At 36.4% G+C, this 144179-nt stretch overlaps 3 protein-coding genes across 4 annotated transcripts in view; 1 reads left to right on the top strand and 2 right to left on the bottom strand.

The window, feature by feature from the left end:
• Window positions 1-34858: 34858 nt before the first annotated feature.
• Window positions 34859-39948, bottom strand: LOC121422754 (brain protein I3-like). 2 transcript variants are annotated; one of them, XM_041617932.1, is made up of 3 exons: window positions 39845-39948; window positions 36908-37039; window positions 34859-35583 (listed from the first exon to the last, which is right to left on the bottom strand). In XM_041617932.1, exons 2-3 carry the CDS (start codon window positions 37008-37010, stop codon window positions 35267-35269), a joined length of 420 nt encoding a protein of 139 aa, XP_041473866.1. In that variant the 5' UTR covers window positions 37011-37039; window positions 39845-39948; the 3' UTR covers window positions 34859-35266. The 2 variants fall into 2 exon arrangements, with proteins under 2 accessions (XP_041473866.1, XP_041473867.1); XM_041617933.1 differs by lacking the exon at window positions 39845-39948 and adding an exon at window positions 37164-37245.
• Window positions 39949-44501: 4553 nt separating this feature from the next.
• LOC121422858 (tectonin beta-propeller repeat-containing protein 1-like) lies at window positions 44502-94072 on the top strand. The gene is made up of 24 exons (XM_041618079.1): window positions 44502-44658; window positions 49819-50148; window positions 53115-53303; window positions 54409-54537; window positions 55596-55718; window positions 56501-56681; window positions 57985-58082; window positions 59378-59500; window positions 62933-64214; window positions 65117-65250; window positions 65641-65796; window positions 67778-67930; window positions 68645-68790; window positions 70309-70436; window positions 72369-72471; window positions 73529-73607; window positions 76405-76484; window positions 82767-82829; window positions 86289-86463; window positions 88435-88570; window positions 89420-89512; window positions 91016-91122; window positions 93265-93372; window positions 93714-94072. Exons 2-24 carry the CDS (start codon window positions 49909-49911, stop codon window positions 93879-93881), a joined length of 4194 nt encoding a protein of 1397 aa, XP_041474013.1. The 5' UTR covers window positions 44502-44658; window positions 49819-49908; the 3' UTR covers window positions 93882-94072.
• Window positions 94073-103820: 9748 nt separating this feature from the next.
• The window catches only part of LOC121422243 (E3 ubiquitin-protein ligase TRAF7-like), a gene marked incomplete at its 5' end in the record, with an annotated part of 42402 nt that continues 2043 nt past the window's right edge, over window positions 103821-144179 (bottom strand). Inside the window, 12 exon segments of the mRNA XM_041617151.1 lie at window positions 103821-105515; window positions 108702-108821; window positions 109678-109809; window positions 111540-111659; window positions 112248-112481; window positions 113019-113058; window positions 113488-113692; window positions 123828-123950; window positions 125282-125323; window positions 140799-140994; window positions 141869-141955; window positions 142440-142515. Of these exon segments, the coding sequence (XP_041473085.1) occupies window positions 105504-105515; window positions 108702-108821; window positions 109678-109809; window positions 111540-111659; window positions 112248-112481; window positions 113019-113058; window positions 113488-113692; window positions 123828-123950; window positions 125282-125323; window positions 140799-140994; window positions 141869-141955; window positions 142440-142515 (1387 nt within the window).

Here is a 144179-nt window from a genome sequence, read left to right as displayed (position 1 = left end):
TATATTTTCAACACTAAACAGTGCACTGCTGATCATGTTTGTGTTCGGTGTTTTGTAATTGAATTTCCAATCACGATTCATGTTTCTGTTTAAATTTGAAACTCGACATTGAACACATCCTTAAGCTGAGAATACATGTAGCTCCTTTTAACAAGGTGGGGAAGAGGTGATGATACTACATGTATGTATGTTAACGTGGGTATAAAGAGGTTGAACTGGCAGCATGAAAGGGATGCTACAAGTTTCCCTGCTTAATGAGGTCAGAGGTTAAATCAACTCAGTGCCTCCCTGGAATAAGATTTTGCAAATTCACCCTTTCCACTTCCAGTGAGCTCCATCAAACATCTTGCAGTCTTCAGCGAAGAGAATGCCGTACAAAAAGGAGAAACTTTAATAATTTGCCAGTAAAAAACGTGTGCTCGTGAAGTTAGGCGGTGAGTTTGAGCGAAAGAGCTCACCATGAAAGGGGAACATACATGTACATGTACAGTGTATACATATATGAAAAGGGGGACATTGAAACCTGAAGTGCAAATAATCCAAGAACCAAGGCCCTTTCCAATTCAACTTTAAGAATAACATGGACCCCTCCCTACTAATACCATGATCAGAGACAACTTAAAAAAGTACATAGCATGATGCAGGGGTTCTGCAACAAGAAGAGCTACATCATGGCACAGATGTTGTTACAGTGATTATGAACTTCCATGACTTGCACCTTGTACCAAGTACAAGATTGTGAAGGTCCCAAACCCATCTTGATTCCCCGTATCCCAGCAACCTAAATTTGGATGATAGTATTTGCAGGCCAGTCTTGTCAGGCTGTCAGCTTCGTGGAGTGCCTTTAGACGTGATGCAATTGCCTGCAAAGTCGTTAGCAGGGCTCTACAGGGGTGTGTATAGTCACGTACAGTTCTTGATTGAGATGTGCAAACTAGAAATACACATGGGAGAGTAAGTAGGGGTGTGTTCTATGTCGGATTTTCAAAATTAAATGGCAACATGAATCGTGATTGAACACTCGATTCTAAAACAGCGCACAAAGATATAAAGCCGTTTATATGTTGATCATCTTTAAATTTCCCACTTTCGTACGCACAGCTTTATGGGCCATCACAAGAGAGGTCAGTTCCGGCACCTGTTTGTGTAGGCTTCCACTTTGAGGCAGCGTAGTCGGTTAGAGCGCCTGTTCTGGATAAGATCGTAGATCTCAACGTGAGTGGGTTCGAGTCCCGCAGCATGCCGAAAAACGTCTAACAAAAAAATCTTATGCTAGCGTTGTGTGTTAACGTGCCTTACCGCAGTGTTCAGTGTGGGTGTGAATGCAGTTGGAAAACACTCTATCCATCGGAAAGGACGCAAATGTTGGTCCCATATTTACATGTATGTCCAGTCAAATTTGTTGTAGAGTAAAATAAATATACATGTATGTCATATTGTAATCAATAAATCAAATAAATTATTAAGCATTTACATGTATGTACATGTAGGCCCTACAATGTCAAGTACAAAGTTCAAATATGCACCAAAGGTGGTCTACATCTATTCATCTAACAAGAAACAAGAGAAGAAAAAAATCACGTCACAACCAATGTCATGTTCATTATTAAATACAAATGAATAGATAAGAACAATCAAACAAATGAGCACAAACGTTGAATGATTGTCTACATTCAGTCAGTGTGAACAGTCTCTGTGTGTTTTCTCATCCAGTACTGGATTATACTCCAGTGGAGGGAAAGATTCACTGCCAAATTACACAAGTCGTTGTCCATTCAGGTTTTCAATGAGTGGGGCAAGCCTCATATAAGGTTATTCTAATTAAGCTCATCAACCAAAGCGGATATTTGTTTAGAGTGCTACATTTCCATCCCTCAATACTTAAATGGGATGCGGCTATTCTACTCACATCCCACCATCTTGAATCAGATATGCCTGGGGGCTGTTTCATAAAGCTGTTCGTAAGTTAAGAGTGACTTAAAGAACGACTGGTGATCCTTTCTTACGCGCTAAACCATCGCCTATGGTGTATACCATTTACAATGTACCAAAAGAAAGGATCACCAGTCGTTCTTAAAGCCATTCTTATCTTACGAACAGCTTTATGAAACACCCACCTGGATGCTTTCCTTTCACATATGTACATGTAGAGTGTGATTGAAAGAAATCCATGAAGTTCACCTACGTAGGTGATCAGATGATAATAAAACAAAATAGAGAAAAACATTGGTGAAGGTTTCATGAAAATACATCAAAAATAAAAGATTTTTTTTACGTTTATCCTTATGTCACATTTCTGCTTTCATTATTAAAACCAGGTTATCACCAAAGAACTTCCACTTTAAAATTTACCAATGAAAGTTTAGAGCAAAGGTCCCTCAGTTCAATGTACAATAGATTCATATGCTGGTCTTCAAGTAGGAAGCCAATGTGTTTATGATCACATGCTATACTTGTACAGGAAATATGTGAATCACAAAAAAAACGCAGAGAGCGTGCAAATAAATTAAAGCAAGCAAGTTGAACTTTTAGATTACTGATGGCATAGACTTGGGCAGATCTACATACATGTACAGTACATATTGAGTGGGCTAGCTGGGCTTCAAAACATACATGTATACATGTACATGTATGATAATGAACCCAATTTTATAGAAAAACCAGCAAATGTAACATGTACAGGGTTGTGAATTCTGATAATATTGACTGGAGCATTCTTGGAGGAATAGAAAAAAAATGTAGTGACATCCAACTAAGACTAAAGTACAATCATAGTGGACTGGGTTTAAAAAGTACAAACTGATAGAGTTCTGAAGGCACATGATTTACAGGAGTATTAGTGAAGACAAACTGATAACATTGTTGCAGGAGCAATTTCTTCCTGAATTCAATTTGAATGTCAAAACATCCTCGTTAACAAGTCAATTGCCTAATCTAGGCCAACAAATCTCAAGTAACTGGGACAGGGCAATCAAAAATGACCCGATCAAGTACAAGAACGAAAGTTATCAAACCAATATCCTATTTACGTGCATGGATTGAGTATTTTATCAAAGGCAAGAACATACATGTACAGTATCCCTGGGTGGTTTCAAACCGCCTCGATCATAAGAATCCCCGTTAAATTATGAGAACTTTTTTAAGCTAAAAATACCCATTAATTATTCCTGCATTCACACCGCCCCAAAACATACCCTTCGGGATAAGTTCCTGAGGTTACGAGCATGCGCAGTATGGTCTGATAAGCAGGCAAGACGCGAGGTTCAAAATCACTTCAGCTCATCAGCCACCCACGGCACCGCGCCCAACGACACACTGGGCTAAAAGTTCCCGTAAATTGCTTCCACATTGCCAAAATACCTGCGACCTTGGAAAATCCCCGCGAAAGTTCTCGTTATTTTGCCAAGTACATTGAACCTACTATTAGCGGGTATTTTCTTTCGGGGAGATGACGCGTAGTTTGCTTTCACATTACCAAAATACCTGGTATTTTTGATCGGGGTAAATTTCCCAATCAGAGAATACATGGAACCGACGAACTTCGAGGCGGTCTGAAACCAATCCTCTCACAATGTCGCTGCCATTTAGAAGAGGGTAGAAGAAAGGAAGAAATGTGACAGTGAGACCTTTCAAGCAAGAGCACATTTTATCCTCATCTCTGATATCTGATTTATGAGAATGCCTGGCCTGTCATACTTGATAAACTGATTCATAAAACATGCAATCCTCCGAGGAACTCAATTACTTGAATACCCCCAATGTTCTGATGACAGCATCTGCCTGATTGACTGAAATTGTCTGTACTGTAGATCTGCAAGTGAGGTCTTTGCCTTGCTGGTGGCCATATAGGAAGATACACTTCTACTATTGATTAAAGGGAAACAAAGTCTCACACCAAAAGATAAGTTTCATGTACATGTACATGTAGTTAGTCCCTACATGTACCTCTCTGGCATGATTGTCAAGGCAATAATGTACATGTAGATAGTTCTGTAAACAGGGGTGGTGGTTATTCTGATATGGGAAGCAAGATAACTCTAAAAATTACCAACTTTTTTTTTATTACACCACCCAGATATCTCTAGTAATAATACTCTTCTTCATGTGTGCCTATATTGTACATGTACATGTATATTTGTTATTTACCTCTTGTCTATACCCCCCCCCTTGCTCTATTTCTTTTTACTTGAAAATTATGGGGTATAGTAGTTCTGCTCCCCCCCCCCCCCCACTATGGCCCCACCCCTGATTGTAACTGTACATTATGTATGTTGTTTACTGTGATTCATAATGCAAATCTATCTCTTAATATAATATCTAGAAATGTTATCGTTGTACTGTACCATTGTAGTAATTTTAATAGGTGTGCGCATCACTCTCAAATTGTTAGCTTGTTTAATAATACCAAACTATTACCTTGGTGACATAGTATTGGGTACAGGGGTATATATATCTTTTCAAATTCTAATTTTACATTGTATTCTTTATTAAAACTGTTTTGAACGCTAAGCCCAAGAGCCACAAAGACATTATAGCTGCAGTATTTATGCCAATATACTGTACATGTACATGTATGCTCTATGTTGAATGTGTACATTGTACAATTTTAAAGGTTAATGGAGCTAGTCAACTACCTGTAAGTAGGCTATGTACTTTGATGAACTTTGTTTTATTGATCAATACAAATGTACATGTAGGTCACACTTCAACTTTTCATCCACCATCAAGATACAGACTTTACTATTATTGTGTTTGGAGGGTTCACAGTGAGTGTACATGTTCATTGTACATGTACATGTATGCAAAGTTGCAAACTACAGTATAAATCACTTTTCATATTGCTTTTTCTTCATTTTTCCATTTCCATGTTGGGGGGGGTCTTAGCCCGACCGATTTCCCGGGTTAGGCTATAAAGCCCATTTCATTTTCACACTATGTTTATGGTCTAGCACGGTAAATAGTACGGTACTATCTGCAAAAAAAGCCGGGTACAATTGTGATGCTTTGAGATGCAGTATGAAACAAAACCGTGGCTAAAGGCCTGGTCACACCGCCCGAGCATTGCTGGAGTGGTCGTGGAGCGGGGGGAGAAAAAATCATCACCGCTCGCTACCATTCACCACTTTCGATTTTTTTTTTTTCGATTTTTTCCCCAATTTTGTGAGCAAAATTCGACCCTCTCTCCCTACCGCTCCACGACCGCTCCAACAATGCTCGGGCGGTGTGACCAGGCCTTTAGGAAAAGCGGGGTTAAGAATTAGCCAATCACAGGAGTAGAAATTGCACGTTAATCATGCTCTGTGTGGCAAAATCATCCAAATTCATGAGCTGTGCAATGATCAGGGGTTAAAGCGTTACCCCCGGCTGTAACAAAGAAAATAGTATGGGGTTAAGAAAAACAGTTTGAAACCCCCCCCCAAAAAAAAAAAAATAGTATGGGGGGTTAAGGATAGTCCGGGATTGAGGATAGTATGGATTTTTTTTAAGAAATGCAGTGTGAAAAGCATTTACATACATGTAGATACATGTACATGATAAACTTTCAATTTATTCTATTTTAATCAATCACATCAGTGCTGAGATTCTCAAAAATTACTCAAATCATCTTGTCCTCTTCATCTCATCCAATTTAAAGTGTGTGGGCACTCAAAATTCACTGCCATGGATGTGTTGATGTAATTCCATGCAATGTTAGAGTATTTCTGCCCCCATCTCTTTAAAGATTTTTAGCCATTGATACATCATACCTCACAATCCCTCTAAAGAATTCCTCTCTTTAGCTTTACTGTGTACTGCACCTGTCCCTCTAAGGGGATACAGTTCCTCCAATTCTTCATCTTCTAGCTGTGTTCACATTTGACAATCATCACATCTCCAATCATCATGGTCTACCAGGGGCCCCGTTTCATGAAGGACTTGAAACTGTTGTAACTTTGCCTTTATGGCAACTACCATGGTAACCTTGATTCTGATTGGCTGCTGAGCCCTGTTACCATGGTAATTGCCATACATGTAATGGCAAAGTTACAACAGTTGCAAGTCCTTTATGAAACGGGCCCCAGAATAAACAATATCTGCACTTTTTTATTCTCAATATGACTTGCCATATATGTATCTTCTAATAAAATGAATATTAGCTGCTTGGCCACAACCTAGATGCAACATACAGAATAAAATACATGTAGAGGGACAGAGCACTAGTAGGTCCATGGACAGAGCAAAGTCTGCCAAAGGATGGATTTTCTAGGCAAGATTCATAACGTACAGTATGTATCACATGAATGTCTACAATATTTATGTTTATGCCCACATGTGCGCCTCCATTAAACTACAGAATTTTCAAACCTTTGAATCTTTCTGATTTGTGATTTGAAATTTGTCGGCGCCCGCCAAGCGTGACGCGTGGTAACGAGAACGTTGAGCACAAACATGATTCAGCAGAAATATGTTTTAAAACATGTTTCAAAATTATTCTACTTTTTAAAAAAAAGGTGGCGCATAAACGCACCCTTAGATGACCCGAGGCCTTTGATAACTTGAACCCTCTCTCTCCAATCGGAATGGCCTTTTGTGCAACTAAATGTGTGTTTAAGCTTCTCAGGTATTGCGTTTGGAATATCATGTTCACAATACAGATAAATACAAATGCATCTATACTGTAACCTGTATGTATCACCTAGAATAGTTTTCCAAAATAAGAGAGAGAAATTAATGCCTACATTTAAACTATGGGCCTTTTCACACATGAATCTTGAATCATCGTTGTAATGATGATTGCTATTATAATCGTGACTGTGATTAGCTTTGTGATTCTAATCATGTTTTAGTTTGGTTTCACACGTGCTAAATATTGGTCATTAGCCTTATTTTGCACTGGAATCATCATTCAAATTACAATTTTTTTTTACCATGTGAAAGGCGCTACATGTACATGTACAAAATGTCAATGTGTACAATCTACAATGCATGTATGTACAGTAAGCCTAAATTATACTGTAAAGTCAACGCATTGTCTATGTTTGCTGTCAAAATGAATATTTGAAGATTAAACTTGAACAGAAATCACATACATGTAGGCCTACTTGTTCAAAAAAACAACCTGAATTTGAACAAATAACAGAAAACAATAATACATTATGTACATAAATCAACATATCAATTTTGAGCAAAAAAAGGAAAGAAATTTCTGTAGGTATTTTCTTATGAAATTTAATCATCTATACATGTACATGTACATAGTGACATGATTATTGTTATCAAGCATGCATAATGAAGAGCGAAGAAAAAGAGCACGAACCAAAAGAAAAGATTTTAAAACAAGTTTGCAAAATGTCTACTGTACTATTGCTTATCATAAAACATGTACACGTAGCACTTGTCTAATTACCAAGTACGATTCAACCAAAAGTACATGTAGGTCCATGATTCCCCCACCTTCCTGATCCCCTATGATATCCCCCCCCCCATCACCTTTTACATAGATCTATTAAAAACTGATGTTGAAAATATACAAATTATCCATGTACACTGTACATGTAGGCTTCCAAACAGAAAAGGATTATAAAATATCTGCCATTTAAAAAGCTTTACAACACATTCTTCCATTATAGATGAGCCTCTATTCACAGAGAAGGGAACAACGCAAACTGAGCAGGTGAATAGTACTGTACAATAGATACAGAGCTCTACACCCCTAAATGGTTAAAAAATCCTGTGAAGGTTTAATCAGTGGCACTACTCTTAAAATGCTTTCAAATCAGATTTCATGGCAAAAGGTGACAATCCTCTATTGATGCATAATGACTAGAGGGGTTCCCAAAACCAGTATGAACAGAACAGCAATCCAGTCGTACTGAGAGATAGCAATGATTGGGAATACCTCGATTTATAAAATAAGAGTACTCTTGAATACATGTAAATGGTACATGTACAGTATGCAGGTGAATTAGTCATGAAGCTTGAATTTCCTTCACCTTTTTACCCTTTCAACCATTTTATTCCACCCTAACAAAATGGAGAGAAAAGCACCCCATCAATAAATTCTTTGGGGTTGAATTGAATGTTGCCACAAAACATTTGCTTTCAATCCTGTTCAATTTGAAACGAGAATACCATTGTCCCTCTCGTTTTCTTAACTCTGTTTTGGCTATATGTCAGATCTTGGGACTGAAATTCCCAGTCTGGTAATAGATTTGGTTCTGTTTGAAACGAAAGTAGTTACCACTTGCAATAATCACACAATCATTCAATATCTATATGTAACATAAATTTAATTCAGAGCGACCAGCTCTATAAATGTACATATAGTTAAAGAAATTGAATAATCAGAAATAGATCATGAATCACATGCATATCAACATAACATCAAACTGTATTCAGCAGTTAACATCAGCATGAATTAACCTACACTGAATATGTTGCAATAGGTATCTAATGAGAGTGATTTATTTATATTTAATCAAGGCCTAATAATTTGGCATCCAAACGTGACAATATTTTTGGTTATTAATTCCACCAATTAAGTTTCATCAAAAGAGGGTTTATACTTGGATGAATACCTACACTGGACCGTAGTATATCTAATCTGGTTATAATTTAAATAGTTCAGAATAAGGACCCCTTCGACATCGTCAATGACTATCGTTGGTCCGATGAATATAGTCGTCTAAGAGCGAACTGCGGTGGCTTCGACGGCGCGAAGTAAAGCGAGCGAACTCTCGACGAAAAGCCAGTCCAGATTCGCGGACGAAATGATGAGGGCTGAGAGCCACAAGATTGCTACGATGAATCACAAGTCACGAACTCTGAGTTCAAGGATGAAGTACGAGCCCAGCTCGTCCAGTTCTTTGGAACAGTCGTGCCTGGTGAGATGAGGGCAGATGTGGTGGCTTTACCTGGCCTGTGCTGCCTGGATCCAGCCTGCCAACGATGGGGATTAAGACTCCGCTGTGCCTGCACTACACAGCCTGCAACATACACCCAAAGTAATGGCCTACGAGAACCACACCCTCACACTCCGAGTTAAGACCAAATGTGGAAGGGTCTTCCTCTCCCGAGAATCAAACGATTTCTGATTTGCTTTTACTCAAACACCACTCCATCTCGACTCTCACAAAGACAAAGTCATTAACATTCTCAATATTCCTCTGCTTTACTCTTCCACGCTGAACATATCCAATTAAAACTACTTAACTATCCAAGCTTTAATTTCACCTATTCAAAACTCCCATCTCAAACATTCTCAACAGTCTTTTCCTCTCATACATAAAAACAAACATCTATAGAATTTTAGAGCCCCATTGAACTTAACTAAATATATCAAGTTAAATGACCCAATGCTCATGACCTAAGATTGTCAAGAAGTCAAAGTAAAATTCTAATCCTTACACCCCAGCGGGTTTGATCACTTACTTAAAGATACAGTTGATTGACTCTGGAACTATGACAAGAGTCAACCACCCAAATTCCTTTTATTATATACAAGCTGAATGGTTACTAGGGGTTAACACTAAATAGACTTACAGTCGCATTGTGACATATCTCCCCTTCCTTCAAGAAATTTCTATAATTTTTGGAGTGAGTTTCTCCGAACCTGGAAGGAAAATCAAACAATTAATATATATATACAAATGTAAAGGTATTTACAAGAAAACCAAAAGCACTAATCCTGGTTTCTGCTTCATGTAGAATCATTATCCGGTATCCTACTTAGGTAGTCTGCACCGACGTTCTCTACACTTTTGATCGCTGTGATGGTGAACCGGAACGGCTGTAGTAGCAGAGCCCATCTCAGGATCCTTGCGTTTGCCACCTTCGACTTGGCAATACATTTCAGAGGTTGGTGATCCGTTTCTAGGTGGAAGTGCTTGCCATAGAGATACGGTTCAAACTTCAGAACTCCCCATACAACCGCTAAGCACTCACGTTCCATGACTGAGTAGCCTTGCTCTCTTGGAAGTAGCTTCTTGCTGGCATAGGCGATCGGAAACTTCTTACCTTCTGTTTCCTGAAGCAAGATTGCCCCGAGGCCATTATCTGAAGCATCGGTCCTCAAGATGAAAGGGTGATCTAGGTCTGGAAGATGGAGGATGGGTTCTCTAGCGAGCTTCGTCTTCAAGGTATTGAAGGCTGCCTCTTCTGCATCTCCCCATTTCACGAGAAGTGGTTCCCCCTTCTTCGTTCGATCAGTCAAGGGTACTGCTATGGCTGCAAAATTCGGAATGAATCGCCTGTAATAACCTACAAGACCTAGAAAGGATCGAAGTTGCTTTTTGGTCTTCGGTCTTTGAGCTTCTTGCACTGCTTTGACTTTGTCTTGCACTGGCCGAAGCTCTCCTTGACCTACTCGATGACCAAGAAATTCGATACTTACACATCCGATTGTACACTTCGTTGGTCTGGCCGTCAAGTTGGCCTTCTTCAGTCTCTCGAATACCTCCCGGAGGGTATCCAAATGTTCCTCAAAACTTACCGTGTGAATCAAAATATCATCAATGAAGTTGTCTACATACTTCAATCCACGGAGTAGATCTCTCATAATCCGACTAAAACTTGCTGGAGCGTTAACTAGCCCAAAAGGCATGCTTCGAAATTGGTACAAACCTTCTGGTGTCACAAATGCCGTCAACTCCTTGGCTTCTTCTGTTAGGGGTACCTGCCAATAACCTTTGGTTAAATCAATTTTAGTGAAATACTTGGCCCTAGACAATTTAGCAAATATTTCTTCCTGATCGGGAATTGGTTCTGCATCAGTTATGGTGACTTGGTTTAATTTGCGATAATCACAACAAAACCTAATAGACCCATCTTTCTTTTTTACCATAACAACAGGGGATGCGTAAGGGGAATTGGACGGTTCCACTATCCCTAAATCCATCATCTTTTGAACCTCTTCGTTCACCTTACCTCGCAGAGCATGTGGCAATGGATACGGCTTACTCTTAATGGGCTCCTTAGTGACAAGTTTAATGTCGTGCTTACCTAGGTTTGTCGATCCCGGCATATCTGTCAAGACTTCTTCATACTCATGTAAAAGAGAGTTGACTTTCTCTTGCTGGTGATCATCCAGTTGTGGACTGATTTGCACATCGTTGAGTGATTCTGTAGGGTTAAGATTAGGGAGATGAAGAATGTCTTTTCTTACCGAAGGGTCCACATCTTCACTCTCTCCTTCACAATCCTGGGATACGTCCTCGTCCACTACAGAGACACAAACAACATCAAACACTCCCGCACTTACCTCTTCTCTCCTGTAATATTTCTTCAGAAGGTTTGCGTGAAATGTCTTCGTCTTCCCGTCCAAATCGATTTTGTAGTCGAGAGGTCCTACCTTCTGCACCACCTTGAAAGGTCCTTTCCAGTGCATCAACAACTTGTTGTTGTCGCTTGGAAGTAGAAGAAGAACTTCGTCGTCGACTTCAAATTTTCGCTCCTTGGCTTTCTTGTTGTACTGTCTTCTGTATGTCTCTGCTGATTTGCTGAGATTCTGCTGGGCAAGTTGACACGTCGACTCCAGCCTCTCCTTCAGATCCAGTACGTATTGGTAAGTAGTCTTGGTATCTGGCTCGTCAACCTCACCCGTCCAGAGCTCTTGAAGAATAGCAAGAGGGCCTCGAACTGCTCTCCCATACAGGAGTTCAAAGGGTGAGAAGCCTGTGCTCTCCTGCACTGAATCTCTGTAAGCAAACAAGAGGGGGTTAAGATACCTTTCCCAATCCTTGGGTCTTTCTTCACACATTTTGCGGAGCATGGACTTCAAGGTACCATTGAAGCGTTCAACTAGCCCATTGCAAGCAGGATGATAGGGTGTAGTAGTCATCTGCCGGATGGAGAGTAGACGACTCACTTCCTTCATCAGCTCTGATGTGAATTGGCTGCCACGGTCTGTCAACACCTCTCGTGGTATCCCTACCCTGGAGTAGATGTCCATCAGTGCCTCCGCAACCGTCTGTGCGTCAATACGGCGAAGCGCAACTGCTTCTGGGTAACGAGTAGCATAATCTACAACAGTTAGTATGAATCGGTTACCTTTACTACTAGCCGGCTCTATCGGTCCAACCAAGTCCATCGCCACACGTCTGAAAGGTTCATCGATGAGAGGGGTTGATCCCAGAGGTACCTTCGTGACCTTTCCCTTCGGCGAAGTACGTTGACATGGCCCACATGACCGACAATACCGGACTACATCTGCATGCATACCTGGCCAGAAGAAATGCATCAAGATCTTTTCACAGGTCTTCTTATTCCCTAGATGGCCACCTAGAATCGACTCATGAGCCAGTTTTAAGACTTGATTTCTGAACTTGGTGGGCACGACAACTTGTAACAGAACATCTGACCCTGGGGTTGCATCCATGTATTCCCTATAGAGTACATCCTTCTTAAAGAAAAAGCAAGATGAATTTCCACCCTTACTTATCTTCTTTTCTCCTTTCTCAGCGGCTTTCCTAGAGGCATCCAACGAGCTGTCTTCCTTCTGGGCCTGGATGAGATTATCCACTGACACAATGTCTTCTAGTGGCTTGGGTACAGGAAGAGGAGGCCTTGTCCGTCCCGCCTGCCGCTTCTGCCCTCTTGTCTCCACTGCACTGCCTTGATGATCTCCTGGCGTCCAGTCTCCGTCTGGATCAGCTGGTTGCCTCGCTCCAGGAATATTACCTAATACAAGATCATAAACAGGGGTTGGTACACATAGAGCTTCTACCTTACCCTTGAAGTATGGAGTATCTATGTCGATTTTGGCACGTCGGAAGTTTCTCAGCGTCCGGTCGACGAGCAAACACGTCAGCCTATCTCCAAAGAACTGCTCTTCACGCACCAACTCATATCGGACTATGACTGTTGTGCAACCACTGTCGCGAAGAACATCCACGGGCTTCCCATTCACCAATCCATCGACGACTGGCATCTCCACTTCTGATCCACTCGCCACTGCCGATAGTACCGGTAGAGTGTCACCAGATGCCAACTTCACTCCGCTTCCATCTTCTGTGAGATTCTCCTGCATGATTAGACTCAAACTCTTGTGGTTGAAGTGTCCGGCCATCTCTCTAGTGTCGGTAGGTCCTGCTGCAGCATCATCTCCAGCTGATGTGTCTTCTGCTGACCTGCCTGCGACAACACTGGCTCCCATCTCTCGACGACCTTTCTTGTTTGGACAATTAAAAGAGATATGTCCAAATTTATTACAATTGAAACACTTCTTGTCATCAAATTTGGACTTACCTGGTTTTTCAGACTTAGTGTGACTAATTGCATTGTTATTACTCTTATTCACATTAGGATTTACATTTTTAGAACTGGACTGATGGGCTTTATTCATTCTCCTTATTCTCATATCTGCATGGGCTTCATTGAATTGATCAGCTAGATTTAGAACTTCCGACAGATTACAGGGGTGACGTTCCTTGATGAACATCAATAATTCTTTTCCACATGAATTATATACTTGCTCCTGGATGAGCAAACTCTTCAGACCTTCCATATTGTCATCATAAGAGCTTAGCTCAATCCAATGATTGAGATACTTCTCAATCCTGCAAGCGTACTGCACATAGGTCTCACCATTATTGAGTTTAGCGTACCTGAACTTAGTCCTATACCCTTCTTCTGTAAGATCATACCCTTTAAGAAGTGAGGATTTTACTGTTTCATACTCCTGAGCCTGGGACACTGTAAGTCTTGAAATTATATCAAGGGCCTTACCTGACATCAACGCACACAATGCAGGTGCCCATACTGACCTATCCCAACCCACAATTATGGCGTGTTTCTCAAATCTAGACAAATAACTATCTAAGTCATCCTTTCCTTCTTGAAAAACAGGGAGGGGCGGAATACTAGGCTTATGTGAATGCCCTGCACGTGAAACATTTTCTGTCCCATTATTTTTCCTTAACTCTTCAAGTTTAATCTGTTTATCTAATAACTCTGATTCTTTTTTCCTAGCTTCATCCTCGGCATTCCTAGCTGCAACCTCAGCACTCCTTGCTGCTGCTCTTTCATCTCTAGCTTCTCGCACACATCCATCAACATATGCTCTCAATTTATCACCCTCTAAACCAAACTTCTCTCCTTGTGCAATGAACTTGTCTCTCTCCATACTGTAGGCCACTCCACAGGTTTAGTTATAAACTTACCATATGCAGACAGTTTACGCAGCGCAATGAAGCCTCGATGCACACAGCACTGGCACGTACAGGCGTACACGCAGTAAAGCCTCCTTGCCCTGACCTCCACATGCACCACTGTCTTCTACAACCTTGGACCTACAACAACTTTGTAAAAACAACCAAATGGAAAAGAGATCAAAATATCATCAGATCTACATACAAGTATAATTACAATCAATGATAACAATCATTTCATTATTAACCTAACCTATCAAATGGACAAGAGAGTCCCTTCGTGGTCGCCAAAATGTCAGATCTTGGGACTGAAATTCCCAGTCTGGTAATAGATTTGGTTCTGTTTGAAACGAAAGTAGTTACCACTTGCAATAATCACACAATCATTCAATATCTATATGTAACATAAATTTAATTCAGAGCGACCAGCTCTATAAATGTACATATAGTTAAAGAAATTGAATAATCAGAAATAAATCATGAATCACATGCATATCAACATAACATCAAACTGTATTCAGCAGTTAACATCAGCATGAATTAACCTACACTGAATATGTTGCAATAGGTATCTAATGAGAGTGATTTATTTATATTTAATCAAGGCCTAATAATTTGGCATCCAAACGTGACAATATTTTTGGTTATTAATTCCACCAATTAAGTTTCATCAAAAGAGGGTTTATACTTGGATGAATACCTACACTGGACCGTAGTATATCTAATCTGGTTATAATTTAAATAGTTCAGAATAAGGACCCCTTCGACATCGTCAATGACTATCGTTGGTCCGATGAATATAGTCGTCTAAGAGCGAACTGCGGTGGCTTCGACGGCGCGAAGTAAAGCGAGCGAACTCTCGACGAAAAGCCAGTCCAGATTCGCGGACGAAATGATGAGGGCTGAGAGCCACAAGATTGCTACGATGAATCACAAGTCACGAACTCTGAGTTCAAGGATGAAGTACGAGCCCAGCTCGTCCAGTTCTTTGGAACAGTCGTGCCTGGTGAGATGAGGGCAGATGTGGTGGCTTTACCTGGCCTGTGCTGCCTGGATCCAGCCTGCCAACGATGGGGATTAAGACTCCGCTGTGCCTGCACTACACAGCCTGCAACATACACCCAAAGTAATGGCCTACGAGAACCACACCCTCACACTCCGAGTTAAGACCAAATGTGGAAGGGTCTTCCTCTCCCGAGAATCAAACGATTTCTGATTTGCTTTTACTCAAACACCACTCCATCTCGACTCTCACAAAGACAAAGTCATTAACATTCTCAATATTCCTCTGCTTTACTCTTCCACGCTGAACATATCCAATTAAAACTACTTCAACTATCCAAGCTTTAATTTCACCTATTCAAAACTCCCATCTCAAACATTCTCAACAGTCTTTTCCTCTCATACATAAAAACAAACATCTATAGAATTTTAGAGCCCCATTGAACTTAACTAAATATATCAAGTTAAATGACCCAATGCTCATGACCTAAGATTGTCAAGAAGTCAAAGTAAAATTCTAATCCTTACACCCCAGCGGGTTTGATCACTTACTTAAAGATACAGTTGATTGACTCTGGAACTATGACAAGAGTCAACCACCCAAATTCCTTTTATTATATACAAGCTGAATGGTTACTAGGGGTTAACACTAAATAGACTTACAGTCGCATTGTGACACTATACAGCTGCTGAAGACAGATTTGTTTGGTAGCCTCCCCTTCTAAATGGATGTAGATGACTCAAGGAACGATTGCTGTCGGCTATCTTACTCTTATGGGCTATTTGTGGAATGAGCCGCGGCCATTCTACCAGAATCCATTTTTAAGAGGGTTGGTTCATTCCATTCTTTTTCAAACCTTTTCATAAACCCATCAAATACTAAGCAATACGAGACACTTTTAATAGCATATTCACAGTATGTATTCATATTCATGAATCCCAACGTTCAAATCAATAAATTGCAAAAGTTTAATTAGAGATTGAAAATGAAGAAAATATACATGTACATTGTAGAAAGAAAGTATGATTTACCCTAACACTGGCTTCATGTACATGTAGGATGTTCAGTAATACTTGATTAACCATATGGCCAAGTTTCATGAACTAGGTCCATATACTTTCTAAGTTATGATGTCATTTCAAAAACTTAACCTCAGGTTAAGATTTGATGTTGACGCCGCCGCCGTCGGAAAAGCGGCGCCTATAGTCTCACTCTGCTATGCAGGTGAGACAAAAACTATTTGCATACATGTATAATACAGTGTAGCCTATAATGTGTACTTAAAGTAGAAAAAAAATAAAAATGACCCAACTACTCGATCAGACATCATCTGTCTGGTAAGAAATGTACATGTATTTGTTTGAAAAAAGTCAAATTTAGCCAAGTGTGTTCCCTGGTGTATTGATTTACACTTCTATTACAACCCTTACCAACCCATCTATGAAAATCAATAGTTTACAATCTGCCTCTGAGGCTCTGACCAAATGTCTCAAATTTCATTCACCTACGCTCCATTCAATATTCATTCAGGATCAGATTTTGCCTAATCACACTGGTCGAGGATATACATGTACGTGGGAAATTGATCTTTCATCTGTAGGCTACCACAGCATATTAGAATCACCAATAAAATGCAAGACATGTCCCTTTATATTGCGATTTCAAGCCAAACGGCCTTGGATATATAGCGTGACTCCATCTCATCCAATTCACGGCATTCATTATGAAGACAATGTTGCCGGAAGGATGCCCCGATCAATGTATGCACAAATCCCTCAGATCCGCTCACGGCACCCTAACCAGATGCTCAGCCAATTTACACATCTTGCCGCCGCATCCCATCCTAGCCTACGATGTTTGTCATCGGTGAGATTGAAGTTGGGCATTTGGCAAATGGACTGTGCTATACAGCACGACCAGGATATCCCACTTCAGTCGTCACATATTGTCAAGAATGCCTGATGCCCCATACTTGACCCTTCCTTCGTGTTTGCACGAGAAGCACTGGACTTTAAAGGTCCTGTTAGTGTTTGTTTTACCCACCCTCCCATGAAAATTGGAATAAACTTTTCTGATCAAATGGCACAGTGGAGAGATGCTAAATCATGTCTGCTGAAATAAACCTCTAATCAAGGATGTAGTTTCAAAATTCAAATATGTACCATTCAGGTACAGGTCTATCTTCTCCAGAAGAGTGTTGAGTATATTGTACATGTACAGTGTACGTCCACATGACGTATGCAAGTAATGCAACCCTTCGAAACTGCGATTGGCCTAAATACAACAAGAAATTTATACAATGGCAAAACATTCCCCCCCCCCCCAAAAGAAATATATAAAATATCTTCATAAACATTAAACATTATCTCAAGCACAATACATGTGAAGTACATTGTATTATATTTAAAGGTGCATCTGCATACTGTCCTGCAGGAGTGCAGCTAACAAAATCTTTGATTTGAAATGCCTGTAAAAATTGGGGGGAATAACATTTTGACATTCTTTGAAAAATGAAAATCCAACAAACTCTGAAATTTACAGCCAATTTTGTAAATCTTGTCTTTAATATCCAGCTTTAGAGCTCTGATGAATAAGAAGCAACTGAATGCAACTGCAACCTCCAGCTTGCACAGTTCTGTGTGTATTAAATACTATTCATCCTTTATCAACTACAATGTACATCCAATGACTAATTAAACAAATAAAACCCTTTTCTGTGTACCAAGATATCAAATAGCAGTACTGTAGATGATGAATACAAAGGAAGATGTACATTGTGAACATGCCAATCCATGTATCTTTCACCTACATGTAGATCTCGACACATATATATCTCAATACACTGTACAATGTATTCAGAATGATAAGCAGATTTAAAGTTAATAAGCAGACAGTGGACTAAGCTGATAACCATTAACTAGACTGGGATTAACAGTTCTATCACGCACAATGTGCACATTCGCATGAGTTGACAGTGAATTATGCATGCATGCATGTACATGTACAAGATTTGCAAATGATACTCAACCCTTCTACTGTAGTAACTGTACATTCCGCTTCATCGATAATTATTATATTGGTGCATTTTGTCTCAATCGGTTTTCAGTTGCAAATGAGTCTCAAGAGAACTCCAGATACTTGAATTCAGGATAGGTATGTAAACATGTCATACACTAGTAATACAGTGTACTGTACTACAAAAAAATTGAGTTGACATTTTGTAGATCATCTTCATCTGGTAAATGGAAATCAAGAGTAAAAACTGAGTGACAGATGATTTTCATGAGACTCATATTATCAACAACATGGCAATCTATAAGCATCCATTGCTAATCACTAATACATGTAATTATAAAGATCAGATAAATTTGAGAGTGCCTTGAAAGCATGCCATGATGAAAATCATAAATTTAGAGCAAAATATCACAGCATTATAGACATAACACACAGAACAGGAATCAATCTAAGATAGGCAAACGTAGACAGACCTTGAAATTTGACTGCACTGCAAAAACATGCATTTTCCATTAAAACTGGTAATACATGTAGGTAATCACAGCATTTAATTTATATTACCTTATTATTACCAGATCTACTGTAAGTTACAGTTTACACACGATCATGTACTGTACAATCGTACATTCAATACCATACAACCTGTACATTCAATTTGACTGACTTTCATCCACATCACTGCCATCTTCTCTTCTTTCCCTTCTTCATTTTCTTCCCCTTCATTATGTACCATTGATTTTTTTTGACAATGCAACAAATAACACATTATCAAAACTAGACTAATATAAAATAAAATATTAACAAATAAATCTACCAGATCTATTAAATTAATACTACTGTAGGGCCTACTAGTTGATGTAATTTCACAACCCCTTGGCATGGGATACAAGAACATATAACAAACACATCACAGAAATAAATATTACACATAGAAATTTAAATAATTAACTTACGGTGTTTGGATCTTAATTTGGTAATAATCCTTTGGACCGAGAGAAGATCGTCAGTCTTTACAGCCTGAACCAGCTCACTTTCCTTCCCCATGTTAAAGCGTGTTAACAGACAACTGGCTGATGATGATGCTGCTGCAGTACGAGTTTGCAACAAAAGTCTGCTTTATATCCACCAAGTACTACATTTATCTGGAGTTGAATCTATTCCAAAGCTTGTCAAATTTACAACTTCCAAGAATCCAAGGAAATTAAAATCCAATTGCCTTGGAGATGTCACTGTCACTGGTCGACTCGTTCTTAATCTTGTCAATGTTTTATAGCTCTCAGTTCATGTTTCTTTCTCTCTCTCTCTCAATAATTATAATTAGTACAATTTTCACAAATTCATTAATATGTCGCACTGTATACTGTATAAACTACCACCACATTCCATTCTGATCTTCATGACCTTGTCCTTGCCGTTGTGTAAAGTGAATGAATCGATTGAAAGATTAAATTTTGAAGTTAGCCTCCACTGTTACTCTGTTTATCCATTGTTTTGAAATTAGGCCTAAAACACATCTCTGACTGAGTCTGAAAATACCCCTTCCACAAAGCAAAGCTAAACAACAAGTTCTACTCAACCTCGTGAGAAGGGTGACAACATTGCTGACCGGTGATCCAGCACTATGGCCTAGGACCCGCTGTAGGCGGGCATGAAACACGAATAGAAACCACAACAATCGCAGGATCACTCAATTCATCGGCACTTCCAGCGATGCATTCATACGCGATCGAGTGTTCATTGAATTGGCTCTAATCCCGCGCCGTTCGTGCCCCTTGCCATGCCTGGCGCTGGCCGACGTAACACACCCTTCTCCAAATCTTCTCCGCACTTGACGAACTGAAGTAAACCAAGCAAGCGGTACAACAAGAAAGTACCAATAACTCCTCGAATATTTCCAAAGGACTTTTTCATCAAATTAAGATGAGCAGAGTAGTGTCATAAAGGAAGTTGTCTATACAATCCACGATAAATTAATGTAAGCTAAACACCCAGAAGATAAGAATCCTGAACGTATGCACCTGTACCGGGCCCTTTTCATCCATCCATCACACCAAATTGATGCGATTGATTACCCTGGGATTCTAGACGACTCGTTTACTGAAGTTTGGCTCCACCTAATATTTCGGCCCCAATAAGTTTTTGGCATCGGCCCTATATTGTCAGTTCTTGTATAATATTTGTAATTTTTGAATTGGTGTTATCTTTGTTTGTCATTACATTTTTTCTCATTTCGATTCATTTTCCCTATTTTCTCATGAAATTGTATAGTACGCGACTACGCGGCACAGAGAACCAGGATCATGAGAGTTGGCTCGGGGGTTCAGTATGCTGCGTATAGCAAAAGTTTTTGTCTCCGTATTTATTCACAGCGTTAAACGTTATAAAGCATAAATAGCAAATGAAGAGTTTGTTTGCAAAAGGGGTTAGGTCCATTTTGGACCATTCCCAGAAAAATCATGTTTTTTATTCTCACTCATTGCAATATTCTTATGAGAAACTAAATTGTCATGATGACGTACTACCCTATCGCGTGAACATAAAACTGGGTACAAAAGAAATCTACCGTCCTGTCTTCAATTTTTTTCTATATATATTTTTTTCTAAAATTGTCATTGTGGATCTAATCAACCCCCCCCCCCCTCCTTTTGCAAGTAAACTGTAATGAATCCAATCTCTTTTGAATGAAAAAAAATGTTTTACTTTGCCACTTTTATTCACGTTTTTTAATGTAAATTTCAAATTTTCTTTACGTCAGAGCGACTAAAAATCTACAGGTTAATTGATCTAACCCCTTTTGACAAATGAGCTTTCCAAGAGAGTTTGGATGCAAAAAGGGTTAGGGCCACTCCAAGAAAATCTTTTTTTTTTATTCTCCCATCGATATTGCAATATTCTTATGCGAAACTAAATTTTCATGATACCCTACCATGTAAACAAAATATTGGGGATAAAAATAAATCTACCTGTCTTCATATTTTTTTATTTTCTTTTAAAAAAAAATTGCAACCAAACTGAAATGCACCTAACCCTTTTTTTTTAAACAAAAAGTGGGGTTTTTTACCCATTTTGTTTACTTTTTAATGAGAACTTCAACTTTTCTTTGATATTATCTTATATAGCTACTAAAAGTCTATACATTGAGAAAAAAAATCAAATTTGATGAAAAATTGATCTATAATCCCTTTTGTAACTGAGCTCTTCAAAATATGAATATCAATAATAATAGCTATGATTAACTGCCCCGCCCCCAACAAAAGATGAATAAATTAAAATGAATAAATGAAACAATAATAGATACATAAAGTAATTATCCGAGCCTCGATGGTGATAAAGAAAAAGTTTTACTACCTCCACAACATTGATCGTGACTCTTACCATGATTACGAACTAAAGTGACCCTTCTTGTCCTTTAAATCATGTAAATCACACCAAAATATGGTTTAAATCTAGAGAATATGAATCACTAAATTGATTCACTCATTTGTATATCTTATGACGACGTTGATGACGGATGATGATGATGATGATGACGATGATGATGATGATCATCATCATCATCATGGTAATAATGATCATGATGATCATGATGATCATTATGATGATGATGATGATGATCATGATGATGATGGGGATCATGGTGGTGGTAGTGGTGGTGGTGGTGATGATGATCATTATGGTGATGATGATGATGATGGTGATGATGGTGGTCGTGGTGGTGGTGATGATGATGATGATCATTATGGTGATGATGATGATGGTGATGATCACGATGGTAATGAAGATGATGGTGATGATCATGATGATGATCATGATAATGATAATGATGATGATGATGATGATGGTGATGATGGTGGTGGTGATGATGATGATGATGGTGATGATGAGGATGATGATGTCGGCCTTGATGATCATCAGAGGATCCATGAGAATAAATTTTGACTATGACACCGATGGTCATTGCTATAGTCTTCATCATAATGATAATGACAAGACGATGATGATGGTGATGATATGATATGATTGATGACGATGATGATCATGATGATGATGGTGGTGGTGGTGGTGGTGATGATAATGATGATGGTGATGATGATGATGATGATGATGATGGTGATGATGATGATGATGATGTGATGATGATGATGATGATGATGATGATGATGATGATGATGATGATGATGGAGGCGTCGTGGTGTAGTGGTTAAGACTCTCGTTTATCAATCCGAGGGACGTGCACTGGGTTCGATTCCCAGCGTGTTTCCATTCAGCAAGAAATTTACTAAAATTCTGTTACACTCAACACTGTGGAGAGGGAAGTTACAAATTGATGCAGATGTACTGGTCACGCCTTTCGGACGGTGACATTAAAGGTCGGTCCCAGACGTAAATAATCATATCTGATTGATATTGATACACGTCTGACAAAACTCAAATACACACACACACGCTGGTGAGGCAAATGGGTACCGGCAATAAGTAATTCACCAAAAAAGCTGTGACTATCAGTCATGTCAGTAGACTAGCTCAGCCGGGGTAATATCAGTAATGTATATATGGTGGACATATATTTTTGATACGAACTAGCATAGGAAAAGGGCATGATACACATATGATAATAATAATAATAATATTCTATTTATATAGCGCAGTTTTTATGTGCATATACTCAACTGCGCTTTGATTGGTATCATACCACGGGTTGTATCTGAGCCGCCGTATTAATAGGTGCTAAAGCGCTAATAAGGGTTCAAGGAATAACTCCTACCGGGTACCCATTCACCTCACCTGGGTCGAGTACAGCACAATGTGGATACATTTCTTGCCGAAGGAAATTACGCAATGACCTTAATAATATGTTTCAAACTCCATGTTGAAGTTATATGCTCGTGCTGAGAAGGAGGGGTTTGGTTTGCAATTCATCCCTGTATTTAACAGATTTAAAGTAAATTCAAGTGGACTATATAGCCTACATAATAACCAATCAAATTTTGGAGTTAGTTTGAATCCTAAACATGCTAAAGATTCATTCTAAAATTTAAATCCCTCGAGATCGAAAAATAAATATTCAAAATTCCATTGCCATTTGCACTTACAAATTAGAAAAATGTTGATCTGAATCAATAGAGTAAAATCAGACAAGCCCAATGCTGAATATTTCATCAAAATCGGATGTAAAATAAGAAAGTTATGACATTTCAAAGTTTCGCTTATTTAAAAAAAAATAGCTATATGAACGAGCCTGTTACATCCAAATGAGAGAGTTGATGACGTCACTCACTCACTATTTCTTTTGTTTTTTATTGTTTGAATTATACAATATTTCAATTTTTACGAATTTGATGATTAGGACCTCCTTGCTTGAAGTACAAAATGTTAAAATGATGGAATTCCACGTGTTCAGGGAGGAATGAAACTTCATTTCACATGACAATGACGAGAAAATCAAAATATTTCATATTTCATATAATAAAATACAAAAGAACTAGTGAGTGAGTGATGTCATTAGTTCCCTCATTAATTTTGCATACCGACCGAGATGTGCATATCACTGTTTTGTGAAATGAAGCGAAACTTTAAAATGTCATAACTTTCTTATTTTACATCCGATTTTGATGAAATTTTCAGTGTTATGCTTGTTGAATTTTTCTCTTTTTATTCAAATCAAATTTTTGTTGGGGTGGACTTGTCCTTTAAGCACTTTGATCGCAGATAATTACTAATTTGATGATTTAAAAAAAATATTGTTTCTGTCTTGAAAAGTGGGGGATGATTGTACATGCCACCCCTCTCTATGAAAAGTGTGTGTGTGAGGGGGGATGTATCCCACACAGGCCCCCGGGATTTACGCCCGTGTCATCGAGGGCTCATACGGCGTTTATAAGAAAGCCCAACGAACCGAAATTCGTACGGCGCCTTACAAACGACTCTTTGCGTTTGTTATGCGATTGTATAACGGACTCGTAATGTACTCGTAAGCATGGTCGGAAATCCCAGGGGGACAGGGGGACGTGTCCCCCCTACCCAAAATAGTAGGGGAGACACAATATCTAATGTCCCCCTATTATTTTTGGTCTTTTTATGATGGACAGAAATACATCATTCCAAATCGAAAAAACCTGTATTTTGGACAAGATGACCTTACTTTTTGGGTGAGAGATTTTCGCCCTTGCTCGTATTATAAGGCGCAGGTACATATTCGTAACTGCATATGAGTGCCGGCAATCGCACGTATGACCATTCTTGCTACAATGAAAAATTGCAAGATGACCGTAAAATGGAGGTGCCGTGGTTGAGTGTCTAAGGCCTCTAAATTCCGGGGTTCGATCCCCGGTCACGTACGGCACCTATATGCACTAGAGCTAGGCATTTAATCGATTTACTTTATCCTGCATTTAAATAAATGGAAATGCTATATACATTCTTGGTAATTATTAATTTGTGCAATTTTTTAATTAAAAAAAGATGGCCGTTATAGCCTGACGAAAATAGGCATTCTTATAATACGTATAATGGTAATTTTTTTAACCGAAAATCATTTAGGATGGATGTGTGTGTGTGTGCTTTTAAACATGTTTATAAAATTTGCAAATTATTTGTAAGCTCCTGATTATAAGCAGTTTGTTTCTCTTTACACCTGACATTGTCAAATGCTATTGCAAAAGAAGTAAACCCAAAGAATGCTAAAAAGTGCCCTAATTGGCCCTTATTTTCCTTCCTTTTGACAGGCTTATATAAAGTTAAAATAATCATATATATTGGTAGCATGATACATTTTTACTGCACAATGGCTACATTGGCATATATTGCACAGGCATGTACGTAGGCGGTGGAAGCGGGGGGGGGGACAGGGGGACGTGCCCCCTAAATTTGAGGAGGGGGGGACGGTCCCCCTAAATTTGTTGTTGATGCCCTTTTTTTTTTTTTTTTTTTTTGCTTGTCAATTCATTTTCCTACGTCCCCCCTAAAATTTTTGGGTTGAATACCTTTTTTTTTTGCTTGTCCCCTCCTAAATTTTTGGCTTCCGCCGCCAATGGGCATGTAGACTATTTAAATTTCATATGAAAATGATAGGCCATGTTTCATATTAAAAAAAGGGGGGAATACATGCCTGATATCAAATTCGAAGTTTAAACTTTAACAAAACTGCCTATCGAGTATCGATGATGCACATGATACCGTTTAAACCCTTGGATGTAAAGTAAGTTTTAATCCTTTCACGATTGACTTGCGGTGTCTAATGGGAGTTAGTTTTGATTGACGAATATCGAAAGTCAATTATGAAAATGCGACCAATATCGTGAGCAATACAGATCAGTGATTGAGAACAGTGATTTCACTCTGGCTAAAGATGGCGCTATATATCGAAACTGTTTTGTCTGAATTTAGCGATTGCGAGCCTGAACAGAATCTACTACTACTATACTACTACTACTACTACTACTACTGCTGCTGCTGCTGCTGCTGCTACTGCTGCTACTGAATACTGCTACTGCTGCTACTACTACTATACTACTACTATACTACTACTACTACTACTATACTACTACTACTACTACTATACTAGTAATGCTACTACTGCTGCTGCTGCTACTACTACATGTAATACTACTACTACTACTACTCTACTACTACTACTTCTACTACTCCTCCTACTACGCGCGCTCGCAAAGTTTGATTTGTCATGTACCTATTATTTTCGCGTATTCCATAAAGTTTTCAAAATATCCCTTTTCAGGTCTGATTGTCCAAACGTGTCAGCTAGCGCTGCACGCTCGCATTATGATTGGCGAGTTATGTATGTCTCAAAATTGATTATACAACAAACCCTTTTCATGACAGTTAATCAAAAATTTTGGCTCGCGATTTGCGCTCGCATGAATGGTTAAAATATATTAACTGATGCATCCTATTTGTAATTACAAAAGTGCTTGGAATGTCCAGTTTTCAGGTCATAATGTCATCAGATTTCGCGCCCTCATTAGCATTAATAAATAATCAAATTGTCCCTTTTGTTTCATCTCGCGCTTAGCAAGAGGAATAGGAAAATAGTCACTTTCATTATGCATGTCCTAAGAATGTCCCGGTCATATGTTCAAACTCAAATTAATAATAATTAAAAAAAACATCAGCTATACCAACCTCGCAATTTTCCTACAAAGTGCTTGAAATATAGAGCTGAAATTGACTTTTTTCAGATCGGAATATCAATAGTTTAAGCTCGCGCTTCGCGCTCGCTTTGATTTTCATTATAAAAGATTATTTAGCATGCCTAAATTCTAGGTCTAAATATTAAACGCGCACGCGCATGTTTATTCAGATAGTCAACTTGTTCTCTATTTAAACCATTATCCAGTTTTCGATCACAATATCAAAAATGTTCTGCTAGCGCTTTGTGCTCGCATTATTAATGTAGGAAGATTCCTTATTACTCATTATTTTCATGAATTACAAAACATGAATAGAGTGTCCCCTTTTTAGGTCTAAATCACGATTGTTTTTTCCTCTCGTTGTTAAGTTATATACCTATCCTGTTTACGATCAAATATATTGATTATAATTTTACATTCTTTATGTAGAAATTTCAAAACTTTTCAGCTCGCGCTTCGCGCTCGCATTATTTGATTGTTGAAATATGTAACGTCTTCATGGCTAAGAAGTAGTCCTTAACTGGTGCCTTTTCGATCAGTTCAAAACGTATATAAAAGTTTTCTATGCTCGCATTATCAATTTCAGAAAGATCCCCACTTAATCATCCTTTTCATGAATTACAAAACTTGAATTGTCTCGTTCAGTAGGTCTAAATCTCGAATTTTTTTGCTCGCATCAATTGTTTAGTGATATAGCTATTCTGTTTCAAAAAGTGCTTAGAATTTCCATTCCTTAGGTAAAAATGTAAAAAAAAAATCAGATCGCGCTTCGCGCTCGCATCATTTGATTTTTTAAATATTTAAGGTCTTCAGCAGTCTATAACAGGTACCTTTTCCATCAGTTTATTTCTGCTCGCGCATCACGTTCGTTGTAATTATTCATTTGCATACACACCTTTTTCAAGATAACAAACATTGCCCAGAATGTTCAAAATCTTAGAAAAAATAAACATGAGATATAAATTCAACTTTAGCTCGCATTATATAAAAAAAAGGATTATGATATTATACATTTATCCTTAAGAATAAAGCTAAGAATTGACTATTAGGACTACCCCTTCTAAGAAATAAAAAATCATCTTTGAGCGGCCGAACGGAGAAAATATGGCTGAAAAAAACTTCCGCCCCCCCCCCCATTGGCGAAGGCCGGATCCGCCCCTGCAGGCCTAAACTCATTTCCGAAAGATACTCTACTTTCTAACCTCCACTGTCTATTCACCCCTATCTATATACTTTTCCTCGGCCTTTCTAAGGCTCACCACATTTTTAAACCACTTCCGTGATTTTCTATAACACCATGCAAACCTTCATACATCCTTTCTTATAAATCACTGGATTTTTGTAACCTTGTATTACTATATTGTCCTTCCCTCTATATAATTATTCCCCAAATCTTACACATTTATCCGTCTCTTCATCGCTCCTACCCTTCCCCCTCTTCTCTCTGTATCATCCTCTCATCTCTTTCTTATTCTTCAAACTCCTTGCTGTCGCAAATATGCACACTGCCAACATGTTGCACGTTATAATTATTCCAGTTTAGCTTTATGCCTTTATGAGAAACTCCATGCGAATCATTCCTACAAGGTAGTCCTATTTAACCTTTTTTTTAAAAATGAAATATATCCTTCCTCCATATTTCAAAGGAGAAATTCATGAAGGTGATAGTTGGTTTTAATAAAAATAGAGATATAAAAATAAAGGAAAACATTGGTGAAGGTTTGATGAAAATGCCCGTGTCAAAGAATAACCAAGTTATGATATTTTAAGTGAGGATTTGTGACGTCACAGCAGATCCTCCATTATGTCATGTAATGTAGATCCCCCCCAAAAAAAAAAATCGAATAATTTGAAAGTGATGGAGTTGTGATAGGGATATATCAGTTGACACATTTAAAAGCCCCTTCTATAAGAAATTTATTCATCATGTTGCATAAAAAAAATAAAATGGAATTTATATTATATGAAACATGGGGTAGCCATCTGTGTACAATGTCAAGAATAAAAAATAAATTACCAAAATATATCTTTTTTAATCTTTGATGGATTTTAACAATTAAGGGATCTCCCATTTCCACAAATACTCATTTTTCTATTTGAATTATATATTTCAATTTGTCTACAAAATGTACCATATTTTGTATATATCTTTATACGTTAATCATTATTGATGTTGTTGAATATAATAATGACAATGGTTTGTACCATTATTTATGTCATTTCTGTTGGAAATATAATCTTTCTACGTTTTTTTTTCTGTTATTCAAACCAACCTATCACAAGGCTGAACTACCTTTTAACTTTCTTTACTCTCACTCTTTCTGGCACAGCTTTCTGACACAATGAAAAACACATTTACTACAATTTACCAAATTTAATTACTTTAATAAAGCAGAGTATATTACACGTGATGCAACGATTAATAAATATAAATCATGAACTGACCATTGTGCGCTGAACATCAATTAGTACTTATTTCCTGTAATTATAATCAGAGTACAAACATAAATTTCAATTTATCTAAACCCCTCAAAAAAAGTTTTGCAACTCAGTTTTGGGGGATGATATCTTTTTGGTTAATGAAGTATAAAAGATGAAACTGGTATCATTGGAAAGCTGAATTATTCCTCTTTACAATGACATGCCATTTGCTGTGATTATGTAATCATGGAATATGCAATTAGTACTTATTTCCTGTAATTATCATAATCAGAGTACAAACATAAATTTCAATTTATCTAAACCCCTCAAAAAAAGTTTTGCAACTCAGTTCTGGGGGATGATATCTTTTTGGTTAATGAAGTATAAAAGATGGAACTGGTATCATTGGAAAGCTGAATTATTCCTCTTTACAATGACATGCCATTTGCTGCCATTATGTAATCATGGAATATGCAGTCACCCTGAACATTGAGAAAACTCAGAAGTGAAATGTTGCAAAATGCATTGATTTCTAACAAGAGTCTCCATTTCTATAGAATTTCCACCATGCAGGTGACAGTGAATGCACTCGGTCCATCCTCGAAACAATTGGAAATTCGCTATTGGAAACGACGCATTTTGCAACATTTCATTTCTAACATTGCTGCGTATTATCATGTCTGTGTATTTCATGATAACACTAGCATAACAAATGACACATGATTGTAAGGAAGAATAATCATGCTTTCTAAAGATATCACTTTTACACATGATGATGGCACATTAAGAAATTTATTGTTTGAGTTGCAGAACTCAAACATGACATGGCAACGAATTTTGCAACATTTCATTTTTTACATTGCTGCATATTTATCATGTCTGTATATTTCATGATAACACTAGCATTACAAATGACGCATGATCGTAAAGAGGAATAATCATACTTTCCAATGATACCACTTTTCCATATGATGATGGCACACTAAGAAATTTATTAGCACTCAAACTTGAGTTGCATAACTTTTTTTGAGGGGTTTATCATCCTTAAAACATCAGTCACTAGTTCAGATTAAAATGATGATCTGGCAATGGTCAAGTTTTCCTGTGTTTTACACCCGATTCCTTTCAACCTTATCAAGATGCCCCAAATCAATCACATAAATGGTAATAGCATGGATCAAACACAGAGCTCAATGGTAATAGGTGGTACCTTTATGTAGCACAGCAACTACATGTATAAACATATACTCTTCTGCACTTAAAAACATTGTATCACATTATTGCCTAGGCTGTAGTTAAGTTGGTAATACTGATTTTAATATACACAACAAGGGTCTACTTTCTTTTAAGTGCATCAAGTTTAGGTTTTTCAACCACCACAATGGCATAAATTACCATGTAATAAATACAAATTTTAATGAAATCAGGTCTCAAACACGAATTTCATAATTTTTCACTTTTGTATTAACTCCACACAGGAGTTTTTCAAGTTAGCCAAATGAAGTGACGTAACTTCAAAACAAGTTCGAATCCACAAAATGACTCAAATGTTGCCATTTTAACCCACTGAATACTATATTCTGTCAATTTGATAGGCTTTGTATAGGATCAACAAATGTTTACTAAGGATTTTTTTTATGACCAATAAAAACAGATGAAGAATTTTGACACACTTTAAGAAAAATGCAAACAAATAACAAAATGAGGGATGCCCTTAGCATTTATCACAGTCAATAAACCAAATAAGCAATATTATGGGGTATAACAATTTGAAAATTCAAATTTAATTCAAAATCAAGTGATATTCCAGATATCCAAGGCCGTAAGTGCAATTCCCTATATGTTTCCTGTATCTCCCCATTAGACTTACAGATATTTAGTTGATGTTTTATTTCAAACATGCTTACTTTCTTACTACTAGTCAAAGTTCTTTCAAATTTTCATAGTCACATTTTGTCTTGTATGCTCTCACTCAAATAATTTTATTAACAAGTTCTAATTGCCTTTAAAACAAAGCAATTTGTTTTCCCACTAAACTAAATACCATTGAGAATTATGGAAATATAAAAATCAATCCCTCAACTAGCCCTATTCTCATGAAATAGACATGTACATCAGTATATGTAACTAGAACAAATTCCATGAATATAAAATATCTTGTTGTCAACGTGCCATCTTGAATCTATAAATTGAAAAAGTATGACACAAAAATATATGAATGTATTAGAGAAAGATAATCTTATTTACAATTTCCTCTACATACAAAGTATATGTGCTCATTATTTTATATGTGCTCATTATTCTTATTCTTAATGTTTCGACAATATAACATACATTAAAAGGCATTATGAAAATGGAATGCAAATTTTGCAAAAAAAAAAAAAAAATTGGGATAAGTTAACGAAAATACAATTTGACATTTCATTCGGATGTGAAAAATAAATGTGTGAAATTTAAATTCATTATTAATGAACAGAACTCACCCCACATCCAAAGTGATACATGTATATACGGTATAAATATATATATATATATATATATATATACCAGGGCTCGACATTAGCAGTGGCCTAAGGTGACCAAAATGAGACTCGGGCCACCAAAATTCTGTAGAAGCCCACACTAGGTGGCCCGGGTGGGCTCCCAAAGTTTTGATAAATCGTTATGTTTTCTATTGTTTTAGGGCCACCAAATTTGTTTTGCAGGCCATCACCAAAATATGAAATTGAAGATTTTGGTGGAATGACCGGGCCACCAAGATGAAAAGGTTAGTGTGGACTGTGGAGCCTTGTTTATTTTATATTGAATAAAAATGAATGCTGTCATACATGTGGCAGTTACATAAATGATGAACATCTATAGGTGATAGCTAGACTATTGCAGGCTATTTTCAGCTTTTTAGACCAAGTCTTACATTAATAGTACATGTAGCCTTTATCGGTCGTAGGTCTTGTAAATTTGCTGCTTTCAAACCTTCTTATTTTCCCACTTTTAAATCTCATTCCCATTCCTAACAATTATGACTGTATAATATATCTCTAACTAATAAATGAAATAATACAATCTTGAAAAGGAATCTTTTAGCAAGAGAACTTTGTTATCCTGAGTAAAATGTTCTAAATGCAACTACATGTATAGAAGAGTAAAATACAAAATGGTGCATAAAACCGGTGGTTTATTAACAATGAAAAAAAAAAGCTGCTTGATTTGTATATTAGCACTGAGCACTACAACAATGACTGATGGCCTAATACATGTATAATTAGACCTGAACCAGGTAAACAACATCAGTTATGTACAATTAAGGATATCTTATTAAAAGTCTCTTGAATAAAGCAAAATAAAGTTACAAAAACGTTTATTACATCTCTTTTGTGATTCAGAGCTCGGATCAAACGTCCAACAAATAATAATTTCAGTGTTATATATAAATAACCTATACTACAGGTATATAGGCCTACAGGACCTTAATTTCGAGAAAATAATAGTTTGATCTACATGTATACTAGTGGTTTGTAAAATTATATTTTTTTTCATAGTACAGCCTGATCTATACAGAATTATAATCTTTTTTCATAGTATATCTATGTAGAATTACAATCTTTGTCATAGTACAGGCTTATCTACATCAATGTAGAATAATAATTCTTTTCATACAACAGCCTGAACTTTATCTATTGCACAGTCATTAACTAGACATAGAGATATCCACAAAGACCCAAATTCACAAAGGTGGTTTTTAAATCTTTTGGTTGAAACAATACATTATGTAAAATTACATGCATTGATTACGCATAATTCTAGATGTCTATAAAGAGTAACAATGAATACATGTTTTAATCACAGCACACTAAATTGCACGCTTTCATGATCACAGTGTGCTAAATCGATCATTTTAGCCCACTGTGATAAAAGAGTTCATTCATTTTTACTCAAGGGCCCATATTCTGAACTCAGGTTTAAATTAAACCCTGGTTTAAATTTGTGGTTTAGCTATGGATAGCCAATTGGAGCACAAATCCCTAAGAATAAACATTCAATGGATTATGACACCCAATACCCAGATGGTTCATAATTGTCTGGGAATAATAACTGAAGTATTTTTCTTCATCATGAAAGCAAAAGGAAACAAAATAATAAACATAAGAAATATACAATATAAATAGAATTTTTTAACTTTTGGCTTCCCATAATTTCAGCAGTTTTAGACTGTGGTTTAAGTTCAACCTGACTTCAGAATATGGGCCTATATAGACATCTTGTACCTTGTAGTTCCATTCCCTGAAGTCCTCCACCAGGAAGGGTAACTCATGATGCAACTTTAATTATGCTTGTTATTAAAGTTGCATCATGAATACCGGTAAGTCCACTGTTTTGACTTGATGAGATGACTAAATGGTTAGCTCATTAATGCTGTGTGATCTTAGTAGCAAGTGCATGAAATCTGCATAAACAATGGTTTCTGGCTACAAATTCTAAACCCTCTTTGTGATTTCGGTTGTAAAGTTTATCTCCATGATCATGATGAGTTGTCAAGTGATTAATTCAACCCGTCTGGTCTTTCCATTGATGTCCACAATCATCATGGCAACCAAATGATTTTATTAGTCATGAATGTAGACCCATGATACCGTGTATATCGATGTATTTGTTTTTTCAATGTATGAAAATCAATCGTTCGGAAATAAAGAATAGTTGACAATTTGAGAATCAGAAATGAGATTAATCATGATGTGATGAAAGTTGTGTACTGCTATTGTTTAATCTGGGGCAGTACGTGTACATCAATAGGTGGTTTCAGACCGCCTCGAAGTTCGCCAGTTCCAGGTATTCTCTGATCGGGAAATTTACCCCGATCAGAAAATACCAGGTATTTTGGTAATGTGAAAGCAAACTACGCGTAATTTCCCTGAAAGAAAATACCCGCTAAATAGGTACTTGGCGAAATTACGAGAACTTTCGTGGGATTTTTCCAAGGTCGCAGGTAATTTGGCGATGTGAAAGCAAATTACGGGAACTTTTAGCCCCACGTGTCGTTGGGCGCGGCGGCGTGGGTGGCTGCTGGGCTAGTGATTTTGAATCTCGCGCCTTGCCTGCTTATCAGACCACACTGCGCATGCTCGTAACTTCGGGAACTCATCCCGAAGGATGTGTTTCGGGGCGGTGTGAATGCAGGAATAATTAACGGGTATTTTTTAGCCTTAAAAAGTTCTCGTAATTTAACGGGGATTCTTGTGATCGAGGCGGTTTGAAACCACCTACTGTCTTTGGATATTGCCCCTGAAATGCTTTATCAAGCACAGGTCTAAGAGGCTATCAAACATCACTGGTGTACCCTGAAATTTGATGCAATCAGAGTACTTTATTATTGTAGAGTTTGGTGTTACATGGTGTTACCACAACCGTTAGCTGTTTGAACTTGGACAGAATTACCAACAACCTCCAAGATTTTATGAGGTATGCGTAAGAAAAATATATACGGTACATGTTGCTGTAGTCCCTATTCTTTGCACTTGATTCTTCTACAATATTTATTTGTATTGTTTTGTCTGATCCAGATGAAAATTTGTATCCACTTATGAAAAAAGGTAAGAATAGTACACTGGTATCTTGTCTTTCTGAAGTTATTGAAGTATGAGACTTCTACAAAGACTCTATGGATTAGACCAGTGGATTACATCATGGACCAAGGCTTCTTTCAGGGTCCACTGCTATTGTGTCAAGACAGGAAGAGTGGACTAAGAAGGGGATTAAAAAGGGATTTCATTTTAAAGCTACAGATGAGACTCTCAAAGTAACACACTGGCTATAGTTCAACGTTCCCCAGTTGAAGTGGAAGTCCCCCAAAACAAAAATATCACTGTGATCTCCATATATGTGGAAAAAATAACTGACACAACTCATCAATTTTTTTAATTTTTTTTTTTTCAAATTTCAATGAAAGTATAAAACTTTCAGCATTATGCTTCTTTGATTTTGCTCTTTTACTGCAAATAAATTTTCTTTGTGGTTGGACTTCTCCTTTATTTCTGGCAAAAAGTACATCCTTTATAAAACATTTTTGTCTTGTATATCCTCGCAAATTTGACCCTCAACACGAAGCTTTCCGAGCGAAATAGATACCCTTTTAAAAATTATATTAGTGTTTTTGACACCCTTATTACATTATGTACGTCCTTTTTACATGTTTTTTGGTTGCGCATATGGTATCCACTCGTCAATGCAAGTGGCCTCCCCCAGGCTATTTATCAATAGTGATTATATATTTATAAATGTAAAATGTAAAAGTAAATTACACAAATTATGAACTTGTTGTTTAATGAATAAGTTTCACTCCTCAAACATACATACATGTACAAATGTTCAAAACTTGCTTGCAGTAGGGCCCACAATGTACACATATTTAAAAAAATAAAAACATCAATTTTGTTTTCAGTTTTCAATATAAACCAAATCTGACATTTCAATAAAGCTGAAGAGTGATGTTGATTTAATACAAGATTTGATCAATCAACGACAATTACAGGTTTCATTCGAAGTTCTGCAAAACTGCATCATCCAAACGTGGCACCGCAGTTAGGGCACCTTCTTTGTCTCATGGCCAAACAGCAAAGGATACCGAGAGGGAAGAAGACAATGGCACAGCAGACACCAAGAAGCGTGAAGTCATCCTCCAGGGTACCGACCCGACATGCGGGGCAACCCCCAACCACCACTACTTGTGTTGTGTAGGTGGTCTGTCGAGCTACTACAGGTTGTTGGGGTGGGTAGTACTGAGATCCATTGGGTGGGGGCGGGGGACCACCTTGGGGTGGGTAACCTGCCTGTGGGGGGTAGCCGGTAGCAGGTGGTTGTCCTCCTGGGTAACTAGCTGTGTCAGACAGAAAGGATCAGGATGTTTTCTAAGGACTAGTCTGATTGTTTTATCATAAAGAAGTGAAATGTAACTGATCTTAAAAATAAAATCCTCATTGAATTCATCTATTTCCATTAGAAAAATAAACAGTAGAATAACTACATTGTAATACATAACTGATAAATCAATCAAATAAATGAATAACATATCAAAATGAGCTTTTTCGTAAATCAATATATCATGTAATACATGTACAGTAGGTAACGATACTTCTTGCCAAAAAAATGAAAATTTGATGCCTATAAGAGCTTGTGATGTTCAATTCCTGAGAAAATATACATGTATAAACGTCATGATAGTTTGGAAATATGTCATACATGAAAATAAAAAACAACCATCACCTGTGACCATTTACCACATGCTTGCTAGAAACCACATTCATCTGTATAATGTGGTTTATATTCATTCACTCTGACAGTAAAATTTTCATTTCCTTCATAGCATGATTTTGTGAAAAGGTTTTTGCTTTTTATTTCATTGAATAATGAATTCCAAAGCGCAAGTATTATATTCCAATCTATAAAGTATTATGAATAATAGCAGTGCCACTGTGCTTCGTGTTATGATCAAGGTCAACAGGATTTCAATATTCTGAACATTTGATGGATATGACATTATTTCTGACATAACTAAACTAGCAATCAAATGTACATGATGGTACATCTAATGGAATCTATAGAATAAACACTAAATGATCTACTAACTTTACTGTACAAGATTGCAGGTGTTCATTGATTAAATGGTCCCTGACACACAGATGTTTGATTTTTAATTTAAATCACAACTTTCAAAAAGTGATATGGGCATAACTAGGCCCGAGTCATCTCATGTTTTTTACAACAGACTGCCCATGATTTTTTTTCGGCGGAGACTAGCCACCACCAAAATAGAAATTAAGTGTCACCAAAAGACTATGAATATCAACCACTTTTCAGGCATTCATTTCCACATCTAGATCTATCAAAAATTTCACATTTGGACTGAGTCCTTACGTTTATTTGGAAAAATATTCAAACTCTATTAATGAACAGGCATTAACGGTTCACTTATGGGGGGCCGGGGGGGGGGGGGAATAGTTTTAAAAACCCCTTCAACCAAAAATGCACAAATCTCACCTTTTGTATCTTCTTTTTACCCCCACCTGTATATGCCTTTTTATTAATGGAGCCATAATTTCCCATATTTTCTTTGAAATTGTATTGATTGCGTTGGTTGGCAATTGCTAATTTTCATAGACCTGACCCACTGATTAAAAGTACTGCTATGAGAAGATACTTACGATGTTGAGCAATTGATCCATACGAAGGAGGACCTTCATCTTTTAGTTGAGTATATGGAGGTGGTTTACTTGTTGTTCCAGCATATAGAGGTGGAGCTGACATACTTGACTTGTGGAGCTCGATATCAAGATCTACAAAGAAAAGAAGTTTTTTTCACGATTAAAAACTTTTTTTCATTAAGAAGGTAAACCATTCATTCATCACATAAAAGATGTACGGTATTAGAAATGAATGTAAAACAATGTAATCGATCACCATTATCTGCATTTCATGACACTCCTTCCAGTGGCTCACTTTATTCATCATCCCAGTGTAACAATGTAGCTTCCTGTATGAGATGTCAAAGGGAGTATCAAACTAACAGAGTTATTACAGAAGGAGATCCTTCTTCCAATTCCTCTGTTAATCCTTTGTTATTGCTCCCTCTGGCGAAGAAATGATATCTAACATCAATCGGCATGCTGCCAGGTGAAATAAAGAGCCTGCTTACGTAACGCAATAAGCCCGCTCGTAAAATTTGAGGTCAGTGATTTTTTGAAGGTCCCTGCGAGGCACCGCCGTAAACAACGTTCTTTCACATAACTTCCCTTCAAGCTCTGTTTTTTTCCAAAATCAAAACAAGACTTGCTGTACTTTCAACATCCATATCGCTTCGTACAGATTCCTGATGTACGTCTTTGATGTATGGTTGAACTTCTGAGATGATCCCCTTTGCATACATACCAAATACAATCTGATTCAACCCAGCCATGGTACGTATGGAGAAAGTTGGATATTAGTCATTTATGTATGTCTGTCTTGCGTTATTTAAACCTTTTCCTGTGCGCCCGTCTTAAAAATTACAATGAGGGGGAAACGCATACCGGTACTTCAAACTTGATTTCGATGGTAAGATTATTTGTTTGGTCATGTTTGCCTTGAAAATATAACGACGAATCTACGGGGCATTTCTACATCGATTGATGCATCGTCAACTATCCTCCGGTGCCTCATGTACTCCTATTTGTGTAAGTTAAAGGCGAGTGTGATGCCGGAGCTCTGAGCTCGCGCGCTTAGCTCATTCACACAGTACAGGCCTCAGCTCCGGACCTTTTCGGAAAAATATTTGAACTGACACATTTGAAGAGATAGATCTAGACCTAACTTTCATATTTCGTTGATTATGATCTGTAAATTTTATTTATATTAATATTACCCATTGGGTCCAAATGACGGCATTTTAAATTGCATTCGGTCAACTTTCCCTATCTGATTTAGGGCTGATATACGGGCGGCCTGCGCCTGTAAGTGTGAAAGTGCCGTGATGGACCACCCTGCCGTGAGGGGAATAGCGGTGCCACGCATGGTGCAAAGCGTTCGAAAGAGTCAGTCCTCCTTCTGTAATAGCTCTATCTATCAAGTAAACTGTTCGTTTGTGAGGCATAATTTTAGTGTCATGTTTTTTATTCATTTAGAAATAAAGATCACAAGAAATAGAGAAAGAATGATTCAAATTGTGCTTTCAAGGATAACACATATTAATTTAAAGGCAAATATGCAACAATACTGAACTACATTGCATTCATCAAGTCTCACAATTCAAGCGATTACAATTAGGGTCAGATCCCCAAAATGTACACGACCGCTAGCATTCACTCTCCGCTATCCGTTGTACAAAATTTGTCACTGTGCATAATATCACTTGTTCACTGCTACCATCCTACCTGTGGAGAATCTACAGGTAGGACTATGGTATGCCAATGCTGTTAGCACACACTTTAAAAAATCAATTAAAATATCACTTTTGTGACCAAAATTACTCATTTCCATACAGTTGCAATTTATTTTTCAATAGCAACTTGGGAATAATTTTTGTATTCACTAGAGCGCTCAAAATCTTGAATTTTGGGCATATTTTTGTGTACGCCCTCTATTGGTGGAAAGTAAAATGGCAAGAAAATTTTCATTTTTCAATCTCTATTTTTAATTAAGAAAAAATAATTTAAAGGATTAAATTTACATAAAAGCCAAGTTATATGATTAATAGATGTAATGAAAACTGACAGTGTAAGAAAATCAAGCATTTGTTCTATATACTAAAAGTAAATAAGCCAAACATTGCCACACATGGAGATGTAACCGAGAAAAAGGTTATATCATAACCTTGTTCATTGGATGAGTGCATAATATGGCCATTGAGTCCCCGTACGATCGAGAACTTCGGTCTCTGTATTTGGTGAGTGGAGCCAACGGAGTTCAGTGGAACAACCAACAAAACAGAGACCGAAGCTTTTGGTCTATTTACATGATTTAGGTCTTTACTTCAAAACAATTCTTGATCGACTCCTCTCATTCTACGAAAAAGGCCAGGTTATGAATATGATATATACAAACATATACAAACGTGTCTCACGCATGTGCATCCAGTGTAAATAGTTGACCATTTTGACCGAATTAATGCCAATCTTTTCTTTTAGTTTTTCTCTTTTTCTTCGAGAAAAAGATTGAGCTTGATTAAAGATTTGATGACTCGTAAATAGAATCGTCGAGCTCGAGGAGGGTGCTTCTTTCCTTTCCCTTTTTTTCGTAAACCAGACAAGGACACAATAATATGTCATAATATGATGCTTGCCCCACAATTCTTAGACTTAGTTTGTGTGCTTGGCTGGGCTCCACCGGCGCCGCGCCGGTGAAGGGCGGCGGAGCTGAGTCCTCTGGCTCTTGCAACTGTGCATGCAGCGGAATCACGGAACTCCACCGCCGCCGCGCAGGGAACACCGGGCCAAGTCGTGCATAGCCGATACAACTGACCCAGTCACAGACACAGGCACAGCTCGGCCCGGCCTGGCCCCGACGAGAGCAAAGACGGGTAACACGATGTAGGTAAAATTAGTTTGATAAATGTAAACATTACAATATGTAAACCTTCATTTTAGGAAAAAAAATTAATCACTCACCACCAGGAAAAAATCTCAATGACAAAACAGCTGTCAATAAATTCAGAAGAAATTATCAAATTCGGAGTCAGACTCGGCAGATATGTCACGAGATGTTTACGATGTCGATGTCAATGATGACGTAATGATTGATTATGGAACGCAATTCTTCCACTGTTGAAAACGAATTATTTGAGGACCGTCAAATGTTCCAGTTTCGAAAAAATAAAGGCACAGAATTACTTTTTTGAAATTTCTTTTTATAAGAAAACGTTAAAGATTACTCGACATGTCAATTTTTCATGGCACAAACAAACAAAAAAATGATAATAAAAAATAGAAATTTAAAATTCTCTGAAAAGATAAATTGATTCATTTTGGTTGTTTTAAAATACATTGCCAAGTAAAAATAGAAAAAGACCCCCCCGACACACACACACAGACACAAATTTTCCGAAACAAAAGGAAATTTAAGGGTCTCACTCACATTCAGGCGCGGCGGAGTGAATTTGAAAGTGGGGGGCATTTTAAAAGGGCACTTTTTCTTCCATAAAGGGCACTATCTTAAAAAAAAAATAATAAACTTATCTACAGTGGTGTAATGAGCAAAAAAATTTGAGGGGCTAGATATGTTGTCAGTATTCTAATACTAACCTCACAATACGTGAGAGTGGATTTGTTGTATCATGAAAAAGAAGCTGCGAGAGAGCGAATCGAGTGAGCCCAAGGAAATGAGCAAAAATTTGACATTTTAAAAATAAAAATCCAATTTTGTGATAGATTTTGACATAATATTCAGAAAATGACATCGTATTTCACCCTTCTTGGTCGTGAAAAATTGGGGGGGGGGGGGTTAGAACTCACATCTGTACGCCACTTATTTACTCCACTCACATGACTTAATTAAGGCACGTAGGATTATTCTTACAAAGTTCTTTCCTTCATAAGTAATAACATCTAAATATGAAATATTGTTTTTTTGTTCAAAGGGGCACTTCTTAACACACAAAACGGGTCCTTCATAGGTTAAAGAGGCACAGAGCACGTTTGTGAGGGGCATTTTTATTTGGGGGGGGGGGTAAAAAGAGGCACTGATTCGAGAAAAGGCACTTACAAGAAGGCAAGGGGGCACTTGCTCCGGGACTTGCTCACTATAAAACGGGCCCTTCTCAGGTGAAAGGGACACAGAACAAATTAGAGAGCGGGTATTTTGTTAAAGATCGCCACTGATAGGAGAAAGGGCACTTGCTAACACATAAAAAGTGTCCACAGGTGTAAGTGGTTGAGAACACGATCGAGGGGGGAATGTTCTGTTAAAAATTGGCACTTGTACGAGAAAGGGCACTTGGTAACACCTAATCCTTCTCAGGTGAAAAAGGCACAGTACGTGTACATGAGGGGGCATTTTTCTTGCGTAAAAAGGGCACTTTTTAGTGCTTCAAAAAGTGTGTGTGTGTGGGGGGGGTGCACTGTGCCCCCCCGTCCCCCAGGATCTCCGCCCCTGCTCACATTGCCTAAAGGTGAAATCTGCAAAACTAAATAAATCCCCATCAAATCAAGGAGTACAGTTTTCGGCAGATGCAAACTATAATAGACAAGGGTCGTAGCAGCACCACTTTAAAGTGGAATTTTTCTATGAAAAGAATTAAAGGAAGTAGGCATCATGCCGTACACAATCTAGGGCCCCCAGTTAATTGTCCCAATTCATGCAAATGACGCCCGGATAAAACCCGCATGCACGTCTATATAGCCCCTTAATTGTTCGAGTGCATTATCTATATAAGACAAGAAAAAGCCCAAGAGGTGATGACTCGGGTAACTGAAACCATTTTCGATTGTTCCCTCTTGACGCGGATGGTGAGTCCGGGAGCCAGCAGTGTCTATACCTAGCGAAAATAACTTTCAAATTTTTATCTTCGTAGCAATATAGTCTGGCTTGTCGTTGGTAGTCAGTTTCGCCGTGGCCATGAAAAGGACCCCCCCCCCAAAAAAAAAAGAAATAAAGGCTAGCCTATAGCAGAAGAGGAAACCTCATGAAATCTGTGGGGGTACTGTCTTGTACGTAATTGGAAAATAATACCAGACTTTTTTGTGGTGCGGATCAGATGCAACAAATAAAAATTATAAATCTCAAGGCCAAGGTGTCTGACTTCGAAGACTAGCGTAATGCAAAAGTCAATGGCAATATATGTTATCCCCATGTTTTTAATCTCCAACTTCAGATCCTTTTGAACAGATATTTTGTTTGTGCTGAAACCCTGATGCACCAAAACTTCTGAATGCAGATGCAGAAAGGGGCTAATCGGTGGTGGTTGGGTGGGGTTGGGAAGGGGATGGTGGAAGGGCGGTTGAGGGGGAAGGGGCGGGGGAGGAAGAACATAATATGGGAAAGCCGTAAACTTGGGAAGGGGGTCCTGACAAACGGCACCCCCAGAAAAAAATCGTCACCCTTAGGAATTTATTCTCCTAAACATGCAAAGCCCCAAGTATGGTTCTAGATTCTAGAACCATACTTGGGGCTTTAATCTAGAACCAAATACTATGCTTCAAAAACCAAAATGGTGTCATGCTGGCAACCTGTTTCTGAAAGAATACATTATCGAATACTTGTTCAAACCTATAAATCTCTGTCAACCACTCTACTTTCTTACATATTTATTTCAGCAACAAAGATCTATGTCATCCCAAAATCCAGCCTGGGAAAACAGGCTGGTTTCAACTGCTTTCAATCTCTTGCCCCCTTCCCCCTCGTCTTTGGAACAAAGTCCCTTCATCTCTTCGAATCCTCTCTTCTCTTGACCTCTATATCACCATAAAACCTAATTTGCCATCGACAGCGCTTTGTATCCTCTGGAAAAGGCGCTATATAAATCCAATTATTATAAAGAAAAACTCTCGGGGGGGGGGGGGGGGTGGGAGGAGCCTTCGCTTATGGATATCAATCGCGTACAGATGGGGGTTTGGGGAAATGCCCCCTCAAAAGTTCCATGGCCATGAAAAAGAGTTATTTGCTGAATATCATATCAAAATCTTTCACATAATTAAAGATTCATTAATATAGAAAATGAACACTAAGCAAACAATGCGAGCTCGAAGCGCGAGCTGAATTTTAAAATATAATATATTGATCTCCAAAAGGGACAATGTAAAGGGAAACTCCAGGCTGATGATATTCATATATCAACAAATAGAGTAAAATTCACAGAGCAAAATGCTGAAAATTTACTTAAAATGTCCTTTTTTTGTCTGAATATCACAAATTTTCAGCTCGCGCTTCGCTCTCGCATTATTTGATCAGTGAGATACATATCCGTTCAAAGGCACAGTCCTTAATATGTCTCTATTAAGTCCCTTTCACAATAGCGGTGCGACTGTTTACAACTGATATGATTCTGTGCTGCAACATAATTGTGACCAAATGAACGCAAACGATCTCACGAGCAATTGTGAAAGCACCTTTAGGTAAATATACCTGGCAATTGAGCACGCTTCGCGCACCCACTAAGTGACTAAAATTTTGTGCTTTTGCCCCCATTGCCGTGACCCATCACGGTATACCTTTGCTTCTGACCAGGATACTATATATAGGCCTATCTCATTGAACAGAGCGCGAAGGGCAAGTGAAATTTTTATAAGATATCTATTTTCTTATTATTCCCTGCCCCTAATTTCATTCTTATCTTTCCTTTTAAAAAAATCCACTTATCCCTTTCTTCTTCGTTTGTTTTCTCTTACCCTATTTGCTTCCTTGTGAGGGAACATAAAGGGGGCACACAAAATTTGTGGGGAAACGTGCCCCTAAGCCCCCTAAAGCTATATGCCCCTGATTTAAACAACTCTTTTCACAGACTCCTGAAGATAATGAATTTCACTTTTCAAAAAGTGCGAATGGATAATGCGAGCTAGTTTTAATCACAAAATTGAATAAACATTGTTTAACATGAAGAAAGGTTGTGAAGAAAAAAAAAACGTTTCTCTCTTTTTATTTTGCGAGCTCAAAGCTAACTTTATGTGTTGGTTTAGATTTAGAAAAAAAATACTTACAAACAAGTGGACCTGTCCACGCCGGGAGGTTTTTTTTAACGGTTACTCGAGGGTATAATCCTCCGTGGACAGGTCCCTGACAACAACAACAAAAAACACACAAGACATTCTTAGTGTTGTATCTAACTTATGCTAACGCGAAGAAATATTTGGGAAAAAAAATGACCATATAAAGCTTCAATTGATCCTGATCAGTGGCGTAAAATGACATATAGGGCACAATTTCTAAAAAAATGTGAGTGAGTGAAGAGAGCGATTGATTTTGTTTGTACTTTTTTAATACAAAAATTGTATTTTGTAATACTATTATTAATATTATTTTACAAATGATATTTATAAAATAATATATTTCACAGTTTTTCTTTCCATTTTCCCTTTTTCTTCTTGAATTTGTCTGGCCATATAGCTAGCCCCCATCAGTGTATTTGTGATATAAAACAAAGGTGAATGGTGATGCAAATAATGCTTGTATTGTAGTATACACATCAAAATAATTATCTTGCTGGGTGCCAGACCTAAACATGTAAAGCTGACCTTTGAACTCTTTTTTTAAACACCCTGTACAATTATGTCCAGTACCGCCCGCCATAAATGGCTTGCCATAGATAGATCCATAGGAAGCAAAATATATATTGTGTGCAAATGAATTGTGAGGCATTGAATGAATGGAGAACCGGATAACTCCTGAAAGTCAATTAGCGCACATCGCCAACAAGAATGTATTTTCGGCTGTGATCTATTGTCTTCAATTCATGGTACAGTGATCAGTTGTGGTACTGAGGAATTCACAGGTGAGTATCACCTTTTTTCGAAAGGAGAAAAGAATAATTTGGAAAGAACAGAAGTATACAATGGCTGGGCCAATGAGAATGAGTTGAGTTTGGCCTGCCAGATGTGAGTAATTACCAGTCACATTTGCTCCTCCGCCGGCGGACTACGGCGAGTCGAAATCAGAATTTAACAATAGGCCTACCATTTTTTAAATACCATCTGAACATATTTAGGTAGTAAATTTGAATAAAAATGAATCAGACAGATGTTTTCGACTAGTTTTACTGTCTTCTTAGTTTCAAGTAAGGAGTTTAGCTCCCCGCTAAATGCGGGGCTCCTGGCTGAAAAAGTGAAAGCCGGGAAAACATTGCTATGTATAAAACATTGCTCTGTCTGAAGGCAAAGCCATGAAAGCCGAGTCAGCAGGATGGAGCTAGCCTTGGCTTATATGGGTTCAGCAGCTGGCACCTTGTTTTGTTTTTGAGTAGGATCTGCAAAGACAGAAAGAATGAAAAGAAAGAATTTGAGCATAGGCCCTATAGTTCAAATTAATTCACTGAGTCTTGGACTGAGTTGCTACAATTATACAAAGCATGATGGCACTTTGTTTACAAGCAATAAATCAACATATTTTCTTGCTATAATTTGTAATTAAAGTAAGATCATTGACCAAGAAGAAATATAAAAAAAATCCCTAAAACAAGAATCCTGCCATGTTTTCTGAACACCTCGCGCTGCCTGATGTAGAAGGGGTCCTAAAGCTACGAGCTTGATTAATCATGAAAAGAAATGTTTTCCTGGCAGTCTCTGTAGTTATCATTGGAATATGATGCAGTATTTGGTACCCTGGGGTACCAAATGATAATCTGCCATTTTGTTGAATTATTTATTTTATTTTTTGCGCTGTACCCTGGGTTACCAAAAATGTGTACAAGTATATTTTAATGTTTTGTACAGATTTTTTTTTCTTTTTAGTGATCTTATGTAACAATTAATGCATGCAAATGATAACTTTATTCTATTTGTTTACTATTATTGGCATAGGATTGTATCAAAGAAAGGAAATAGGCTTTGTGATCATTGTCCCCATCATTGTCATGATTGTCGCACCGATCGTACGACCGTGATCACAACACTGATCTCTCCCCTATCACAATGACAACAATGTAACTGTACACTATTACAACACAAGATGGCGCTGCACAACGCCGTACCCCGGGGTACTACGGTACCCCGGTGTACGGCGTGGTGCATCATATATAAGTATTTTAGGTTTGATTTCATGTGAAATTGATTGACAATGTTGATCAACAATTAAAAGGCAAATTTTGCTGTTCAATTTGATTTCTTTAGCATGCACTTAAAGGACAAGTCCACCCCCAAAAATGTTGATTTGAATAAAAGGAAAAAATTCAACAAGCAAAGAATTTTTTTCAGAATCGGATGTAAAACAATAAAGTTATGACATTTTATAGTATTGCTTAATTCACAAATCAGTTAAATGAACATTCTGGTCAATTTTCAAATGAGCAAACTGATGATGTCACCCACTTACTATTTCTTTTGTATTTTATGATATGAAATATGAAAAATTATGATTTTCTCCTTATGTAAAACAGAACATGTGGAATTGCCATTATTTTAAAAGTTTATGGTTAAGTCGGTCCTTATTGTCAAATCTGTAAAAATTAAAATAAAGTCATAACAATAAAAAACAAGAAAAAGTGAGTGAGGGACATCATTGACTTTCATTTGCATATAGAAATGTTTTTTGTGAAAAATAAGCAAAACTTAAGGATGTCTTAGCTTTCTGATTTACATCCGATTTTAATGGAATTTTCAGCATTATGCTTGTTTGATTTTTCTCTATCAATTCAAATAAAAAAAATTCTGGGGTGGACTTGACCTTTAAAGGACAAGTCCACCCCAACAAAAAGTTGATTTGAATAAAAAGAGAAAAATCCAACAAGCATAACTCTGAAAATTTTACCAAAATTGAATGTAAAGTAAGAAAGTCATGACATTTTAAAATTTTGCTTAATTTCACAATTACAATTTTACAGTTACATGCACATCCTGGTGGGTATGCAAATGAGGAGACTGATGACGTCATCCATTTCTTTTGTATTTTACTATATGAAATAGGAAATATTCTATTTTTCTCCTCATTGTCGAGTGAAACAACAATTAATTCCTCCCTGAACATGTGGAATGAGCATTGTTTAATGATATATGCTTCAGTCATGTTGGTCCTTATTGTCAAATCTATAAAAAATGAAATATTTCATAATAAAAAACAAAAGAAATAGTGAGTGTGGGACATCATCGACTGTCTCATTTGAGTTGTGTGCACATAACTGTTTGGTGAAAAATAAGAAAAACTTTAAAATGTCATAACTTTCTTCTTTTACATCCGATTATGATGAAATTTTCAGCGTTTTGCTCGTTTGATTTTTCTCTTTTTATTCAAATCAACATTTTTCTGAGGTGGACTTGACCTTTAACTATAACTGAAATACAAAATAACTGCACTTACGATTTTTCAATTTATTTATCCACGTTCCAGCATTCAAATTTGTCAAAACATCAATCTAATTAAAACGTGTTATGTCATGGGAGGAAACTATGTACTTAATTTCATGAATCTAAATACGCTTTCATGATTTGTAAAATTTTTCACCTACATGTATGTTATGTGTTAATAATTGTTTCTGTTTTCTAATTTCCATGTACATGTATATTACAAGTGAATTGGCTAGATGGGGTAAAGAAGATGTTTTTTCATCTATCTATTTTAATGGGAGAGGGGTGTCCAAAAATAGATGAGATGGATTGGTCTAAGGAATATGCATTTTTCAAGGTGCATGTGAGCTCTTGAAATGAACAGTGCTTTTTGTTCTTCATAACGTTTCACACACTCCCCCGTCTTTCCAGGGTCAGATTTGGTCTTTAAAGGACAAGTCCACCCCAACAAACACCTGATTTGAATAAAAAGATAAAAATCCAACAAGCATAATACTGAAAATTTCATAAAAATCGGATATGAAATAAGAAAGTTATGGCTTCATTTCACAAAAAAGTTATATGCACATCTCGGTCGGTAGTCAAATGAGGAACTGATGACATCACTCACTATTTCTTTTGTATTTTATTACATGTATATAAAATATTTTTATTTTGTCGTCATTGTCATGTGAAATGAAGTTTCCTTCCTCCCTGAACACGTGGAATTCCATTACATTTTGTGCTTCAGGGAAGGAGGTCCTAATCGTCAAGTTCATAAAAATTGAAACATTGTATAATTCAAACAATATAAAACAGAATAAATAGTGAGTGACATCATCGACTCTCTCATTTGGATGTAACTGTTTTGTTCAAAATAAGCGAAACTTTGAAATGTCTAACTTTCTTATGTTACATCCGATTTTGATGAAATTTTCAGCATTGTGCTTGTCTGATTTTTCTCTATTAAATCAAAGCAACATTTTTCTGAGGTGGACTTGACCTTTTACCTAGTGATTCAATGGACATTAATTTCCCGGCAATTTCCTTTGAATACATGGAATCCAGTATGGAACATTTCTTTTTCCTATACAGTGTTTCTAGGAAAACTGTTGTTTAGTGTAATTTTTTGCCACCATAAATCGTAAATTTGCTTCATGAGATAGAATACTATGCAACATTTATATAGCGCTTAATACAAATGTTTCTAAGTGCTGTATGCTATTACCCCAGCTTTAGCACGGCTACCCTGATCAGGCGCATCAAGCATTCAAGGAATTCCTTCCTACCGGGTACCCATTTACTACTCCTTGGTCGAGAGTGGCAAATGTAGATAAATGCCTTGCCAAAGGACGCTAGTGCTGCAGTGAGATATGAACCCTGGACCCTGTGGTTCAAATTCCAAAGACTTATCCACTAAGCCACAACACCTCTACAATGTAAAGATATATTTGCTTTCCCCTTTTTTATTGAAAGCTCATCTGATTGTTCATAATGCACGCATGATTGAGTTAGAACAATGGAAAGTGGTGTTACCAAATTTTCATTTACACTTAGCAAATTATATTTTTAAGTGGGTTTTTATGGCTTTTACTGCTTTTCTGAAAACAAATTTCATAACTCGAATATCTATCTTTTCCTCATTCATATGAGACCTTATCATATGAATGGAGCATGGTCGAGAATAAGTTGCGTGGAAACATGCTTGATTTCAACCTATTCGACGGATCGTTGAAAATCAAACATTTTGTTTTCCCAATAAAAGCAGTAGACAATAGTCTCAATGGTGAATGTTATTCTGAATGAGACAGGAAAACCCCTTATTCAATTGTTGTCATTTCTTAGACACGTGACTGTCTGAAGGCTATATCAGGGCGCTGCAAAACTTTTTAGAAGCACTTGCCCAGTCAGGCAAGTATATTTTTTAAACAGTTCAAATATTCTTGCCCAAAAATCTATATCACTTGCCCGAAAAAAATCATTTAAAAAAAGTTTCACCTCTTCAAAAGAAATCATTGCGGTTTTATAAACCATTGACCTTTTTCTCTCTTTTGACCTGATCTACCTTATTATTGCCATCGACCCTAATTTTGGTCATTCTACTCTGAGAATTCTGCTTGCCCAATTTGTGGTCTTTACTTCAAAACACTTGCCCAACTCTAAATTTTACTTGCTCTGGGCAATCAAGCAAGTGCTGATGTAGCACCCTGCTACATGTCATATTGTGAGTTTTCTCGGGCTGGAGTCTATGGCTATGGGATTTCAATGCTACAATAATTTTGATTATTTTTATCTCAATCTTTTCTTAGTCGTTTCATTTATCACCACATTTCACAGGGGTGACTGGACATGTTTGAAGGCCGGTTGGTGACAGCTCTGCGATCATTGAAATACTGGGAAAAAAATCTTTTTTAAAAATAAATTTATCACCACATTTTTTTCATTCCATTTTACAATATTCTTTTTAGAAATTATTTTATATTTCTGTACAGAAAACAATTAGCAAAATGCAAGATGACTTCTAATTGAACTGCACATGTTTTGAAAGTCGCGGTGTGCAAGTGCCACTATCATCAAAACAAGTCTACAGATCTATAATTGGAAATCGTCACACATTTTGTCAAATACCATTTAGTTCTGTTTTATTCTTTGTTCTTTTCTTTCCTCTGCTCATAAAGGTGTGTTCTTCTACAATGTGTGAGAAGTTTTTTCAAGTTAATCTTATCTGAGGTACGTGGTCTATTCATAAAGTCTTTAAGGGTACCACCATGCCAGCCACATACCTGTGGGCCATCGGCAACCAGGGCCGGGCCTATGCCATGTCCACAGATAATCAGATATGGGAGCTTCGCAGCATGGAATTCAATGTCAAACGGGTTCTCGGCTTTAAGAGGATTTCGGCATCCAAGCACGTCGTCTGGGGTTTGGCCTATAATCAGCAACCCTATATCTATGTGTTTGGTATGGATGTGCCAATTCGATACTTGGAATACACTTACGAAAACCAGGTAGGTCATAATCCGGTAAAGCATGCATGCTTTAAGGTCCCTACATGTAGATATAGTATTGAATGATCTATCAGATTTATTTCTAATTAAAATAGAAACTGCTAAAAAACACAGTTTAAAATGAAATATTTAAAACATTGAAATAGAATGTAGTGAAAAGAACTTCATAGAACTTTGTTAACATCAGTATGTACATGTATATATGAATGTGAAGTGACATATTTATGAGAAAGAGAAACACTAAGAAAAAAAAACTCAGAAAATCTGAGACAGGTCGTAGCTTATGAACCACATGTTATCTATGCTGTTGTGTGACATGTACATGTAGTATACAGACCAGTAGAGCTTCAGGATAAAAAAATGATTAAATCTCAACTTTGACTGTACTAATACATCAATATCATTCATATAGAAGCACAACAATTTGATTGATTGAATGACTGACTCATTTAATAAATGGTTTCTTTAGTGGAAGCCAAATAATTAAGTATTCCTTTGACCTGGCTATTATATACTACAAAACTTTGTATCTATTTAAGTGCCTTTCAGTTGTCAAGAACTACCTTTGTTCAGAAATTTACCCATTAAGGAAATATAAATGGCTTAGTAATTGGTTGAATGTCTTAAAAATATCAGACTTGATAATATCAAATTAATAAAGTGTCGGAGAACTGATACTTTCCAAGAATTCCCTATTTTGTTGAATTTTGGTTTAAATATTCGTATGCATTTCTCAGAGTCTATACTGGTCTTTGGTCCTACTGTTCTTTCTCTCAGAGTCTATGCTGTTCTTTGGTCCTACTGTTCTCTCAGAGTCTATGCTGTTCTTTGGTCCTACTGTTCTGTCTCTCAAAGCCTATGCTGTTCTTTGGTCCTACTGTTCTGTCTCTCAAAGTCTAAACTGTTATGTGGTCCTACTGTTCTGTCTCTCAGAGTCTATGGTGTTCTTTGGTCCTACTGTTCTGTCTCTCAGAGTATATAATGTTCTTTGGTCCTACTGTTCTGTTTCTCAGAGTTTATACTATTCTTTGGTCCTACTGTTCTGTCTCTTAGAGTCTATACTATTCTTTGGTCCTACTGTTCTCTCAGTGTCTATGCTGTTTTTTTTCCCTACTGTTCTCTCAGAGTCTATACTGTTATTTGGTCCTACTGTTCTCTCAGTGTCTATACTGTTCTTTGGTCCTACTGTTCTGTCTCTCAGAGTCTATGGTGTTCTTTGGTCCTACTGTTCTGTCTCTCAGAGTATATAATGTTCTTTGGTCCTACTGTTCTGTTTCTCAGAGTCTATACTATTCTTTGGTCTATGCTGTTCTTTGGTCCTACTGTTCTCTCAGAGTATGTTCTTTGTTCCTACTGTTCTCTCAGAGTCTATGCTGTTCTTTGGTCCTACTGTTCTGTCTCTCAGAGTCTATGGTGTTCTTTGGTCCTACTGTTCTGTCTCTCAAAGTCTAAACTGTTCTTTGGTCCTGTTGTTCTGTTTCTCAAGGTCTAAACTGTTCTTTGGTCCTACTGTTCTGTCTCTCAGAGTGTATAATGTTCTTTGGTCCTACTGTTCTGTTTCTCAGAGTCTATACTATTCTTTGGTCCTACTGTTCTGTCTCTTAGAGTCTATACTATTCTTTGGTCCTACTGTTCTCTCAGTGTCTATGCTGTTTTTTTTTCTACTGTTCTCTCAGAGTCTATACTGTTATTTGGTCCTACTGTTCTCTCAGTGTCTATACTGTTCTTTGGTCCTCCTGTTCTGTCTCTCAGAGTCTATGGTGTTCTTTGGTCCTACTGTTCTGTCTCTCAGACTCAGAGTATATAATGTTCTTTGGTCCTACTGTTCTGTCTCTCAAAGTCTAAACTGCTATTTGGTCCTACTGTTCTGTCTCTCAGTGTCTATGCCGTTTTTTTTAACCTACTATTGTAAAATCATCTTAGGTCAAAGTTATTCAACTTTAATATAAAGATGCTTTAAAACGATGCAAACTGGATACACTTAAAGATAGACGTCAACAATTATGCACTGATTTTGCAGTTTCTATAAGCAAAAATCAACATTGTAAAAAATGGTTTCCGGAAAGGAACGTTGTTGGCATGAATTTACGCAATAAACAAAAGTATATGCAATACAAATGAAGGACCTCCCGTTTTAAACGAAGTGCAATACCATATTTTATTAACCTCCTTAATAACTCGTAAAGTGTATATTTTCATTGTAATTTCATTGTATACTGTATTTTTTAATGTACTATTTTATCATTATTACACTATTGTTTTATGCTATACATGTTCAATTGTAATACCTTTGTAAATACATACATTTCAGCTTTTTTAGCTGCAGTATGTGTATGATTGTTTTACTGGAAATAAATAAACCATGAAATGAATGAATGAATTCTCTCAGAGTCTATACTGTTATTTGGTCCTACTGTTCTCTCAGAGTCTGTACTGTTCTTTGGTCCTACTGTTCTCTCAGAGTCTCTACTGTTCTTTGGTCCTACTGTTCTGTTTCTAAAATTCTAAATTGTTCTTTGGTCCCCCTGTTCTGTCTCAGAATCTATGGTGTTCTTTGGTCCTACTGTTCAGCTCAGAGTCTATGCTGTTCTTTGGTCCTACTGTTCTCTCAGAGTATGTTCTTTGTTCCTACTGTTCTCTCAGAGTCTATACTGTTCTTTGGTCCTACTGTTCTGTCTCTCAGAGTCTATATTGTTCTTTGGTCCTACTGTTCTCTCAGAGTCTCTACTATTCTTTGGTCCTACTGTTCTCTCAGAGTCTATACTGTTCTTTGGTCCTACTGTTCTCTCAGAGTCTATACTGTTCTTGGTCCTACTGTTCTCTCAGAGTCTATACTGTTCTTTGACCCTACTGTTCTCTCAGAGTCTAATACTGTTCTTTGTTTCGACTGTTCTCTCAGAGTCTATGCTGTTCTTTGGTCCTACCGTTTTGTTTCTCAGTCTATTTATACTGTTCTTTTTTCTCAGAGATGGGGACCAGTGAGAGGCTACTCTGATAAGAGTCTCATCTTCTCTGACCGTTCTCCTTGGAGCGATGAGAAGGGTAGTAGGGTGTTCCCTAGACCTCGGGATGTTAGACTTCCAAACAAACATTGGAAGTGGGAATCAGACTGGCATGTAGATGAGAACTATAAAGGACAACCCACTGGAAAAGAGGTAAGTTACTCCTAGATGATGAGAATGATACTGGAATTTTTCTAACCTTATAAAATTACAAATCTTGTTTAGCAATGATAATGAATGATGTTGATAATAATATGAGGTATCTATATTGCACACATATCCACCTTGTTAGGTGCTCAAGGCACTCCTATATTACCCGGCTAAGCTAGGCGTTCATAGCACACACAGCTTTTTAAGGAATGGCAATAATGATGGTGGTGGTAATTGATGATGTTAATGCAGATTGTTGAACCATCACAAATGATTTAATTTTCTAAGAACCTGAATATTGATGATCATTTTTAACGATCAGAAAGAGAATGAAAATGAAGAAAGCAAAGTAATATGTTGTGACATATCATGTTTTATATTTGGAAAGCACTTAAATTTGGCAATATAAATAAAAACGAAAACCATTACAAACAAGTTTTGAGAAACTTCTAAAAAACAATTATGAAAATTAAAATGATAAAGAATATATATCCTGAAAACATGAAGCATCACTATCAGAGATTCAGCCAAGAACATCCAGAATCTGATGACTTGGGTATTGCTGTGTCTTTTCAATAAATATCACCATTTTGATGGATTGCACATGATATCATCATCACTGAATATGTCAAAATTTGTCTACATGGTAATAACAGTTAACACTAGCGAGTATACTACGGTAAATGTTATCTTCAAATTATAAAATGAAAAACTGACATGTACTGCTATTTGTTCTACACACTTGTATATTTTATCCCCTATGGCCCATATTCTGAAGTCAGGTTTAACTTAGGCCATGGTCTAACTCTGTGCTAAAATTATGGAAAGCCAAGTGTCAAAATTTTTGTTGAGTTGTATATTTCTTATGTTTACTGTGCTCTTTCCTTATTCATCGATGGTGAAGACAATCACCTATCTGTACTTCCTAGACAATTATGAATGATTTCAGAGCCAAATGAGCTGAAATATGATATCTCTATTGTTAGTGATTTATGTAACAATTGGCTATCCATACTTAAACCACAACTTTAAACCAGTGTTTAAGTTAAACCCGACTTCAGATAATGGGCCTATGTGATTATTTGTGTCTCATATTACTTGTTTATAGGGATGGCAGTATGCAGTGAACTTCAATACAAATGAGAGTTATACATCTGAGAAGAAATGGAACTCTTGCGTTCGGAGGAGAAAATGGATTCGATACAGGAAATATATTGCTACTGATGCTTGGGCACAGGTGATCTGCACAAATCATCTTTTAGGGATTAAAAAATGCTACTATGATTGTATTGAAATCATTTATGCATCTTTCAATCTGTGAAATTACATTTGGGTTTTATCTATTATGTGCGTAAGATGTATTCATTGTAATTGTGATGGGATTTGTTGAATGAAAGTAGAGATTGGGTTCCCTGCCAATCTCAGTCATTTTAATCATTTTGATGATTGTATTAGTATAATTTCCATGCAGTGAAAATTTGGAAGCACATAATAGTTTGAATTTATTGAAACTTATATTACTATTTTTTCTTCACCGGTAGAGAAATTAGTGAATTGCAATTTGGTCTTTACTTCTGTCTTCTTCCTGTTTAGTCGCATCTCACATGATCTTTTCATAATTTGTCTTCAACCAGTTTGTCTACTAAACCATTTGGATTTATTGCCATAATGTCATTTGTTTATTTTCCACTTAGGTTATTCCATTACCCGTTTTGCATCCAATGTCCACGTGGTCTAATTTTGTACAATTAGATGAACTGTTTGTATCTCAAAGTTTCATTTTGAAAAAAAATCCAAAATAAGTAGATTAAGTTGAAATTAGACCACCTCATGAGATAAATGACAGCCCATTTGGCATTCAGGATAGAGTTTGTAAATTGAAATGTTGAAAATCTATATATTATTGTTCAAAATGAAGTCTGAAATAGATATAGTCAGAAAATTTGTTTTGCCCAATTGATCGTGGGCCCGGCCGGCAGCCACTGTGCACCGCCAGATCAGTGTAGCTGTATCCCTTGAATTGTTGAACGCCAAACAGGGTAAAAGCAACTCCCATCTTTTTACGTCTTTTGTTCTGACGCAGCCGAGGTTTGAACTCCTGACCTCCCATTTGTGAGACGGATGCTCTACCAACTGAGCCAACACACCGGTTAGCTCAATGAAAGTTTGAAAAGACAAAATATTGAGATGAACAGGGACAGTCAATGACATTAACATGCGTGATCAGTGGACGTGGATTTTTATGCCATTTTCGTCCACTCATTCTTTAATTCTCTATTGATTGTTGATTGACAGGTACAAAGTATCAATGCTGATCCTCTTGAAGAACCATTGATGGAGTTGTCTATAGGTGGCCATGAACTTCCTGGTCAACAGGAGGGATATCTCTCAGTTTGGGCTATATCAGCATTAGGAAAGGTGAGCATGTACAGAACGATCAAAATGTAACAGAATGGAGAGTTGAGCCTTGATCATTCTGCCCTTATGTTCAGGGCTGCACAATATGAAGTTTCAATGTCACAATATTTATAAAATATTGACTGGCCTTGAGGGGAACATCAAATATATTGCCAGCAAAAAAAAATCATATTGGCCCGAGTCTTTAGACAAGTGCAATATGGGTCTTTTAAGGGCAATACATTTGATGTTCCCTGAAAGAAGAGCCAGTCAATATTTGTATTATCATCAAAATCAGATATCTAGAGCAAAAATCATGATAATGGTGATATTTCTTTTAATAATAGAGTTCTATTATGTCATGGTAATATCAGGGTCTAGGCTCTGCACTTTAGCATAATGACGTACTTGCAAGCCCCCAGATCCAGCGTTGCCTTTATTATGACTTAGATTGGTGGTGCGCTCAGCATTATGAAGCGAATCTCTTCATATACATCCTCAAAAGCCCAGATGTGAGACCAGGGAAAATACAAAGATATATTTTGCGTCGTCTCTACATGCAAAGCCAATAAGCGCATTGAGACCAAGGAAAATACAAACAATATACCTATCCCTTCCCGATATTGAGAAATTGTAGGGCAATATGGTTTTGTAAATGACCAGCTCAGATGTCTGATACGGGTGATAATTGCCAATATTAAAACATGGAGTCCTGCTCTTGGTCATTGATGTACAGATAATTGAATTTACTTGTTATAATGCTGCAGCAACTTTGATAAGCCTTCTCTGTTTGTACTTTGTAGGTATTCTTCCGAGTAGGTGTGTCAAGGAAGAACCCTGAAGGTTCCCTCTGGAGGGAGGTGTTCACCTCTGAAGGCAAGGGTCTTGTCCAGCTATCTGTAGGACCTACAGGAGTGGTGTGGGGTGTGACATGGGATGGCCAAGGTGTGATACGAATGGGAGTGTCAAGGGATCATCCTCTAGGTAAGTAAAACTCCTCAATGACAAGGTTTTCACCTCTGAAGGCAAGGGTCTTGTCCAGCTATCTGTAGGACCTACAGGAGTGGTGTGGGGTGTGACATGGGATGGCCAAGGTGTGATACGAATGGGAGTGTCAAGGGATCATCCTCTAGGTAAGTAAAACTCCTCAATGACAAGGTTTCCACCTCTGAAGGCAAGGGTCTTGTCCAGCTATCTGTAGGACCTACAGGAGTGGTGTGGGGTGTGACATGGGATGTCCAAGGTGTGATACAAATGGGAGTGTCAAGGAATCATCCTCTAGGTAAGTAAGTCTTCTGTGACAGGTCCCACCTCTGAAGGCAAGGGTCTTGTCCAGCTATCTGTAGCACCTACAGGAGTGGTGTGGGGTGTGACATGGGACGGCCAAGGTGTGATACAAATGGGAGTGTCAAGGGATCATCCTTTAGGTAAGTAAAAGTCTTCTGTGACAGGGTCCCACCTCTAAATGCTAGGGTCTTGTCCAGCTGTCTGTAGGACCTCCAGGAGTGGTGTGGGGTGTGTTTGGGATGGACAGGGTGTTATATCATGAATACAAGTATACATGTATTATCTTGTTAGTATAAAGGGAACTGTCATTTATGACTTTCCTATTCTTTTACTACTGTTAGTTACATGGAGAAAGATCTCTCTACGTCTGAATTCAAGGACCCTTCTTCAAGTCCCGGTGGGTGTTTCATAAAGTTGTTCGTAAGATACGAATGACTTTACGCACGACTGGTGATCCTTTTTTGTGCTATGTGATATCCCTATATAATTGATTTATGACCCAAGAACATGTTCCAGTCGTGCGTTAAATTTTGCATAACTTTACAAACAGCTTTATGAAACACCCACCAGGCATCACTCATGTGTAAATAGCATAGCATATCATATGTAATCAACCTTTTTTTCAGGACCCTAGATCTCAGAAATAGACCAGCCTTGGACATATCTCTGGGCCCCGTCTTACCAAAAGTTATGAATAATCAGACCAGACTTAACTATGGAAATCTATCAATTCATTATTTTCATATGGGAAATTTACTTCAAATCCTTTTGCAAACGATGATGAGCACACTGATTCAACATGACAAAGATGCATGCTTGACTATATATCATATTTGAAAAAAAAAATATGCATAGTAGATATTTTGGTCACTTGCTTTTCATAGATGAGAGCAATCCGGTCAGTTGCAACTCCTTGAATGACGGGGCCCTGATGCAAAAGTATGTGTACACTGTATGTTGTGATTAATCATTCTATTCTATTTTTATTTCTTTTGACCAGGGACCAATTGGACGTATGTGAATCCACCTGAGAAGTCTCTCCTAACTAGTGTTACCGTGGGTAACAATGTGGTATGGGCGATTACAAGAGATCAAAAGGTATCAACATTCGATCAATCAGATCTTAGACCTATAGCACAATGTGTGCACCAGCTAATTCTATCATTGTTTGATAGCCGGTATGTTGCACATTATTTGTATTCTACAATCTTGGTTTGTAATAGAATAGAACATACAATGATTACATGGCAACTAATACCGTGTTTACACTTAATCGGCTTTTTCATAGCGTGTAAACGCGATTAACTTGCATCGGCTAGCGGTTCAGAACCGGCAATTTTGCACCACCAAAGTAGTAGTTTCAGAACCGCGAGCCGATGCAGAATCGGCTTTCTTTACTACGTGTAAACAGAAAGCCGATTCTGCATCGGCAATTGATATACATTTCATTTACCATTGTGATGTAATTGTAAGTGCACGGATCCAGCGTTGTCTTTATTATGACGTATATTGTTGGTGTGCGTATCATTTCAGGTTTTTACAATGGCTTGCGGTTCTGACCCGCATGCTGTGGGAATAAAAATTTCGATTAAATATATCAAGATGAAATTAATCTTTTTATTCGACCCTCATTTTCTAATCTTAATATATTCATAAAATTCTTGTATAACACCTTTCAGAATCGATTTGATGTACTCAAAACAGACTTGCTTATTAGTGATATCAAGCTGTAAATCAGATTAGTTTAATTAAAGGACAAGTCCCCCAACAAAAAGTTGATTTGAATAAAAAGAGAAAAATCCAAGAAGCATGAGACTGAAAATTTCGTCAAAATCGGATGTAAGATAAGAAAGTTATGACATTTTAAAGTTTTGCTTAATTTCACAAAACAGTTCTATTACATCCTGTTCGGTATGCAAATAAGGAGACTGATGATGTCATCCACTCACTATTTCATTCGTATTTTATTATATGAAATATGAAATATTCTAATTTTCTCTTCATTGTCAAGTGAAACAATGATTAATTCCTCCCTGAACATGTGGAGATAGCATTGTTTTATACTATATGGTTCAGTCAAGTTGGTCCTTATTGTCAAATCTGTAAAAATGAAAAATTGCATAATTCAAACAATAAAAAACAAAAGATAAAGTGAGTGATAGACATCATCGACTGACTCACCTAATTGTGCATATCACAGTTTTGTGAAAAAATAAGCGAAACTTTAAAATTCCATACATTTTTCATTTTACACCTGATTTTGATGAAATTTTCAGGGTTATGCTAGTTTGACTTTTTTGACATTTTTCTGGGGTGGACTTGACCTTTAAGGCTGACACGTATCATCATAATCATTTATCTCTTTCTGTCATGATCCCTGTTCTTTGTTGTAGGTTTGGTTCAGGAAAGGTTATATGTCGACTGATATGAAGGAGAATAGAAGCAATCGAGCAGGGACTAGCTGGATTGAAATGTGTGGTCAGGTGGCCCAACTCTCTGTTGGACCCAATGATCAGGTAGTCTGAATTTACCTCATTCTAGTCATTTTTAGTCATTGGTAATTAGAATTGATACATGAGTCTGCACACGTCACGCTTCTCTAAATTAAATAATCAACTGTCAGAGCATTTTTCCAGACTATAACATGCAAAACGTAAAACGTTATTCACATATTCTAGGGCAGGCCATCAAAAATCCTTTGTGCAATGTGACCTGGCTCAATGGAATCTCAGTATCCAGGTATGATTCCAGACGGAGTGACGAGAGCCAACACAACACACCGACCCCCCTTTTCCCATTCATTTTGGTTGACATCCCATCCCTTTGCATCCTCTTATGTTGCCGACTCGCTAATTGGAGAGTCTAGCCTTGTCACAAATAATAATGATGGATCGATAGAACTGCTGAAAATATCAAGGTTGTGTGAAGTATACTTATATAATAGTACATGTTGCTCTTGTCCCAAGCTGCTCACGCACAAGTTGTTAGATCAGGCACGAGTGTACATTCTCTATTTAGCCCCACCTTGGTAACCACACCACCGGCAAACTGAAGGTCTTTCCATTAGGCCTCTTTCACACTTCTCATCGCCTTTTTGAGGACTTGGTGTTCTTTAACCAACTTCTCCCCTTCAGAGAGTCTCGGTTGCTGAACTGGTGGTCTGTCCTCTCCTGGCAGCGTTGATGGTAGATAAACTCCCTTGAGTGCCTTAGTGCATGGCCCCTACAAATGTTCCACAGGATCCAATTCCCAGTCACTGGGACAATATGATGTTACCAACAGAGCATCCAGGCAAGAGTACTTGAAAAAGCATCCATAGTACAGCTCGTCGATGTCATGGTTGACGTTTCATATGGACCACCATCTACAAGGAGAACGTTTTCTGCATTGGATGGCAGCTGGATTGTTACAATGGTTGTTGAGATCATTGAGGTGTGCAGTGATGTTCATAATAATAAAAATTTTATTTACTGCAAAATTGCCTTCAAGCGGTTAAGAGAAAGGAAAATGAAGTATAAAGGAAATAGAAATAGAAATGCTTTGCAGAACAAAATTTATCACTACTAATATTACAATTTACAACTTTTTCACCAGATCATGAATAAAGAAATACCATTAAATGGGCCAATAAACATATGATATGATCAATTTAAGATTTAAAAAGATTAAAAGGTTTTAAGCATAACTTTAAATGTATTAACACTGTTAGCATTGCTAATTTGTAGGGGAGATTGTTCCAAATAAATGAAGCTGCATAAGAGAAAGAACGCTGACCGTATTGTTTGTAAGAGGTATGAGATCGAGAAAGAAGAGATTGAGAGCAGAACGTAGAACTTGAACTGGCTGATATCGAGGAAGGAGTTCATCCCTGAATGGGGTCCACAGCACACTATTGTCGATGTCGTCTTGATGGGCATTCTGTAATTAATAAATAGAGAAAAGAAAAGCTGTCAATTTCAAGTTCTGCGATTTAATCTACACTGCATATAAATCAAAATTGTTTTGACCATTATTATATCAGGAATTATTTTACATTATTTAATTGTTAATATGATAGCCATTAAGCATGACATTGGCGTATGAAAACTCTCACTATTTTAATATAAATTTCTGAGAAAACTGCAGAGTTGTATATATTTGTAATAAAGTTGTAGTAAATTCTATGATTTAACTGCATTTGATTTAATGAGGAAAGTTTGCCGTCTCTTTCACTGGAGCAAGATATTTTTTACATGTAGTTCTCATTTTCTTCCATGAAAGGTTTTGTTGTACAGAAACAGCAGTAATTTTTTTTTTCTGAGGCACAAATGACTGTAACAGTGGCAATAATTAAACTACAAGGTAATAATGGCTGTTGGTTGCAATCTGAAAGTTAGGTATTTAAATTACCCATTAAGTAATTAAATTACCCATACCTCTCTCTTCCAAGCTGATCCAAGTCCAGTGACTGCGTTGGCTCCATAATAGGTAGCCCAATGGAGTCAGCAGATAACCAGGTACTGGAAAGTCATGGTTGTCGTAATTGGGTTCATCGTTGGTCGAGAAGTGATACCCAAGCTGAATTTGTCTATTGATGGCCAAGGTGGTATGTTGTCCACCGAGTACACAAATGCCTGGTTCCCTATCTTCGAAGCCATCTCCGAGGCATACTTCACTCTTGCATAATAGAAATGGCTGTTTGTTCAAATTAATTCTTGATCAGTTGGAAAATATTCTGAAATTTGTTTGAGCCGCAAACTCTAATTAATCTTTTATACCTTGCAGCAGAACAAACTCTTAATATCCTGAAAGAAATCTAGTATATATAACTTCCCAACAAAGTCAGAAAGGGAAAAATATTTTAGAAGAATATTGTTATTAACGTAATATAAACAGACAGAGAAGGAAATACATAAACCAAAAAGGATTCATGAAAGAAAAGAAAAGAATGGACCTATGCTTGACAACACCTGCTACTGCTTTCTTCCTGATCAAAGACAGATTTTCAGTAATAATAATGATAATAATGATGATGATAATGATAATAATGATAACAATGATAATAATATTAATAATTGGATTTATATTGCGCTTTTTCCACTGTTCAAAGTGCTTCACAATTATTACCCGGTCACTGGATTCATAGCATTCCAAGCAGTGTGTTAGGCGCAAACTTGCTAAACCAACCACAATGATGGTTGTTTCCTACCGGTACCCAATTAGTACCTGGGTGAGAGTGGCAAAGTGTGGATTGATGCCTTGCCAAAGGGTGCCATGCCATGGTGGGATTCGAACACATGACCCTCTGATTACAAGGCGAGAGTCAGAACCACTACACCACGCGCTTCCACCTCAGTACAGCTGAAGTGGCGAGCCTCGCAACCAGGTTGCGTTTTATTGGATTTGTACTGTTAATTGGGCTGTTGCAATGCGTCCTGAAACCCAATCAATATTTACCTCAGCTGAACAAAAAAAAGCTAACATACTCTACCAGGAAGCTACAAGGAGAGATGAATGACAATGCATATATATTAAGGGATTTTTGATGGCCTGCCTAAGTCTCGTAATCACTTATCAAGTTTAATGTACATCTTCTGTAAAGTCAAACAGATTTCTAACATTTGACTTACACAGATCCTATTTTATCTGTATATGGATAGTCCTATAGATAAGGTTTCCAATTTGTGACTACAATTTATGAATATGTCCATTTAGTTTGTCAAGGATCACGTGTACAAATAAATTGTTGGATTCTCTGCATGTCTTTTTTTTTACTTGAATATTTATTATCACAGCAAAATCATTAGTATCCAGATCAATTTAGGATATCTTGACCATTCCTATCATGTTATGAACAAGTCTAGTTGTGTGTTCAGTGCAATTTGCTTTTTTATGCATCCACTAAACAAAGATACCATTGGTAAAACCTATAAAGCATATTTTTGTTTACATTTGATATGGAATTCTAGGTTTGGGCTCTGACTGCAGAGGAAGGCCGTTCTATTGTTTTCAGATCCGGTGTTTCGTATGAAGAGCTTAGCGGAAGGGAATGGAAAGCAGTGATTATCATTGAGAAGAACGATCAGAGGTACATGTACCAACCAATTGATACTATCAGTGTGGCAGACAGTATGGTTTCAAACTCTGTCAGCATCTGCGCTAAAACCCAGCATTTGCTTGATGCCGATTGCCGCTTCATGAGGAGTGCCAGTGAACCGTCTGCGTTGTCAGTCATGGGGTACGATGCTAGTATGCCTTCAGTTCTAGGAGATGAGTTCATGCACAATGGGAAGTTGATGAGGACAATGTGTGCACAGACGGTTGATATATCCAAGGCAAACAGTTCCGGGGCCCTTAACTCGGGTTTTGAAGATAGCATGAACTCGACCTTCCTGCCAGTGGACGGGGGCAGTGTTGGTAGATCAGCTTCTGCCAGTCCTGTGAATGTACCAGATGTCCCAGAACTTGTGTCTTCGAGTCCTTTGAATGTGCCTGATGTCGAAGAACTGGTGTTAGTTTTTCCCGAAGACGATCCTCCATCAGAATCTGACCCAGCAAAGGGTTTAACAGTGGAAGACATTCATAACCTGACTCCTGTAACAATGCCTGCACACCCTATCACCAGGCAGCCAAGCTATCACACAGATGTCTCAGACAACACCATTGACTACATCACAGACTTCAACGAGGAAGACTCTTGTGAGAATTTGCAAGATAGTGGAAGCGAGAAAGGTACGCAAACAGAAACTCTACCAGACTGCATTAACCTTCACCAAGGTGGGCTAGTTGGTCCAGATATCACAGTGGACCTGGTGAGGCAATTGCAACTGCAGAACAACCAGTCAACATCTACGACAGGAATCCCAGACTGTGTGGAGCAGGAAGACAAGAGACATAAATACCTAGTAGACAATCGTACACATTCTTTTGGCAGCGTGAAATTCAGTTTAAATGACAAGGAACATAAGATCGACTCTGGATCCGTTAGCGACAGTGAATTAAGGACTACACCTTCCATTACAGTTGATGACTTTGATAGCAGGCGTAGACCGCTATTACACGCGCGGCCGCGGGTTGTCACACACTCCTTCTCTAGGACAGCCGATTCATCTTTGCCTATCCGTAATGACAGCATGGCAGAGCTATGTCAAGCAGGAGATGAGACGGAGGAAGAGGAACCGCTCTGGATGTGGGTCAGTGGTGGAGGGTGTGTAGTAGAGCCGACATCACTCCCAAAATGGTTTTTCCAAGGTATCTTACCCTTCTCTTTATTTCATATCTCTAAGCATGGACCCAAGGTATGGGCAAAGACTGTTGCAAGAAACTTGCGATCAATCGCAAGTCTATTTTTGGTCCCCAAATCAATCATATGTCTTGCATTTAATTGCAAGTCCGTGATTGATTGCTAATCTGCTCCTTGAAACATGGAGTGTAATCTCATTTGCTACAGTTAAAATTGATCTATCAGTTGTTAAATTGCAACAGAATACTTGCAATTGATCGCAAATATTTTCTTGCAACACCCCCTAAGAGGGTTTTATTGAGATAATTGAAATAATTTTTATTCAATTCACTTTGCATCTTTGATATTTTCTGTACAGATTAAATAAAATCAAATTGATTGTAATATTTTGCAAATCGTTTGTGAGAAGGGACTCTGGATGATAAGATATACATTTGATTTTGTTAACTTAGTGAAAATTGGGCTATAGATTATTTTCATCTTGCAATAAGTTTTATTTATGAAAGATGTAATTCTTGTTTTAAATATATTACATTGAAATAAATTCCAAGCACCGTTAAACACATTTTATTGATTTCTTTCAAGAAACCAGTTTTATTTCATTTCATTTTATTTTCCACAAATCAATCAAAATACAAAGAAAAACATACAACTCATTCCGAAATAGTATGAATAATTACAATATAAAAGCAGATTCTAAGTGGATGGACCTAAAGTAAAGCAAAAGCTTGTTGTGGATAGGCCCTTAACAAATAATTCATGTGTAATCATTAATAGCTACAAATAATTATATTTTATGTAAGCAGACTCTAAGATAGATGCACAGATAAATTTCTTGTCTGTCTTCCAGCTCTTGGATGGAAAGAAATATTTCTATCTATTAATATGATTTGTTTTATATACCATATAGCAACCCTTAGTCAACAGAGCTTCCGTCATCGCTTACAAGAAGGGCCTTGGCGTAGTTTAATCCTCAATTCTTTGAGGCGACGTAGGGAAGAAGAGGCCATGTCATTTGAGCACTATCCTAATGCAGTTGAAAGGGTAAGACTTCAATCCAGTAATAGTTGAATGTAATTTTTTTCTGGCAAAAACCTTTATTTACCGTATAGCAATGTATTTTCAGACCATAATTTTTTTTGGTGTGTGTACAGAAGAACTTGTATTTTTTGGACATTATCAACTTAATGTGGCTTTCCTATATATAGTTTGTGGTGTCATTATGTCTTTAGCCATTATAGTGTATTATATATGTTTTGTCTAACAAATACTGTATGTAGATCAGCAGTGAATGGTCTGCGTTAGGATATTAAAGACTTCAGGCCATTTCGTTTTAAGTTTGATCATGAATTATAGGTTTTCATCATTCCAAAATAAATGAATAATATATCACAATAGGATTACTTATTACGCATACCCATGGTTCAAATGCAGAGTTCCTGGGCTAAAGTAGGTCGCCTCCAATGGTACAGTGAAGGGAGGAGACGTCAATGGATGGACTGTACCATTGAGCTTGAGAGGGGTGTTGATGGTACAGGGAGGCAGCAGAGTAGATTCTCCCTTCATTATCAGTCGTTTGGTAAACAGAAGGTAAGACCAGCACCCCGTCTTACAAAGAGTTTTGATAGATTCGGTCAGCCACAACTATGGAAAGCCAGCAATGCCTATATCCAAAATGCATGTTCAAAATGTTTTCTAGATACGTATATTCATAAATTCATTGTTTTCTTGACAATTTGGTGTGTTCACTTTTCTTTACAATGGACATTTTGCAAATTTACTGGAGAAAAAATTATGACACTGATGGATTTCCATAGAGTTATGATTGATTGGATCAATCATATCCCTTTGGAAGGTGGGGCCCAGATCCAGGATTGAGCAGTAGAAAGTTGGGTGGGGGTTGCAAGTGGCCCATTTTTGTCATTTTTGTTAATGACTCTCTCTGTTGTCTTTTTCCAAAAATATTCACATTTTTCTTTCTTGGATCTGCCTCTTGATAGGGTACTCCATTCTTTATTCTTAATAAATTTGAACTAAAGGCTCCCTGAGTATGAAACAGATTGTCCTGAATTTACAGAGGTGGTTTTTGTCTCACCTGCATACCAGAGTGAGACTATAGGCGCTGCTTTTCCAACGGCGACGGCGTCAACATTAAATTTTAACCTAAGGTTAAGTTTTTGAAATGTCATCATAACTTAGAAAATATATGGACCTAGTTCATGAAACTTAGACATAAAGTTAATCAAGTATCACTGAACATCCTGCATGAGTTTCACATCACATGTCCAAGGTCAAAGGTCATTTAGGGTCAATGAACTTTGGCCAAATTGGGGGTATTTGTTTAATTACCATCATAACTTTGAAAGTATATTGGTCTAGTTAAAATAACTTGGACATTAGAGTAATCAAGTATCACTGAACATCTTGTGCACATTTCAGGTCACATGACCATGGTCAAATGTCAATGAACTTTGGCTATAATGGGGTATCTGTTGAATTACCATCATAACTTTGAAAGTTTATCAATCTGACTCATGAAACTTGGACATAAGAGTAATCAGGTATCACTGAACATCCTGTGCAAGTTTCAGGTCACATGATCAAGGTCAAAGGTCATGTAAGGTCAATGAACTTTGGCCATGTTGGGGGTATTTGTTGAATTACCGTCATACATCTCTGTAAGTGTAATTGGTCTAGTTCATAAAACGTGGACATGAGAGTAACTAAGTACCACTGAACATCTTGTGCGAGTTATAGTAGTTGTCAGAGTCAGCACTGCTGCTATATTGAATCGCGTGATGCAGGTGAGACGGCCAGAGGCATTCCACTTTTTACAGATTAACATTTTACAGATAATCTAAGTAATATCAGATGAAAGAGGAGATTCTAAGCTTTACAATGGCAGGTCATTTGTGTATTGTATTTATGATTAAGTTATGATAAATCATTGCTAAATTTGTTTTTTGTGGGACGCACTGTATAGTCAAAATAACATTTGTGTCTTAGAGAAGGAAACCTCGGTCTTCAATATTTTCATGTCTTTTCCTGTTTGTGTATTAGTGTTATATTACCAGGCTGCTATTGAAACTTGTTTGCATGTTATACATGTAGTTTCAAGCCCTCAATATTTGTATAAAACTTGCACATGTTGATGTAAAAAAAGAAGAAAGGATCGCCCTTATTCAGCTATATTGTGAGATCTCATATTATGTGAGTCACATCTGAACAAAGAATTGCTGTTGGGTGAAGAATATTTTGATACAAATTCGCTTCATAAAAAGAAAGCAACACAGTTTGGACCACATTAATTAAATTTACTTGTAAGAGATCTGGGGGGGGGTGTTTCATGAAAGTTGTCAGCACCATCTAAATTGTCAATGCTGACTATTTCAGTGAAATCCTTGCTTTTGATTGGCTGAGAAGCTCTGCCCTCTGACTGTTACTATGGTAACTGTCAGAGAAAGACATATTGTCAGTGCTGATAACTTTCATGAAACGGTCCCCTGAGAAGGGACGAAGAGGCATCTCCCAGGGATTGGAGAGTTGATGAATCCTTGTTTTGTTTTGACAGCTGATTAGATTTTTATTGAGTGAAGTGACGTCTGTTCAGGAGGTGATTAATGGCTCGGAATATCCTTCATTCTGCATCTTCACACCAAAGAGGGTGCTGGACAGAAAACCAATCACATTACGTGCAAACAGTGATGGAGAGCTGGAAGAATGGGTGAGGAGATGTAGTAGTAATGTTACCATGGTGACAGACACAAGTCATGATGGTACTGGTGATGATATGATGATGATGATGATAATGATGATGGTGATGTTGATGATGGTGATGGTAATGGTGATGATGACGATTATGAATATGATGATGATGATGGTGGTGGTGGTGATGATGGTGATGATGATGATAACGATGATCGTGAATATGATGATGATGATGGTGATGGTGATGATGGTGGTGGTGGTGCTGATGATGGTGATGATGATGATTATGAATATGATGATGGTGATGATGATGATGACAATATGATGATGATGGTGATGATGGTGATGATGGTGATGATGATGATGGTAGTGGTGGTTGTGATGACGGTGATAATGATGATGGTGATGATGTGGTGATGATGATGTGATGATGTGATGATGATGATATGATGATGAAAATGTCAATGATAATGCTGATGGCAGAACTCATTTCATAGGTGTAGGCATTTACAGTGAACATTTTGTGAGCCCCAGCTGGAACGCTTACCCAAGAAATCAGCGTTTTACCACTAACAAGCAATTGAGCAGGTATTTTAAATTCATAGAAGACTGATTTGAATTAAAACTCCAATCTTTCCTGGTATATTCTCACAAGATAATTCTTGATGTGCTGTGACGCCTCTATATCGATGCATTATTTTCTTTAAACTATTATTTTGTTATGAACTAGGTTGCTGCAATCAGCCAAGCGTGTACAGAGGTAAGGGGTATATATGGAGCGCCCTCTTGCAGGGCATCGTGGTTAGTCACATGTAGAGGAGATGTCTTCGTTCATGAAACACTACCTAACATGCAGATTGCACCCTCATCTCATCTGTAAGTATCATCTTGTAAATGCTGCAAGTTAAACTTTGATAAATTTGTTATTCTTATACATTGTTTATTGAATAATACATTAGGTTTGTTCCAAATAGGAGAAATGATGTAATAACTTTGACTGTGTCATCTTCAAAATTATGGAATGTTTTTTTTTCCTCTAGACAGTCTCTATCACTAACAATTTTCATACAGGAATTAAAGGTAAATGCTAGTTTTGGTAACGATATCAAAATGAGTTCGTACAGAATCCAATGAAGTGACCACCAAAGTGTCTGTTTGTATAAATAAAACGCATGTGCCATAGGATTCTGGAAGAAATTGTGTAATTGCTGAGAAATCAGCAAATAAGCCCAGGATTCGGGTAGAGCATCGGGCCTGACGCTCTAAGCAATAATTATACATTGTCCCACATGCGCTTATCTGTGTTGGGGATCTTCGGTGTGAACATTTTTCAGCGTAGATCTCAAGATTTCACAACGTTCAGTTAATGTGACTGTACCAGATCTATATCCTCGATGATATACTGACAATTAAGCCTTGTTTTATAGACTTTCTCATGATTTTAGTGTTTACTGCAACTACTTGAATTTCTCTTTAAAAAGCCATCCCTTTTGTAGATAATTGTATGAAGATGAATTAATTCATAAATGAGTTGGGCCTAATGGGATAAATGCAGCATAAGTAATAATAATAATAATGATAATAATAATGATAATGATGATAATAATAATAATAATAATAATGATGATGATGATGATGATGATGAGAATGATATTAATAATAATAAAATTTCAATTAAAGCTTAATATGCATCCAATTTAGCATGAAACTTGGTCATATTCCAATGGGATTCTTGCTATTCTTACAAGGGAGTGGAGCAAGTACAAACATTGCTTGTGTACAAGCCAGGATTCAGTGCCAAGGTTATTTTTTGTTTATTGAATTATTTCTATTTTTATTTATACAGGGTGGCATTGTCAGTTTTAGAACTTTTTTCCACATTGGCCCTGTCATAACATACAATTTATTATGATTGATATAATTGAATCAGTGATATTTAAATACATGGGCCCGTGTTCTGAGGTCAGGTTTAACTTAGACCATGGTCTAACTCTGTGCTAAAATTATGGGAAGCCAAAAGTGTCAAACTTTATTAAGTTGTATGTTTCTTATGTTTACTGTGCTCTTTCCTGATTCATCGATGGTGAAGACAATCATCTAGTTATACTTCCTAGACAATTATGAGTGATGTGATTGCCAAATGAGCTGAAATATGATATCTTTACTGTTACTGTGTTAGTGATTTATGTAACAATTGGCTATCCATACTTAAACCACAACTGTAAACCTGAGTTTAAGTTAAACCCGACTTGAGAATACAGGCCATGTAATCAATAGCCCAATTAAATATTCACATATATCTGTGGAGTGCATATCGCTCTGATGTATTAATTGCTATATACAAGCAGAACATTATTGTATCATATAGATGTAGGACTGTTGTTGTCTTTGAAGGTACTGGAGGCAGATAGGAGGGCATCTAGCATACATTGAAGCATGTGGAGCCGGAGTGGTCTGGGGTCTAGGATTGGACCACACTCCTTGGGTCTACTTAGGAGGGTATGGTGGAGGAATATTCAAAGGTAACTTTTGGTGATGATAGATAGGTTTGCTGGGAGGTGAGAGGAATAATAGATATGTTTTTAACCAATAGGCCAGTTTCTAGTTTGTCCTTTCTGCGCATGATCAGAGGAAGGTCATTTGTACATCTACTAAAGTGACATGGTGGTTTAAAATCTAATGAGATATGCACCAGCTTTGACGTCTTGATTGTTCATATATTCTTTTAAATTGTGTTTTTCATGTACATCCACAAAACTACCAATGCGTCCACAAATGACTGGTATTTCACAATTTGCCAAGTACATTGTGCAACATGCTATGATATGAATTCAAAGTAGGAATGCAACAAATATCTTCATAAAGCGTTCATTGGTGTGCTATTCTAGTCACCTGGTCTATTCAATTTTTTCATCCTGCTATGTAAGGCATGCTTATGTAATATCTTGCTTTGAAATCTGCTCCTATCATAATGAAAGAAATGAAAGGTCATTTGACCAAAATTGTCCATGAAGTAAGTGCGAACTGGTCTATTCTCATTAAATTTGGCACACACATTGGTCTTGACGTAAAGGTGTGCAAGACATATATAATGCATGTGTCAGAAATCATGTTGCCATGGTAATGACATATATGGTGAAAATTTGATGAAAATCTTGCGGTTTGAATTACTTCATCAATTTTCAACCAATCCTCATGAAATTTGGCTCACTCATTGGTTTCGAGGTAAGTCCAAGACACATATTCTGTGTTTGTCGGAAATTGATTTGCCATGGTAACAACTAGTTTATTCCCCAAATTAGGTAAAAGTCTTGTGGTTTGTACTACTTCATCAGTTTTAAACCAATTCTCATTCAATTTGGCTCACACATTAGTCTTGAGGTAAAGATGTGTAGGACATATTTTTCCATGTGTTGGAAATCGTGTAGCCATGGTAACAACATATATGTCATAAAATTAGGCAAAAATCTGGCGGTTTGAACCACTTTTTTAACCAATTCTCCTGATATTCAGCTTACACATTGGTCTTAGGGTAATACTAGGCAAGACCTATTTTTTCCATGTGTTGGAAACTGTTGCCATGGTAATGGCATACAGCAAGGATATTACCTTCAGTGATAGTTTTAGTGCAGCTTTGTATGAGCTCCAATGAGCTTGTATGCAATGTGTGATTGCAATAAAATATTTTGCTGTGTGGTATGCTGTGTTAGGCTGCGTATTGCTGTTTTCGGTTAAAGTAGCGATACTCAGTTTAAATGTAATGTTGTGAGCCATGCTTTATAGAGAATGAGATCAGTATGTGGGAAAGGGAAGAATGAGCGAAGAACAGGAGGATTGGAGGGGGGGGAGGAGGAAGATTTTTTTTTTTTGGGGGGGGGGCGGGGAGGGGGTTGGCGGTATTCTTGAGGATTGTATATGATTTAATGATTTTAATGATGATAATAATAAAGGTATATTTACCCAGGGAAGCCACTTCAGTTCTGAAAGCTATTCTCCTAGCGGGCCCTGCTATTATCACCCCGGCTTTAGCTTGGCTGCCTCTAGCGCTCAAGCATTCAAAGAATTTTTTCCTACCGTGTACCCATTCATCCCACCTAGGTTGAGTGCAGCACAATGTGGATAAATTTCTTGCTGAAGGAAATTATGCCATGGCTGGGATTCAAACCCACGACCCTCTGTTTCAAAGTCAGAAGACTAATCCACTGGGCCACAACTTTCCACAATTTTCTTGTGAAATAAGTATTGAATTATTATTTTTTTTGTTGAAGGAAACAATATTGGTTTTAGGATTAATTGAAAGGAAATTAAGAGTGAAACTAGCCCAGGATGCAGCTGGTTAATAGAATGGTCTAGATTAGCTAGGTGGGCCTTTATTTGATAGCTTTGTATACATTTATGATAGGGTACTCAACTTTACAGTCACGATGATAGAATAATTTTGTTTCATTCTACAGGGATTTACAGCAGTTCACTTGGCAACCAGCCTCAGACTGACTCCAAGAATATCTATGTGTTTGAGAACCAAAGATGGAGTCCTCTTGCAGGCTTTACTGACAGGTATCATCCCCAACCATAAGAGGGCTACATTTCAACCTTATTCATATTAAATAGAAAGAAAATAGCTACTGTACATGTATAATATACATTTTACATCAGTCATTTGTCCAACTACTATTAAAAATGCAAGCTTCAACAAATTGTCAAGACTTTATTGACATGAACCTGCCTGGTGATCTAAAATTTGATTAGTCATGAGCTCTTCATGTGATAAATCATAATTTTACCTGATAAATAAAATTCACCTGATAAATAAAAGTTCGACTTAAAGATAAATGCTAGTTTGGTAACGATATCAAAATGAGTTCGTACAGAATCCAATGAAATGACCACCAAAGTGTCTGTTTGTATAAATAAAACGCATGTGCCAAAGGATTCTGGAAGAAATTGTGTAATTGCTGAGAAATCAGCAAATAAGCACAGGATTCGGGTAGAGCGTCGGGCTGACGCTCTAAGCAATAATTATACATTGTCCCATGTGCACCTATCTGTGATGGGGATCTTCGGCGTGAACATTTTTCAGCGTAGATTTCAAGATTTCACAAAGTTTAGTTAATTTAACTGTACCAGATCTGGATCCTCGATGATATACTGACAATTAAGCCTTGTTTTACAAACTTTCTCATGAAATCAGTGTTTACTGCAACTACTGGAGTTTCTCTTTAATACTTCATTTTAAATTTGTAAGTCTCTGATTTATGGCAAATTGTTCTGAAGAGTAGGTGCAGCAGCAGAGAAAACCTATTAACCATGTGCTTCTTGGATTTGTTTGGAAGGGGGGGGGGGTTAGAAGATGCTGGTGTGTTGTTCTCGGGCTACATGCTAGTGTCTAAGGCTTGACAAGGTCTTGTAAATATTTTGCTGCCAAACCATTTAAAGCTTTCCATGTAAGAAGAATGGTTTCAAATTGGCAACAAATGTAGCTTTTTTAGAATAGGAGAAATCACTTGTAATCATCAAAAGAAAATTAAATTATATTAAGAACAATAAAATCTTAGTTGATGAAATTCATGGGAATGTTCAGTTATATTCTTTCTGGTAGTTTTTTTTTCACCAGGGGTTTGTGGACAAATGATTCTGGGAAGATAGTTGAATCAAGAGACAATGTTCAGATGCCATCATCACACTGGCAGTGGGTGAGTTTATTGTTTTCAAGTATAGTGAGTGATCGTATTACCGACCGGCCTTGTATTATCGAACGCGCGTATCGTACACGTCAGAAAATAATTTCATACACTCAAAACTTTGTAACATTCTTTCAAAGGGAAATTGAATAGAAAGATGATGAAAAATGGTCAAAAACACATTTTCAAAGTCTTGATATACTAGAAATAATAAAATATGGTAAAAATAGCTCATCGGTGATTTTGTTGTTTTCTCAAAAGTTTTCCATAGAAAACACACGTTCGGTAATACGATACCATTTTTCAAGTGACCAAAATATTTCACAATGCGAAGAGGGGTCCGATTGGAAGCTAATATCGTAAAAAAGACAAAACGATTTCGGCAAAATTTTTACTTTTATATATTTTGTAGGCAATTGTGTAGGGGAAGGCGGGGTAAGTTGTGACAGTTTTTGCTTTTTGCATGTTAGAATTGATATGATTAATAATCTTGTCGAAATAAGTACCTTGCCTTGAAATTTAATTCTTCTGAAATATTTTCCACCTATATATAACTTTCTATCCCCACACTGAAAGTCATCGTGACCTTTGAAAAAAACGATGTCAAATGGCTCAACTTGCCCCATATATGGGGTAAGTTTGAGCCACCTTCTGGGGTAAGTTGAGCCACAAAAACTATGTACAAAATGTATGAGGGGAGAACCAGCATGTCAATTTTTTGTTTAAAGTCTTTTCACTTGCTAATTCTCTATAAATACTAACATCCTTTAAAAGGAAAAGAGCAGTCATGTAAATTTGCTCCTTTCAGCCAGCATTTCAATCGATTTTTATGGTTGGTTTGTTTTTTAAGATACATTACCATAGGAATTACCATGGCTCAACTTGCCCCATGCTGTTTGGCTCAACTTACCCCAGTCCGAACTTAGTGCGATAATTTTGTATCCACACATTTATTATGCATCCATCATATAAAAGACTATGACAAGAATGAAGATCCATACCTGGACTAATAATGTTGTTATCATGTCTTTATTATATTTAAAGACGTGTGTGTTTATAAAGCACTTATCTATTTCACACTCTTTTTTACTTTTTTGGCTGAAATTCATATTTTTCCCTCTAAAAAACTACTTTTTGTTTCAAAGTTGAAAACAATATGGTGGGGTTAGGGGTTATGCTATGGGTCATCAATACATGACACCACCACAATGTCTGACTCATTCATTATTGGCCTGGGGCTGGTGGCTCAACTTGCCCCTATGCTCAACTTACCCCGCCTTCCCCTATTCATGGTGAAAGTTTGATGAATTTTATGAGAATAATGTGTTTGATATGATTGAATTCATGAAAAGTGTTCGGTAATACAATCCACTACCGTACATGTTTTATTCTTTCAGTCATTCACACTTAGACTTTTCCCCAATTACAGCTAAGAACCATCAGGGGCCCGTCTAACAAGGAGTTGTGATTGATCGATCAATCGCAACTATGGAAAGCCAGCAAAGTCAACAGATAAAATGCATATTTGTTCAAAAAAATATCTAGATATGAATGTATATCCAAAAATTCATTGATTTCTTAACAATTTGGTGTGTTCTTTTTTGTATACAAAGGACATTTTACAAATTTCCTGTTAAAAAATTATGTCACTGATGGATTTCCATAGAGTTACGATTAATTGGATCAATCGTAACTCTTTGTAAGACGGGGCCCAGATCTCCCCATTAGCATTTAAAACCTAGATACTGGCCATGAGAGACTTAACACCTGAGCTAACTTCAAGAAGCATGGAGTACTAAAGTGTGACGTTATCAGTATTTGTCTCACCTGCGAAGCAGGGTGAGACTATAGGCGCTGCTTCCATGACTGCGGCAGCGTCAACTCCAAATCTTTTTATTGAAGGTTAAGTTTTTGAAATGACAGGATAACCTATTAGAAAGTATATTGACCTAGTTCATAAAACTTGGCCATAAGGTTAAGTTTTACTAAACATCCTTCTTCAGTTTCAGGTCACATGACTAAGGTCAAAGGTCATTTAGGGTCAATGAACTTAGACCATGTTGGGGGTATTTGTTGAATTACCATCATCAAGTTCATAAAACTTGGACATAAGAGTAATTAAGTATCACTGAACATTTAAACGCAAGTCAAAAAATTAATCACAAGTCTCAAGTGCGTGCTGTTGATTGGTTGAAAATCAAGTTGCAATTGATTGCAACTCTTTCTGCAACGGGCCCCTGAGCATGGTTAGGCCAGTCATACCTAGAATGTTTCACCCCAAGAATTAATTATATAAATGATAATTTTGTGGATTATTGAAAAGACTAGTCACAGAAACAGAGACTGACTTCAAGATGTTGAAATAGACTTCAAAGCTTAGATATCCACTGATTATTAGAATAGTAAATTCAGGTGTGAAAACTTTATACTTCATAAATTATTTATCCATTGACAGCTTTGTGATTTGTAGGCTCATTCATATTTACTACTATATTGAAAGTACACTAGATAAAGATGATTTTAACTGTTGATATGAGCTTCCCAAGAGTTTCCTCATCAAAGCATCCCATCCAAAATATTAATTGTCTGTACACAGCATCGTCATGATCAAAATCATATTAAAATGTCTAGTCGTATTTTATTGTTGAAAAGAAACTTCCATTTGATCTTGTATGCGTATGGAATGAATGATAATGTTTGTTATTATTTTGAAAAGTATTTTTGCAATGTTTTTGTGAAAGGACTGTAAATATTCGGCAAGTACCATTATTTTTTTATTTTTGTTATTTCAATTTCAATATTTCTTTAGATATCTGACTGGAAGATCGATTTTACTATCTCTGGAAGCACAGATAAAGAAGGATGGCAGTATGCAAAAGAATTTAAACAGTAAGAATGTAATTTTTTTATTTATGTAGTTTTATTATTGTGTTCATGTTACAAACAATTGACATATTTCTTTAAAATAATAAGTGATTTAAAACTGAGAATACTTATATGCTGTCAAGCAAAGTGGATAAAGAATGTAAAAAAAAAAACTAATGAGAATGAGAAGGATGAAGGGGAGGGACAGGAAGGGAGAGAGAGAGAGAAAGGGGGGATGAAGAATGAAGAGGAAGATGGGAGAGAGAAAGAAGAAGTTAAGGAGAGGGAAAGAGAAGGGGAAAGGTGAGAAAATGATGGAAGGAATAAGAGGATGAGAGGGAAGGGATGATGAAATGAAGGAAGGAATAAGAAGAGGATGAGAGGGAAGGGATGATAAAATGAAGGAAGGAATAAGAAGAGGATGAGAGGGAAGGGATGATGAAATGAAGGAAGGAATAAGAAGAGGATGAGAGGGAAGGGATGATAAAATGACGGAAGGAATAAGAAGAGGATGAGAGGGAAGGGATGATAAAATGAAGGAAGGAATAAGAAGAGGATGAGAGGGAAGGGATGATAAAATGACGGAAGGAATAAGAAGAGGATGAGAGGGAAGGGATGATAAAATGAAGGAAGGAATAAGAAGAGGATGAGAGGGAAGGACTAAGAAGAGGATGAGAGGGAAGGAATAAGAAGAGGATGAGAGGGAAGGAATAAGAAGAGGATGAGAGGGAAGGGATAATAAAATGAAGGAAGTAAGGAGAGGATGAGAGGGAAGGGATGATAAAATGAAGGAAGGAATAAGAAGAGGATGAGAGGGAAGGGATGATGAAATGAAGGAAGGAATAAGAAGAGGATGAGAGGGAAGGGATGATAAAATGAAGGAAGGAATAAGAAGAGGATGAGAGGGAAGGGATGATAAAATGAAGGAATAAGGAGAGGATGAGAGGGAAGGGATGATAAAATGAAGGAATGAGGAGAGGATGAGAGGGAAGGGATGATAAAATGACGGAAGGAATAAGAAAATAATGAGAGGGAAGGGATGATAATTTGAAGGAAGGAATAAGAAGAGGATGAGAGGGAAGGGATGATAATTTGAAGGAAGGAATAAGAAAATAATGAGAGGGAAGGGATGATAATTTGAAGGAATAAGGAGAGGATGAGAGGGAAGGGATGATAAAATGAAGGAATGAGGAGAGGATGAGAGGGAAGGGATGATGAAATGAAGGAAGGAGATGGGGAGAAGGGGAAATTTTGTAGATGAGAGGAAGAAAAGGAGAAAAAGAGAAGGAATAGAACGAATGGATTGTAGGTTCAAAAAAGTAATAATGAACAAAAATTTTAAAATACAAATGACAGAGTATGTATATAAATGTTATTGAACATTCCATTTATGAATGCCTCATAACAAACTTGTATCAAATTCTATTTTTATGATAATATTTTTGCCCATAGTGATACCCCTACCAGACTAATCCCTCTCGGATTAGTTCTTTTTCCTATTCCCATGAAAATGCCAGGCATCATACAAGACAATGCAAGGTACATATCCTTTTTTTAGACATAACAGTGTAGTTCCACTCCTATGCTTTCATGCCACCACTGTTCTGTTCCCATGGGTTATTTTATAATAGTAGTGTCAGTTTGATTTTGTTGGTTTAGAAGTTATTTTTCCCCCAAACATACCCCTCCCTTATTACTTAAACAAGCATTAATTTTCTCCCTGTGAAAAAGTTATAATAGTTAAAGCACATGATCACCAAGGATAAGTTTTCTCCCTCTTTAATTTTGTGTTTCTGCTTTTGCTTATATATGGTGAAGGATTTTTGTATGAAATTATTGTTATTTCTTAGAATAGGAGTCAAAAGTTTTAATATAAATTACCGTATTTTGAATTGCATGCTTTATGTAGCTTATATTAATATTAAAAATTCATGAATGCCATTATAGTCACAAATATTATGTACATGTACATTACTAATTGTAAGTTTTATTTGTTTTGGGGGATAATACATACATGTATGTATGCAGAATGGTAAATATACGTAAAAGGAAGTATTTATAAAGAGTAAGAAGTATAAAGATGAGAAATATTACCAGCTTTGGCAAGTGTTTCTGATAATTTTCTTCAGTTGGTGGGTTGATTTGATACTTAAAGCTTTTATCATGTTTATTTGTAGCTTGAATATGTTTTCCTATTTTGTTTACATTTTCATTTGATGAAAAAAAAGAACAATACAAAGATATAGCTATTGTGTTGTTTTGAATCGATATTGGTTTATTAACCTAACCCTTTAATTTAGTGTTTATCTTTAATTTGGTATATTTTTTTCATAGAAAACTAGATAATCATAGATCTACTGTAGGTTTGGTTGGATAGGATAGAATTTCAATTAATTGACATCTTATAAGACTGTTTTCAGTGTGATTGTTTTTATCCAAAATTAGAGCTGGTTCATCTGAACTTATGCTGATTTCAGGGAATTATTAAGTGTTTTTCATTTACCATGTACAATCAGAAAGTTCCAGTAATAGACTCTTATACTAATTTCCACAAATCATGCTTTTTTGACGAAAAAAAATAAAATCCATATTTTATTGTTCAGAATGAAAGCTGAAATAGAAAATACTTCAAAAACTATTTGTGCCCAATTGATTGTGGGTCTGGCAGCTGCTTTGCAGCACCAGATTGATGTAGCTCTATCCCTTGAATTGATGAACGCCAATTAGGGTAGCAGCAACTCCCATCTTTAAATGTCTTTTGGTCTGACGTAGCTGGGGTTTGAACTCCCTACCTCCCAGTTGTGAGACGAAAGCTCTATCAACTGAGCCAATAATAATGATAATAATCCGCTTTTATATAGCGCTTAATACATTGGAACAATATGTCTAAGCGCTTTACAGATTAAATTATTTTATACCTTAGCTTTGTCAGCTCACAGTCTTAGAATAATTTAGATTAACTAATGGTCTGATGCCATAGCAACAAGCATGAATGTAGCATAATTTACCAAAAGCATGCATCATGGTTATATGGGATTATATTCAGTATATTATTTGTAAATGCATGTGCTTTGCTACCAGTGCCAATGCCAAAAAGCAAAGAACAAGGCCAAGGCATAAAACTGTCAAAGGTCAAGGACAATGCCAAGGACAAGCACATGTCCACATAAATGTTATTGACGAGGCCAAGGACGGCCTTACTGCAAATCTGCATAAACCACCATAGTTTCTGTCTTGGCAACCTTTGTGAAATCGGGTCATTGGCCCGTATTCTGAAGTCAGGGTTAACCAAGACCATGGTCTAACTCTGTGCTAAAATTATGGGAAGCCAAGAGTGTCAAAACTTTTATTAAGTTGTATGTTTCCTATGTTAACTGTGCTCTTTCCTGATTCATCCATGGTGAAGACAATCATTTGTTTATACTTCCTAGACAATTATGAATAACGTGAGAGGCAAAAGAGCTGAAATATGATATCTCTACTGTTAGTGATTTATGTAACAATTGGCTATCCATACTTAAACCACAACTTTAAACCTGGGTTTATTAAGTTAAACCCGACTTCAGAATACGGGCCTTTGTGTTTAATCGTAGGAAGTCTGAATAGTCAATAGTATTTGTACATGCTGCACCATTGCACTGTGAAATCCTAGGTGACCATATGCACAGCTACCATAAATACACATACATGTACCTGATGCAAATATTGGCCAATTCAGTCATGCAATCATGGTGTCATATCTAAAATCTAAAAAAAATGATACTCCTGGGGGGTGTTTCACAAAGATTTAAGTATGACTTAGAGTCGCACTTAAATGTCTAGTTGCGCGCAGTATAAAAGGCATGACAGCATTGGTCAGATCATGCCAAGAGGACGCGCACTACTGCGTATTGATCAATAAGATTGCGCGTTGCATATCATGTACGCGTCGACATTTAAGTGCGACCTAAGTCATACTTAAATCTTTGTGAAACACCCCCCAGGGGAGTTAAGAATTTGCATACTACAGTGTGAGGTGGTAAAAACTTTACACTGCACAAAGGATGAATTTAAAGGAGAATGAAACCTTTGGAACAAGATAGCTTGTGTGAATACAGAAATATCAAAGAAACAGATCAACGAAAGTTTGAGAAAAATCAGACAAATAATGAGAAAGTTATGAGCATTTGAATATTGCAATCACTAATGCTATGGAGATCCTCACATTGGCAATGCAACAAGGATGTGTGATGTCACATGTGAACAACTTTCCCTCTGATGGACTATAAAATACCCTCAAAGTGTCTCTTTTTGCTTTTGATAGATGTGATAAAAGAGGCAATTTAAGTGAAATATATACTAAAGTAATGGGGAGAATTGTTCACATGTGACATAACACATTTGTCGCATTGCCAATTTGAGGATCTCCATAGCCTTATAGATCGCAATATTCAAATGATCATAACTTTCTCATTACTTGTCCAATTTTTCTCAAGCTTTCGTTGATCTGTTTCTTTGATATTTCTGTATTCACACAAGCTATCTTGTTCTTAAGGTTTCATTCTCCTTTAAGGAAAAAATGTCATAGACATAATCATTACATACATGTACATGTATGGCCTGAAAGATTATTATTTCTCAAATGATTTGATACCATATCTATGTTTGTAGTAGAGGATAATCAGGAGGTATTCTTTGCTCTGATATCAGTTTTGATTTGCACCAACTTGGGCATGACTGCAATTAATGAATCCAGCTTTCAAAGAAGTTATGATATGATAATCTTACAAGAGTTGTGGTAAAATGAATTGCAATCACCTTTTCAATAATTAACACTAACAATAAATTGTTAATGAATACCCTTGATACCAACTGTCAATTTAAATTTATTGAAAAGATGTTAGCAATGTTTTTTTACTGCAACTCATATAGGATTATAACATTGGCATCTGGATTCATCATTCAATAATTGTAGCCATGCCATCAGATGCCAATTATGTCATGAGTTGCAGTAAACATAATTGGAACCCCCTTTTTAATGAAATAATCATGATAATTTATGCTAAAAAGTGTTTATTAAACAATTTGTTCTGTTAATCATTGAAGAGGTGTTTTTCAATGGATTTTAATGTAGGATTATGACATTATTGACATCTAGATTCATTCATTGCAGCCATGATATGCCTTACTTTGGTGCAAATCAAAATTTCCATGACTGCAAAGAAGTCTTCATTCTTATCCAATAGTAAACCTATTTAAATTGTTTGAAAGAAAGTAGTTGTTCAGGCCATAGGTAAAAATTGCATGTTCATATTCTCCCCTTAAATTTGTGATTTGTGCGGTTAAAGTTTTTTTGCTGACTCACACAGTATATACGGCAAATTATTAATATTATTGCAATATTGGATCAAATTATTTTCTTGCCAAAAAGTAATAAATAGGTGAATAATTTTCTCGCTCAAAAAAAGGTTATTTTTCGAGATAAACTGCTACTAATATAGAATAATTTATTTGGCATTATTGAGACAAGATAATCATATGCTTATGGATTGGTCAAAAGTATACGGACAGTGATTTTCTGTGTAAAGGAGAATGAAACCTTTGGAACAAGATAGCTTGTGTAAAAACAGAAAAATCAAAGAAACAGATCAATGAAAGTTTGAGAAAAATAGGACAAATAATGAGAAAGTTATAAGCATTTGAATATTGCAATCACTAATGCTATGGAGATCCTCAAATTGGCAATGCGACAAAGATGTGTGATGTCACTTGTGAACAACTCTCCCCATTACCTTAGTATATATTTCACTTAAACTGCCTCTTTTATCACATCTACATGTATCAGTAGATCATGTGTTCTTTCTATAAGAGGGCATGTAATACAGATTTTTCAACAATACATCATGGATAAAGAGTTTGTATCACCATTAGAAAAAGCAAAATTTTAGGGGCATTTTATAGTCCATCAAAGAAAAAGTTGTTTCTTATTCTTTGATTTTTCTATTTCGACACAGGCCTATTTGTTCCAAAAAATGACCTTCACCTGTCCTGAAAACCTTTCATTCCTTTCTAAAATGGAAATTCTGTTTTGTCATTGAAAGTGTAGACAGCAAACACATTTTTGCGAAGGTAAGTCCAATGAACTATCACACAAAAAGAAAAGATCCAAACAAGATTTTCTGTTTTGATTTGCGGTAAACAGAAAATCCACTGTACTTAAAATTAATTGAAAAGAACTTCATAAGAATAATGAAATTGCATTTATATTTTGTTTATTTCAACAAAAACTGACTATTATCTATTATATTTGTTTCATTGCTCATATAGCACCAAGGCATTCCATAAAGACAGAAGATGGAATGATTATGTAAGAAGGCGGAGATGGGTCAGGTAAGATTAAATATATTCAATGTTGCTAACGCTTGTTCTCACAAATGTTGGTTAACATTATTCCATGTGTGAACATGGAATAATCCATGTGTGAACATTAATCCATGTGTGATCATTAATCCATGCATGAACATTAATCCATGTGTGATCATTAATCCATGTGTGATCATTAATTCATGTGTGAACATTAATCCATGTGTGATCATTAATCCATGTGTGAACATTAATCCATGTGTGATCATAATTCATGTGTGAACATTAATCCATGTGTGAACATTAATCCATGTGTGAACATTAATCCATGTGTGAACATTAATCCATGTGTGATCATTAATCCATGTGTGAACATTAATCCATGTGTGATCATTAATCCATGTGTGAACATTAATTCATGTGTGAACATTAATCCATGTGTGATCATTAATCCATGTGTGATCATTAATCCATGTGTGATCATTAATCCATGTGTGAACTTTAATTCATGTGTGAACATTAATCCATGTGTGAACATTAATCCATGTGTGAACATTAATCCATGTGTGAACATTAATCCATGTGTGAACATTAATCCATGTGTGAACATTAATCCATGTGTGATCATTAATCCATGTGTGATCATTAATCCATGTGTGATCATTAATCCATGTGTGAACATTAATTCATGTGTGAACATTATTCCATGTGTAAACATTAATCCATGCGTGAACATTAATCCATGTGTGAACATTAATCCATGCGAGAACATGTGTGAACATTAATCCATGTGTGATCATTAATCCATGTGTGAACATTAATCCATGTGTGAACATTAATCCATGTGTGATCATTAATCCATGTGTGATCATTAATCCATGTGTGAACATTAATCCATGTGTGAACATTAATCCATGTGTGATAGGCCTATTCTCATAGTGCTGCCATTCTCTGGAATCAGCCAGATAGTGGTACCCGTAGTGCAGTTTCGAGGCAATCATTCGCTACATCTTATTGGAGAGTGAGAAACTACTAACAACTACTAAATTAAAAATAATTACCCCTATCTGACTGGTTCCAGGGACAAGAAATCAAGTAAACACAAAATAAACACATTTCAGTATGTCTGTGTGTATGTCCTGCAGGTTGCTTGTCTCTTTGAACATATTTTCTTCCTTGTTTAATACCTTTTAATTGTTTATACTTGTTATATGTATGTATGTATATATTTGTTACTTATATGCAGGGCCCCCAAGAAAAGCAGTGCTTAGTCCACTGATGGGGTTATCCTGGGTAAACAAATTGAAATGAATAAATAAATAAATGAATAAAAATCATTTGTCAGCTGGAATTTGAACCACCCCTTTCAGCAAGTGAAATGCATGACTTCAGACAGGGGTTTTAATCCATGTGTTACATTGCTGTCATATGATAAATTCTAATTTGTGGGTTTGAATTAACCTACTTTGTGAATTCAGGTCCTGATTTTTATGACATATCAATATGTCTGTCTTGTCTTTCTGTTAATGCCCACAATCATTATATTGATCAAGGTCACCACAGTCATGGTCAGGGAAAAGTCAGGGAATTTGGAAAATTTGTGAAAAATCATGGAAAAGTCATGGAATTGCATTTACCCCTTGGCTATGGCAGCTTTCCAGTTTGTCATGTCTTGCAACTCTCATACTCTGGGATCACACTCTGCTATTATAATTGGTGTTCATGATTTCCATTTTTCCCAGTTTTGTGACATCCCAAATTCTACGTAACCCCTGGGATGTCACGGGAAGTCATGGAAAGCCGCGATTTAGTCATGGAATTCTGTTTTCAAATTTCTGTGGGAACCCTGATTGATTACTGTAGGAGCTGTTATTTTCGCGGATGTCGCGAATTGCCGATCGGCCGCGAATTTAACAACACGCGAAAATATTGACACATTTCTTAGTCAGCGCCAATGCCCCCAACAGCAAAGCTGTGCTATTGAAAACATCCTGCGTATTGAGAATATGGAGATATGCACCTCTATATGTACAAAAAATAGGCTTAGAAAGTACAGTTAGTGATTCAAAAAGTTAGCTAGAATTTCACTTTTTTTAATTTCTCAAACAAAATCAGGGCCTAAACTATTTTCTAACATTTTATCAATATTTATACACTCACTGTAATATTAAAATGTATTTTCCATGAAACAATTTGATTTTATTGTCATCTGATTGACTCTACACACACGTTATGGTAGCTATTTGCATACTCATTAATATTCATAAGTCACATGACCAGAATTTTGAAGGTGAACATTCTGTTCACAAAATTCCACAATTTTGCACTTTTTACCAACTTTTTGAAAAATGAATCGAATCAAAAAAACAAATTCCAAAGATTGCTTAACCCTATAGATCCTGTGGCATGATGAATTTTTAGATCTAAATGTTAAAAAAAGTGAAATTTAAGCCACTTTTTCCACAATATGTAACTGTTTTTACAGGGACATATTTATGTACAAAACACATATCAGCATGGTCACTTTGAGAAGTGTAGATTTGCACATGAATTGCGCTAGTTTTGCTTCTTTGAAATGCTGTGGAAATGTATCATACATCTTCCGATCGCGAATTTAACAACCCACGAAAATGTCGGGACCCCCGCGATTCGCGAAAAATTCTGTACGCGAAAATAACAGCTTTTACAGTATTATGGCATACATGTATGAATGTCAAGATTGACTTGATTGACAAGATTGATTGCCAGGACCTGCAGGTGACCATCGACCATGTTGCATAAATGATACTATTACAGTAACTCTGCCATTCCATGGTAATTGCCACGGTAACAATACTTAATAGCCAATCAAAATTCTTCAGAAGCTTCCTTTAGATGGTTAGTAACTTTTATGCAATGGGGTCCAGGGTATGGAAACTGATCTGAATACTTGTGCAAACCTAAACTTGGGTGCAGTAAATTCGTGCATAACTAGGATCTGCTAGTAATAAATCCCAAATCATATAGGAAATAGATATTTATGTTTTTCACAATCAAAATTATTTTGTCACTGTAGTCAATGACTATGTAATGTTAAAGTTTTTGATAAAGCTGTTGGGAGCCCTATAATGCAAAGCCCAGTAATTGATTGTTGGATTTTTTTTTACAAACGATTGCATTGACCATACTGTACAATCAATCATAAAAATCAATTGTATTGTCATAGGCTAAGCTTTGGGTTTTTGGTCCCTGGTCCATATAGACAGAACCTAAACATTCTACCGCTCTCCACCCAGGTGAATATAATAGATATTTGTTTGGAGATCATTTTTAAGTGCAGAAATTTGATTTGAAATGGCCAACTGATTTGCATGAAATGTGAAATAAATAATGTTTGTAAATGAAAATAGAAATTGAACCTTTTTACCACTCACCACCCAGGGGTAGGAAGAAGTGAAAGCATGCATTTGATTATATGTTTTCTTTGTTTGACCATCTTACCTGTAGGAGATGTCAAATAAAGACGTCCGGTCCCTGGAAACAGATCCCAAACCTTGGACTCAAAGATGTTTCACTTCAGGTGGATGTAGATGAAGAATTGGATGGCCCCATTGCATTATGGGCCATTGGAACCAATGGTGATGTCGTTACTAGACTAGGAGTGACAAGGGCGTGTCCTGAGGTAAGAACAAAGTCAAAATCAGAAATGATTTCAAGGAAAAAGGTGTCATGTATTTTAGTTTGTTTTCTATAATATTGTACAATAAAGCTTCGTAGTTATGCTTCGGGCAACTTGTCAAAAGTCTGTTCCACATCTTTTTGCTGGAACCAAGCTCTACCAGGCACTATACGCCTTTTCATAGAGGCTTCCCCCAAAACCAAGCTGAAGATTATCCAACATAGATTAGCACATCTGGGACTAATAAGACCCTACTCCTGGCTAGAATGCCATACTCGGAGATGCCAACTATTCTTTTTTTTGTTGCAGTATGTCATACCATTTGTTTTAATGAAAATACTGCAGGGGCCCGTTTTACAAAGAGTTGTGATTGATCCGATCAATCGCAACTGTGGAAAGCCAGTAGTCAACATATAAAATACATGTTTGTTCAAATTTTTTTTAGACATGAATGTATATCCATAAATTCATTGATTTCATGACAATTTGGTGTGATCTCCTTTGTTTACAAAGGACATTTTGCAAATTTCCTGTAGAAAAAATTATGACACTAATGGATTTCCATAGAGTAACAATTGATTGGATAAATCGTAACTATTTGTAAAACGGGGCTCTGATCTCATAGAAATACTTTTGCTCAAAATTATTTCTATTGCAGAAAATTTAACATTCTGTTTTCCTAACCCTCAAAAATTCTGAAAAATACTGCAGTTTGTTTCACTAGGTTGGCATACCTGCATGTTCGTTTGCTCATTTCTCGGAATCATGTAGCATACTTACATACTTTCAAACACTTTTTGTCTCACCTGCGAAGCAAAGTGAGACTATAGGCGCCGCTTTTCCGACGGCGGCGGCGGCGTCAACATCAAATCTTAACCTGAGGTTAAGTTTTTGAAATGACGTCATAACTTAGAAAGTATATGGACCTAGTTCATGAAACTTGGCCATAAGGTTAATCAAGTATTACTGAACGTTCTATCAGAGTTTCATGTCACATGACCAAGGTCAAAGGTCATTTAGGGTCAATGAACTTAGACCATGTTGGAGGAATCAACATCGAAATCTTAACCTGTGGTTAAGTTTTTGAAATGTCATCATAACTTAGAAAATATATGGACCTAGTTCATGAAACTTGGACATAAGGTTAATTAAGTATCACTGAACATCCTGCATGAGTTTCACGTCACATGACCAAGGTCAAAGGTCATTTAGGGTCAATGAACTTTGGCCGAATTGGCGATATCTGTTGAATTCCCATCATAACTTTGAAAGTTTATGGATCTGATTCATGAAACTTGGACATAATAGTAATCAAGCATCACTGAAAATTTTGTGCAAGTTTCAGGTCTCATGATTAAGGTCAAAGGTCATTTAGGGTCAATGAACTTTGGCCGAATCGGGGGTATCTGTTGAATTACCATCATAACTTTGAAAGTTTATTGGTCTAGTTCATTAAACTTGGACATTAGAGTAATCAAGTATCACTGAACATCCTGTGCGCATTTCAGGTCACATGTCCAAGGTCAAAGGTCAATGAACTTTGGCCGAATTTGGTGTATCTGTTGAATTACCATCATAACTTTGAAAGTTTATGGATCTGATTCATGAAACTTGTACATAAGAGTAATCAAGTATCACTGAACATCCTGTTCGAGTTTCAGGTCACATGATCAAGGTCAAAGGTCATGTAAGTTCAATGAACTTTGGCCATGTTGGGGTTTTTGTTGAATAACCATCATATCTCTGTAAGTTTATTGGTCTAGTTCATAAAAAGTGGACATAAGAGGAACCATGTATCACTGAACATCTTGTGCGAGTTAGAGTAGTATTCAAAGTCAGCACTGCTGCTATATTGAACCGCGTGATGCAGGTGAGACGGCCAGAGGCATTCCACTTGTTGGTCATTTAAACCCCTCATTTTGAAATAGTTATCACTAGTGACCTTTGCTATTTCAATTGATTGACTTCTATCAGGGTACAGCATGGATGCACGTCCCTACGGATCAGCCATTCCAGTCAATATCAGTGGGTGGAAAGTTTAGGGTCTGGGCGGTGGCGCGAGACGGTTCCGCCTTCTATCGCAACAGGGTTAGTGACTACAATCGTACAGGTATGTGGTGATAATGACAATAGGGAGTTTTCGATTTGCACGTCGACTAGTGGTCTGCGACGACAGTACGTCATAATAGTCTGCTTTGTGTTGATGGTATACAAAGTCAGTCGAGCACATGATTGGAAGACACTGAGCATGTGCTAGCCATTCCTGACACGTCAACTTCATGATGACGACCGTGGATTTCGCTCAGATCACGCTCGTTCGAAATGTAGTAAACGAGCAATCAAATCCTTGCCCATTGATTGAAGCCACGTGATGATTTACTCCAGCAGTTCTGTATACCGTAAACACAAAGCAGACTATTATGACGCACTTTCGTCGCAGTCCACTAGTCGACGTGCAAAACGAAAACTTGCTATTGACGATGATATGTGATAATATAAGTAATGATAACGATAGTGTTTCCCAGTGTTTCATTACAAGGTCTTTTGAGTGTGTAGTCTTCTCATCATAATGCCTTTGCTTTCACACAATATACCTATAGTTTAATGGAGTAATGATTTAATAATAACAATAATAATACGATGTTGCTTGTATAGCGCATATAGGGGAGACCGGGGTTAGTTGGAACATGGGGTAAGTTGAAACATTGTAATTTACTTTTACGCCTGTAAAATAAATTAATGCGATACTGCCCTCAATTTATTGCTATTAATAATACAACTCGTACAGTAGCTGATGGTAGAACGTTCACTGTGTTAGAGTAAAAATATAGGGATAATTTGCCATGTGTACTATTACGCAGTCTTTATTAGTGACTTGTATTCAGAAACGCATTCAAAAGACATCTTTTTAGTAGTTTGGTGCTTTAAGATTACAATTTTGACTTTTACCCCCATACAGGTGATACCTGGTTTCATATCGCCCCGCCCTCAGTCGCCCCTTTAAAGCAGATCTCAGCTGGCCTGTGCTCTGTATGGGCTATTGATGTGCAAAGTAAGTTAAATTGCTAACACTGATTTCATTGCTTATATACATGGAATTATTAGTAGTATTTGATACCTCACATGCTTTCGACCATCTACCAGGCAGTAAAACTCATGGTTATTGATACAAAGTTGCAAAGAAGCCAGTCTCCTCTAGGCTCAAGGCCACCGCAACCTTACGACTGTTCGCGATCCAATTTTGGAACAAATCACATTTTGCTCATTTTCTGAAAATGTGAACGTATCATTTTATTTGAGGTAAAAATTAATTGAAAGAATACTAATATAACCATTTTGAAAGATTGCAAGCCTTTATTTTGGAGTGAAGGCCAAATTAGTTTCAAATCCTTGCCAATCGTACGACTGCTATGACGTCATTACGACTAGATATTAAATTTGCTTTTATTCTAAGAAGGATGATAGCATAGTCACATATTTGAACATAGGTATTCGTACGATGATTTAGAACATTACACAGTAAGATATTCCAAGTCTCAATATTAGCATCAAATTGTACTACATTTTATTCTGAAATCGGGTCGCAGACCAATCGTAAGGTGTGCGGTCGCCTTTAGACACAGCTCCTCACAGAGATGCAGCAACGAATGGAACAACCTCCCTTCGAAGAATGTAGTCGAGAGCCCATCTGTAAATAGCTTCAAATCCAATTTGTTGAAATGTTGAAACTCCAGAAAAGAGAAATTTGACCCTAATGAAAGTTTTGCCAGTCCATGTTCAATTGCTGTACAATACCTTTGAAAGTGGTTTGAATTCTTCATGAGAAGTCATCGAGAGGCAAATTAGTTATTAACCTTAAATGCCTACATCCGAGTTATTATCCAAGGTATTAGCGAGGATATATAGCATTTAAGTTTTTGTATGAATTTAAATACTAATATAGGAAATGAAAGAAAGGTAGTCAATTTTTGTAGCACACTCAAATTGCACCCATTGCTTTGAGCGACATTGGCCATGTGGTCAATAACATATATCACTTTGTAGCCAAGTCTACATGCTGTGGCCTACTGATGTTTTGAAATAATGTAATGAGTATGATGGTGAGATTGTAATTTGTCATAAACTGTTGGGTATTAAATAATTGACTCTAAATTGTACCAAATTACACCTTAGAAGAAGTCTGGTTAGTTATTCTTCATATTCCTAATCTTCTTTCTCCTTTGATTTTGTGTTTTATCTTCTTAGTTTGTTATTCTGCTTCTTTTTTCTTCTCATACTATATTTCTATCCTTTTTTTTCCAAAGAAATGTTTGTGTTAACTGAAAATTTCGCAAAAGGCGCAGGATAGTGTTTTGGGAGATCATTAAAAAAAGATCATTTTCTCTAGCAAAATACAATTTTTTTCACTTTAAAGAATATTTTTATGACGAAATTGAGATCTCTGGGGAGAGAATTTGACTATCAAACAATGCATGGGGAAACAAGTGATTAGACCAGTCATTCAAAGCGCAAACATGTGTTTGGTGCAAGTGTTATTGTCCATTTTTTTTGGCAGTGAACCTGTGGTATCGCCAGGACATCACTCCAACCTTCCCCGAAGGCACTAGGTGGATCCATGTTAGTTCTCGCGTCCGTAAAGTATCAGTTGGCCCTCAAGATCAGGTATTAATCCTCCTCACTTCATTCATTATTCTACCATGTATCAAAAGCCTTCCCTTTCACGGTGTTCTTAGAAAATGGTGATATGGATCCTAATAGACCAGTTCGTATAGTTACTTCATGGGCAATTTTGGTCAAATGACCTTTCATTTCTTTCATTATGATAGGCAGATTTCAAAGCAAGATATTACGTAAGCTTGCCTTACATAGCAGGATGAAGAAATTGAATAGACCAGGTGACTAGAATAGCACACCAATGAACACTTAATGAAGGTAATTGTTGCATTCCTACTTTGAATGCATATCTTAGCATGTTGCACAATGTACTTGACAAACTGAAATACCAGTCGTTCGTGGAAGCATTGTTGTTTTTTGTGCATATAAGAGAAAACGACAATTCAAAAGAATATATGAATAATAAAGACAGTTGGCCCTCAAGATCAGGTATTGAAGGTCCTATGACACCAATTCCATCTTATTCTAGATACATATCTATTATTAGGTAGTTTTACTTGAAAAATACAAATTTGCCATCGGTGACTGTGTTGAATTAGTCCATGGAAATGAACTTCAACGGGAACGCCCACTAAAATTTTCGAGTCGACCGATCGACCCGTCAATCATTGTGACGACATCGAAGGCAGGTTTTCCCAGCTGTGCAGCCGGACCCCTAGTTATTGTCCACATTCCACGTGCAACCACAATAGGCACTTCACGCTCCAAACATCAACAACACTCAGCAGTTTCCTTCCCTGACGTCATAATTGTCACGTGATATACGAAACCCAAATTGGGTCGAATTTTTGTGGGCGGGGCGAATTTGGCTCAATTTTCAATATAAAACTGCCTTTGAACCTGATGTGGGACGTTTTTCGGGTAAAATTTTGATGGAATCGTAATTAGTAACCACTAAGCTAACGAATAAATCAGCATCTTTGCTGTATTTCATGGTACCTTCAATCCTCACTTCACTCATTATTCTACCATGTATCAAAAGCCTTCCCTTTCATGGTGTCCTTAATAGAAAATGGTGATATGGATCCTAATTATATGATTGGCGGGAATCTATCACATGACCTGTCATTTATTTCATCTAACTGGAGTTTGTTAACGACTGGTACAAGAGACTTGTTCTGTTGATCAGTCATGAGTTAGAGATGAGAATGGTTTAAAGGGGAAGTTCACCCTGAAGAAAACTTTGTTGTAAAAATAGCAGAAAAAGTAGTAAAAAATATTGGTGAAGGTTTGAGGAAAATCCGTTAAAGAGTAAGAAAGTTATTAGAGTTCAAAGCTCTGGATTTGTGACGTCATAAACGAGCAGCCGCCCCATGTGTTATGTAATATAAAATGCATGAATTTCAAATTTTGCATGGTTCCTGATGACTTAATTTTGTTTTCTATTCATGATCGGGTGTGAAAGGATTTTTCTATTGATATACAAAAGGTACAGTGAAAACCATTTTCAATTTTTCTGAGAAAATGACATTTCATTCATTTTTTACCATTTGCTATGTAGGAACGTCACAAGTCAAATAATTGAAATTCTAATAACTTTTTGATTATTTGATGAATTTTTCTCAAACCTTCGGCAATATTTTTGATTATTTTTTTTCTGCTATTTTTACAATAAACTTTTTGTCAGGGTGAACTTCCCCTTTAATAAAAAGGATCTACATCACTATCTTATAAAACAAGAAATAGATATCATCTTGCTCAGGCATTGGAGTACTTAATTTACCCACACTTGTTATCTATAAAACAGTTCAAACACCCTTGGCTATGCCCCGGGGCATGTCAGAAGTGTTCAATAATAACTTAATGCATGTAATTCTAACTACCTTCACTGATGTCTGTTGTCTGTATGATATAGGATAGAGTGTGAACCATAAGAAAACTAGTAGTATTAATCATCTACTAAACTTGAAGTTTGCTATTCTGGAGTACATCTACTCAGTGGTAAATTGTGAGCAGATCATCAAAGCCTAAAAAGTTGGACTTAATCTTAAAGTTTAAAAGAAACATTGGGTGAACCTATTGCATCAGACCTGAAAATAAAAGTAAAACCATTTTCTTGCCTGTATGGAGGACGCATTTATCATCTCCCATTTTTAGTAATCTTTATTGTGTAATAATTTTGTTTTCAAGGTTTGGGTGATAGCTGATCAAGTAGATGGCGCTCGTGGCGTGGTGTGTCGACGTGATGGGATTGGACCAGCTAAACCTATGGGGAAAGCATGGGACAAAGGAGCTGGGGTAAGCTGTTCTTTGATGTCATATATCTCTTAGGACCATAGAAATCTCTTCAATCTAGACAAAATTCAACTCAGTTGTTATTATTATACGTCTTGCATATCCTGGGGCCCGTAGCAATGATCGCAGAACATTTTTCTACAATTGATTACATTGACTACAATGTACAATCAGTCGTGAAAATTGAGCGTACGATCAATTGCTAATATTTGTGTTACGGGGCCCTGGTCTGAAATTATGCTTCAAGTTGGACGATTATTCAAATTATGTAGAATCTACTTTATTCATAGTCCTCTAATACTTCAATATTTCTCCCATCTCTCCTTTCATCTTGTTTTAAACAGGGAGGTATCATGCATCTCTGTATACGAAGCTGCACCAAAGAGTTAGAGAAAGATCCATTGGTAGAGGATATCGCCATGGCAACCATCCAAGGGAGTGCGTTAGATACCAAGAAGAAAGAGGATCCTGTGAGGCCGTACACAAGCTCGGATGGAAATGCTCTCTGCTAATCAAGGTTACCTCTCTAACACGGAACAAAGAACCCGATAGGATGATATGTAGTTTGCTGTCAAGTGAATCACGAGTTTCACCGATCACGACCTTTTGGCTTCCTCAAAGATGACTTTGCCTTGATGATTTGTTGAAACTTAGTGGCCCGAATTCACAAAGGCGGTTTTGAAAACCCACGGTTGAGTCCATGGTTTATGCAGATTTCCTGTATAAATCACGCTTATTTTACTGCGTACATGTATGTTGAAAAATGTCCAATACTGATGCATGCTTTTGTCACAGTGCACCAAATTGATGCCTGTTACCATGGTTAGATACATGTATGGTATCTTATGAGTCCACCATTCGAAGAATGGACTCATTATTCAAAACAGTGGACTCACTAGTAAAATAGCGTGGATAACAACGGCAACAGGCGTCAATTTGGCGCACTGTGGCAAAAGCGCGCATCAGTATTAGACATTTTTTATACACGTGCCCGATACGTGCTGAATTAAGCGTACTCCATACAGAAATTCTGCATAAACCGTGGACTCAACCGTGGGTTTTCAAAACCACCTTTGTGAATTCGGGCCAGTGAGTTTTAGATCAAGTGCAACTCATTCATGGGGAATCTAAAAGATTATAAGAGGCTTGCCAGGTATAGCAATACACAATATACACACAATGGTCTGTATTCTGAAGTCGGGTTTAATTTAAACTTAGGTTTAAAGCTGTGGTTTAAGTATGGAAAGCCAATTGTTACATAAATCACTAACAGTAGAGATATGATTATTTCAGCTCATTTGGCTCTCAAATCATTGATAATTGTCTAAGAAATATAAAAAAGGAGATTGTCTTCACCATGGATGAATCAGAAAAGAGCACAGCAAACATACGAAACATACAACTTAATAAAAATTTTGACACTTTTGGCTCCCCATAATTTTAGCACAGAGTTAGACCATGGTCTAAGTTAAATCTGACTTCAGAATACAGGCCAATGGGTTTTGAATATTGGAATCCAGAGATATGAATGACAGACTCCATTCACCAAAAAAGGCGGGGGCCCTGTCACAAAAGTCTTGTGACTAATTCAATCAACCTCAACATATGGAAGTCGATTGATTGGTTGGTGAGGATTTTTCTACCTGAATCCTAATAAAGCATGAATGCTTGTAAACAGGCAACCAGAGGACCGACGGCTTAAGGTCCTCTCTGAAGGACCTGGTAATGAAGATTAATGCCTTACCAAAGGGCACTAGTGCACCTATAATGTAGTGGGAATTGAACCTGAGTCACCGGAATACGAATCCCCCGCTCTACCGACTGAGCTATTGCGCCTCCTCGAAGGAAATGTCGTATATCTTCATGCAGAAAATTTTCACAACGCTCCTCTGGAAATAACAAGGAGCAAGGTGATTTGTCAAGACATTTGTCGAGACATTGATGAGCATGGATCATTGTTAGACAGCAATTTGAACAAATCTATGCATTGAGAACATTGGTTGTTTTGGCTTTCCATAGTTGTGATTGATCAGTTTGATCGCAACTCTGATTTAACAGCTCTTAACGGTCTACTGCAAGTTATCAGATTTATCCTTGATAAAAGCACGGACTGGTAGGTCTTGAAGTATGATATGAATTTAAAAGCAGCTGATTACAATTAAAAAACATTCAGTAAAATGTTTTAGCTGCAAGATGTGTAGATTGCATGTAGGCCTACTCTTTATCTTAATCTGTGTTGGAAGGGGACATTTGAGGTGTGTAAATGCCTCATGCTTTTGCTTTGACATATTTTGCATTTAAAATTTAAAAATATTTTGTCTTGTGGCGGAAAGGCTTTTAAAAAAGTAAATCACAGAATCTGGCTCTTACTCAGAAGAGGAACATGCTGGACAATCTACCTATTAGTTTGGCTTTAAAATGGCTACTCTAACAGTGTTGTTTGCATTCTAGATGAAATTACATCTCTTAGACATCTCATATAATATTTTAGATTTAAACCTAATCAGAAATGTCATAAAAGAGTCCTATTTTTGTGACAATATTTGATGTTCAAGTTTGAAAGAACTAGGAGGTAGGCATAGAACCAAATCTTTCAAATTGTATAATGGGCTTTAGGAGTACAAGATCATTTTTTTTATTCAACCGGAATGTTTGATCAATTAGTATAAAAAAATATTTCTACAAATGTATTATGTTTGATCTTTATATGAAGGGAAATTATAAGTGACATGTTTGAATCACTATGGCGATATCTACTAGTATGTAAAATGATATTTTTTATCATGTCTGCTCCATCAATAAATTGATCTATGCAATGCAATGATTTTGAATTGAAGGATGAAATAGAGGTGTAGATGTAGGGATATCTATTTATTATATTTACATGAATTACATTTTAATGAGAAAGATAGATACATCATAATCATAATGATTGTTTTAATCCTTATTGAAATAATACTTATGAAGTGAAGACAATCATTTTCTTGCCAGTAATTCTGTAAGTTATTGGATTTATTTTGATGCTTTATGTATAATGTAGTTGAATGACAGTGAAAATAATTTTGGCACTTGTACTTCAGTAATATATCGTCAGAATTATTGGGGCGAGTGTCTACTTTCCCCTTGATATAGGTAGGTCTACTTGTACTTGTGCCACTTAGCTGGTGTTCCAAGTTTCTTTGCATTCAAACAAATCTTCCTTTCTCATGAGTTCACTTGATATCTAGGATAGGATGTCATCAACTTGATATTTTTTTTTTTCAATTAAATCATGCAGCTTAACTCAGTTGCAACAGTTAACTGCAAAGGTTGTACTAGGGCACATTTGTGATTTTATTTATTGAAGAGAATTTATCATATTTCCTTTCATTGATACTGGTGTTAGTTGTTATTTATTAATTATGTTTTCAATAAATAATTTTAAATTTTAATAAATAGCTACATTCCTACTCGGTCTGATTACGTAAAGTAAACAGTTATTACAAACAAAAATCATTGTAAAAAAAGCAGTAGCTGAAATCAACCAGAAAAAGAAGCAGATTTCAGACATATTTATTTGTTTTAAACTAGAAAATAGAACCTGAAAATATGAATAAGCAAAATTATAATTGAAAAGTAATATTCTAAAGTTTTATGGGTGCTTATCTCTGAGTTTAGAATGAAATAGAAGTCAGCTTGTATTCTTTCAGGGATGTTATCCATTTTCAGGGGGATTTTCGGTGATTTTAATGGGATTCAATCATGTACATGTATTTGGAAATATCTAAGTATACATATTTTCAGAAAGAAAAGTAACATTATTTATAAAAAGATTACTCATGCTTATTGTAATGTATTGTTTTTTTTAATCAAGTATTTTCAGAATAAGGGGGACCTTTCCTCATGGTTAACTTGAATCAATCTATTTCAAGTCAATCTTTTTGTTATACCATTCTATGTGACATCCAAATAAACAGTTGTGAAGAATTTGACTTTACCCATTGGCAGTACAAATATTGATTTCCACCCTGCTATTCAAATAACCCTGTGATGAAGGTTTGTCTAAAGGGTTTTCTACAGATGATGTCTTTATTAATATTATTATTACTAAGTGTTGTGTACAAATTTGAAAAGAAACTACAAATATTTTATTGAACTTTACTTCTTCTTTTCATACTAATTTGGTGCTTATATTTGGATAAATTGAACTTTGTCTTCCATCATGTTGAAAATTATTAACTTTTTATGTGTTTTTCTGACATTTTCAAAGGTCCCACTATCATTGTATTCATATATCAAACATAATCTAAATTTTATACTTACATGTAGAATGTCTATGTATGTTTCTTAGTTTATAGAAATGACTACTGATTCAATCTGCCTATGTACTTATTCCAGATCACCTACCATTAAAATGAAAAGCCACCATGCGATGCAGGCTGATTCCCCTTTGTAAAAAGAATGTATAATTTGAGGCTGCTGTAGAAGTGTACAGCCTGTTTTCCAGGGGAGCATTTAATCAGCATTTGTCATCTGATAAGTTGTCAGGGGGGTGTTTCACAAAGATTTAAGTATGACTTAGGTCGCACTTAAATGTCGACGCGTACATGATATGCAACGCACAATCTTATTGATCAATACGCAGTAGTGCGCATCCTCTTGGCATGATCTGACCAATGCTGTCATGCCTTTTATACTGCGCGCAACTAGACATTTAAGTGCGACTCTAAGTCATACTTAAATCTTTGTGAAACACCCCCCAGATCTGAGATGGCTTTCCAAGGTTTTAATTGGCTGAGAAAACCAGGGTCCCTGCTCACAAAGTGTTACGATTGCTCATACAATAGAATTCATGGATATACATTCATATCTAAAATTTTTTTGAACAAACATGCACTTTATATGTTGACTTTGCTGGCTTTCCATAGTTGCGATTGATCGGATCAATCACAACTCTTTATAAGAAGGGGCCCAGATGTCCGACTGTTATTATGGTAACTGTCGGAGAAGACAGACTTTTGGGGCATTGCAAGAAACTTGCGATCAATCGCAAGTCTATTTTCGTTCTCGAAATCAGGCACATGCCGTGCAATTAATTGCAAATTTGCGATTGATTGCTAATCTGCTCCATGAAACAAGGAGTGTAATCTTATTTGCTAAAGTTAAAAGTGATCAATCAACTGTAAAATTGCAACAGAATATTTGCGATTGATTGCAAATATTTTTTTGCAACACCCCCTTTGTCAGATAGAATATCCAACAAGTCCTTTTATGAAATGCTTCTCAGAAGATATTTTGACTTTTAGGTGAAATCATGTTACCTTAACCCAAGTAGTTCATCTGAAAGTTATGTCTACAATGTAGGCCTATTTTTTGTAAGAAGTACATATACATGTACTCCATTTAAAGTGATTTGATGTTGCCGCCCTCTATATGTGTGTCATAGCTTAATGAAGACAAGATGGCAACGTAAACATCGTTAAGTTACATCCCATCTTTTCATAATATTTTTTTTTTAATGTGTATGTGTTGAAATATGAAGCCAATAATGTATGAATGAAATTCTAGCCGATTTTATACACGATTTAGGGTTAGAACTTGTACAGGGAAAGTAGAAATCTTGGAAGGTGAAAGAAAAAAAAGCCCAATCCTACATGCACATGGTATAGGCACAATCCCTGGCTTCGTTGAGAGTAAGCATACGTTAGCGAATGATTTTTACTCTCTAGGAGCCTCCTGGCTAAGTACACCCCTCACATTGTCAACTTTTTAGCATTGCTCTTCAACAAAACATTTTCTTAAAATCAAAAGAATACTTCAAGAATAGGTAAGAGATGAAAGGATGATGACTCTAAAGAGTCACTCAAGGGTTCATAACATGCCGCCGCGCACAGAAAAATCAAGCCATAGAAGTCCCGTGTTGTGGACACCAGAAGTGGGATCCGCAGCACGCGTGACCCTCTAGTTAGAAATCCACTGCCAAACGTGGTTTATGGTGCGAGGGTACTATACTGGCCAAATCGTGGTTTTGGGAACCACTCGTAGATTTGTGTATGCGCACTTGTGTACAAAGTGAATGGAGGTGGAAAAAGGGAACCATGCGTGTGACTGAATAAAGCACTGCTGTATGAAGTGAACGGTGGTTCCCTATATCACGATAATGCCACTATGCTAAACCTCGCAATACGTGTGAGTGCTAAAGAATGTGTTTATATATTACTCACCAGCCGTCCTATTCTTGATGTAGATGTACCAATAGTCGATATCTATCCAAATACGAAAGGAGTTTGATAATTTCGTATTACATATTCAAATTGCATGCATAGGGTGATGGCATGATCTCGGTTAACAGAAGAAGTTCAAAATATTGTCATAAAAGATGACTCATGTTGCAATGACGACTGATCCTGCAAAGTGTTCTCTCAAATAATTTTTTCCCAACTCTTACTTGGATAACACAAGCGATGGATATTTATAGAATGGAAATGTTGAATTCCAAGAGCTGGCTCTCTTGATAAAAAAATGTAGGCCTAACTAGGAAATCCAATATGTAATAATCCACAATGGTTGAAGAGATTCTTGGCCAGTTTATGAAAACAAGGTGGATTAGTCGATTTATGTCCTTGCTAGGTGAACATTTTCTACCGAGTGCAGTAAAGTATAGTTATTACTGCTGAGGTTTCCCTCATGCTCAGTTCTAACTGGCTAGTGGTTGCTAGGTGAGGAAAATGGTTCCATGACATTTGCTGCAGCACTGATAGACCAGTTTGTAGTTACTTCATGGACAATTTAGGTCAAATGACCTTTCATTTCTTTCATTATGATAGGCAGATTTCAAAGCAAGATATTACGTAAGCTTGCCTTACATAGCAGGATGAAGAAATTGAATAGACCAGGTGACTAGAATAGCACACCAATGAACACTTTATGAAGGTATTTGTTGTATTCCTACTCTGAATGCATATCATAGCATGTTGCACAATGTACTTGGCAAACTGTGAAATACCAGTCGTTCGTGGACACATTGTTTTTTTGTGGATGTAAATGAAAACCACAATTCAAAAGAATATATGAATAATCAAGACATCAAAGTTGGTGCTTATCTCATTAAATGTTAAACCACCTTGTCACTTTAGTACAAATGACAAAATGACAGAAAGGAACTACGAACTGGCTTATTGCTCTGCTGCAAATTTCACACATTGATGGAATGACCAACTTCAACCCTGGATTTAACACCCTTATTTGATACCCTATCCTAAATCTAACATAAAACCCTATGGCAACCCCAACCCTATATCTTAAAGGATACAAAGCCCGGAGTAATTGTCAACGAAGCAAATGCCAGTCACCGATTAAAACAGCTGGTAACAGTAGTAGAAACAGAAGTTCAAAAACATTCCTTGGTTGTATGTAGTGACATGAATGAATTCCTGGTTGCTACTTGACAATGAAGTCCAGACCAGTGGTTGTACAAAAGAATCAAGTTGAATTGAAATGAAAGCATTGCATTGCGGATCACCTGTCCTGGCGTGGTCATCGATGCAAACAAAATGGTGATCAAGCTCTGATCAAAGGTGTTTAATGATTGAAAGTTAGCTGCTTTATGACCATGGGGCATTCTGGGGTCTTTGTAGTAAAGGATGAAATCTAACGCAGCTCCAAAAGTACAACACAAATTGATACTTCAATTAATCTGAGGTGCATATTTTGGATTTGCGATTGATATTTGTGATATATTGAGAGTTGTGTTTAAATGCAACTGCTTGTGCAAGCAGTCCCTAGAGTGTAGGTTTGCCATATCACTGTATCCATTGCAATCATTCTCTCTTTCAGTTGACATTTAAGTTTTTGAGATAGAGAGATGGGATTGAGCCAGGTCAACACTTGATTGTTTATTGTTAATAAGTTTTATTTCCATACATTTGAGACGAGTGGCCTTGTTGCTCAAGTGCTGATCTGACATTGATAAATAGTTATGTAAGATATGTAATGTGAAATACAATTATATTTGATACAGTGTCATTTACATTGAAGTGCAATATTATCCTGCTGGGTTAATTTCAAAAGTATCATTTATATTTTGGGATTTTTAGATATAATGAATAGTACATGTTATTATGGAAATACTGATATTCCATGAAATGCTGATGATGCATAAGCCATTTTATAAAGATTTATATTCCCCCAAATATGAAGTGCAATGATAATCGGTGTAAATGTACATTGTATATTAGCCATATTTCTATGGTGATGTATTTAAAAGAATTCTCTTGTACATGTATATGTAAGTTTATGTGTGTAATATATACCTGTATGTACACAATTTGGACTACACCAGTTACAGTTGAAATTAGTGTGATATGCAATCATTTTGATGTATTATTCTTTTTGTTTACCTCTGAAGGCACTGTCACGTCAGTCTGTGCAATCCTTGCGGGTGATCGCTTTTGTTCTCCCGAGGTCGTCCGTATTGACAATTATTTCTTACGTATCTTGCAAGCAGTTGCCTACAGGAGTGTACACTAGTCGGATTTGCCTGCAGAAAAGATATGAACTTTGTTGCTGTGGTAATCGCCTGCAACTCATCAGCAAGGCTTGCACATAAAAATGTAACAGGGCCTTTAAGAATACTTTCTGAATTTCTGTGAAAATGTGCTGAAATACTGAAAAAAGGGAATGTGCACAACGCTAACATTTTCATCTGATCAGTTTTGAAATCCAAAGTTAGGATATTTTGAATTTTTGTTAAAGCCACAACATGGGTGATGTGTTCTAGAGAGTTAATGATGTCACACTACATGTATTTCTTTTATGATGACTTTAATGAAATTAGAAGTATATCCATTTAAAATTTCAAACAATTCTGCATGTTGAATGCGGTGTGAATCCATGTTTTTACAAAAGAAGTTAAAAAGTATCTGTCTCAACTGCGAGCAGAAATGAAATTATCATCGACGATCTATGTGGAATTTTCTTGGATTTGATATCCTAGAATTTTTTATAAGAACTGTTATTTTTTTAAAGATTCTTAGACATTATCATTCTCTCTCCCTCCCCTCTCTCTCCCTCTCTGTGTGTCTTTCATTCTGTCTCTCTCCCTCTCCCACTTTTCCCATGTACCTGCTTGACCCTCTGGTGTTGATGAAATAATTTGTTGAACACATATCTCATGATGTCATGATAAACCTTCCAATTCATTACAGTGAGATCAAATGTTCTCAAGTTAGTATTTTATATACATGTAGGAATAAATTATTTCTCAAAATTTTATGAAATGTTTTTCTTGAAATTGTTGTTCAGTGGAATATTATATGAAAAAAAAAATTGTTTCCTTGTACCGATTATCCAACTCTATGCATGACCAATCAGTGATCATTGTAACTTGCCTATAGTTATGAAAAAGATATATAATAAAGTAGAACTCTGACATAAATGAGCAAAAAATCCAAAGTATTTCCATTTTGTTCTTTTAATGTGTCCTTTATACAAAAAATACACCAGTTGCATACATGCATTTCAGAAGTGTATTAACTTTATGAATAGAGATTTTGATAATTCAAATGACTTTAATAACTTGAAATACTTATATTAGTAGTCCCTTAACTTAATTCATACTATCCAACTTAATAACACTCTATTGCATAGTACTTTTATTAGAAATACAATATATCTTAATACATACAAAATCTAATAATCCTGTTACTTCCTCAAGACCCCAACAATAATTTGAATCAGTGTATTTTTTCTAAGCAAAGGTTAGACTCAAAATCATTAAATGAATTCTCCAAATGAATCGACTAAATTTTTCATGTGATATATCACCGATTAAAGACAACTGGTTTGAATTCAAAGGCACAGAAATTATTGATAAACAATTAATTTTCATATTCACTCAATAAAATGATAGTCTATTGTCTGAATCTTGATATCTTTTCAACTTATCATTAATTGAAGCTGGGGCCATAATCATTTCGAAAAATATATGAATTCTAGTTCATGATTGAAAAAATCTACATATATGTATATGCATAATAGGAAATTTTGTACTTCAGGATACCATTAATCAGGAAAATAAGTATCTATTCTTATGAATTGTAAATATATGAAGTTAAAGAACAGAGAATATACATGTACCTATATAAAATAAGGCACCTTAGACTAGAACATGAAATGCCAGAATGAAAGTATAAATTGTTGAGGAAGACCAAGGGCATTTAAATTTCTGTCCTGTTCTTTACGCATTCTACAGTATAATGACTTACTTGCTATTTTTTTTGTCTTAAAACATTGAAATATCTTTGCTAAAATCAAAACACCTACATGAATGCAACCAATTTGGATATATTCAGCAACTTTATAAAGAATGTTGAAAATGCTGAAATTCTTTAAAAGCACCATCCGCGCGCACCATTTCTGACTTAAAATGTTTGTAAAATGCAAGACAATATCGATATCCAGATTTATACGAAAACTTTTCAATAAAATATCTTGAATTGTCTGTTCTTTACGGATGAAATATAACGGTGATTAATTGAAGAATGAAAGTACACCCGTCTCCCCCTGACTGAACGTGAGTTTTTGTGTAAATGGGGGGAAAAACATAAAACACATAAAAAAACTAAATAAAGATTAAAAGCATAATCAGATACATATATTTGAGAGAAAATTGAAGCAGTTGGCTTGTACATGCGAGCCAATCACTAATTCTCACTAACAAAATAAATTCTTACATCTCATCATTTTTTTTTTCTTGGGAACATAATCTATATACACATAACTTTCAAGTTAATATTTACCTGTACAAATATATTTAAATAATAATGCATTGTATTTACATCTTCCTTAAAAAAACTTCATGAAATGACTAGTGAAATGTACATTATGTGAGTAGTTGATGTTTACATTATTTTTTTTTTTCATTTTATAATTCTTAATTTTATATTTTTCTCTTTACATGATTAAACAAATGGACCACCATCTACATGTACCATGAAACCTAACAAAAGATATTGTTCTTAATCATGTTTAGTGTGCAATCAAATACTCTCACTGATCAGAAATTCAAAGATAAAAAAAATGCATAAGTTTCAATTACAAAATTGCATGTCTGTGTATCACCATTGAAACAGATCTATTATAACACAGTTAAATATTCTATCTGAAGTTCTATCAAGACAACTGCACCTCCATTTCATCTACTATACAGAAAAATAACTAAAGCCCGATTAATAACAGATAATGTATTATGGATCAAGACAATATGTATTGATAAGATTATGGTATATTATTTGTATGCTAGAAGGAGAAAAGATAATGTTGAAAACTCAAGATCTTATAAATTTAATGAGGCCATCACAGACTGCTGTGGAGTCGGGAGAAAACAATCTTGAATATTTTTTTTTCAGCTAGAGATCAAACAAAAAGAAGCATTTTTCAAATATTGAGAGGAAGGCTCTTGTTATGTGTTAATTACTATACAATTGTTGTACACTCATGAAAAGGGTAATGCCCCATTCTAATTAACATCAATGTTGAACCCTTATACAATAACAATTAGCTATAAATACAAATCTGAATCTAATACATGACATAAGAGTTGCTTAAAAATATGAATAAAACATTACATTGCAAAGTCACACAAAAATTGCTTTGCATGAACAGATGAGGTGAGCAAACACATTACTGTGGAACACGCTTATTTAATGAGGTTTGATGTATAAGTGGATAGGAACTGACCACTTTAAGTTGGCAGGGAATGATTGGATGACAGGGGACATACATTAGAGATGTCAGCCTTCTCTCTGCCAACACTCACTTTCAAACTAAAGTTCATTTTTGAAGCGATATTCATTGGAGCTTCCTCTTCTTCACAGTCTCCCATGTTTCAAAATAAAAGTTTTCCCCCAAAAAATGTTTTGAAACTTTTTTTCAATAGATTAACCATCCTATAAATTCTAAAAGTAAAAATATAAAAATCCTCACTTTTAAATAAATGGGTGGGTAAAAAGGTTATTTCTATCAAGCATCTCTTTTGTTCCAGTCTCCAATGTCCAATATTTTACAAGGTCTGAGGTTATGACCTTTGACCTTTATTTCCTCTTTCCGGCTCGGAATGACGTCTGACATCTCAATCATATCCTAGTGTCATCATCTCACTGCCAAACCTGACAAAATAAAGAGAAAAAAAAATAATGAAGAGAAATTAGAAACCCTGGACTAACCAAATAGTTAAGTGTCTACAGGACACTGTTTCCCAAACCTGACCCCCCCCAAAAAAAAAATAAAACAAGAGGAATTAGAAACCCTGGACCAACCAAATAGTATAGGCCCGAATTCACAAAGGTGGTTGTTAAAACCCACGGTTGAGTCCATGGTTTATGCAGATTTTCTGTATAAATGACGCTTAGTTGAGCGCGTATCGGGCGCATGTATTAACAATCTCCAATGCTGATGCTCGCTTTTGTCACAGTACGCCAAATTGACGCCTGTTGCCATGGTTATCCACGCTATTTTATTCATGAGTCCACTGTTTTTAATAATGAGTCTTCTCTTCAAACAGTGGAATCATGAATGAAATAGCATATCTTACCATGGTAACAGGCATCAGTTTGGCGCACTGTGACAAAAGCGCGCATCAGCATTGGACATTGTTCATACAAACGCCCGATACGTGCTCAACTAAGCGTAATTTATACAGAAAATCTGGATAAACCGTGGGTTTTCAAAACCACCTTTGTGAATTCGGGCCATAGTGTCTGTTGAAGGTCCAGACACTGTTTCACAATGTCATTATCAAATCCAAACTTTGTATCAAATATTTTTGCTTTGGCTCTAAAATGAAATAAGATGATTTTCCAAGCTTCTGTCTGTAGCAATTTAGAGTAAATTGTCTTTCTAATCAGTTCCTTCTTTGTTAACTATAACACAAATCCCATAATCCAATAGGTTGCATCAATATCAATTACAATAATACAGTAATGGTTTTAAATACAGTACTGTGATAATATGATTGGCTGAAAGTTAAATTAAAATGAGAATTTAGCATTTGTTATTGACGTCTAGTTGAGTAAATGAAGTTTAAAGTTTAGCGATATTTTGTGAAAACAGTCGTCATGAATATTCATTAGGTGGGCCTATGATGTCACATCTCCACTTGTTCTTTTGTATCTTATTATATGAAATTAGGTATATTCAAAATTTTTTCCTTGAAGAACTAGAAAAATTGGATTGACAAATGATTTAGTGCATTACATATTTATTGCTGCAACTTATTTCACTAAAAGGGAGACATACATGTAATATTCACACAGGTATGAAATAATGAAAAAATATGATTTCATGTGATAACATAAGAAAACGGAAAGTGGAGATGTGACATCATCAGCCCACCTAATGAATATTCATGACGACTGTTTTCACAAAATATTGCTAAACTTTAAACTTCAATAACTTTGTTATTTGTTATCCGATTTTGATGAAATTTTCGGCATTTTGCTCAGTGAATTCTACTCCGTGTATTAAGATATAAATATTTTCAGCCTGGACCATCCCTTTAATCTCTATCAAACTTATTTCCTTTTCTTGCCACTAATTTGGATAGACTGCAATGCATACATTGCATACACCAACGAATAATCAAAGAATATAACAGGGTGGATAGCGATGTATTGAATGGAGTTTGTAAGATTCTGGCATAGCACCGGGGGGGGGGGGGGGGGCCACTTCCATTCACGAGTGGATACCATGCGCAACCATGGGGTCTCGAAAAGCACCCTAAACATCTAATTTCCATATTCTGAAAATGCACCCCTTGGCAAGTATTGGCGTGTGAAACCCTACCCTTAACAAGTATTGGAAACAAAATGATACTCTTGGCAAATATTCCTCGAATGAACCCCAAAACAAGTACAGGAATGTTTTATTGTTACGGGTCCTTCGGTCGTCAGCTTTAACTTATTTGGTTTAGTACAACCCCATACACCTACACTTCGCGCAAATCGGACTCTAAACACGAAGTGTTGGGGCAAAAAGGACATCCTTTATAAAACAAGTAAATTTGTATTATCATCCCCGCAAATTCGACCCTAAATACGTAATTTTCCTTACGAAATAGATACCCTTTTTTCATTACTTTTTTGTTTTTGACACTATCTTGAAAAAGACATCCTTTTTACGTGTTTTTTTGGTCGCGCATGGTATTCACTCGTCAATGTAAGTGGCCCCCCCCCCCCCGGGCATAGCACCACTAGACGTAGATTCACCTTGGGTGCTGGAACTAAGGAAGGCAATATGAATTGTGCTTCTCACACCAAACACCAACATCAAACCTAGAATGAGCCAATGAGGGGCCCTAATCACCATATGACTAAATGAAACATATAACCACTACACTTAAACACAGAATACAATGGAATTATGTGATATGCAACTAAACGGAACAAATACCAAGGACCAAAATTTCTCTCCCCCATCCCCCAAAAAATTCTTTTTTTATCCCCTAAAAATCGACGTCAATTACGTTATTTCCAATCCCAATCACATCCTTAAGTTAAGGATTAAGGTTAAGTTAATAACTATTTTATCAGATATGCATTTCTCTAAAGACTGCAGTCTGCAAGATGCCATGAAAACATCTATATGATATTCATAGACATCTTGACACTGTCAAGCTGGTTGTTATGTTAATATAAAACAATTGTGATAAGTGCGATTTATCACTCTATAGTATTAAAGGACAATATTCTTGCTTTCTATGTTTTCTAAATCTCAAAAGACTTTAAATGAATCCATAGCGAAGTATCTATAGATAGGTTTTAAGGGAATATTGAACATTTAAACGAAATATGGGGCAACTGTCACCATGTTTACACTTAATCGGCTTTTGCATCGGCTCGCGGTTCTGAACCATGAGCCGATGCAGCATCCGCTTTTTCATAGCGTGTAAACGCGAGTAACTTGCATCGGCTCACGGTTCAGAACTGGCAATTTGCACCACCAAAGTAGTAGGTTCTGAACCGCGAGCCGATGCAGAATCGTTTTTTTTACTGCGTGTAAACAGAAAACCGATTCTGCATCGGCAATTTGTGCGCATTTCATTAACTTTACCATTGTGACGTAATTGTTAGCGCACGGATCCAGCGTTGTCTTTATTATGACGTATATTGTTGGTGTGCGTATCATTTCAGGTTTTTGCATCGGCCCGCGGTTCTGAACCAAAAGCCGATCAAGTGTAAACATGGTAATAGATGCTGTGGATCATGATCGTATTGAGCATCTAGAGCCCATTATGGTCCTTGGTCTACACAACATGCATGAACAAGATGGGAGAATGTACACGATCTCTACTCCACCTTGACTGAACTGTCAACAGCTCCAGAAAACAAGCGCCCTCTTGAGACAGCTAGACAAGCAACGCTACCCTGATGTCTGATGAGTGTCTGTGTACAGATCATGTTCTCCATGTTCCATACCTGGGATTGATAATGAGAATTGGTCATGTGATTAAAGGGGAATCCAACCCAAATAAAAACTTGCTTTCATAAGAATAAGAAAAATCAGACAAGTTGATAGGTGAAAGTTTGAACAAAATTGGACAAATAACAAGAAAGTTATGAATTTTTAATTTAAAAGTTGTAAATATTGGTAATCTCTATACCCATGGAGACTTCAAATTGGCCGCTTATGCGATGTCATAGTGATGTAAAGGCAAGGACTACTCTTCCATGTACTCCAATACATATTATGGCTAAAATGTCATTTTCCCCAAAAGTTTTATTTCAACTTATATTTTTCTTTCATGAGGATATTAAACAATATACTACCTGGATCATATCTAGATTACTGCCCCAAGGGAATGGGTACTTATAGGAGAAAACCACAAATTGAGCAGTCGTAGATTGATAAAGTGCTATATAAATGCCAATTATTATTATTATCTTCATGATGGCTATACAATCAAATGAAAACTTCCAAATATTACCACCTTGTGTAAATTGCTTTCCTATTTATAAGCAAAAAATACATGGCATGGGGGTTGGTTATACATGTAGCTTTGATGTGTTTTTGTCCATTTAAACAGAATTTATATTTAAACGTAGTGGAATGAATGAACAAATGAATGAATAATTATTACATCCATGAATGGATGAATGAATGAATGAATGGATGGATGAATAAATAAATTAATTGAAAAAGAAATGGATGAATCAATAGTTAATAAGTAAATAAACATAGACAGAAAGAAAAAGAGAAATAAAGAAATAGATGAATAAATGAGTGAATGAATGAATAAATAGTTCAATAAATAATTTATGTTTCTAATCTTACCCTTAATGATCGATCGTATGAAGCACTGAAAACCTTTGTCATTCCTGGAGCACTGATGACAGCTAGAGCATAGACTGTACCAACATGACCAGTCAATGTCTCAATCTGACTATATTCATTCTTATCCCATACCTAAACACAAACATAGAAAATATATCAAAGTTTACACAGTTGTCTATATTCATATAATTTAGTTATTTTTTTCTATTCATAATTTTTTCATTTTTTTTCAACAGTGATGAATTTATCATATTTTATCTTATCTTTTAAATATTTTGTTTTATCTACTAACCAGTTTTTAACATGTTTTTTTTAAATGATCAATATGTCACTCTTATCATTACTTTTTTCTCTTTGGGGGCAGCACTTTCGAATCTCCAATTTTTTTTTATTAATCAGTTTGTTTTAATTGATTGAATAACCATTTCCATTTTTTTTATAATATTTTTCATTTGTTATTCATAATCATTACAATTATTTTAGCCATTTTTTCCCCTTTTTTGAGGCAGCACATTAAAATTGGCAAATATCAGTTACAATGGATCTCAAGCTCTGCACTATCAACTAACTGATGAGTATTGAGAACACATTTAGGACATCCCAAAGACAACCAAATTAGACCCCAGCCTCAAATACATGTCATTCTTTAGGGTTAATATAACATAATTAAACAAGACAATAAACCATTCTTTATCAATTCAAACCCTGACCCATTCACTCATATAATAACAAATGACATCATCCACTCAGACAATATCGAGACATACTATCCCCAAAGGCTTAAACCAACATTGTACAATTAAATCCAAAGGTCATCATGTGGTCAGCTTATATTCAAAGTATGCAACACATATTGTCAAATTCAATCAAATCATGCACATCACAAATAAATTCAAGGACCAAGTTTTCAGATTTTTAGCAAATAATGAAGGAAAAAAAGGTCTGGCCAAAGCAAAATAGAATTGACAGTTACCTAAATTGTAAATTTTCATCATGATATTTAGAAATTTTGATTTCTAAAGATTTTAAAATGTTTTTGGATTGGGAAAAACTGACATGATATCTGCTTAACCAGAGACCAGCTAGAGTTAACGTCAAATGCAACTTGATTTTCAAACAAGTAAAAGACATATATAGGGACTTGAGCTTGATTTCATGAGTTGTATTCAATCGCAACTCTTTTCCATTCTACTTATAAGATTTGACCTTATATAATTGGAAAGGAGAACAGCTTTTCGGTGAATGAAAAATCAACTTAAATGCTAGAGAAATAAGTGATCATAAAAAAAATGAATTGCAGAACATATTTTGAGATTGTAATTTCAAGTTAAGGTATTTCTCTTACCGGTATATGCTTTTCACACTGCACTTTTTTCTGTTAACCCCAGGAAATTGGGGGGAGGGGGGGGTCAAGCCCCACCAATTTCCCGGGGTTAAGCTTAGCCCACTTCGTTTTCACACTACGTTTTAGCAAAGTGGGCTAGCACGGTAAATAGTACGGTACTATCTGGCCCTGCAAAAAAGCAGGGTTAGCCGGCTTATTGTGGTGCTAGCACCACAACTGCGGTGCTAAGAGATGCAGTGTGAAACGAAACAGGGCTATTAAGGAAAATCACAGAAGTCGAAATTGCACGTTAATTGCGCTCTGTATGGTAAAATCATCAATATTAATGAGCTGTGTGATTGCCCAGGGTTAAGGCGTTAACCCCGGCTGAGCAAATAGTATGGGGTTAAGAAAGACAGTGTGAATCGAAAAAAAGATATAGTATGGGGTTAAGGATAGTCCGGGGTTAAGGATAGTATGGGGTTAAGGAAATGCAGTGTGAAAAGCATATTTTAGTGCTACAGCTATTTTGACTCACATGTATGCAGTTCTCATATGTTCCAGCAATGATGTGATGATTGGTGATAGCGATAGAATAAACACTGCCCCCACTTGTCTGCAGACTGTGTACAATCTCCAATGTGTTCAGATCCCATACCTGCAACAAATAATGAATTCAAGAAAAAAAACATAATTATTAACGATATTCACTTTAAATAACAGGGTGCTACATAACTTTTAAGAAGCACTTGCCCAGTCGGGCAAGTAAGTTTTTAAATAGTTGGAATATACTTGCCCATTAATATATTTCCCGAATCTAACTTTTACTTGCCCCGGGGAATTGGGCAAGTGCTTATGTAGCACCCTGAATAAGAGTAATAACAACTGTGAACAGTCTCATCCCGATTGCAAAGATTTTAACTCCTTTTAAAACAGCAACACTGGAACAGAGATTTAAATCCACAAATAGAGGGCCGGATCGTTGCCCAGATTCAATCCTCTTTAGGCCAAAACATAGATTACATAATAAACCAACATGGTCGATTACTTCTCACGAGTAAGGATGAATCGAACACATCCATTATTGCATTTACCTCATTTTCCACAGAAACTAGAACATTCTGCCTTTGATATGACAATATAATCCTCATAAATCTCAAAATTCTAAAAGTATGTTGAAATTTTTTTGTGACTATAATTGTTGTGACAACGTCTTCAATTGTCCGTAACAAGAAAATGTCCTGACCTTAATTGTTTGATAAGAGCCACTGTAGAGATAGTTTCCGTTGGCGACCAGCGCCCTAACCCAATGATTGAGTCCGGTAAGCTCCCTCTTGAGTTGATGTGTATGTAGGTCCCAGACCTTAATAACTTTCAATGAACCACTGAAGAGCATGTTGTTTGCTGCCACCAACGTACAAACGGGGTTCTCATGGGCCGGGATTGTCTTCTCAAGTTCAAGGGCATCGATGTTCCACACCTAAATTATTCAAAGATGTTGAGAATACTTGAACAGAAAAATTTTCTTCAAAATTACTTTTTATATTTACAAGTACCATAGATTTGCTTTATATATAGTTCACATACAAGCGAGCAATGTAAATGTACATCATAAAGACAGGAGTGAAAATCAAAGAATATATAATATATACTGCAGGATTTTAAAAGATTTATCGCTAGATGTATTAAATCTAGGTTAATAACTATCAAAGGAAACAGTTTGTCTGTTCATTAATCATTTCTTATTTTAGGCCCCTTTTGACTCTCTAATTTACTCCATTGGCTCTCTTTTATTAGATAAGCAGTTTTCAGCAGCTTTTTTCTGCCATTTCTTATTTTCGTGTTCTTTGCTCCTCAGTGATTGCATATATATATATATTTTCTTCAAAATAAGAATTACTTAACACGCTGCCTATTGTTCAGCTCAAAGTATTTTCTCAATCATTCTAAATCCAATGAAAAAGACGAAACCCAATTCTTCGTAAGTTGCAAATCATTGACATCAAGCAGAACTTACCATGATTGTACAATCTGCAGATCCACTGTACAGACGGTTTCTGTAAATAAAAGAAAATATCAAAGTTAATATAAACAGAAATATGTAAGATACACAAATGAAATACATTATTAAAATTCTGCTGCTACAGTATCTTACTTCCTGTGAATAATACAATTAACATATAAACAAAATCAGGAATATTTTTTATTTAATATTCCAGTAAGAGTAATCACAATATCTTCTTCTGCAAAAATAAATGCCAATACTAGCTAGGGGAGCATTTAATGAAAGGAATTTTCGGTCATTTTATCCGACAAGTCCTGATTTATCGGACAGTTACGGGAGTAACCATACTTCTCAGCCAACAGGAATCAAAGAATAATCTTTGATCTGAAAACTTGTCTGACAAAAAATGTTGAAACATTCCACAAGCTGTAATAATTTCACGTGTTCTTCCTTAGCCTTCACCTATTTTAACGAGACTTACCCATGTGTGCAGAGCGCCAAGACAATGCCATTATGGCCTTCTAACGTCTTTTGACATGTGTAGTTGGTACAGGTATCCCATGCCTTGATGGTCTTATCTGAAGAACCACTGAAGAGAAGATCACCGTACACACATAGACACCACACAGGACCCTGGTGTCCAACAAACGTTCCTTTGCACTTGTAGACCTGTTGAGGATCATAGGCTGTACGGGTAGATAAAAAAATAGGAGGCGTTATATAGCTCGTTCGGGAGGCTCAGTGGTTGTCTTGCAATCTTAAGACCCGGGTTTCAGTATTGCTACAAGAACGTGCACTGTGTTCTATCTGAAGGCATTTATCTTTATTACCACCTCATAGTCCTCTGATTAATTGTTTTCTAGCATTCTTAGCAATGAGGTAAAAAAAATCACCAACAACATCACTCAATATTAAAGAAAAGGAAGGTGTAGTCAGAGAATGAACCTAAACCAAGCTAACTTGAGAAAGTATACTCCCATTTTATAATTTTTTATGACAAATTTCATTCTGAATACACTAAGTTCTAACACTAGCGTACCTACAAGGGGGGGCAGTCTGCCCCCTGAAAAGCTTGAAGATGTTTGTTTTTGTCAATTTTTTTCTGGTACGAATCCTATATTTGTGGTTACAGACCTTTTTTTTTTTTTTTTGCTTGTCTCAATTTTGGGCAGACGAAATTTGCCCCCCCCCTGTGAAAAATCCTAGGTACGCCACCGAGTCCTATGAATCCTTCTTTGAACATGTTCCTGAGGTTATTGACCTGGCTATCTCATGAACCAGTGATGACCTCATACATTCACCGCTTCAATCAGCAAGCACATTTTACGATACCTTCCTCCTTTCTTGGCAAACAGCACACGTTCCACCCCCCCTCCTCGTACTCTCACTCCCAAACCAAATACTTCCTATGTTACAGGAGATAGAGTGTTTGTGTATCAAACACTGGATACTCTGAAGGGGAAACAGAGTTAGCTTGTGAGAGGACGTCATGAATTAGAAGGCTTCAAGTGTTAATGCTCTTTGGTGTTAGCCATCAGAGTGGAATGCCCTTGTGCTTGAGAGGGTAACGCCAGGGGGGTCTACATGACGTGCGTGATGTGGAAGACTGGTCTAATATTACACGCTGCTTTCACACGCACTCAAATACTGAGGATACCTGGCATTCTCTGATAGGGATATCTACACTGATAAAAAAAACACAGTATTTTTTGCCAGTGTGAAAGCAAATTATAGTGTAGTAGGTTTCACGGTACACCATGTATCTTTCCTGGGCAAGTGTTGGTCCTAAAAGGACCACCCAATCTCCAGGGGCCTGTTGCATAAAACTTTTTACCTGAGAAAACTCAGGTACTTTTTTACCCGAGTTTTTGCGCTGTGTTAAAGCCAATGGCAGAAATCAGACTAACCTTAGTTTTCAGTTTTTACCGGAGTTTTCTCAGGTAAAAAGTTTTGCGCAACAGGCTGCAGAGATTGGGTGGTCCTTCTCAGGATCAATACTTGCCTAAGAAAGATCCAGGGTGTACCGTGAAACCTACGACACTATTATTCATCGCCATGGAAACCTTCAGAAGTTGAAAGCAAATTACTTGTAATATCCTAAAAGAAAATTCCTGGTAGTTAGTAGAAACTTTCCACATTTAAGAGAACTGTTGTAGGGAGTTTTCATTGGTCTCAAGTCTTCTTGCAGAGTGACGGTAATTACATGAAATTCCACCCTAAACACTAGGCAATGGAGATGTAAGGTGCTTGGATTGTTGGTTGCTGTGCTAGGGACTTCAAATGTGCATATCATAGAGGCCGTTCTCATTACGCTTTCTAAAACTAGTTTACTGGAAACCGATTCAGGAAACCACTTTGGAAGATCGCTTTAATTTGCTAGCGTTCTCACTTGATTACACGAAAGTGGTTTTCAATTTCACTTCAAGAAAAGCGCTCTTGTTGCTATGGAAACGCTCTCAGTGGGGTGACACGTTTCGCGTGAAATTCGAAACTGCAGCATAGGCATTCTACACCTGTCGTGTGGAGTAGCGCGCTCAAAATGTGCGAAGATCGCTTCCCGAAGAATGGTTGTGTCCTCACTTACGCTAAAACCAGTTTAACGAGGCAAAGCGATCTTGAAAACTACATCGCGAGGTGGTTTTCCAAACTGGTTTGGAAGATCGCTTCCAAGAATGTTTGACCGTTCTCACTACACGTTAAACTAGTTTCCACTAAACTAGTTTTAGGAACGTAGTGAGAACAGCCTCGTAGAAAACTTATCCTAGAATGGTCTGGTTTGGGTGGTATGAATGAGAAAGTTATTCATTGAGTGTTTGGGCCTAAACAAGTTCTTAGAATGGTCTGGTTTGGGTGGTATGAATGAGAAAGTTATTCATTGAGTGTTTGGGCCTAAACAAGTTCTTAGAATGGTCTGGTTTGGGTGATATGAATGAGAAAAAATTATTCATTCAGTGTTTGGGCCTAAACAAGTTCTTGTATAAAATTCATAAGAATTTTGATGATCGCTTTGATCTCAAAGCACCGAGTGGAGAGGACAAGGAACTGTATGATGGTAGGACTGGGAACAGATAGTGTTCGTTAGTGGAGGAAGTTGGCAGAAATGAGATAATTCATTTATTTTCTTTCTTCAAAACAGTGAGGGATTACCTATTCAGAATTGTAAATCTCTATCACTGTAATATTCTGAGATTTTGTTTTGTTTATTTAGATCTGATTTTATATATGCATATTAACAAATGGAAAGCAAAGAACCCTGTAGCGTCACCACCTTGTTCTGAATTGTTGATATCATTTGGTTTATGAACATTTAAATTAAATTAAAATTAAAGAAAATTGTCTTGATTGGGGCAATCTTGTATACAAGAGTTATATCAGACATACATTGCAAAATGAGTCTACTGTAAAAATGTAAATAAATGTGAGATATTCCTATATGTATAGTTCATCATGAAGATTAAGAAAAAAAGACATACTTAGAATGAAGAAGGCAAAATGCTATTGTACTGTAACATCACTGAAACAGATTCCAAAAGGACTAATTGTATGTTATTGGTACATGTAATAACATAATAGATTTGATTAGTTCGGAGTTGGCTTCACCAATGTGACTGTCGTTTTAGTATGAAAGCAAGTTTTTAGCTATGGTATAGGAAAAGGAACCACGCTCAATGGCAAAATGCCAATAATATGTTATTTAATAGGAAGACCTCAACATTCACACATGGTTGCAAGCAGGGGTAATAAAGCCATCAACCAATTACAAATATTAATTTTTCCTGACATATCTACGACCGATCCTTTTCAATGGTTGTTGTTGACTGGAAACAGAAACTAATCCCTAAAAACAATATTTTAACTGCCACGGAGCGGATATTAGCCTAATGCTGACTTTAAGAGTGAATGAGTATCAAGTAACGTGGGAGCTTTGCCCTGCAAATCCCTTTTCAGAAATAATTTAGATTTCTCAAACCGAACGTGTTTGTGAAGTTAAAGCGTGCTGTAAATCCCTTGTAATCCTCTTGTCATTGACGTTCCCCCGCACACAACACACGCATCATACTGATGTCATTCCACTTTTACTCACTCTGTCTCTTGACCCCTTAAAGTGACCGTTTGGTTTGAACTCTAAGGATCCCATAAATGAACCAAAATTGAAGACTATACACTGTATAACTTCAATATTGTACATTAATGGTCTTTTTCATACCCCTCCTCTCAATCAACTATAACTCTTCAAAGAGGCTACATACATGTACATGTAGGGGTATTGATATCAATCATACATCAGTTTATATAAATGTAGCTCGATAAAAATAATCATAAGTAAAAAAAAAAAAATTACCACAGAGCAATCAAAATCATAGGTTTCTCAACAAAAATATGCCCAGGGAACATTTTATTTAGTTGCATATCAATGAGGTCCATTACTAGATTATGATTCAATGTGACAATTATGACGGGGCTGACATTACACCATTTCCGTAAAAAAACATGACACTCACTTTCATAATATATTTTGTATTAAAAAAAACTGATGAACTAGACCTTATTAGAAACCACAGTCAAACACAAGGAATACTTGCATAATAAATATTAGCTGGTGTAATAATAATCTCCCAAACGTAGGGTAAGACAGCATAAACGAGATAACTAGAACCATTTCCTAAATCATTTTTGTCCTGGTTGGTGAAGTTTTTCTCTTTGAAACCCAAATTATCACTGAACACACAGGAAGGAAGGAAATTAACAAATGATCTAAACTCTACACTATTGTACGGGTACATCCCTAATACATAAATCCTCCTCAACACACATTCAATGTGATATTCCGTCATACTTGATTCTTGACGAGCAAGTTCATCTTGGAGCTCCAAAAAGCTAGACTCAGATGAGCAAATAAATGAATCCTGAATATTTGTCATAGTGACAATCTCCACTTGAAAGAAAATTTTTTATGTTAAAAAATGTCTGTGTACAGCTCGAGATCCAGTCACTGTGTATGCTAGGAAGGTGGAACCATATCCAATCCCTTCCAACAAGAATATGTGATTTTATGATTCTCCTACTAAAGACAAATACCTAGCTTGATTGTATATGTATGAAATGATATGGTGTTGACAAGTCCATGGTCCACACACAGTTTCATCACAGCTCAGAACATTTATTGCATGTTTCAAGTTAGAAAGACTCCCCAGTCTAGTACGAGTATCTCTATTACTGTCACAACTTCAAAGTATCACACTGTATTAAAGTGAAATCCTCCAGTCTTAATTTGTTCATTGACTAAAACGTTCCCAACCAAAACACCTTAAATCTACTTTATGACTAGTAAAATACATAATCAAGATATTTTGAAAAAAAAAAAAAATATTTATCCAGGGTAGCCTCTTCAGTTCTGAAAACTGTTCTCCCAGCGGGCCCTGCTATTATTATTACCCGGCTAGGCTGGTCTACCGATTCAGCTGTACAGCTTTTTGAGGAATTATTTCCCGCCAGTACCCATTTACCTCACCTGGGTTGAGTGAAGTACAGTGTGGATAAATTTCTTGAAGGAAAATACGCCATGGCTAGAATTTGAACCCTTGACCTTCTGTTTGAAAGGCAAGAGTCAGAACCACTGGACCATGACGCGCCCATGTGAAAAAATCTCTTTTCTTCACCTGTATTTTTAAATCAAGTCCTGCTATACAGATCCATTTACGATTATGATCTTTCAAAGTTAGTTTCAAAATGAGCTGAAGCACATTAAACAATCATTGAACCAAATGATTTGTATAGCCTTGAAATTGACTACAATTCTTCTATCTACATCTATGAGTAGATAAGTTATAAGCGAGTACATGTACTTATAAATTGAATTTGTCTGGGTTTACATGAAAAACAGGACACGTCAAGTGAGTCAGCAACTTTCCCTGTCAATACTTGCAGCTTTCATATTATAGAGCAATCACCCATTCCATAAAGTATCATTATACAACACTGCCAATCTTAATCAAGGGAGGTGTGACCGTATGGCCAAGAATACCAGATACAATCTCTCAACTTGATTGGTCGTTATTGGATAATGGGAATCTGATCCTAGAATTTGAAGGGGCACATCATCACAGCCCATGTGATGGTAATTTGGTAGAATCTGTCAATGTTTGAATGGTAGGCTGATGTTTTGAATTTGATACTGTCAAGATGTGCTGTCAAAGCTTGACAGGACTGAAGACACGCCTTACATTGGACCAGTAAGGGTTTTCTTAAGGAACACTCATTTCCTTCAGGCAGCGTTATATTATCTTATCTTAACACGTTTGCTTAGCATTCTATTGTGCTCACACAAGATAATTAGAACAGACATTTATATAAATAAAAAGCAAGAAGTTTATTGATTGATAATAGCATAAGTCTGAAAGAAATGCTCCATTTTAGTTCTTACTTTATTGACTTTGTTATTCTTCTGCCTGTCTATCTCTCAATCTCTCTTGTATTTTCTACCATTTCTTTTTTTATCATTGAACGCGGCTGACTGCATTGTGGGTCGCTCCATCCAGTTTATCTATCTCTCTTCATTCCCTTGTTTATAAACAAGCTCTTTCCTTTGTTGTTTGCATCTTTTTTATATTCTAATCTCTATCTTCTTGTTCCTGGGTGGTGTTTCATAATGCTGTTCATAAAGTTACGAACAACTTTATGCACAACTTTACGCCTGACTGAAACCTGTTCTTTGGTGCTAAATTAGTTACATAGGGATATCATTTAGCACAAGAAAGGATCACCAGTTGTGCGTAATGTCATTCGTAACTTACAAACAGCTTTACGAAATGGGCCCAAGGTAGTGTATTACTTAATCTCTTTCTTCTTTCTATCTCGTTCCAGGTAGTGTATTACCTAATCTTGGTTAATGCTTGAAGTCCTTGGAATTCAATTGAATTGAGAAAGGCGTGTCTTTCCTTCTCTGGTTCTATGGATCAATTGTCCAGGGACCTACACCCTAAGCTTGCTGTCTAGTTTGATAAACACCAGGTATGTACCTATATCAAGATTGACATATTTTCATTTAAGCAGGGCATATCCAGGGTCCATGGTATATCGTACCTCCTCTCCTCTTTTTTCCCTCCATCTCACGGAATATGGCAAACTGGGATGTGCCGCTGGAATGAGTTGCTTTTTTGGGAGAAATCCCTAAATATGGGGTTTTATGCTGGAAAATCCCTTAACATGCCCCCAATTTTTAGATACCGGCCTTATATATGGGTCCATATCCTCCTCCAATTTTGGGTGCTAACCCCTTTTTTTTGCTTGTCAAATTTTGATAAATCCCTAATAATGGGTACCTTTTTAGCCAAAATGACCCGTAAATATGGGTATGGGTTTTGAACCTTCAGCCGCATATCCCCGTCCAAACCAAATCTAAGTACCCCTCGAGCCATCTCCATTTCCAAGTTGTTCATCTCACGGCTTGGTTGACTGATTGATCAACTGATTTATATTTTTCCAATCTAATTTGTATTTATTCATTATCATAATTCTATTCTATTCTTCTTTTTTTGGGGGGGCATTATCAACTAATTCATTACCAAATCATTCATTTGTTGTTTGTTCCTTCAGTCAATCATTTACTCCTTTATATCACTGATACTCAACAAAAGTGTTTGAAATTGTAAAATTGACAAACAAATCAAATCATGTGCGAATCATGTATGGGCTTGGCATGAGTTAGGAGAATAAAATGAGATGTGTCAATTTGAATTTGTATGGGTTTGATACTCTCAAACATAGTAACAAATGCCAAGAATAATTCAAAATATAGAAATCTAACAAAAAATCATGACATATTAAGGGACTAGTTAACATCAACCAGTACTTCCGAATTTTCTCATATATATGTTCATTTGTTTCTGATGAACACTTTAAAATTATTGATAATATGATTGATATGACAAATTTGTTGAAGAAACTATCTAATTATTGAAAATGAAAATGAAATTAAACCTTTTGTTGTACATACCTTATTTTGTAATGTAAATAGCAAACTAAAAATAAATAGATATGAATAAAGGGAATGGACTTTGAATAGAGAAAGTTTTGGTAAGTATGAAGGTAATAAGATACTTGAAAGACATTCCTTTCAATGTTGAATGTTTCTTTTTCTTGAGTTCAGTAAATGGCAAATTCACACAAAACCGAACAAAAAATAAAAAATAAATCTATAAATAAATCCCACAAGACTAAATCTTGATAAAGAGAATTGAATTTGAATAGTAGAAAAATATCAAAAAGATAGAACTATCTGAATAAATTGATTTTAAAAATCAAATATGCAACAGGTGGAGAATTTAGATGCAATAAAACAATAATAAAATATAAAATAATTTGAAATCTGAAGCCCTTCAATAGCATTCTGTCATAACACAACAGAATGTTTGTACTTGGGGTAAAAATTTATTCTCTGGACTCCCTTTGACTACTGTACTAGTATTTGAAATTTGGATAAGTAATGAGAAATGACATCTTATGAGATCATCTGAACAGGTACAGGAAGAGGTAATAGGGGTCATTCACACAACAAGGCTGTATATGCCATATTGCCTAGAATGGAATATCTAGGATAGATGTGAACATGTCAAGGGTATAAGGGTGTTTCTAAACCCTCCTCCTCCTCATTTAACATTGACAGTAGACCAATACAACCCGACAGATGATATGCACGTCTCTAAAGAACTCTCTCAGAAAACAGAATCAGTTCAGGCGTACGAGAACTGCAATTATATCTCAATATTCGGACAGATAATTGGGGTGTGTTCAGACGACATGACAAAGTTGTTTAAATTGCTTGTAATGTAAACATCTCAAGGGTGAAAGGGCGTTTCTCACTCCTCCCAGGATGGTGTGTATTATCAATTCTTGGCTTGCAATGAACTTGATATGAAATATATGTCTTCTCAAGATATTTTGCAAAAGATATCATCCCTCGTAAGAAATAAACACTTAAAGATAAATGCCAGTTGTGGTAACGATCTCAAAACGACTTTTCACAGAATCTAATATAATGACCACCCAAGTGTCTGTTTGTACGAATAAAAAATATGTGCCAAAGGATTCTGGAAGAAATTGTGTAATTGCTGAGAAATAAGCAAAATAAGCGCGGATTCGGTCACTTCGGTCGGGTCTTTATTCCAGCAATAATAATACAGTCCCGCGTGTGCCTATCTGTGTTGGCGATCTTCAGTGCGATCGTTTTTCAGCTAAGATTTTATGATTTCACAAAGGTCAGTTTATGTAACAGATCTAGATCCATGATGATATAGTAATACTTTACCTTGGTTTTACAGACTTTCCCATGAAATCAGTATTTTAATGCAACTACTTTCATTTAGCTTTAACAAATAATCTTCAAATATAATCTTATATATTACATTTCAAATAAGCAATATTGCATGCCTCTTTGCACTTTAAAATGTTAAAGAAAGATGCATTGGGAACATGATTTTAATAAAACATCAAGTAAACATACAGATAAATATTGTTTTTAGAGAATTTCAAGGATTCATCCGATTGTTTCAAAAACCTTTTTTATTACCAGATTTGTTAATGTATTTTAGAAAATGATTCAAATTAAACTCCAAAGAGGTGAAAAGATATGTCCTCAGAGAATTGATAATATTCCAATAAGAATTTATATATATTTTGTTACTCTAGTTGAAATTACAACCTGGAAATGATTCAAATCAATTACAAAGGTGAAAAGATATTTTCATAAAATCGATAACGTTTCCATCTGATAAATATATATATTTTCAATTACTGAAATTGAAATTCTAATATCTAGGAAATGATCTTGGCCACGCTCTTTAAGGTGATTAATGGTGGGAAGGCAGAAAATTATCAATGTTGTTCTTCAAGCATTAATAACATGAGCAGAGACAAAATGAAACATAACCATGTTTATTTCTGTACATGTGATCATGAGAATAGCTGCCCACATCAAAAGTGTCCACATAATTAAGGATAATGGCTGCCTGAGTCTATCATCATGGCTCTCAAATCATCCAGATATAAAAAGGGTGTGGCGCAGTCTTTATTCAGCTCGTGTTCTTCAGACTCACTTTTACATTGGATAACAGGTACATGAAGGCATCAGCCAATAAATTTTCATCCTATTTTATGCAGTGATCTAACTTTCTAACTAGCCGTCACCATTATAGAGGTTTTTTACGTTGAAATCTTGCTTTATTGCCTGTGATAAGAAAAGGTGTAAACAAATACCAGGACAACATGCTGGAAAAAACGGAAATGGTTTTGTTTGGTTTCATTTCAAGTCCTCTTATCCAGCTGGCATGAACATGTTTACCTTGGGTTCAAGTGTTCGTTCGGGTAGAAAAGTTGTTTTAAATAATTACAATGTATCTGTTTTATTTCCATTGACTGAACATGCCCCTAAAAGAGAGATGCAACGCATAAACAGTTTGGTTTTTCACCCTTTTCCCTTGACACAGCACAAACACTTTATTTTTGTGAAAACTGATTTCTGCGACCTTTCTGCTCACTCAAGCGTAATATTCTGTCAAAAAATTCTACTTTAATCTGATAGACAAAGACATCAAAGCCGAAGAATTTATGTTGAAATTTTATTCCTGTGTTGTATTTTTTTCAATTTCAAGGACTTTTTCACAGTGTAAACCTTTTAAAGATATGCAGTGTATAGGGTGTGTGGCGTAGTACACGTGCAATCGACACAATTTCAAAATGCGACGGATAATTGTTATCTTGTCATGATTTTGGAAGAAGTTTCTGTAGGTTAAATTGCAATGAAAGCAAAGAAACTAGTCTTACCTCCAGCCGCTCCCGAGTTAAGCCTAGCATTGATGACAGAGAGTTCTCTATTGACCATGGTATAGTTTCTCTCATGGTCGATGAGCTCCTCCGAGATCGTCCTCTGGTTCTCATCCAGATCAACTGTAGGAGAAGATGAGCAAAGAACAAGGGTAGAATGATGATTATTTCTTACAATTAAACTTGAAGTCATTGTTCTTAAAGGTCAAGTCCACCCCAGGAAAATAATGATTAAAATAAATAGAGGAAAATAAAACAAGCACAACACTGAAAATTTCATCTAAATCGAATGTATAATAAGAATGCTATGGCATTTTCAAGTTTCACTTATTTTTCACAAAAGAGTTATATTCACAACTCAGTGACATGCAAATGAGGAAGTCGATGATGTCCATCACTCACTATTTCTTTTGTTTTTTATCGTTTGAATTATAAAATATTTCAATTCTTACTGATTTGACATTGGGGACCAACTTAACTGAACCATAAAAGAATTAAAACAATGGAAATACCACATGTTCAGGGAGAAATAAAACTTTGTTTCACAGAACAATGAGGAACAAATTAGAATATTTCATATAATAAAATACAAAAGAAATAGTGAGCGGATGATGTCATTAGTCCCCTCATTTGCATACCGACCAGGATGTACACATAACTATTTTGTGAAATTAAGCAAAACTTTAAAATGTCATAACTCTCCTATTTTACATCCGACTTCGATGAAATTTTGAGTGTTATGCTTGTTGGATTTTTTTTCCTTCTATTCAAATAAACTTTTATGAGGGGTGGACTTGTCCTTTAATATCAAAAGCTGACAAAGAGGATGATACAAAGTATACAGGGTAGGATAAAGACAATGTAAAAGTATGAAACCACTTGGATATGATGCAACAAAAATATGAAGGAAGAGAGTATGAACAAAGAAGAAAGATGGAAGAAAGAATTGAAAAAACATAGGAATACACAAAAGTTAGACATTATCTAAACATTTTTGATCTGCTTCGAAAGAGGATTGGAACATCCTCTACTTATCTTTCTGCTTGAAATGATGCAATAAAAGATGTTATCAGGTCAAGATACAGGTATTAAACACAGATACATGTACTTTTACATCATGTTCACCATGCACAAAATTTACAATTTGTTTCACTGAATTTCCAAGTAAACAATGACTTCAACTTTTTTTTTTAACAAGTGCACATCTAGTTACCATTAATGCGTATAGCATTTCCATTTATTTGAATGCAGGATAAAAGAGCATTGTGAGTTAAATGCCTTGCTCACGGGCACAGGTGCCACGGCCGGGGCTAGAACCCCAGACTTTCCATGTATAGCCAGGCGCCTTAGACCACTCGGACACTTAACTCATATCTGTCCGGTACATAACCAAGAACTAGAAAATGCTCATTTGTTGCTCTTTACAAACGCAGTTGTAATACATTGCAACTTACCGATCGTCTTCTCTACTCGGTTGATGTTATCGTCCATGTAGTCTGTGAGAGAGAGAGAACATAAAAATAATGAGAGGATCTAAATGGAAAGATCAAAACTCATCAAAAATGCCCTGGAAAAGTATAATATAGAGGATTTTCTGACTGCAGATAATAAATGAGAAAAGTAACTGAAGTAAATGTTAGTTACCCTTTCCAAAGGTAACAGAACCAATATAGTAATGAATAATAATCATAATATAAATACTTCTCGAGCATTAGCCTTTAATCAAGAACAGAGTTGCTAGGTAACACTTGCAGAAATTTGATGAGTTTGAAATCCGCATACATGAATAACTTATCTAATTATTCATGAAAATAGTACATGCACAAATATACAGACAATAAAGCCTATAATATCCAGGCAGTGCCAATGATACAATTACAAGTACAAAAATTGCTGAGCTGGGGCCTGTTTTAAAAGAGATACAATTGATCAAATCATCAAACACAATTATAGAAAGCCAGCAACACCATGACCTAAAACATATGCATCTTTTCAAAATGTCTTCTGAATACTAAATGCATGCATCATCGACTTGATTAAAAAAAATGCCAGTAGTTGCAGTAAACACTGATTTCATGAGAAAGTCTGTAAAACCAGGCTTAATTGTCAGAATATCATCGAGGATCTAGATCTGGTACAGTTACATAAACTGAACTTTGTGAAATCTTGAAATCTACGCTGAAAAATGTTCACACTGAAGATCACCAACACAGAAAGGCACTCGTGGGACAGTGCTTTAATATTGCTGGAATAAAGACCAGACGGAAGTGACCAAATCCGCGCTTATTTTGCTTACTTCTCAGCAATTACACAATTTCTTCCAGAATCCTTTGGCACATATTTTTTATTCATACAAACAGACACTTGTGTGGTCATTATATTAGATTCTGTCAAAAGTCATTTTGAGATCGTTACCAAAACTGGAATTTATCTTTAATCAGTGTGCCCCTCTTGGTTTCCAAAGGAATATTTTGTATATTTCCTATCTGAAGAATCAGATGAGTTTCAACTCTTTGTAACAAAAAAGATTTAGAAGTACATGGCAAAAACATGGCAAACCTGTATTCAATACAAATGAATTTGCTACAAGATAATGACCACAAATATTCAAGATGATAAGCATATATTATCAATCAATTAAGCAAACACTACTACATAATAAAAATATAATGGAAAAAAATCTGAGAAATCAAGAGTTTAACATGAATGAAAAATAAACATAAAGTCATTTCAATCTTGAATAATGATACTTACCGATGAATAAATAAAAACTTGAAGGAAAAAGAAATATATCCCAATGATGTGAAATAGAAAAATCAGCTACAAGAAAAAGCTACCCTAAAGTTTGTTGGTATGGGGATATCAGCTGATGATGTAATGGTGAGATAGTAGAAGAGACAGACGGTAACAACTGTTGTTCAATGTTTTCCACCTTAGCTTTTGTATGTAAAAGTGGACAGAGCGTCAGTGACAGCCAGTCCTTAGCAACGAGGACACCACCTTAGCAACGCCCCTAAGTAGCAGCGCACGTGCACGGGGTGTAGATGATAGAGCGTGTGAGAATCCAGAGAATGTTAGCTCCAATCAGGGATGGGTGTTTTAAGAGAGGTTGGACCGAAAATGGTGATAGAAATGTAATCAAGTCCTCCTATTGAATGTTACAAGGAGTGGGAAGGTAACTCGACTGCTGCCCTCGTTTCGATCAGAGTCGGAGGATCCAACTGGAAATGAAACATGGATTTGCGCTACTCTAGAATTAATAGTGTCTGTATATGTTCCAGTGTCTGCACCCATGTGTAATCCCGAGAGAGCCACCGCCTTCAATAAGGAAAGTATTATGGTCACAGCCTCTTTCCTCGCCCCCTCCAGAATTGCGAACAACGTCCAAAGAGATATGCTCATCAACAGCCCAGAAAGAGAGAGTGTGATTGCGGGTGAATGATTGAGGGGGGAACTAAATTAGAGGGATATCGTTGCCGAAAAAATGCCAAATGTATTTTGTTTAAATAGGGCTTAGGGTTGAAGGGCGTAGACAAATGTAGGGGATAATAGAAAGAGGAAGTGATAGATTAGTCTTTAATCAAGGAGGTGGTCTTGATTTGAGCTCTTGGGATTTGGCATGAACAATAATGGGTGTGGACATTATTTCCTCTCGACAATGTACCTCTGCAACGATCTCACTAATGGAATAAGAAGAGGACTGCCTACCAGAGGATACATGAGAATGTCTGGGTGTTTCTCAAATTGGACAGCGAGCCCCCTTTCCTTGACAGCATGACTCAAGCAGTGACCAGTTTCTACAATTATTGTTCACTCCCAAACGATCCTTTGCTCTAACTTCCAATATGGATAAACCCTGATACATTGCTTCAATGGGACAAGTAATTTACCTACTAAACTTGGATACGCTTCCCGTCATCAAAGTCTGATAAATTCCTCGCATTCAGAACGAGACGAAGCAGCCTAAAACTTCAGGCAACAGATAAGACGTCAAAACCTATTGACTCATACTTCTCACATTATTCAATTCATTTCATAATCGCCACCCAGAATTGATTGGTGGTATGTGTATTACCCAGTAAGCACTCCTCATCAAAACACTACCCAAGGCCTTGACTAAATCTTTGTAATAATACCTGATGAGCTCACTTTAGACTCATCAGGAATCATTTGCTCAAAATTGATTAGGTCTACACCCATGTTGCTAAGTCTTATTGTCACATGAGGACACTTTAACAAAGCCTAGTGTTAAATCCATTACTGATCTCAATCGGTTATTTTTATCGAAATTTGTTAAACAAACCACTGAACATTCTGATGAAGATAAGTTTCTATAATTGACTACTAAGAACTTGATCTATTTATTTGCCCAGACACTGATGCTCTAGCCAACGTTCACATGACAATTTTATGACTATTGTCTTAATCCATTATATGTATTCTGATTTCATTAAAAAGTTTAATATTCCGGGAACACACCCCTTGATGACAAAGGGGAAAAGGGTCCCATGATTGCAAGATCCTTTAAATTAATACTTAGCCATCATTGAATAATTCTTCTTCTTTTTAATTACTGTGGGCAGAGCTACACAGAGGGAAATAAAAGCGGACATCAAACAAGGCTTCAAACACAACTTAAAACTCCCAAGAACTTCAAGTTTATTTCTGATTTGTTGAATAATTTTTGAACAAGAATATTTATTTATTTAGAAAGTTTCTGATTAGTCAAATATCAAGAATCTCTGATTGGGTGAAAATTCAAGTATTTCTAATTAAAAAGTATTTTATCAACCCCAGAAGTACCTGTAAAAAGTCTTTGGAAATCTTAAATGATGATTTAAACTGATGACACAGTTTGAAGCCAGGCCAACACTGCCTGTATCAATGACTTCCTACATGTTAACTAGTTATCCTACTTAATTAAATGATTAATCACATTCATGTTTCATTTCTCAGAAGTGGACGAATCATAACTCATCATCACATAGTTGACAGCCAATCAAAACAGATCACTTGATGTTCGTATTTAAGGAGGCCTGCAATTTTTGTTGTGATTTTACAATTTAAATCTCAGACATATTAATTGTTAAAAATGAATATCAATTCCCAAGGATGATCTAAAATAAAAAGTTAACACTCACAATCATGATTCTCAATTGATTTTTAATCTTTAGCTTGTACATGTATATATCTAAATCATAGGTGATATTGATTGATATTAAGGGTTGTTCAACAAGTTTTGAGAAAAAAAAGTATTGCAGAAGTACCTCATCATACAAATTTTGATTGGTATTCATAAATATTGTCAAATTCAATTTCAATTTTTCACTTGTAAAATATGTTTTAGACAGTTCCAAGTTATCTCGCATCCCCATCTCTTATAAACGCCACAAATGAACATAAATAAATCAAACAAATGGTACAAAACAATGGAATGTAAGATTTGCACATATTTTTCATAATAAGAAGTTAATCATACACAACCAAATATATATTTTGGAGGATTAAATGCAGAATGCAGAGTATATTGTAGTATCATTATTAAGATGATTGTCTTTGTATTTTGAGGATACCTTAATGCAAAGTTCGACAAATAAAACAGTTTCAATCACCACTGCACATCAATTTCGTGTATTGTAATCAGGTCAAAACGAAATGAAAGAGATCCTTTACGTCCTAAAGGGATTGTGCTCCTTTAATTACCATCAAGGACAGCTCACAGGAATCGATTACTAATTAATTACTGCCACTAATTGCAAAACAACTCCGGAAAGAGATGAGGTGTTTGAGGATAGGCAAGAGACCAAGAGAGGAAGAGAGAGAGAGAGAAACACACACACCAAAGCGTAAAGAAGAAAGTGAACGATTGTGTGCGAGAGCTATTAAGAGAGAGAGACAGACAGAAAGTGTGTAATTGTGTGAGTGTGTTTTAAGGATGAAAAAGAGAGAGAAGAATAAAGGGAAAAGGTGACAAGAAGAAAGTTTGAAATTGTGCGTGTGAGAAAGCGTGTTAGAAAGAGATAGAGCGAGACTGAGAGCAAGAGAGAAAGAGTAAGAGAGCATAAATGGCAGATTTGGCTGCAGGTCAAATTGATGTGTTGAAGAGCGGAAAGAAAGGATTTGTTTAATTGGAAATGGAAATCTATGAGTACTTTAGTTATTGGGCTATGCCAAGAAATGGTCACTCAAATGCATGAGAGCTTGAAGGCCGACTTCAAACTTGGCATTGAATTAAAACCGATAATCACCTCCCCTCCTAATCTTCATTCCAGCGTTCCCCCATTCACCATCACAGCATTCTCCATGCTTCCTATCATCATACATGTACTACTCTTCTTTCTAATATACTCCATCCCTGGCAAGAAAGTGAATTCTTGGGTGAAAATTTGAATCAAATCTCTGAAAGTCGGCTTCCAGGAAAATTGCATAATTTCATCATATCCATTGTCCTCTTTTCCAACAAAATCATAATTTCATCATAATTTTGTAGAAGCTCCAATTTCCATATTGAAGTATGTATACTTCAAATTAGAAAAGAAAAATCCATGCACTTAAGTTTTAAAAAATATTTTGGAGTATATAGAAATCAACTAAAATCAATTTAAAATTTAATAACTTAAAGAATTTTCATGAACTGATTTTAAAGACGAAAGAAAAATAATCAGGTTTTGTAGTCTGATAAATAGAGAATTTAAAGAAAATAAATACATAAAGCAGATTGACACAGGAGTGATCACAATGTCAACAATCTTTGATGAATATAGAAATGATTCCAATGAAATTATGACGTTTTCAATGAAAACCTATTCATGAATCATAATTTGTGAGTCACAAGCAATTGGTCTCGTGATAATTGATATTTTCCATTTTCCACTTCATATCCACACTGATAAATGTTCATACTGTTTACACCTATTACCTATGAAGAATTATTATATTATGTACCGAGATTAAAAAATATATATATTTTCAATGAGAATATATATTGTTGTAATCTTGTTGATTTATAGAAGAATGATAGATAAATAGTAGCATCAAATCTGATTTAGAAACTTGGAATTACATGGAAATAATACAATGCACAAGCATGAATGTATTCCTTTTTCATTTTCAAATGATATTATTCATGTAGGCCTACTTTCTTTGTAATAAAGAAATAATGAATTTTGTAATAAAGGTCTGCCTTGTTTCTTATGCTTTTATTCATTTGACTTTCAGAGCAATTCCTATATTCACTACTCAATGAAATAGGTTACAATTTGATAATCAGTACATAATGCCTTAAACCATCAATTAAACAAATGTTCAAAACAAGTTTTCTTTAAAGAAAATTAGGAGTGACTGATTGAAAAATAAGCCATCATCACTCCATATCTAATCACTTTACACAGACAGGCACAATTAAGCCTTATTAAATGGAAATTACATGCCATTATCCCACCTCTTAGCATCAAACTGACCAACTGACCATGTTAAATTGACCGCTCAAAGGACCTTGAGGGCCTAAATCTGGTCCTCCTCCTGACCCGACTGTCTCCACGCCTTGCTTCCTCAAACTAATGGTCAGTTAAGGATGTTTCTTTGAAAGTAGGAGATAGATGAAGTCGTCTTGGCTGATTGGGAATACCCTCCTTTGGAGTAAGAAGTGTTGATTGAAGCACTCGGCCCCTGGGATAGGGGGCAGGAAGGAAGGTCAATTGTCTGATCTGTGTCGGGGAGGTGCTAACCTATTTACAATGATCCGGTGGAAGACGTAGGAGGGGTGGACAACACAATCTTCAGGCAATCGTGATTCTTTCGTCTGAATGCTTCATTCAAATACATGTATGAAGTGTAAAATGTCCCCTTTTTCACAATATACTTTAACCCCCGCCCCCACTGTATTTCCACTTCAATACTATATTCTTGATGCTTTCGAAATGTGATTCTGTAGAAGGCGGGGGGGGGGGGGGTAGGGGATGGTGCCACAGACAACAAACAATTTCCTGTCCCCTCTTCATTTTTAGGTTACAATTCAATAAAAACATAGTCATCCACTTCGGCATTTGTAACTTTATTTTCATCTTTACCACTTTGTACTTTCGATCTTGTATTTCCATGTAACATGTACCTGTACATCATAATTTGGCTACAAGTGATCCTGACCACCTATTATATAGTCTCACATTTTATTTTCAAAGTTTATTTCTGAGTAATTTCTAATTTCAATGTCTAATCTTCTGAGTTCTCATTTTCAGTTCTTCCTCCCCTATACTTTACAATATCAGCAGCGATACATGTGTCTTGGTGCTATTTTCTCCTGCTTTTTAATGCTTCATAAAGTTCATTTCTGGACAACATTTGATCTTCCATAAGATTTTTTTTCAACCTTGGAATTGCTTCTATATCAATACCTATAATTACCCTCATTCTTATTCCATGGCGTAATTTCCTTCGGCAAGAAATTCATCCACATTGTGCTGCACTCAACCCAGGTGAAGTGAATGGGTACCCGGTAGGATTTATTCCTTGAACGCTTTAGCGCCTACTAATATGGCGGCTTAGCTACAACCGGGGTAATAATATGATACCAAGTATCAAAGCGAATTTGAGTATATGCACATACGTGTAGTAACTGCGCTATATAAATGGACATATTATTATTCATGTATATTATTTGTTCTTCCTTCTCACCATTGCGTATAATGACTTGCCTTCGCATAGAATTACTTGTATAAACCTAATGGGATATAGAAGTAATTAAAAAATGATGGTGAATTCACCTAGGGTAGTTGAGACATAGGGAATTAGGTGAACTATTCCCTGCAAATGCTAATTGAAAGAGTTGTTTTAGCCTTTGGCTGTGCACACGCCCAGTGCATGAAATAAGCACACGGCATGTACGATGTATTGAAAACTCTTGAACAGCAAACCTAACATGTGGGCACAACCAATTAGTCGTGCATCTCCCGAGGCCCAGCCCTCACACCCTCGCTTGTGGCTCCTGCTAATTCAATGGGTGGGACTACACCAATGTGTGAATGTGTCATTGGTGCTGAAGAACATCAGACCTAATTAAATACCAACCGAGAGAGTATGAATCATACACCCAAGGCTTCACGCAGTACATCCATAATTGGGTCAACATTTTCAGGATCTCGAACTCATCCCTGCTTTTTCGTCATATTTCTGGTCTTTTAAAGTCAAGAATCGTATAACTCCAAAGGAGATTGCTATTAGTAACTTTGGATGAACTTTATACACAGGTATGATTATTTCACCAATAATCTCTCCGTGAGTGAAATAAAAAGAAAGCATATACATGTACATATAGAAATTATTGTTGAAAACTTTGCAAGTAGCTTTGATTGAAGGTAATATGGGTCTCGCAACACAAAGAATAGCGATTAATTGTACGCTTGAAGTCTTTGGTTGATTGTACATTGTAGTCAATGGAATCAATCGTAGAAAAATACTCTATGATCACTGCTATGCTTTGTGTTACGGACCATTGGTCCAATAAACTAAAATTGTATTCCAGCGATTTGTATGCCCCATAGAAATGATACGTACAGTCATGTACTATGTCATAAACTTTGAAGAACAAAAAATAAAGTGATATTCTGAAATAAGAAACACTTGGTGTTTCAAGATTCTTGAAAAAAAAACCCTCTATAAATCTCTATAGGGCGCTCACTTTGACATGGGAAAAAGTATCCTGAGTATAGCTATGCTCTTGTAGTAGTTCATCATTTAGAAACCTGGTCAAGTACATGTACAAGTATTAACTGAAAGTTTAGTCTATTTTCTGCAATTCCTGCTTATATCCATCTCCTTCTACACTTGGGAAACCTAGAAGTTTACGTAAGAGCAGTCGTCAATAACCCTTCACCAACAAGCACTTAGTCTATAAATAGGGGAGTGCTTCTTGAAGCAAAGAAAGAGAGTGAGGGAGAGATAAAAGAAAAAGAGTGAAAGAAAGATAGATAGAAGGAAGAGCAAGAATAAGTAGAAGAGTTCGTATGTGGCAGAAGGGAGCATGAAAAAAAGATGAAAAGTGAAAATGAAAAAAAAATGAAATAAGAAGCAGAGAAACACATCAATATAAAGTTTACAAATGCTCTCAATATGAAAAGCACAACTATTAACTGAAAGTTTAGTCTATTTTTTTTTGCAATTCCTGCTCATATCCATCTCCTTCCACACCTGGAAAACCTATACAGTTTACGTAAGAGCAGTCGTCAATAACCCTTCACCAACAAGCACTTAGTCTATAAATAGGGGAGTGTTTCTTGAAGCAAAGAGTCTGTGATTTTTCACTTATTAATTTGTTCTGAGCCAATCAGATGCAAGGATTTCAGTAGCTTATAACAGATCTATCATGAAGATCCTCCGTACTATTAATATCATCAATTGGTTTATAATTAGATTGTATGAAGAACAGGTTGCAGACTGTCTACATGCAGCGAAGTGGTGACGATACTCAAATATTGACTTGCTGAGAGTTATCTATAGAATGTGATGTTATACTGTGCATGCAGCAGAGAAAGGATTTACTTCTCAATACAGCTCACAATTTTGAAAAGTAAATTCTGAGCAAAGTGGTAGACATGTCTAAAAGAAAATGCATGCCTTTAACTCACACCCAACAAATATGGTGATTCTGATTGACATTTTACCAATGAGCAATAATAAGCATAATCATCATTCTAATAGCAATATATAGCATCGGTATACTAATTATGGAATAGAATAATAAACCTATTGAATCATATACATGTACTTATTGAGAAAATTTCCATATGATTTCTTTATCTTTTTGGAAGAGAAATAGTAACATTCATGAAGTATAAAAATAAATGTTAATTGAAAAAAAAAATGAACATAGTAACCTTAAATTTCAAAGTATGTGAGATGAGGAGGATGAAATGATGAGATACTGTCTTCAATTCAGAGATTATATGATAATAACTGATTTCCTGCTTCTTTAATATTCACAGCTACTGCCAAGAAATAAAAATCCTGACTTAATACCAAGCTAAGACTGGAGGATGAACAGGGATGGACGGGGATTCAGTGGAGAGAAAGAGGGATGGAGAAGAGAGGTGGAGGAGAGAGAAAGAGAGGCAACAGGGGGGGGGGCAAAGAAATGAAAGAAAAGAGGAAGGGAGAGAGCGAGAGAAAAACATGGAAAAAGATCAACATATTGTACATGTTAACTAATAAATAGAAAGAAAGAGTTAAAGAAAAGAAAGAAAGAAAGAAAGAAAGAAAAAAAAAGAAAGAAATATATGTTGATATAAAGGAATATACAGATGAACAGATTGATTGAGAGGAAAAATGAGAAAAACGGATAGACAGACAGAAATGTGAAAGTGATGGACAGATAAACAAAAAGAGAGAGTGAGAGAGATAAAAGAAAAAGAATGAGAGAGAGAAAGATAGAAGAGCAAGAATAAAGTAGAAGAGTTCGTTTCTGGCAAAATGGAGAGGAAAAAAGACGAAAAGTGAAAATTAAAGTAAAAATGAAAAAAGAAGCAGACAAACCCATCAGTATAAAGTCTACAAAAGATGTCAATATGAAAAGCAGAACCACTTTTGCTAGCTTAATTAGACTGGAAAAGTAGTTCTTGAAAAAAAAAAGTTTGTATATATGCAGCAATGATTGTACATGAAAGAGGGGGATCAAGCATTTTTCTTCTTTGAAAGAAGAGAATAACCATAACGGGAGAAAAAAGATGAATACATTCAGGCAAAAGGAAGACGATAACCTGTATGTACCAAAGGTTAGGACAAGCTTGGGAAAGGAGTGTTTATCTTATGTAGGCACAACTTCTTGGAATGAGCTACCAACCAAAATTAGAAAGAAACCATCAAGATCAAGTTTTCGTAAAGCTATTGTTGAACATCTGTTGGAAAAATGAATTTTGATACCATCTATATTTTTTATCATCTAGATATCTTTCATATGTAAATACTGTTAACTAATTTTGTTAAATTGTTATGTAGTCATTGCTAGCGTGTATTAGTAGACTCACGATTTTCATTCTTAAAAACATGTTTCTATCTATCTAGACTAGAAGGGGCCAGACTTGACTAGCATTCATGCTATTTTCTGGTTCCTATTATCCTTGCTTTTCTATGTATTCATAAATTATTGTCTGTAAACTTGTAAAATTGGTATTATCATTGCATTGGATAATAAAATTCATTCATTCATTCAGATGAATCAGGTGGTGAATCAAGAAACAATGAATCATACAAAGGTTCAAATAAAAAAAGAGAAAATTAGAAGATATCCAAACAACAATAGAATACCAGATGACAAGTTGCATTAGACACGTTGGTATTACGTTATTCTCATTCTCTTTTAAATGTCGTGCTCACTCACGATTAGGGAGAATCAGACAATTAATCCCTATATTGGAGAGCAACCCAAGTGACAATTGCATCATTTAATCCAACTTTTTTTTATTGTGTTTCAGTGACAAAGCTCACATCATATTGTTGGTATTGTCTCAAACTCTAAAGCTTCAGTGATCAAGAAATCAATTCATGACAGGATTGATTGTCATCTTTCTAATCTGAGTCTGAAATGCGTAATCTGCGACTCTATTTTGCAAATTCAAGTTTCCTTTTCAGCTGGGTTATATTTCAGGCTGGTAACCTTACCTCAAAATGCCCTACTTTTCATTCTTAATTTTCACAAATTGAGGGGGAACCCCTTGATAAATCTTAGAGTTGAATTTCAATGATAAATCCTGTCTTGAAAATAAAAAATCAATTGGTTTTCTAATAAAAAGTCAAGTGAATCAATATGTTAATCCGTACCAGTACTTCTTTCACAGAACACTGGTTTGTACATACATTTAAATAGAACATGCTTGCAAAAAAAGTACGAATTAATTTATCTTTCAAAGGAAATTCAGTGGAGCACCGTTAGCAAAGCTTGGATTATAAAATGAACAATACAATTATTTCAGGCTTGCTGTTTCATTTCCCAAATCAAAAATGAATTTACAGATTCCTGGAAATGCCGCTAAATTTTTGGAAGTTGGTAGCAATTTTCAGGATATCTTTTTTAATCTGTGAAAACACAAGTACTAGGAAGCAGCTGTCATTCTCATACACAGTTGAACGGAATGGAAACATACCCTATAAGGCTAACCGACGATGCCATTGACACTGAAAGACGTAACAGGTGCTCTCTAAGGTATTAATACACACCCACACAATGATCACTGTGGAATGACGACAATCGCACAGGTACGAAGCCGGTGGGATGAGACACAGCTACGCTGGAAAAACACGACGGGTCACCTGATTCCAACTAAAACACAAGCCCACTCGGCTTTTCTATGTCCTATCCTATGATCAAACATAATCCCCAATCTAAGATTTCCTCGTAAACAACGTCACAAGACATTCAATAGGAAGTTAAAATCCACGGCTTTAATCAATATCAGCAAAGATTTGAGAGAGATAAAAAGAACCAAATACCATATTGATTTAGTTTAAGGATTTGCTATGGAGACTTCAGCTGTTTAACCTGTACAATTGATTTAATTTCATGATAACACACATTTCCATGGACAGTAGCGAGATTACTTGATTACTCCATTACTATTTACAGACAAGAATAATGTACTTCTAATTTGAATGTGATAATATCTTTTTTTCATTATGGATAAAATACAACAGAGGATTAGGATTTGTTTTATGCCCTTCAGAAATCTGAATAGTATTATTATCATTAATATCAATAGCATTATTAACAGAAATATAATCAATATATTGATCTATTTCACAATTTTCTTAACTCCTTGTCTACTGGATTTTCCAGGATTCCGCAGTCACATCAATGGCTTAATTTTGAACACAAAGAATTCTTCACCATGACTCAATGATAAATCCAACCTGTTTGTAGCTAATATACTAGTTTGTGTGTCACCCAAAAAGAAATAATTACTATTGCTGATTGTGTCTGTTGCATTTACGCTACAAATGACCAATACAGGAAATATATCCCTTTGTGGGTTTCCCTGCAACAGAGAGCTTTTGAAATACAGTGCAATTCCAGCTCTCTATTCCTGCTGTCTAGTAGCGTCACTAGACTCCGTGGCACGACAAGGCTCCTCCTGGCCTCCAATTGATACTTTTGTGGTGAGGAAAAAGACCTAATAGCAATCTGAGGTTCAATACAAGAAGGGCGTATGTACACGCTTTCGTTCATCAATGGCTTTGAGGTCTTTTTTCTTTTCATAGTTTTTGCAGGCTGAGTAATAAAAATATATCACATCATGGAAATGCTACATTAACAATTTACTGACTAACTATAACATTTTTTTTCTTTCATCCCCCAAATAATCTTCCATACCTTCAGAATGTATGTGGTTTAGAATCTAAAATTCTCTTAATATGAAAAATATTTGTTTCCTTCTTATGATCCTCCTCCGATTTCAAAAGCAGAAACATTTCTGGTTCCACAGGAGAGATCTCTATATCTCCTCTAGAGGAGAAGCAACCTTCTGGCGTCGAAGCGCGATCTCACTTCCAACGACCCCTGACGTGATCCCACAGGTGAAAGCCATTGTCAGCAGCGCCGCCTCAGGTCTACGATACTTGGCACGTTTCGGGGACCCCTACCTTGATGGGAGATTTAGCGAGTTGATAACTCGTTTCCTGAATTACTCTCCCTCCGAGAGAGAGAGAGTTTGGCACAGAAAGTGCAATGACTGACAGGAGGGAGATGCTTCGAGTGATGACGTATTGAACGCGAGAATATCGTAGCATGAAGATACAAAATTCAACGTTCTGATCATAGCCTGAGTTGATTTTTCTAAGAAAGACAAATAAGATTGCGTTCCTATCCCCTCCTATTCTCCAATGATAGGAATAGGTGCTCCAGGAAATGATATTTAAAATGTTACTGATACATTCCTCATGCCTATGATAGAACACAAATCAGAATATAGTCTTGCAAAGTATAAGATTTGAATTATCTTGTGTTATCTATGAAACATCATGAAATAAAATAATGCCTATTAAGACATAAAAGTGTGACATAGGAGCCATGGATGAAATGGCAAAGTGGGTGAAGAAAAAAAAATCATTCAGTTTGTTTCAAGTTTTGTTGCTTCTTATTTCAACAATCAGCATCATTTCTTTCTACAGACACTTATGTTTTCTTTCCTTCATAGGCTGATACTGTCTAATACATACCTTTTCTAAAATAAAAGCATCATAAAAAGAAGGGAAATCTTATTTTGTCTCATAATGGATTATTCCATGAACCCTATATCATATGCCCTTAAAATAAGAGGCTGGTAAATTAGGTGAGAAATTGGCACATTGGAAAACCCTTAAAACCTTGAAAAGACAATAGGAGTTTGATGAAGCTTTTGATTCTTCTTTATAGTGAGGCCTAACTTAATCATCTAGAGTTACAAGACTCAATTTTTATGATCAAGATATTAACATATTGGCTATGGGAACAGGTCAGCTGTTCAATGTAGGCAAATGTTGATGAGAGGATTTAGCAGTCAGTGGGGTAAACTAACCTCAAAAAGGCAGGGTTTTAAAATATCTTCATCAAGAAACTTTTTATCTTACTAAGGCCCCCACCATATTCACCAAGAGGTTCGAAGACTCAACTTGAACGACAAGCTAATTATACTGTGGTAAATAATCCTTGTCGTGATGATAATGCAAAAAAAAAATCATTTGATCCCCCTCTTTAGCATACAAAGGAGTACCCTAATCTTAAGAGGGAATTGAGTGTTTTTGCTTTAATCAGTTTTGGGAAAGATGGGGGTTTGAACATTGATGTGTCACCAGCACCATGAATACAAAGACCTTGATGAATAAATCTGAGGTGAAAATTTGATGATTTAGCATTTTTTTAATGGAAACTTGGAATGATATCAGACTTCTCAGATACAGATATTTCTCGACCATGGTGACGGTGCATGACACCTTCACTCCCTATAGGGTGGTCGTACCAGTAAGGGAATGTGAAAAATATCAATACAATAGCTTTTATCATCCTACTGGATCTCATTTTCTTTGCCTGGGAAATTGGGGGAAAATAACTTGCCAAAAGACAGAATTATGCCAGGAATTGAAAATTTGAACTTGGAATGTTGTGGCCCGGTGGATTAGTCTCCGGACTTTGAAACAAAGGGTCATGGGTTCAAATCCCAGCCATGGCGTAGTTTCCTTCAGCTAGAAATATATCCACATTGTGCTGCACTCAACCCAGGTGAGGTGAATGGGTACCTGGCAGGAATTTATTTCTTGAAATGCCACAGCGCTGTAAAAGGCTGTGGGGCTAAACCCAGGGTAATAATATCCAAGTCCTTTGGAAGCGCATAGAGACGTTATTTATAATGTGTTATGCGCTATACAAGAACTGACTATTTTTATTATTTATTATTATTTGAATATCAAAATTCAATCAAAATGCTTAAAACTCTTAAAAGCCTGAAAAGTTTGTACAAGGCAAACTGAGAATCCAGAACAAATCCAGTAACCTCTAGAAATTATTGTGTATCGTGGTCCAGAACATATCCATTTAAGACAAATTGGGGGTGGGGGGCAATGAGTTTACATGCAACTTACCTCTTCAAATTCATCATTCCAATAATCTAATCTTATCCTTTTTTTCATTAAGAATCTTGCACCTGGTTTTCACTCACAATGTGATTTCAGCCAATCAGAATCAAGGATTAGTAGCTTATAACAAAGAATGTCACTGATAATTCAGATCGATGAAATGCCCCCAGAGAGTATCTGCAAAGCTTGATAGAAATGAAGTGTAGGAGGACATCACTGGAAATCTGGGGAGCGTTTCATGAAACAAATAGTGATTTTCACCAACTATTGTTATAAGCTACTGAAATCCTTGCATCTGATTGGCTAAGGACAAATTTGTCAGTGAACACCATGTTCTCGTGAAAGGCTTTCCTAGCTAGACAGCATGCAGACACTCACTTATTTTCATCTCCATTGACTTCTCCAGCCTGTCAACCCTCTCTGAGAGCTTGCCTAACATGGAGCGCAGGAAACCTATCTCCTGGTCCTTCTGGTGGATGGTCATCTGGAGTTCTCGGATCTTATCATCGGAGGCAGAGAGGAAGTCTTTGATGCTGTCATAGGCACACTGACCCTGAGATAGGTGTGCTTCCACCTATACGGTTATTGAATGGATAGAGAGAACAAGAGAAAATATCAGAAGAAGTCTTTGATGCTGTCATAGGCGCACTAACCCTGAGATAGGTGTGCTTCCACCTACATGGTCATTCAATAGATAGAGAGAACGAGAAAAAAGATTAGAAGTCTTTGATGCTGTCATAGGCACACTGACCCTGAGATAGGTGTGCTTCCACCTACATGGTCATTTAATAGATAGAGAGAACAAGAAAAAAGATTAGAAGTCTTTGATGCTGTCATAGGCACACTGACCCTGAGATAGGTGCGCTTCCACCTAAATGATCAGTCAATAGATAGAGAGAACGAGAGAAAAGATTAGAAGAAGTCTTTGATACTGTCATAGGCACACTGACCCTGAGATCTATCAATAAGATCGCGCGTTGCATATCATGTACGTGTCGGCATTTAAATGCGACTTAAGTCATATTTAAATCTTTGTGAAACACCTCCCTGGTCTAATTGTCATTCAACAAATTTACCAGTTTGTATGATTTCTACTTAGGCTATAGCCATTTCATCTATTACTCAATTGGTTTAACACTACTTAGTCTATATGGTTTACAGATGAATTGTTTATGAATCAAATTTTCATTTGACAAAGTAAAAAATAAAAAAAAGTTGACAAAGTAAAAAGTAAACAAAGTAGAAATAAGACCAACCGGGTAACAGACTGGGATTTAGACTTAGGTGAAAGTAAGAGATAAGTTGGCATTGAACAGAGTAGTGTAGACCAAACAACAATTATACCAAATTGAGAGTAGACCCAAGTGGATCTAGCTCTTGTGGGGGTCAGACTATCTCAGAATTGGACCAACTACTTGCAGCCCAAATGAATAAACCAATAGACTTACCTGTTCTTGCGTGCCTACAAAATGGCAACCATATCGTTGATGATCACATTTACAGAGGTTGCAGTTCAAGAGATGAGATTCCAGATTCTATAATTTAAACAGAAATATAAGAAAAGGAGGATGAATTGATAAAATAACACAAGCATGTACATCATGACAAAAATCATTGATTGAAAGAACAATGGGATGATAATGTTAAACAACAAAGGTCAGTGTCCTCTTGCAATGAAACAATGATTTTTTTTCCTGTCTGCTAAACCCATTTTTCTTTTCCTTTCTTATTCATTCATCTTCCTTGTAAAAAAAATAAAATAAAAAGATGCCATATTGAGAAGCAAGAGGTCATATCTTATTAAAGATATTATGATATGAAGTAACAGAGTTAACTTACATAAAAATAATCCATCCTAGAAAATTGGAGACCTCAACTTGGTAAGAACTCCCTTACCGACCCCTATTAAAGCTAGAAATGTTGTCTATCAATTACTAGCTGGGTAATGCCTTTCTCTTTTGATTTCAAGGTCAATAGACAACTAGGCTAATACCAAGGAGGGGCTGATGTTTTTCTTACCATCTTTAGGACGAGCGGACAATCCGGATTATTGGGGCAGCGGACGGGGGCATAGCCACACTGTGACTCATGCTCTCTGTGGAAAAGACAAGAGGAAACAACAGCAACATGATGAAAACAAAACTCAACCTAAATACCTAGTAATGAAGGAGATATCGGCCGGAATCAACGCTACACATGCGGGAGCATGTGAGCTTTGGAGGGGCCTGTCACGGACCACACCCTACGCAAGTGAGGTCAAACAGGCTTTGCCATGTTGTGTTTCGTAAAGCGTGCAATCTCGTAGCGAAGACAGAGAGGTCTTTGGTAGCTATGGCACGACGGAAAACAATACAAAAGGCTCAGGTACATGAAAGAAACATTGATGATAAGTATAGAGTACATTTCATCTGTCATAATTTCTCTTATAAATTGCAAAAATAAGAATTATGGAACATACAAAATTACTGCTCTCTATTATAGATAGAGCAGAAAAGAAAAATCTCAAGCATGTTTCTCTTTATCAATTCCTTCCCATTTCATTCCATTTTTATGTCAAATATTGATAATTTTAATTGTAAAAAGAGGAGAATTTCCAGAAAGATATATCCTGATTTACTTTCATTAATCTTTCCATCAGCTATCTCAGAACAAAAAGAAAATGAGATTTCCTAATTACAGATGTATTCCACATCATAGAATGAGAGGAATCAAAATGAAGAGAGAAGTTCACCTCAATAATGCATCTCTAATTATCTAGCTTTAATTATTTTTTTCTGTCTATGTAAATGCATGGCAGAGAGAGAAAACAGAAGAGAGAAAGAAAGAAAGATAGATGAAGGGACACAATTTTCCAATTTTTCAGTTGATTTTTTTTCTACAAACTAAAACAGACAAGAACATTATACTCTTGGGTATGATAAGGGAAACAAATCAGAATATGTTTATCAAAAATCAAATTCACATGACTATCCCAAATGAATTTTAATCCCCATCTTCTTTTATGAAAAAACCTCATAATACCCGCACTCCAGAAAATCTCTGTCTGCAAGCTTATCTATATTTACTTCATCACAGCTAAATCCCACACGAGACGATTTGAGCATTGGTAAGAGGATAAATCAAATTCAGAAAATTAAGAATAGATCTTGGAGGATTTGGTAATACCAATTTCCTAAGGACTGAATCTCTATCAATCATGTTTTAAGATGTCTCAAACTTGGGATTCCTTAGCGAGTGTGAGATCCCATTTCCTGTTGCTCAAAGAAGTGGCATGAACATTTTCAAAATAAAGGCGGGGGTGCGGTGGGTGCATACATTCGTAATTCTGAAGGTTCATAATTCCGAAAATGAAATGAGGTTTGTAATTCGGAAGGTTCGTTAATCCGAAAAACGAAATGGGGTTCGTAATTCTGAAGGTTCGTTAGTCCGGAAACGTAATGATCAACGAACCTTATTTCGTTTTTGGATAAACAAACCTTATTTTGTTTTCGGACTAACGAACCTTCGGAACAATGAACCTTATTTCGTTTTCGGATTATCGAACCTTCGGAATAACGCCACAAATGTTCGGATTAACAAACCCTTTTACGTCTTCGGATTAAGGAACATCGAGGTATAGGCAATTTACATGTTTCAGAATTATGAACCTTCGGAATAAAGAACCTTCGGAATTACGAACCTTTGGAATTACGAAGTGTAACCGGGGGGGGGGGGGGGGGGGGGGGGGGGGGGGTAAGCATTGTGAAATGGAGAAGGTTA

This window comes from Lytechinus variegatus, chromosome 10 (assembly GCF_018143015.1).
Source record: "Lytechinus variegatus isolate NC3 chromosome 10, Lvar_3.0, whole genome shotgun sequence".
NCBI lineage: Eukaryota > Metazoa > Echinodermata > Echinoidea > Temnopleuroida > Toxopneustidae > Lytechinus > Lytechinus variegatus.
This window is presented reverse-complemented; position numbering and strand designations above follow the sequence as displayed.

What these genes read in the sequence shown, in the direction of transcription:
- LOC121422754 (XM_041617932.1), bottom strand. Translation starts at nt 37,010, where the DNA reads ATGTCAGCTCCACCTCTATATGCTGGAACAACAAGTAAACCACCTCCA. An exon ending in TGGATCAATTGCTCAACATC is followed by an intron (nt 35,584 to 36,907) that starts GTAAGTATCTTC and finishes TGTCTGACACAG; the next exon opens with CTAGTTACCCAGGAGGACAA.
- LOC121422858 (XM_041618079.1), top strand. Translation starts at nt 49,909, where the DNA reads ATGCCAGCCACATACCTGTGGGCCATCGGCAACCAGGGCCGGGCCTAT. An exon ending in CTTGCAGGCTTTACTGACAG is followed by an intron (nt 72,472 to 73,528) that starts GTATCATCCCCA and finishes TTTTTTCACCAG; the next exon opens with GGGTTTGTGGACAAATGATT. An exon ending in TAGTGACTACAATCGTACAG is followed by an intron (nt 88,571 to 89,419) that starts GTATGTGGTGAT and finishes ACCCCCATACAG; the next exon opens with GTGATACCTGGTTTCATATC.